General features: G+C 38.3%; 5 protein-coding genes across 7 annotated transcripts; 1 reads left to right on the top strand and 4 right to left on the bottom strand.

The window, feature by feature from the left end:
* Positions 1-26,156: 26,156 nt before the first annotated feature.
* Positions 26,157-53,366, bottom strand: arhgef7b (Rho guanine nucleotide exchange factor (GEF) 7b). 2 transcript variants are annotated; one of them, XM_081362001.1, is made up of 22 exons: positions 52,985-53,362; positions 51,459-51,539; positions 45,764-45,848; positions 45,227-45,360; positions 44,783-44,984; positions 40,913-41,001; positions 35,965-36,059; positions 35,784-35,879; positions 35,551-35,673; positions 35,221-35,359; positions 33,619-33,678; positions 33,313-33,459; positions 32,512-32,598; positions 31,688-31,766; positions 31,480-31,613; positions 30,671-30,892; positions 30,362-30,455; positions 29,445-29,534; positions 28,280-28,447; positions 27,799-27,898; positions 27,583-27,637; positions 26,157-27,472 (listed from the first exon to the last, which is right to left on the bottom strand). In XM_081362001.1, exons 1-22 carry the CDS (start codon positions 53,147-53,149, stop codon positions 27,350-27,352), a joined length of 2,568 nt encoding a protein of 855 aa, XP_081218127.1. In that variant the 5' UTR covers positions 53,150-53,362; the 3' UTR covers positions 26,157-27,349. The 2 variants fall into 2 exon arrangements, with proteins under 2 accessions (XP_081218127.1, XP_081218126.1); XM_081362000.1 differs by lacking the exon at positions 28,280-28,447 and having other exon boundaries at positions 52,985-53,366.
* Positions 53,367-56,026: 2,660 nt separating this feature from the next.
* On the bottom strand, positions 56,027-76,734 carry eif5b (eukaryotic translation initiation factor 5B). Its single transcript, XM_081361662.1, has 24 exons — positions 76,685-76,734; positions 72,013-72,132; positions 69,919-69,997; positions 69,129-69,783; positions 68,117-68,328; positions 67,886-68,036; positions 67,712-67,804; positions 67,540-67,626; positions 66,762-66,830; positions 66,343-66,656; positions 66,151-66,258; positions 65,965-66,075; positions 65,206-65,273; positions 64,179-64,320; positions 63,972-64,103; positions 63,670-63,852; positions 62,513-62,674; positions 60,782-60,913; positions 60,482-60,613; positions 58,790-58,866; positions 58,545-58,709; positions 57,777-57,915; positions 57,471-57,632; positions 56,027-57,221 (listed from the first exon to the last, which is right to left on the bottom strand). The coding sequence occupies exons 1-24, from the start codon at positions 76,717-76,719 to the stop codon at positions 57,114-57,116; spliced, it is 3,636 nt and encodes a 1,211-aa protein (XP_081217788.1). The 5' UTR covers positions 76,720-76,734; the 3' UTR covers positions 56,027-57,113.
* A 1,042-nt stretch (positions 76,735-77,776) lies between these two features.
* Positions 77,777-79,062, bottom strand: lipt1 (lipoyltransferase 1). Its single transcript, XM_081361395.1, has one exon. The coding sequence runs from the start codon at positions 78,907-78,909 to the stop codon at positions 77,791-77,793; it is 1,119 nt and encodes a 372-aa protein (XP_081217521.1). The 5' UTR covers positions 78,910-79,062; the 3' UTR covers positions 77,777-77,790.
* A 1,746-nt stretch (positions 79,063-80,808) lies between these two features.
* pnpla6 (patatin-like phospholipase domain containing 6) lies at positions 80,809-118,752 on the top strand. The gene is given in 34 exon segments (XM_081361279.1): positions 80,809-80,875; positions 87,371-87,453; positions 96,394-96,450; positions 96,922-97,009; positions 97,125-97,296; positions 97,771-97,911; positions 98,027-98,186; positions 99,386-99,466; positions 99,749-99,877; positions 99,974-100,054; positions 100,181-100,310; positions 100,860-100,934; positions 102,534-102,637; positions 102,834-103,001; positions 103,138-103,215; positions 103,768-103,973; positions 104,326-104,457; positions 104,636-104,759; positions 104,871-105,060; positions 105,265-105,414; positions 106,052-106,115; positions 106,205-106,373; positions 107,058-107,296; positions 107,298-107,450; positions 108,008-108,164; positions 108,289-108,405; positions 108,609-108,678; positions 114,718-114,834; positions 116,018-116,166; positions 116,359-116,511; positions 116,663-116,779; positions 116,875-116,962; positions 117,070-117,236; positions 117,343-118,752. Coding segments are annotated over 33 exon segments (4,152 nt in total). The 5' UTR covers positions 80,809-80,875; positions 87,371-87,408; the 3' UTR covers positions 117,424-118,752.
* A 10,318-nt stretch (positions 118,753-129,070) lies between these two features.
* On the bottom strand, positions 129,071-141,511 carry map2k7 (mitogen-activated protein kinase kinase 7). 2 transcript variants are annotated; one of them, XM_081360624.1, is made up of 12 exons: positions 141,288-141,442; positions 138,175-138,222; positions 135,140-135,284; positions 134,978-135,044; positions 134,771-134,884; positions 133,807-133,926; positions 131,997-132,104; positions 131,696-131,875; positions 131,381-131,461; positions 130,649-130,791; positions 130,497-130,542; positions 129,071-130,388 (listed from the first exon to the last, which is right to left on the bottom strand). In XM_081360624.1, exons 1-12 carry the CDS (start codon positions 141,409-141,411, stop codon positions 130,248-130,250), a joined length of 1,317 nt encoding a protein of 438 aa, XP_081216750.1. In that variant the 5' UTR covers positions 141,412-141,442; the 3' UTR covers positions 129,071-130,247. The 2 variants fall into 2 exon arrangements, with proteins under 2 accessions (XP_081216750.1, XP_081216751.1); XM_081360625.1 differs by lacking the exon at positions 138,175-138,222 and having other exon boundaries at positions 141,288-141,511.
* Between the last annotated feature and the right edge of the window lie 2,668 nt (positions 141,512-144,179).

The raw sequence follows: 144,179 nt of genomic DNA, 5'->3' as shown, positions 1-144,179 counted from the left end.
AGGCCTCAACAGCCATCTTTCTGAGAGACACACACACACTCAATACCGCACCTCCGCCCTGGCATCATGCCACCCGTTTGCCCCAGGGGCTGCTGGGAGCTCAGCAGATACTAAACACAGACAGAGCAAACAAAACACTGGCACCAGGTGGTGAGACCCATGCTGATCCAGGATCAGCTCGCTTTACCAAAACATTCTCTATCTAGCCTTTAAACATAACAACACACACTGACTTCAGAACAGCACTTGGTCTTCTCTTTCTCACCCAGCTGCAACGGCTATTAAACTCCATATTGAGTCATCAGCGTATTGCCGCCATGCTCTGGAAAGACAGAGAGGGCTCTGGGGAGGCACTGAAAGAGAGAGAGGCCTTCAAATGCTGATTATTTACCTCCTAATTGAAACGCTGATGGAGGGATGCCGATCTTCTCCTTCCCTGGAGCGTCTGCCCTAGTGATAGCTGGATAATTGATTTCAGCGAACGCAGGTTAAATGTGACACACGAGGGTTTTAATGAAAATCTGGAGACCGCGAGTCATTTATCATCTGCTTGTGAGGGGGAAAAAGAGTGGGGAAAAGGAGGTGGCGGCTGCTGACAGTTTGGAGAGGATGAATGAAACAGTTTTAGGTTCTAGGGAAGGAAAAGAGGGAAGGAAACTGCACACAATTTGAAGAGTATGTACTAAAAAAGGACTTTCTTTAAGTTATACACATGTACTTTGGTCCATGATGTTTTTCTATTAAAAAAAAATAATACATTGACTATGATAAAAGTGTTTTTAATTTTGATACATTGTGGGGCTTAGGCTAACACTGTTAATTAACAATATATTTAAATCATTCTAAAAATATATAAAACAAAATAGGCTATATATATATATATATAAATTCTTTGGAATAAGTAGTTTGACATATAATGTTTAATTTTTGTTTTATTTATATAAAAAAAAACATGCAGTGAAGTGATTTATTAAAATATTATTACTATTTTGTCCGCAGAATCAAAGTTGGTGTAACCATCATGCATGCAGCCATATTGTTGTTGAAAACCATAAGACAAAAAATATATTACAAAAAATAAATGTTTTTATTATTAATAATGATGATGATGATAATGGTTTAATAAAAATATAAAAATGCAAGGTCAAATTAAGTATCCCCCAAAAAACATGATTTTTTTTTATGTTTAACAAAAACGCTTTTTACTTTGAAAAATAATGTATGTTTGAAAACTTTTTTTATTACTTGATGGTTACACCACCTGACATTTTTACAAGCATTAAATCAAAATATTTAAAAAAAATGTATGAAACTAGCAAAAATACAAAGATTAAATTTCTAGGAACTTGAGTGCATTTGTAACTATGCAATCATCATTAACATGTCAACATCTTGTGTTTATTAGAGGTTTAGAGCCAGTAACAGAAACTGCTTCACTCCTTTTAAAAACATGCAATTACTATGCATACATTTACACTCCTTTAAACTACATTGACAGAGACAACAATGGTGATAACCAATAAACGCATCTCTGTCCAGTCAATGTGTGATAGCATCACATTTACACCAAACATGCACTGGCTCAGCTATCATGCTTTGCATGTGAAAAGCACACAAATAAGTATTGCCTTTATCATGCATGTAGGCCTATTCATTTTTCTGTTCATTGTATCTAATGGACACAGAAAAAAATACGGTATTTAACAGTATCCTTTTTACATGTAGTTACTATAGTTGTATAACTACAATTTATGCATAATAGCACGCAACTAATCCTAAACCAAACCAAAAGTAGCTACCTGTTTATTACTCAGCACTTAAATGTATAATCACACTGTAACAAGGACACCTTAAAATAAAGTGCAACTAAAAATAGACACAAAATCTTGAAGACCTTGAATAAATGAAATCTTCCCTTCATTGTCCAATACCCCTCTCTCTTTCCTTTTATTTCGCAATATATAATGGTGTTTAAATGAAATATTTGAGTCTTTGCGCCAACAACATCAAAAATTCAGATTTGACCAGAGGAATTAATGTCTTTCACATTAAACTGTTTTTCATTCTTCTCCCCTCAATGTTGTAGGAAGAGAAATGGAAGAGAAATAAAAATGCATTCATGGGCAGTTACATATTTTCTGATTTTTCATCTTTCACCAGTGCTTTTTATCTCAACTGCTATACACTGAATATCTAATGGATCTGCTTTTTGAAATTTAAATGAATAAAACTCTTAAGCAGTATGGATATGAATCCAAATATTTCTAAATTAGTCAACTGAATGTCAGTGCTTTTAATGCAATGCAACAGGGTCCATGAAGAGACTGAAACCATGCATTTTACAATCCTAGTGAAGAGATAAAGAGAGTGAGAGAGAGTCGAGTCTCACAGATGGACACTGGATTGCCTGTGAATCCATCAGGACACCTTAATTGGCGTGCAGCTTGCAGGGTTGCACTTGGAAGTCTTTAAATTGTCCATTTTTCCTATTGGGGTCATGTTAAAGTGCACCCCCAGGCAAATGGGCAGGATGTCAATAGCACAAGCCTGATGTCTCGTTGCCTCTTGATAGACTTGCAATTACACACTGCATCGCTCACTGTCATTTTCTGCCCTTTTACTCATTACTACTCCATCTTTCACCATATCATCATTAGTTAGTGTGACTACTGAGTGTATTTCACCTCACTTCTCCAGTGACTGCTTCAGCAACCTGTGTGAGAGGCTGCTGTAACACTACTAAATCTTAAAGGTGGAATAAATGATATAAACACAACATTCTGTGTGTTCTAGTCATTACCTTGTATGCGTGTTCAGAACAATGACCCCCGGCCCAATGAATGACCACAGCGTTACCCATGATTCAGTTGCCTGCTGCCCCTGTGAAATCTGCATAATGTCTGGTCGTATATGTCAAAGGAAGAGTTGACCCCTCTCCATGGTTCCCACCCCTTTTGACCAATGAATTTCCATGGCTTTTCCAGTTGCTTATTCATAAAAAATGTCCAATTAAATAGATTAACAGAAATTTCTATGTGAATTCAGACTTTGTGACTTTTTCAGTTGTTTATTTAATAAGGATGTACAAAGTATTAACTATATTTTAGAGCTGAACATAGAATGTGTGAATTCATCTATAAAAAATTCATTTAATTTCATTATTTTTAAGATTTCCATGGTTTTTCTAATTACTTACTACTACATAAATATTAAATATTATGGATTTCTAGTTGAGGGGGAAAAACTGTTAGAGCTGATACAAAAAAACTGGGTGTACTATAGTTTTGTAAAGAAAATTAAAAAGCTATAGTATTGACATGGCTTTTTTAGTCCTGAAAATCACAATTTAATAATAATATTAATATTACATTTCCAAGCTTTCCACCTCTTGCTCTCTCAAGCTATGTGACATATGCCATTATTTAAATTCATATGTTTTCACCCGCCTATTTCCCCGTTTCCTTCCTATAAGCCTTTTTTTTTAATGTTTTAACTTGATCAGCATTGATTAACAAATCATTCGATTATTTATAATTCTAAATGTTTGACTTTATGTGTGTGGCAGACAGTGACCAGACCTGTCTTTATGTGAAATGAGTCGAAATTTTCTCCTATCAAACATCAGCAGGAGACAAACGCCGCCTTGCCGTATCCCTCTCCGTGATGCTGTGCGCAACAGTAATAAACACGGAATATTTAGCCAGTCCTCAGTGTTTGTACAACTGCCCCAGGTTGCCAGATCCCCATTAGCATATTTGGGCTTTGGTCTTTGTTTTACTTTGACCTGTATAATAAATGTCACATCCACAACACAACAAATCAAACGTTTGTTAATTTCCCTGGCTTTCCTCTGCAGCTGCGGGCTCCCATTGTGCCACCAGTTTTTAATTAATGTGATAAGTAATACTTGCAAGGCAGCAATGTGCTTTTTTTCTCCTCTTTTGCTTTTTAATTGGGTGGGCTGAGAGGAAGGAGGGGACACAAGGAGGGCTGAGGAGGGGGGCTCCGAGCAGTTTTTAGAAAGTAAACGAGAGTAAATCTAAGCCATCAAATGTTGTCCTTTTACCTGAGGAGGTAGAGATACGCACACAATGAGGCTGACATGATTTCCTGTGGTATTGTGTAAACTGATACGCTCAGAATTATGTCTCATAATCTAGAGGCGTTTAAACAAGGGCTCAAAATGCTTACAAAGAGCACGGAAGCTCAGTCTCTCACACACACACACACACACACACACACACACACACACACACACGCACACGCATGCACTCGCAGTCTTGAAGAGACAGCTGACATTTTCCCTCCCCTAAGAGCTTCTCTCCACAACACTCGTCCTCACTTGATTTTACACACACACGGCCAACCATATTTATTTATATATATATCACTCTGCACTCAGCTTTATGAAATTTAAAGGTTCTACAATGATTCTCATGGGCCAAAATTCATGTATAAAACAATTCACCTACATTTATCAGAGTAAAATAGAAATAATCTCAATAAAATCCATCAAAAAACGTTGATTGAATGTTTAAATAAGTGGTTCTCAAAGGCCCCCCAGTTTTTAATATATAACATAATATCTAATATATACATAAGGTAATGTATTTTTGACAAAACTATGACAAAGCTGCTTGTTTTCCAACTTTTTAACAGAAACTGGGAGTATTGAAACAATTCATCACAATTCAAGTGATTTTAGAAATTTCAAGAAGTGCATGTTAAAAAAAAACACTATTAACCTTAGTTATTGAGGGAGAAAAAAAGAAACATCTTGATTGCATGTTTTAGAAATGTAAATAATTCTAAGTCATCCAGCGGACCTCTTAAAAGTTTGCTGAGGCCCCCTAGTGGGCCCCAGGTCCTTGCGGAGAACCAATGGTTAAATGATGAAAATGGTGCCGCCCTCTGGATGCAAGTAAGAGAAGTTCACTCAGAAAAACCTCATTCTCTCAGACTAATGAAACGCAAAATAATAAAAAGAAAAGAAAAATAAGCTGTGCCATAATACAGGAACTTAATAATACATTATAGCCCACATATATTTGGTGGTTAGTTAAATAAACTGGTCTATTGGTTCAATCCTGTCGAGAGCTCCTCTGTAATAACAGAAAAATGCCTCACTAAGAGTCACTCTATGGTTGGAATCACCACTTCTGACTAACAACGGCAATTATCAAACTCTACACAAACTACCACCGATCTCTCTTCAGGTAGGGTTAGAAACAAGTGTAACCCACTTATCAGGAGGGCTGTTGATCACAACCACAAATCATTGAAGAGGAAGAGGAGGACTCACCCAAACAACAGACCAGTGCTGCAGAACTACTGATGCATTGGCAGGCCCTGACAATACTGAGGGGAAATCAGTGCAATGGATTTAAATGTGGTGTGCATGTGTTAAATAGAGCCTGCACTCATATTGGAAGATAAAAGCATAATCCAATTTGGCTAAATATTTAACAGATAAACATCCAAAAAAAAAAAAAAGGATAGGGAGTGTGTAGACTTTTTGAATGACGGGCCTTTCGATTTTTTCGAAGTTCTGCAGACATTTTAACCAGCTAAAGGATCGAAGCTACTATAGGAAAGATGAGACTATTTTGCCAAAACACTAAACTGTTCATATGATTCAGTGGCCCCTGATGAAGGTAGCGGTGAGTCATTAAAAACAAGTCCTGTAACCCTTATAATATTAAATGATAATGAAAATAATATGTGAACCCACTATTTATAATATGGACAACGAGCAAATATCAGTAGCCTAACTGAAATAAATATCAAAATGGCGACGATCATAAAGTAGGCCTTATTAAGACGGGGACACACTTAATGACTATATAGCTGAAACATTTTAAGTCTGAACTGAACACACTTACAGACTGTTTCCAACGACTGCAGCAGATTTTAAACACCGACTGAACGCAACTGTCTTTGACTCATTGCGTTTGACTCATCAGTCGTGAGTAGCCTATCAAATTACATTGATAATCGACCTTACAGTCGTTAAAGTCCGTTTACGCAAATTCATCCGTTACATTTTTATTGTTACCTGAGTGTAGAGTGCCGTGTTTGGTGGAGCACCTGTGGCTGAAGACGGCGACTGTACAGGGACAAAATAATCTCTGTCTAGGTAATTTCAAAATGGTGTTGAAGAAACGCAACGTTATGTCGTAGGGCTATAACGTGTATGCGCTCAGTATCAAACCTCAATACATTTTTCTAGAATAGCAGAAAAAGGTGAAATGCAACTGTTAGGGGAGACATGCTTAATTTGCTTAATCTATCTATCTATCTATCTATCTATCTATCTATCTATCTATCTATCTATCTATCTATTGTTCTATCTATCGTTCTATCGTTCTATCTATCGTTCTATCTATCGTTCTGCCTATCTACACAGTCATTGATGCTTTATTTTGGTAGTCATTTTTTAATTGTTATTTATTGTTTTTATTATTAGGCCTTTTTTTTTTCACTGCTTCTGTTTTGTGTATTAATACTTTGGCATTAAGAACTTTGTTGCATGACCCACACAGCTATAGTTGTTCAATAGGCAGTCGAGTCCTGAAAATGTAATGGTGTCAGTTCTGTTATAAAAAGCGATTGTAACTCTCACTTGTAAGCGAACTGTGTGTGAACAACCCCGTTTTGCACTCTAACACATGGACTGACAACCCGTATTCTGCTGCTGTGTGAATGTGGCCTCAGAGCGATCTTATTGACGGCTCTCGAGCGAAAAATGCCTCATTCGTACAATTACACCGGGCCCCGAAACACTATCACACACAGCATCTTTCAGCAGTCAGCAGATTGTCCCGTCGACCCACCAATAATCAGCTCAGTCTATTCCATCTCTCCTCTTCAGACTCCATTGCCCAGGTTGGGCCACATCAATGGCAGGATCACACTGCCGCGCTAATCACCACTGTCAGGATGAAAGAGACAGGGTTAATGTCCTCTGACAGAGGCATGTACACCAGCCATCTTGATAAGAAAGAGGCCAGTATTATTGCCCCAAGGCTGCCCATTTCCTAGTCACGGACGGGGTATTGTGGAAGGCAATCGATGTCACAGAGCCCTGGTCATGTGTCTTGTCCGTAACATGTATATCTCGCCCTTCAGATCAGCCATTGAGGATACAGCTAGATATATGTGTAGGGTTTGGGTCAAAGAAAGACAGAAATAAAAGCGCTTTGTATCGCTGCCAAGGCCTCTTCAGATTTATGATGCCCAATTACAAAGGAGTGTGCGACCACCTTTTTTCCATTAGCCTATCAAAATCTTTAGTGCTTGTTTGTGAATAGGTTATCAAGCCTTTCAGAGGAGACAATGAATTTATAACCCCCTCACATTCCTCAAAGAGGGACGTTTAAAACTGGGTCTTTGAACTACACATCTCTCTCTCTCTTTTTCTCTCTGCTATGTTGCACACAAATACACACTCCCAGTGCATTAGATGCCAAGCTTAAACCAGCAATGCAACCTTTAACTTTATCATTTGAGTCATATTCTGCAACGAGCAAGGGAATAATTTTTGTTTTGTTTTTTAATCTTTGCTTTTCAATTCTCACTACAGATTGGCTTCAGAGCCACATTCAACAGTTATTGTGTATTAAATCTAACCCTTTTAAACAAAGACTATCGGCCACTTAATCTGTTTTTCATTTCCTCTACGCCGTCTCAAGAGTAAGGATTGTTCTTGGTGATTACAGTAGCAGATCTAGTCCGTCCTGTTAAAAGAAGTCGAGCTGATCTTATTCTGTCATGTTTGCTGGCAAGTTGCCCTCGGTCAATGACAGCTAAATAACACGGCAGAGGAAAATAACCCAGAGAAGCGGCACCTGCTCCAGAGGGAGGAACGCTTTATCAGACAGACATGAAGAGCTGCATGAACACTCTTTTTCAGGTTTCTTCGCATCATATGCCTTACTTTAAGATGTGCATTTTGCTTTAATGCAAAGAACATTATTAGCTTTCAAACGAGAAGTGTTTGCAAGAAATTAGATGCATTAACTTTAAAAGACGAATTTTGTAGTATAATGTTTTTTCATACCACTGCTTCAAATAAATATACACATGCAACACAATACGGTTTCCACAAAAATATTAATCTGTTTTCAACCTTGACAATAATGAGAAATGTTTCTTGAGCAGCAAATCAGCATATTAGAATGATTTCTGAAGGATCGTGTGATCGTTTTGCCATCATAAGTATAAATTACATTGTCAAATATATATTTAAATACAAAACAGCTATTTTCACAGTATTACTCTTTTTACTTTACACTGTATAAATGTATATGATCAACAAGTTATGACAATGTGTTTTTACATTGCTTTAACTCATATTTTTTTATTCAGCTTAATGTAATTTGTTGAAATTACTTAATCATCCAAGCTGATTGTACTTAATTTAAGGCAGCAACTTTTTAATTTTTTAACAAATAAATGTAGCCTTGCTGAGCAGAAGAGACTTCTTTCAAAAACATTAAAAAAACGTAATTATTCCAAACTTTTGACTGGTAGTGTAGACTAAATAGAATAGAATATATTTTAAGAATAATAATATATTATATTCAGTGATGTGATGAAATATTGGAGACCTTAGAGAAAACAAAAGGACCTGTTGTGTTTGAATAACAGTGACTAGGCATTTGGCATACCTGTTTCTCTCGCATTCACAAAAATTTGGACTGTATTTTTTTTTATGGTGGGGGGGAGGGGGGGGTGAAAAGGCAGAGCGGGTGCCTGCGGCTGTCATGGCAACCGATGGTAGAGTTTTGGGCATGCTTTGTCACGGCCATTTCTCCGACATGGTTTAAGAGGCTCAGTGGTTGGTCAAATCTCAGTTTTAGGAGTTTCTTTCATTCTCCTCCCCATTGTCCCTTTCTAACTGCCACGTGTTGTCAGGCAATCAAAACCCGAACAGGGAAAAGTGCCGAGACGGTGCAGGAATTCACAGGCAGCTCAGAGACGGCACTTAAACTTCAGTAGGCCTGTCCATTCCTGCCCGTTTTTTAACCCTTCCGGTGGAAACCCCACACGGACCAGCTAATTGTGCTAGATCTATAGATCAGGCAGGCGGCTGTCCGCGGGGATAATTGAGCTAAAAGTACAGTGCTGTTTGCTCCCGCTGCGGTCCACTATGAAAGCACCTTTTTTGCACATGCAATTCAAGCCAGAGAGTCTGTCGAAAACAAATGCGCTAGGGTCACATTGTGTCAGGCATGGTGTTTCACCCGCAGCAATAAAAACGTCTGATTCTGCTAGACGGCAGCGGTGGTATCAGACCAGTTGGAGACTTGTTTACAGTAATCTGTTTACAGCTCTTGCATTTGCACCCAATGTATAAAATAGTAGGTCGTCTGATGGCGGCCAATTCTACGGCATTCAACAGGACGCTGCACACGCTTCCCGAGCCTACTTTTCCTGTTTCCTGTTCACAATAGACGTCATGTAGCGCGTGCAGCAGTAAGACGTGGTATTATTAGCATTGCATTTGAAATCTGCGCAGTGAGGTTATATTTTATTTATTTCAGTTTACTGTCTGCATGGACCCATAGAGGTGTGCTGCCCAACAGATAACTGTATTATTGATGATGTAGGCCTACATGTTCTCCTTAAAATGTCACCAAAAATAGGCTACAAGTAACAATGAGGAGACCATGATCTCTATTTAAAGCTGCAAAATTAATGCAAAACCACAACAGATGTCATCAGACAGCCCTGCAAAGAACAATTTACTTGGTAATTGACACTATAATAAAGCTAATTTAGTCAGTACAGTAGTCAGATTGTAGCAGGCCAACCCGGAATTCTAATCCATATGAGTTCCTCTTTGTAATTTTTTAAATTGAAGTCTTAAGTTATTATTTTGAAGACCCTTCCACGTTTTGTTATAAAACAATTAGTCAAGCATTTAGACTGACATTCATGTGATAGTTTAGTCCTTATTTATCCTACCATCTTGTTAGTGGTTAAAAAAACTTTCAAAACGTTCAGAATTCATGTTTGATGTTGATTATGTTGAACAGCAGTGTTCGACATAAAGACGTTGTTTCACTCAGAATAAACCGCCATTTTAAAAATCCTCAGGAACTTTGTGAGGTGCCTGAAAATGTTAATCCTCGACAGGTATGGGAGTAAGTGCAATATATGTGACAGCACAATTATCTTGCTTGGTACCTAAATTTAATTTAATGAAAAAGTTCTGCGCTAACATCACCAAAGTAATGTATTATCTATTTTAAAGGGATTGTTTGTTTTAAATATTAGACATGGATTAGCGTTTAGAGACAGTTCTGCTGTCGGCTTATCTGACACAGAGCTATGGCGCCCTCTTCTGGTTCGGTGACATTATTGATTCACAAAAGGGCAAACATTTAGCCCTGGCTTGTGCTAGTGGTTAGTGAAGTGAGCCATTGAACTTTTGAAACATTTTGGCAACATACCAAAACCTTAATATGACATGCAGTTCTGATATTTTAAGGTCATTCTTATTAGATTTGATCTGATGATCTATTGGTCTTCATTTTTGCTTGCTTACGAATGTGAAATTCCTTTCCTAAGTTAGCGTTTTGTTTTCTGTCGCTCTGAAAACAGCATCACAACACATTTGATATGTATACCAAATGCTGGTCTGAGTATTTCAGAAACTGGTGATCTGATGGGATTTTCACGCACAGGCACAACAATAGGGAGAATAGTCAGAAAAAGAGAAATTAAAATGCCTTGTTGACGCCAGAGGTCAGATGAGAATGGCCAGGCTGATTCAAGGTGATAGAAAGGCAACAGAAACCACCCGTTACAACCAAGGTCTGCAGAAGAGCTTCTCTGAATGCACAACACATTGAAACCTTGAAGCAGACTACAGCAGCAGAAGGACACACCTGTGACACTCCTGTCAGATAAGAACAGAAAACTGAGGCTATTTCACACTGCCTACTAAAAATGTACAATAGAAGATTCGAAAAAATGTTGCCTGGTCTGATGAGTCTCAATATCTGCTGCGACGTTCAGATGGTTGGGTCAGAATTTGGCATTAACAACATGAAAGCATGGACCCATCCTGCCTTTTATCAATAGTTCAGGCTGCTGGTGGTGTAATGGTGTGGCAGATATTTTCTTGGCACACTTTGGGATCCTTAGTACCAAATGAGCATTGCCACACCTTACTTGAGTATTTTTGGTGACCATGTCCATACCTTCCCATCTTCTGATGGCTACTTCCAGCAGGATCACGCACCATGTCACAAAGTTCAAATCATCTCAAACATGACAACGAGTTCACTAAACTCAAATGGCCTCCACAGTCACCAGATCTAAATCCAAATAGAGCAACTTTGGGATGTGATGGAATGGGAGATTCACATCATGGATGTGCAGCCGAAAATCTGCAGCAAATGCATGATGCAATGATGCCAATATGGACCAAAATCTCTGATGAATGTTTCCAGCACCTTGTTGAATCTATGCCACTAACAATTAAGGCAGTTCTGCAGACAAAAGGGAGTCCAACCTGGTACTTGCAAGGTGTACCTAAACTGTCAGAAAAAAAGGTACAAAAGTTGTCACTGGGACTGTACCCTTCAAAAGGGTTCTAATATGTACCATTTAGGTACTAATATGTACACTTTTGGAACTAATATGTACAATTTTGGTACCAATATGTACCTTTGAGGGACTAATATGCGCTGAACAAAGGTGTACCTTTTGAAAAGGACAGCTTTCGTACCTTTTTTTCTGAGTGTATAGTGGCCTGCGAGTGTATATATATACATTTTTGTTTGTTTGTTTGTTTGATTTGATTAACTAAATTATTACATATTTATAATTTCTCCTTAAAATATAAAAAGAAGGCCTCAAGTGGATCCAGTCTCTTTTAAATGTTTCTCCTAATTCAATCCTGACACTGGAGCAAGGCATGGAGGATACTGCCATCTTCTGGTCTTTCACTTGAGTTAAATGCTTACAGTCCAAGAGGGTTTGAAACATTTCAACCCAATCTTTATATTTAATACATTAACAACAAATATCACATACTTTTTTTTTTTTTTTTTTTACTTGGCAAGCTCAATTTAGAAGCTAAATTAATTACTTTAAATGATATAATTCTGGTGTGGTTGCATCATTTGATGCATCAAATCCATATTTTAAATATTTTCATTATCTCAAATAAAATTGTATTAATTTTTAAGCAAGCATCAGTCAAATGTTTTAATGCCTCTTTCAGAGTTCACTTTTGAAAACTTGGCAAGTTTAATTAAGAAGTTAAGTTAATGACATGAAATTCATTCTGGTGATTTTTCTCTATTAGTTCCGTCTTGATGTTTTGACATGACTAATCTACATTTCCTTGCATACGTAACGTACTGTACAGAACTCCTAAAATAGTGCCATATTCCTAAACGATTTTTCCCCACGAAGAGCAAGTGTCTGCATGACGAGCGCAAATGCTCTATGCTCTACGTTAAAGAGCACAACTGTGGATTGATTGATTGATTGAACAACCCAACAACCATCTGATCACTTCCCTGGAATGCAGTAGGTGACATCAGATGAATGATGCAGTATCTTTGGTGTAGAAGATTCACTGAAGAATGTGATGCTCTGTTTATTGCTAACATTACTCTAAAATACAAAAACAAATGTACATTTTCTTCTTACAGCCTGCACCCTGACTCTCACAGTTTCACAAATGCATTTTCTCAGTTCTCTCTGGGAAAAGTGAAAAGATTACTTCTCTAATCACAGTCTAATTTCACCCTTCATTCCCCACTCTCACTGTTTCTCTTTCTCTCTCTCTAATTCTGTTTTCCTCGGGCAGTCATCCCTTCAACTTCCTGAGTCCTGACACTGATCCTATAATAAAAAGAAAACATATGATCAGACAGACCAGTCTAGAAACCAACACTTTTTTTCTCCTGAAAGACTTAGAGAATCTATTACCAAAGCTATGATGGAAACTCAGCTGCATATATTTCCATTGACAGAAGAAGCAATATTCATCATAAAGCAGATTGATGCATTCCCATTGGAGGGATGAGAATGTCACACTTGTTTCTCTCAATCTGACTCCCAAAACACTCACTTTGAGTCATTTACCTCTATATACAGACATGTGCCTTTGCTCATTGAGGACTGTTATATGATGCAGAGGACTCTAGACAAGAAAGCTTATTTTAGAGAGATCAAGTGCAGGATTCTGTCCAACATTCACATGCGATGTTTTACTGATGGAGACAACATTACACACAAGATTTTTTGTCAGTGATGTGCAATCAGTCTAACCCAACTTAAAAATAATCATTGTACAGAATTTGGATTTTTTTATAATAATAAAATCTGGGAAAAATTTAATAAGAAAAACCAGAAGGGAATTTTACTTCTAACAGTCATTAATACAACAATGACATCCAATAAGCATCCAATCTGACAATATCACCATCAGTATCACCAGAGCATGTAATAAGAATCAGACAAATAAAATATGCATGCAAAACTGATACTGCTAGGTGTCATACCTAAAATACAAAAATAATATGACTGTGTAAGGACTAAAATGTAAATCACAGAGCTGGCCATGCAAGTATGTCAATGAGCCATATGGAGGAACAGTGCAGGGAAGTGAATCAGAAAGATTGAACTGCTAAACTAGCCACTGAACTTCCTCAGCATGACTTTTTCAAGAACCCAACAGGGTTAAGGAAAGAACAAGCCAAAGCAGGTTTAGACATATCACAACAGCATAAAGAAAGCTCAATTCGTTAATTGTTTCCGCCGTGAAATTTTGATTGTGTTATCAGACAGAATTTCTCATAAAGTTCATAGGCACGTGAACAGCTGTCAAAATCAGTTCCTACTCACCATTAGTCTCAACAGAGATAAATCAGTAGAAACTTTCACATGTTTTCACATCTGAGAAGTAAAGTGTCCAGTTTGGAAACATTATCCCACAAAAATTCCCCTGAAAACATCCGATGTCCATGTTCACTCAAAAGTCGTCCTGTTTGTTTGAATGAAAACCACTTTCATTTCAAGCTTCTGCGGCTCCACGCTGAGAGTTGTGTGTCCAGTCCATCACTGAGCTCCGTAATTCATCCGAAGCACATGCTGCCTGTTCAACTCACTACTCCTGAAGACCCACTACTCTGGCATTCCTGTCAAACACCACAAGCCAGTGACGAGGGAGTTATGGAGAGAGAGATTGTGACAGTGAGAGGCAGAACGAGACAGAGAGAGAGGAAACGAGAGGTGACACAGAGTAACATCAGTTATTGCTCTGGCAGTTGAGACGCACAAGCCAAACCCCTGTAGCCCTTTATTCACTGCCACACTGCCTCTCGTTCTCTCTCTCTCTCTCCTGTTCCTTTCCTTTCTCTGAGAGCATGAATATGTTATTATGCTCACAAAAGCCTTATGTATTGTTTATGAATTACCAGCTTTCCAGTCAACAAAGGCTATTTTCATAAGAAACCTCCATTTCATTTCAGCTTCAATTTGATTACCAGCTAAAGAATAGAAGCCCTTCGGCCAAACCCCCAGCGGCTCCCCTCTGTTCTCCCTGGTTTTATTCATGCCCATTGAAAGACCTTTATTGCTTTCCTTTCATACTGACAGAGGGAAAAGCTTTTAGAGTAAACCATTGACAAAAAAATATTGCACAGCTATTTTGCACAATAACCATATGAAAGAGAGCAGCCGGTGTATGCGATGTGCCCTAGCTGCTCTTCTTTCTTTCTCTGTTTTATTTATATATTTCAATATTGTAAAGCACAAGTACAGAGAATGAATGGCAGTTTGTTCAGAGTGACGAGATAAGGTGTCTTGCAGTCCCACAGAACATGTCATTTTGAAATGATTGCTATCCAGGTCCAGAGCAGAGAGCAAGAGTTTGGCGTAGGGCAATAGGCTTATAATAGAGCTGGTGGGTTAAGCTGTCTGGCTTTGGAGAGTGTAGAAGGTCCACTGACATATAAACCTTGGTGGTTTTGGAAAGACTGAACCAATGGCATAGAAGAATCATGCGGGGTTCCCCAAATAACCATTTAGTAAACATTTTTTTCAGTAAATAACATTTTGTGCAATGGAAAGGTTTCATGTTAAAGGTTCGATAACACTTTGTAATAAGATCCTATTACTTATTATTGGTTAATGCATTTAAAGGTAGGGTAGGTAATTTCGGAGAGGCTAGTAATAGCTAGTTAGCTTCAAAAGCATAAGATCCCACCCTCCCTTCAGAGTGTTTCCAAAGCCATGCCTCCATCACAACACATGAACGCAGGTCACACACACCCTGAGCAGAGTCTGCAAAGCTTCCTGATAGATGGCGTTAAACTACTGGTGTCTCAAAGCACATAACATTACAATAATAATGAACATAAACAACTTACAGAGCTCTGACTTGTACCACCTGACTGCATAAATCCAAGTCCGAGGACGTCACGGGTTGCCATCTCGTAATTACTGTTAAGACATGGAGCGAACGCAGAATCAGCTTACTCTGCGCCCGAAATCGTGTACTGTCGAGAATTTGATTTTACTTCGAGGCCATTAAAAAGTTTTCTCTATATAGTATAAACATGTACCCTGGAAATCCAGAGTTCTCGCGAGAGCACAATTTCCTTAATAAACAAGCTACAGTTAGTCCAAAATGCCGCCGCTAGAGTTCTTACTAGATCAAGAAAATATGATCATATAACACCAATTTTATCATCACTACATTGGTTACCTATAAAGTTCCATATTAATTACAAGGTATTGGATATACTAGGATATCTAGGGCCACCAAAGGAGGGAGAGCATTTTCACATTGAGCTCCAAAACACTGGAATAGTCTTCTTGATACTGTTCATTGCTCAGACTCGCTCTCCCAGTTTAAAACTAGATTAAAGACGCAGCTCTTCAGCCAGGCATTCATATAATACTTTTAATCTTACAGTTAAATCCGACCTCTAGTTCATAGACGCCAGAGGAGAACTGGCCCCCGACTGAGCCTGGGTTCTCCCAAGGTTTTTTTTTTCTCCATTAGGTCACCTAATGGAGTTTTTCGGTTCCTTGCCACTGTTGCCTTTGGCTTGCTCAGTTGGGGATATTTGGGGATATTTTATTTAATTAATCAATCAACAATACTATTGATCAGCATTACCAAACGTGGACATTTTCCACTAGAAACAAACATTGATGTATTATTTTAATTTAATACTGTGAAGCTGCTTTGATACAATCTGTATTGTGAAAAGCGCTATATAAATAAACTTGACTTGACTTGACTTGACAATTTGAATTTGCTCAGCGAGTTACTCTGGCATTGAGTAATGATGCTCATTAACTATGCCCTTGTAGCCGAGCTGCACCATTCACACCGGTGTATCTGATATAGGTGGGCCAGAGGCGGGCTAAACAGATAACGACAGCGCTAGTGACAGCACAATCACGACAGTGATTTGTTGTAGTGCTATCCAATTGCGTGCAGTGAGATTTTCAAATGCATGCTTGGTGCCGCCCCTCGAGTTGGGCGATTTTCATTACTCGATGCCAGACCCTTAATCTTTCAGATTTGGGGCTTGATATCCAGGCTAATGCACATGGGTAGTATAAATGAAATTCGGACGTACTACTTCCGGCATGTTGTTACTGTCACATGACCTACTAGCGTCAGCTGCGTCGCTTCACTGCCATTCATAAATCCTCTCCTGTGGCCTCATGGGAGAGTAAAGTGTCCATCGAATGCACACTTAAGAAGGTCATCCGGGGACTTTTCGCCCACTGTTTTTCGAATACTATGTATTCGGACATAATACTCTTTTTATGTAGAGTAACATGGGGTAAGATTCCCCCCTTAAGATCAATGTGCATTTACCTCTAAATTGTAACACATTTAGATATAAGTTTGGCATGTGCAGGATGATGATGCATCAGCCAATGTGTTGTTATAGGAAATAAATAGAAACATTTGCTAATTTAGTTGTTATAGGACAAAATATAAAATTATTCAAAGAGGCCATCTTACCCCAGTACTGCCCAGAACCCCATGTGTGCGCATACCGGACTCTCTTTAGCCTTTCACTTCTGTGGAAGGGTTAACAAAAACCAGGCGAAACACGAAAGACAGCATTTAGGGGTAAATCAGACGTTTGTTCCAGACACAAGAGATAGGAGCGAGCACAAAGGTGTTCTTCAGTCACCTGTCTGTCGTTAAGAAAAGCGGACTCTATGCTGAGTTATCACGCCGTTTGATCTGTGCGTTAAAAGATGAATTAGATGCTCTTTTATGCGTTTTATGAGTCTTTGTATTTATGTAAGAATATTCAGAAGTAGACAAAGGTGACTGATCCATTATTCATCCCTGGGCTAAGGCAGGTCTGGCAGTCTGAAAAGAGGCTGACATTTGAGCTTTTTCACCAACATCTGCAAAATTATATCCTTTCCATTGTGAGTCAATGAGGGGCAGTCAGCGTCCATGAAATGTGGCCTGTCACTTTCATAAGGCTGAAAGTACAACCTTAACCCTTTTGTGGGATAAATGGAAAGGAGACAGCTTTTGTCTTTCATCTAGCGTTGTTCAGTCTAATAGGGTTTAAGATCTGATCTTAAAAATTGCTTAAACGCAGCGTTCTTAGTCAAGCAGAAATACAAAGTAGGCCACCATGGGATATAATCAACTTTTTAACCTGTGCGTGATGTATTTAAACATGACTGAGATCAAATTATGGACTTAAATTAGCCTAAAAATTTAGACGCACCCTAGCGGCAGCAAAATGTATTTTGCAGCCAGGGCAGTCTAGCAACTCTCCGTTGACTTTCGGAGCTGCAAAAACCTAAATTGGGTCAGGCCAATCACATCGTGTATAGAGTAGGCGGGGCGGGGTTAACATAATGACGACAGAGTTGCGATGGTTCCTTGCTACTTGAAAACAAAGAAGAGCTGCTGCTTCTGGCAAACAGTCTTTCGAATCGTTTTTGTCCGCGACTCTGGAGGACTTGGAGTTAAGTTTTTCTTTGAGAAAAGAGCAAAGAACGGCACTTAAGTCATTCTTAAAAAAGGAAGATGTGTTCGTAGTTTTGCCGGCCAGATTCAAAAGTTGAATCTATCAACTAACATTAGCGCCACTGTTGGGGCTCTGGGGTGCGTTTCCCGAAAGCATCGTTGGCCAACTATGATCGCAATGTCCACTGAACTCTATTGGTAACGACGGAACTTGCGACCATAGTTGGCCAACGATGCTTTCGGGAAACGCACCCCTGGTTGGTTGAAGCGCTGTCCTATTGCGTGCCGAGGGAATTTGAGAGACAGCCGTTTATCCCGCCCCTCGGATTGAGCCGTACTATGGTGAGTTGCCAGACCTAACATCTTGATGTAGGTCTGGCTTGCCAGGCTAGACTTAAATTGTTTTAATATAAGAAGTAAACTACTTTAACTCACGGTGAACGAGCTTCTTGGATCAACATTTTTGTTGATCCTGGAGCAACATTCCATTCAATTCCTTTCAATCCAGTCGGATTTGAGGGACAAGTTTACAGTTTATGTCAAGTTTCAGCTTACAACCAGGGTTAGGTGCTTCTACATCAGTGTTATTTCCCTCTGTATTAGGGAGACTTTTGGAAAGGGTTAGGGGTAGGGATAGGGATAGGACTACATTTTTTAGTCAGGAATGTTGTTCCAGAATCATTATGTGTTGCTAAGTGGTTGTTATGGTGCTCTGCTTACTACCCCTAAGTCTATACTGATACCTATGGCTTAGAGCTGCACGATTAATCGCTAAAAGATCGCAATCTCGATTCATACAATCACGCAATCTCACTCCTAAATGACCAAAAATTCTTCAAATAATTAATTAAAATTCATTAAACATTTTAAATAGACTGCAGCAGTTAACATTTTGTCAGAACCTCTAGTAAATTATTATTTTGTTTAGTTGTCTCTTGTCTGTTCAGAATCGTGGGAGTATCGCAATCTTTATTTGAAACAAGAAAATTGTACTCTACTATGGCTTGGGTCTTTCTATTAGTGTAAATCTATTCAATTATTATTTTTTAACTCATTTTATAATCTACCAGATGAAAAATGTCATAAGTATAAGCATTGGATCTTAGTCAAGTTAGATGTCAAACAGTCTTAACATCTTAGGTCAGGCCTAAGTTTTACAGACAAAGGCCCAGAGATTTACCAAACAGGGGAAATTAGCATGAGAGCTAAATTCCAAAACAGCGCTGATGGAAGTGGAAAGTTCTGCTCGTGATCCACTGATGACGCATGAATAAAAAAAACACATACGCAGCCGGATCATTTCTATAATGATCAACACAATCTACCAAGAGCAGCACAAATTAGCGTCTGGTTGCTTTTTTTTTGGGCGGTAATTAATGGTGCAAATACCAGTAAATTGACTAGCACAAACCTTAGTAAATCACCTTGCGTGATTAATTTAAATACTCTCCTCCCATAAATTTTGCGTCTGGAAAGGGAAACTCCTACAAATACATATGCAATAAGGTCAGCTGCAAAAATAACTGTTCAAGCCTTTTCAGCACAAATTTTTCACTGCGCGTCTTTAGTAAATCCTGATAGTAGACACATTTTCAATGTTCTGAAACACTGCAATCAAATATTTTTGTAATGTCCATTTATAATATTTTATTAACCAGGCAGAATAGCTAAACATACTTTGAAGTTTAACAAGTAAAAATACCACAGTGAGACAAAATACACTTGTTTTTAAAGATACATTTAAAACAAGTCTTAATATCTTATGCAGTGTTTTAAAGATTTTTTTTTTTGTATTTTTAGATAATTATTAAGCAGCACAACTGTTTTCAAATTTGATAATAATAATACAAGTTTTTGAGCAGGAAATCTGCATATTACAATGATTTCTAAAGGATCATGTGACACTAAAGACTGCAGTAGCTAATGATGCTGAACGTCAGCTTTGCCATCACAGGAATAAATTACATTTTAAAGTGTATTAAAAAACAGTTTAATATTTAATTTAAAATATTTCTGTTAAATACAGCCCCAATAACCTAGTACGAAAATAATAAAAAACATTGTGTAGGCCTACATCCCACAAAGCTTTGTTTTCATTCACACAAAATTAAATGTTGTCTAGGTCTAAGGCCGTGACAAGCATAATTTTGAATAGCATAATGTGAATAGAAATGGAAGTGACACTTGCCCTTGTGTAAAGACACTATATATGTGGACTATCTTTCTGCTATTCATCAAAGTCTGACAGTCCATGTACAGTTGGGAATTTGATTTGGTTAACACAATTAAAACTTTTGAGACACACAGAGCGGCTCAATTAAGTGACATTTAACATTTTCTGTCTATCTCTGTACCATTCTCTTCAGTTCTCTGGGCTTTGTCCTTATGTAAATGTGTCCTAAACGTCAGTCTTTCTCAAAATGTCAAAGTTGCCTCAGTTCTGACACAAAAGAACAACCTGCCTCCTTCTGCATGAGCCTCAGCCAGTGATTAAATCTCCCACAATGCCTTGCTGTCCCTGAGGATTGTGAGTCTTTTGGAAGCGTTTGGTGCGAGCCATTGTTTGCCATAATAGGGTGGAGGTGGAGGTAGCGATGCTGGAAAAACAGAAATGAGACACACACACACACACACACACACACAAAAGGTTTTTCCACACCTGCACCGCAGCCCTGTGGGTTGAAATATTGATGTGCCAACATCTCAAACAATGCTAAAGGTATGAACAAACCAGTGACATTTTCATCATAATCCAGATATTCTTTCTTACAATACACAGAAATAAAAGAAACAGCAGAAGAGACGTCAAGCCAGGAATTTAGATTGCAAATGAATATTGAGTTTGGTCGGAGAGACGGCACAGAAATAACTTGATGTGGAGAGAAAGAAAGAGAAACATTTGAACACCCATCACATCACCGGTGTACACAAAAACTGAATCCAAAATCCACTCACTTCTCTTGAGTTTCAGCCTTTTCTGTTCGGCAGCTTCCATGTGCATCTGTTGCCATCTCAGCCCTGGATTATTACAGACAATGGGAATGAAACAATAGAGGAAATAACAGAAAGAAGGTTTGTGCCATGTCTGTACTGTGGGCAGTGCATAGAGTGCTGGGGCTATATTCAATAAATGAACAACTGAGGTTTGTCATGCCGTTTTGTCATGCCAATTGACCAGCTAGCCAACAGGGAACCTTCTCAGAACTTTGGCTGACATTCTAAAAAGTTATGAACAAACATTTGTTCAGCATTTTGTTAACATGTTCAAATGCAGATTAAAATCCTTATTGTAAAATAACATTGTCTGATAATATACACAGCCGGTAAGATAAGTTTAAGTAAAATAAGATTCATCCAATTAAAGGCATCATGACATGGATTTTTTATTATTATTTGAATGTTTCTTGAGGTTCACTTATGTTAATAAAGGTTTTTTTTTTGCGCGCGCACCATAGACACAAAAACGATTATATCCAACTTTCATTCTGACCCTCTAAATATCCTCCTTTAAGGCGTGTCAGTCAACGGCCACTTTTATAATTGGCTAACAACGCCATTGCACAGGAAACAACAGCCACTTGCTATAGAGAGCCTAAGTCCCTCCCCTTCCGGTCGACCACCATGGGACCTTATTTCGGAAAAATATTGTATGGTAGTCAATGGCGAGAGACAACAAATATTTTGATCTCGTTTGAATTGTGCCCTGATTTACACATATGATGTTTGTAAATTTAAAAGATACATTTTAAAGTCAAGAAAGTCGCAGTTTGATGTAAAACTGCTGAGGTATAAGACTGTGAAAATACGTAATTACAAAGACTACAAACCCAGAAGGCGCACATGCGACGTCATACCTTTTCTCTCAATGAATGAAGCTAACTTTACTGAAGCTAACGTCTGTCATTTTTTCTATAGTCTTACCTTATAATCGTAACGTAACGCCGTCATCATGCCTGAGTGTTTTGAGCCAGAATACACACATACGAGCAACGGATCTTGTGACGTACATAGTGCGAGACGAGAGATGTAGTTCATTGAGCGATTTTCACATAAAACTAAACGTTACTCTTCTGTTTTATGACAAACTGCGACTTTCTTGACTTTCATAATTACCTTTTAAATTGACAAACATCATATGTGTAGTTCAGGGCACAGTTCAGACGGAATAAAAAGATATTTATCTCTCGCCATTGACTTCCATACATATTTTTTCCGAAGTAAGGTCCCATGAGCCGGAAGCGGAGGGGCGGGCTCTCTATAGAGCTGGTAAGTCCCGCCCATCCGTAAAACCCCAAGTGGACCTCTAGATTGAAAAATCGTCAATGCAAGTGAATGGGAGAAAATAATTATTTTCTGGTCCCGTTTGAATTGTGCCATGAATGTGAATGTTGTCTGTGAATTTTTTATATAACTTTTCATGTTACGAGTTTGACAGTATATGGTATGATTCTTCGGCTAGCAGTTGTGGAAAAGACATAACGAGAAAGACTACATGTCGCCTATGTGACGTCACCCCATAAAGTTGACTTACCCGTGGTTTTCGCCAACCTCAACGATTTTGTCCTCTCCCTGAAAGAAGGCGGTGAAGTGCACCAAAGACACAGCCAGATTTAGCGGGATCCGTGAGCTAGTGTCCGTGTGCGAGTGGTGGTGACGTTTCAAAAGCGTTGAAAGCAGCGAAGAGTTGTAGTCCACAAAGTGCTCTCACTCAAAAGTCTAACCGTATCAAACTCTACCCGCTAAATTGTAGCATTCTTTACACGAAAAGTTATATAAAAAATTCACAGACAACATTCACATTCATGGCAAAATTCAAATGGGACCAGAAAATAATTATTTTCTCCCATTCTCTTGCATTGATGATTTTTCAACCTAGAGGTCCAGGGGGATTAGCGGAAGGGGCGGGACTTACCAGCTCTTACCCTTTTAAAGTGACGACTGCAGACCTTTGTATGAGATGTGATGTTAAATCTCTCACGTCGAATGTTGTGAATCCACTCTCATCGTGTTTCTTCGTCCACAGGAAAAGTGTGGAAACTCATAGAGTTAAACTTGGAGGAGGCCTCACATAAAGGGACACAACAATGTTCAGCTGAACTACTGTCTTCCCGCCGTTGATATTTAAACTTTCTGGAAGCCATCACTACAGTGTTTAACTAGCCTATATAATACTGTAATACTTAAATTATAAATCGCTGTCAAATTAATTTTATTAAAGTTTTGCCGCTAGTACACTTAGCTGTAGAAAGCACTATGCGTAAAGACGCTGGCTGAGATTCTACCGGAAATACGTCATTACACGCGAGTATGCGTTTTGAAAACATTATCTAAAATGTCATCTACATACAAAGCATTAAATCATTTACTTGTGGTTTATGATGCAGCTGTTGTCAGATCCAATAACTGCTTCATCTTCCAACAAAAGTTTTTTTGCGAACTCTCCATTAGTGCCTCGTTTACCAAACAAAATGTTCTGAACAAACGTAATCCTCCAACGTGATCCGGGATGCCATTAAAATCCAATTGTTTCCAAGTTGGGATCCTTCTGTAGTCTGTACAGAGATGCAAATGGGCTGTTTAAACTGGACTCGTCAAAGAAGCGAATGTTCTTTCACTCTTCAATTTGTCCTGTCGACAGACTCAAGTGCGTGGAGTATGTCAGAAACTGAACTCGCATTTGTAAACTGTATCAAGTATCAGTGATTATAATTTGTTCTATTGGCTTTTGACACAACGCTCACATCCAGGCTGCGTACGAAATCGCATGCTCTATTGAGTATGTACTTATTTTAAAGGGGACCTATTATGCAAAATTCACTTTTGTATGGTGTTTGGACATAAATGTGCATTGGCAGTGTGTGTACACAACCACCCTACAGTGATAAAAATCCACTCACTCCTTTTTTTTTAATCTCCATAAATCAAAAGCAGTCTCTCCAAACGACCCGTTTTCAGAATGTGGCTTTAGTGACATCACTAAAGCCACAGGCCCCGCCCACGAGTGTTGACTGACACGCCGTTATAACTTAGACCCGCCCTGATCGAGTTCGCTGCGAGTTTACACATCAGCCATTGCTGCAGCAATGCACTCACGAGAAGCGTTGAAGCATCTCCCAAGCGCTGAAGGTGTTGTAGCTGGATGTATTCATTCACATAGCTCTCTCTATTTACTCTTGAAATCTGCCAGCCACTGAAGACGAGGTGGATTCATTTTGTTTTCAAAGAAAATGCTCCCTCAACTCTACAGAAATTTATGTAAGTTACTTATGCACTTCTTATACTGTTTACTCAGCTCTAACAGCGATCTTCTGAAGAAAAACTGATGCTTCATCTTTTGTGTGACATACAGTAAACTTTATTAAACTCATCAGTATATTTTGTCATCATTTTCAGACAATTCAGATCGTCAGACGGAGTCCTACAGCAGGCTTGCATTAATAGTGTATACAAGCAATGCCAAATAGGTTATAATCGTAATTAAACTAAACTATACCTTTTCCAACTCCATACAGCATATATTCTCTGACTCTGTAGGCATTTTTATGGTCGAAATGAACACCATTACTGTGACTGTCTGTTTTATTATTATCATCTTCCCTGTTCTGACTCTGATCGCGGGATTCGCGGCTGCCTAGGCTCCGCCCCCTGTGCCGTGAAACAGCAGCTCATTAGCATTTAAAGGAGAAGCACTAAACAGTGCGTTTTTCACAGTCCCAAAAAATGATGATTTAAACGTGTTGTAAATAAAATTCTGTTGGGTATTTTGAGCTAAAACTTAACATACACACTCTGGGGACATCAGAGAATTATTTTACATCTTGTGAAAAGGGGCATAATAGGTCCCCTTTAAAGTAATTACTTCACAACCGCTAAAAAAGTACGTTCCATATAATAAATGTAATCTGGATGTACTACATGTTGTCATTATCATGTGACTTACCAGTGTCAGTTACATTGCTTCACTGCGATTCATAAATCCTCTCCCGTGGCCTCATGGGATTGGTAAAGTGTCCATCGTATGCACACTTCAGAATCTCAGCGGAAGTAGTAGGGCATCCGGGTACTTTTTTGTCTACTCTTTTGAGTACTGTGAATTCGGACATACTTCTTTTGTCACACGCTGTTTTTCGCCAACTATATAGTAGGGAAGTATGCGATTTCGGATACAGCCCCAGTGTAGGCAAATGTCAGCCGTTAAGCGACTGAATGCTAGTGGACGGGGCCTATGGTGCGATGATGTGTAACTATTTGTCAATAGGCTTGTTTGAGATGCGCCTTGCCTCGCCTGAAATGTAGTCGAGAGTAGGCGGCTGCAATGAGGGGAGGAGTGAAAAAAGCGCAGGCAAGCCGGACAGTTCTCTCTTCTCGCAGTGGATCTGACACCTGCGAGATCAAAGATGGATATCGCGGGATTCACCGGATTCACGCTCATGCACAGTGCTGCTAATAAACTGGATGCAATTTAAATTCTGTTGCTTTTATATAAAAATAAATATAATGAACAAGACACCCAAAGTAGCCTACTTATTTAATTCCATTCCAAATACATGTTTATCAGTCTTTTTTTTTTTTTTTATCAGACATTTTTTTTTTTTTTATAAAAAATACATTGCATAACCCATAGAGATCGCACTGTTAGATAGTTTGGGAATATTCAAACATAACGTACACATAAAATATGATATCAGAGTTTTAAAATCAAACATTTCAAAAGAGAACAATACATCACGGTTGTTTAAACCAATGGACATTAAGCTGTGTCGTCAGCAAGTCGTTTCCCATCATGCTTTTGATCAGCGCAGTCGGTGGAGAGCAACTGCGCTCGACTGCAGAATCCGACAGGTGCGCCTTGCGCTCGCGAGAGGTTTTTGACATACGTCAGCATGACATCAGAGCAAGGCGGACAGCACTCGGACACATTTCTAACCGGAATGCATCTCGCGCTGATCACCGGTGATCGATTCTGCGCAGATTTTGCTCATCTCAAACAAGCCTAATGACTTGCTCTGGAGGCAGTCATATGCAAATGTTTTGCCCATGTGACGTCACTGGTCACCCAATATAAAAAAAGGTTGTTTTTGGAGCTTGATTAAATAAATGCTTTGTTTATAATGAGGACATTTTAAACTACCAAACTTCAAGGATTTTTTTTTTTTTTTTTAATGGTACAAAGACCTCTTAGTACATGTCAAAAGATCAAGGCATATCTGATTTCTCATGTCATGACTAATAGCGCAAGAAAGGAATGAGACAAGCACAAATAACCTTTAAAGAGTCACAGTAAGAATTTGTATTTATTTAATTAAATCAGCAAGAAATATAGAGTAAGACAGCTAGAGTGCTTTGGGAAGAGAAAGTAGTCGAGGTTATCTGGAAATTTCACAATACACAGTCATTTTGCAGTAGACAATATTTCATTTAAATACATAAATTAGACAGACAACATAGAAGACTCTTAATCTGTCAGTTCCTAACCACAGATTCAGTGTTCATTTAAAATAAATCTTGCATACGGTTTTCTTACAAAGGTTCTTTGAAATGCTGACAGAGCTAGAAATGCTGACAAAATTCTGGAAATCTCTTTTTCCAAAAAAGGCACATTTCTGAGCATTAAATACAATAAAGGATTATTTCTGTACAAAACAAAAATCTGTGAATGCACAATTAGGGTTAAAGGACCATAATAAAAGTAAAAAAAAAAAAAAGATTCAAGCTGCAAGGTGCAAAAGATCAACCGGACGAAATTAAAACTGAGGTTATTGTAAAAGCAACTTTGAAATGTAACCATTTAAGACTAGTTCCCTCAGATTTGTCTCCAGTATTGCATTGCAAGGTTTTCCATTGGAAAAATTCTACTGAATGTCATCACTTCTTGAAAATATTGGCTAATGATTCTAAAAGTCAGAGGACGCAGGCAGTGATGCAGGCCTGGCAACATTTGTAGGTACAGTGTGTCTATCATCCCTGAGACTCCCAGTTTTAGACTAGGAACCAATGACATCTGTGACGGTGAACTGACTGATCGAACTGCGAGAAGTTTTTTTGGCAGCTTTGCCAGACCACACCTGATCCGGTAGAGACGAGAAGTATGTTTCTGCTAGATGATGTCTAGCCTCAATACATTTCCTTATATCATTAGCATATCTGAAAATGGGTTCAACTAGATACTTGGCACTGGCAAACAAAAAAAAAAGGCTTAAAAAGGATCAGGTTCATAAAAGGCATACTACTGTGACTGAGGGGATCAAGTCCAATTTTGTCACAATTTTTACAAGCATTTTTGGTCAGGACTTAGGAATACACAGAACACACAATTATCAGATGTGGTTTTCATTTCTAAATGCACAGATGGGATCACAAATTAGTCTCGTCCCAGGACGGGTCGTTCATACTCTTTAACACTTTCCTGACAATCTTCTCCAGCTCTTTCCGTGCCTTTTGTTCTTCTTCAAGAGTTCGCTTCATTCTCTTGTTATCCTGGAGATGTAAAATCAGAGCACCCGGGTCACGGCACCAGATTTTGACTTTCAACGAAATGGCATCACATTCAGCATAAAGGAACGTTTGCGTGTGTCATGTGGACTGACCTGCTTAAGTTCTTGAACCTCATCCCTTAAGGCATACACTGTATCCACCAGACTCCTGCAATGAATATCCAGATGAAAAAATCATGAACAACTACTTTTTTATGTGCAACATTATTGTAAGATTAATCATGATAAATGACTGCATTAAACTGAGAGCCCTAATGACAATTTAGCAATATTTTAATGCAAATTAACTGCATAAAACTATGATCGAACCTTTCTTCGAGTACAGTTTGACCATTGCTCTTTGTCTCTTCCACAATGATTTTCTCCTCCTCGGGAAAAAGCATATGTGGCCCTGGCTCCTTCCTTGATCCTGAAAGAAGTTTAACAATGTAAGGTTAACAACTGAACTGTAACTGGTTAACAGACTCATTGACAGAGTGCCAATTGTACATATATCTATAGATTTTATTCTCTCTTTTTTTCAGTTTTAGTTAATTATAGTAACTGAATTGTTCAGAATTTTAGGATGGGGCACTATTAAATGTGAATGCTTCTGTCCTATGAAAGCCATGGAGCAAAAGCAGTGAAAACATCTTTCTTGCTCTTTCATGTCAACCATCTCTTCAATATGTTCCCAACTACAACTAACTTCTATTAAAGCCCTCAAAAACAGCTCGTCACATTCAATGCAAACAAAAGAAAAGAAAAAAAGTTTTAATTTTGATGTGTATATACGAGCAGCAGCTCTTACGGGACATAGAACCAATTCTGTTAGTTTGAGTTATCCATATAGTGTCATAGTCCGAGTCTTCGGATTGGTCAGAGGGAAATCCGCTGCTACGACAACCCACAGCATCCACATACGATTGGCCGACATCAGCCAGCACATGATTATGCATCAAATCAGTGCCCTGCCATGCTAATCAGGGATGGGGAAATCAAACCAATCATATTGGAGAGGACGGGTGGGTTGAGAGGATGGACCAAACCAAGATGAGTAAAGTGAGGGACGCCCAATAAATTATATATAAGTGACAAAAGGAAATAAAAAAATATAACAAAAAGCAATAATAATGGTAGGACAACATAAGAGAGAAATGGGTGAAAAAGAAAGGAATGAAGGAAGGGAGAGGAAAAGAGACAAAGATGCATGTTAAAAGAGCAGAAAATATTAGATTGAGCAACATGGTAAAGAGTCAACACACATTTAAATAGAGAATGCCACAAGAATTAAAAAAAATAATCAAAAGATGTTGCAGTATTTTACAGACATATCGAAGAATGTTTATCAGAGACTTCAATAGGACTTAAAATATGGGCCTTCTAGCCCAAACACACTACCGTTCAAAAGTTTGGGATTGGTACGATTTTTTTTAAATGTTTTTGAAAGAAGTCTCTTATGCCCACCAAGGCTCTATTTGATCAAAAATACAGTAAAACAGTACTGTTGTGAAATATTATTACACATAATTTAAAACAACTGTTTTCTTTTTTTTTCGGTGATGGCAAAATGTTATTTTTGACAAATGATGACAAAAATAATTTTTCAGCATCATTACTCCAGTCTTCAGTGTCACATGATCCTTCAGAAATCATTCTGATATGCTGATCTGTTGCTCAATCAATGTTGAGAACAGGTGTGTTGCTTTCAGAAACTGAATTTTCTCTGGATTCTTTGATCAATAGAAAGTCTTTACTGTCATTTTTGATCAATTTAATGCATTCATACTAAATAAGGAATTAATTTCTTAAAAAAAGAAAGATTATACTGACACCAAACTTTTGAACGCTTATGTATATTTGAACCTTTAAATTGGGACAAATTTTAGTTATATTTCCTTCACTCATTACACTCGTAGTATTCAAAGAATATGAAAATCACAAGAGAATACATGACACACGTAAAGAGTACATACTTGAGTTGAGTGTTTGCCGTGTTTTAGCGCTTGTGCAGTATGCTTCGATCACTTTCAGGATCTGAGCATCCTCCTCCAGAGCTGCAGTGCCTTATGGGAAACAAGAGGAGCACAAAAGATGTAACTGATCAGGTAACACTGAGATGATTGTAAAGGGACTGTTTTCTTGCAAACAGTAAACACAGAAAGTAATGCATGTGACATGTTAGTATAATAAATACATCACATGCATATGTGAAAACCAAGGGCCTGTTTACATCTGGTCATTTCATGCATTTTCTCTATCCGATTAAGAAAAGACTAGGTGCAAAAGCCCTCCGAATCGCTTTCGAGACCGATTTAAATTCGATCACTCAAACCACTTCAGAAGGTGGTCGCTTTGCGAATGAAACTGGACAAGTGTGAATGCATCTAGTTGTTAAAACCACATGTAAATTTTACTTCTCCCAAAATGTTAAAAAATGAACGTGTGAGAGCATGTTATAGGATATGACATGTTATAGCCAGATAACGCATCACCACAGATGTGCAGCTGCGTATCTCTTCAGCAAGCTGACGTGTAAACCGCTTCAAATGAAATCTCGGATGCTAAACACAAAATCATCTTCATTAAAAGTAGTGAGACTAAATGATCTTACCAGTGCTGATGCCGCTCTCTCTCCTATAATCTGTAATCTTGAAATTAGCTGATGACAAATAAAATGCAGTTGCTTTCGTTGACCTGAACTCCATTAAATTTGCATATAGCGCGGGGTAAGATTTATATCCGTTTTGCGGAAACACATTTATGTGGCCAAAGTGTAAATGGAACTGTTTTAACAAATGAGATCGCTATCCGATCAGTATAAACACAAAGTGACCAGGTGTAAATAGGCCCTAAAGAACTTAATTTTTTTATAGAGTCACGAGTGTCATACTTTTTCTCACAGCAAATTCCTCATCAGATGGCTTCCTCTCAGATTTTCTTTTGGGCAGAAGCTTCTTCATGCTTTTAGGACTTCTACTGAGATCCTGAAGACATACGGAAATTAGATGCAAATATGCAAATTAAAAAAACACCTCCATACAAAATAAGTTTATTTGATAAAAAATGGTTAGCTAGTACATACTTTGTTTCATCCACAAATCCAGAGTGTATCATATGTAAATCACTGTACACATATTGGTTTATAGCTAGTCTTCTGTTAGAGATGCTGTTAGTGTGTTAACATACAAATAACATCTACCTCTTTGTAACACAACGCGGCTGAGGGTTTTAGGGGCGGAGCAGGTCGGAGGCAGCTGAGACTCCAGGGCTTCTGGGTTTTGGGGGGTTCAAGGGGCCCCCACATCATCCCACTGTGAGGAGTTCCAAGTGAAGAGAGATGAGGAAGAGTGTGGTAGACTGGAGATCCGCTTGTACTGCGATTTTCTGAGTGTCTGGACGGGGTGAGAGGGTGAGACGGCAGCTGAAAGGGAAGGACAAGATCAGATGAGTGACTGAATATCACTGAATTTCTGTCCTTTTCAATATAGGTAAGACTTTGAAATTTTTTTTTTAAAGAAATTAATACTTTTATTCCACAAGGACGCATTAAATTGATCAAAAGTGACAGTAAAGACATTTATAATTTCCCAAAAGATTTCTATTTCAATATGTATTATTTATTTTTTTTTTACATTTTCTCAACATCAAAGAAATGTATCACGGTTTCCACAAAAGTATTAAGCAGCACAACTGTTTTTAACACTGATCATAATAAGAAATGTATCTCGAGCAGCAATCATCATATTAGAATGACTTCTGAAGGATCATGTGACACTGAAGACTGGAGTAATGATGCTGAAAATTCAGCTTTGCATCATAGGAATAAATTACATTTCATAATATATATTAAAATAGAAAACAGTTATTCTACATTGTAATAATACTGTCCTGTATTTTTGATCAAATAAATGCAGTCTTGGTGAGCATAAATATTTTCTTTCAAAAACTTACTCACCCCAAACTTTTGAACGGTAGTGTATGCGTTTGTGGAAAGTGCATGTTTCTCACCGTATGGCAGGGAACATTCTGTGGTTTCAAGTTGCTGGTTGAAGTGCGTTTGGTCTGCCGGTGTAGATGATCCACCCAGTCCTGAAGATCTTGCTGGTTATTACAGATTACCTGGATCCGCTCGATCATACTTCCTGCATGCAAAAACATCATCAAATAGCAATATTACCATGTAAAAACCACGAGGACAACTGTCTGGGAAACTTACCAGATATTTCAAAAGCATTTTTTGTGGTGTCACTGTCCTCTATTTTATTAACAGCCATTCCAGTCAGAGGAAGCTTCCCCTGCGTAAGACAATCAACCAATAAACTGTCAACATTTTAGAGCATACATGACCAACTAAACAGCCGATATTCATTCTGATGGAGTAATATGAGACAAGAGCGTAATAGAATAATATGGAGTCTGAGATCTGGTCCCTCCAGGATTTTGCAATCTTGTGATGAAATGTGAGTTTATTAAATTCATTACATTATTTAACTGGATACGCAAGTCTTACATTTTAATGAACGCAATCATGTAAGCTGTGAAAATTGCAAAAACATTATTATAAAGGTCCTTGCACACTGAGTCCGAAATTTTCGCATGCGTTTTTTCGTATTCGTGAATATTCGTGATTCGGTGGCTCTAAATTGTCAAAACATCATTCAAAATGCTTGCTACGGATGCGAAAAACGCAGAAAATCGAACCTGATTCGATTTTTTTTTTTGACGGACGAAAGTTTCGGAGGCAGTGTGCAAGCGTGATTGACATAACGTGAGGTCGTATTTATTTTTTTAACGTGCGGAAATTTCGGATGCGAATTTCGGACTCAGTGTGCAAGGGCCTTAACTACTATATTGTCAAAATATGAAATATACAGTGTGTACAATTTGGTATTTTCTGAAAAGCAGTATCAGTAATATTTCTAGTGTCACCATTTGACTTATGCATGGGAGTGCCAGGACCACAAGTGATTTCAGTAATTATGCAAAAAATATATATATATATATAATTATTATTATTTATATAACAGCAAAATCATTTACCTGGTAAATGAAACCACTCATTCGAGGACTGGCAGACAACATGAGAAGAATGTGAGGAAACAGCAGGAGGTATCGCTCGTTTTTCTCCTGAGGAAGCAGAATATTACAATAAAGATTTCATTTTGACTTTACCATTTTCTTTTTACTGAATTCAAAATCAGTAAAATTTAAATCTTTTATAATACTCTTATTAATATGGATGATATCTGGATCATCTTAAACCAAGTTTTTAATTCAGGGGTACATAAAGAAGAAATAAAACATTTGGAATACGTTTCTAACTATTAACTAACCAGTGATTTGTTAATTACTTTAAAGGCACACTATGTAGTTTCCGTTTTTCTCAAACAGCGACCCCTAGAGTCACTGTTGAGTACTTGTATTTAACGTTACTGTCGTAAATACCACTCACGCAGAGCCGTCTCTGCACTCTTCCGACCGCGCTTTCTTCGTCGTCATCGTCTGAAATGCGTGCTAGTGTCTTCCATAGAGGCTGCTTCACATGTTGTTGATGTATGCAACGTCGTGCCGTAAAGCAAGTTGTGATTCTCGCGAGATTTGGCGGGGCGCCACCTCTCAAACGTGCATTGCTGGTTTTTCCAGCGGCGTCCACCCCCTGCTTTGCTATCGGGATGATTCGCCCTGCTACGAGTTCGTTTACCATCGAAATGATTTCGAAGCTGTTATATTAAGGTATAAATCTTGCATAGTGTGCCTTTAAATGTAAATATAGCTTGTTACACTGGGTGTCCCTGATGGTTGTTTGAATGCTTAAAGATAAGATTATTTGATGACATTCACCTCAGCGCCGTGGTTCTGGATGAGGACTTGAGACATGTAGAGAACCGAGCCCAGGGTCTTAATGCCCTCCCCTTCCCAGCCCCGAATAGACTCCATCAGAATCTGCAGCTCAAGCTCCTTCCTCTTCCTCACTTCCTGACACTGGGCCTGAAGACACAACAATAAACACACAAATAAGCACTGCATCCCATCCTGAAAGATAATTTCACTCAGACAAACAGCTCATCATCATTCTCACACATCTTTCATGCTTTAATACTGGTGAAAATCAAAGAAAATCCATGATGTTGACCTTATAATACTCACCGAGAGATTTTTAAACACTGTCATGCTCTTCTGAATGTCTGGATAATCTGGATGAAGCGCCTGGGCAGAACAAAGGAAGAATATGAGTGAGTTAAACTGGTTTACTCTGTTTATTCACACTACCAATCAAAAATTGCATTTTTTTTTAAATAAAGATTTTTATTTAGCAAGGACACAATTAAATTGATCAAAAGTGACAGTAAAGGTATATCACATTTGTATCTTTATGTTGCTGTTCTTTTTAATTTTCTATTCATCAAAGAATCCTCTAAAATTGTAATAATAGGTATGTCAGAGTTTTTTAATACAAGTAATAATTTTATTCAGAAAGGACACAATAAATTGATCAAAAGTGACATTTATAGGCCTGGTTTCACAGACAGTGTTTAGATTAAGCCAGGATTAGGCCTCTTGAGACAAAACAATGGCAGTAATATATTTTAAGATACGTCAGTGCAAGTTGCTTTCAGTTTAAACAGTTAAAACATACATTTTAGTCTGGGACTAAAGCCTTGTCTGTGAAACCGGGGGATAATGTTACGAAAGATGCTGTAAATGCTGTTCTTTTGAACTTTCTATTCATCAAAGAATCCTGAAGAAATGTATGGAAATGTGTGTCATCACAGGAATGAACTACATCTTAAAAGATATTAAAGGGATAGTTCACTTTGAAATAAAATTTTGGTATGTTTTAGCTTACCTCAAGGGCATCCAAGATGTAGGTGTCTTTTTTTCCGCAGTAGTTTCAATTTTGATATTTTTAGGTCAAACCGTTCTTGTCTGTCAGTCATATAATGCAGGTCAATGGTTACTGTCTCAAAGAGCATGCACAGAGTCCAAATTAAAACAATTCCCTATCGTAAGTACACATTGATGGCCTAAGACACGAAACGAGCGGTTTGTGTGAGAAAACGAACAGTATTTATATCGTTGTTATCTCTTGAACACAGCCGCGTCCAAGTGATCTGAGGGCGCGGGCGGGTATAGATATATACACTAGATGTCGCCTTGGCTACGGTTTCGTTCCAATGAACTGCTGTAGCCAAGGCGACATCTAGTGTATATATCTATACCCGCCCGCGCCGTCAGATCACTTGGACGCGGCTGTGTTCAAGAGATAACAACGATATAAATACTGTTCGTTTTCTCACACAAACCGCTCGTTTCGTGTCTTAGGCCATCAATGTGTACTTACGATAGGGAATTGTTTAATTTGGACGACGGGGAATTGTTTTAATTTGGACTCTGTGCATGCTCTTTGAGACAGTAACCATAGACCTGCATTATATGACTGACAGACAAGAACGGTTTGACCTAAAAATATCAAAATTGAAACTACTGCGGAAAAAAAGACACCTACATATTGGATGCCCTCGAGGTAAGCTAAAACATACCAAAATTTTATTTCAAAGTGAACTATCCCTTTAAAATAGAAATCAGTTACTTTAATGGCAATAATATTTCACAATATTACTGTTTTTACTGTATTTTTGATCAAATAAATGCAGCTTCTGAGAGCATAAGAGACTTTTTTCAAAAATCGGACCAACCCCAACCTTTTGAACGGTAGTGTACATGCAGACAGTGAGAGCAGTCCAGTACCTCCATGTGCCGCTCCATCTCTTTCAGTAGTGTGGGGTATTTCTCCAGTCTCAGGAAGGGTTTGCTCAGGCCTGTGGTGAGTGTGAGGATTCCAGGAGTGTTCGCACCTTTACTTTCCATAAACTCTCCTAGTTCCTCACTGAAACATACATAGATGCAAGAAGCCACTGAAGTCATTAGAAACGTTGCATAGACTGTATTTTTGACACACACACAAAAAAAACGTTGCCATATGTTAATCATCAATGCACCGGGTTCCTGTGAGTGTGCATACATGTGGCTGTGTTGTTTGTGGACGTTTCCGGAAGTGCATTGTGTTGTGTTACGCACCTGTGTTGTGTGAGAACGTTAACCGCAGATGGATGGTTGGAGCAGTAGGTCACGTACAGACTCCTCATCTGAGGAATGAGGGACAGGAAGAAGCCTCCTATTCTCTGCTGACTATCTGGAACTCTGCACACAACACACATTTAGGAATAAATAATGATAAAGCTGAACAGAGCTGAATTCATAACTACCACTAGATGTCGCTGTTGACTGATTGAATGAAGGAGAACTCTTACTTGACGCTTTCCTCCAGTGAATGCACCAGTGTCTGCTGGAAAGAGCTGATCTCCTCTAGATTTCCCATGATGTGACTGATATCTGACACGCTGAGCCTAGAAAGAGAGAAAGAGAGAGAGAGATTCAGTATTCACCTACTGTCATCTCTGTTTATGTTGGACTCTTGGTTTGTGTTCTTACCTGTCGGTGGGCTGCAATGCTCTCAGATATGTGGAGAGGAGAGTCTGCAGCTCTTTACAGTATTCGGTCTCAGTTTGTACAATATTCTGAACCACCTGTGCATTTGACAAAAAACAACAACAGTTATGCATGTACGACAGATAAAATTAATATTTTAGAATTTTTAAACTATTATATCGCAACAGTGTAATGAGATAAGACAAGTACAAATGTCATACAAACGTTGTGCATCTATAATAAGTGTACACTGATAGATATTAACAGTGTGCAATATTAAATGCCTAAAGTACCTAATAAAAGCTAATGACAGTGAAGTATACATACATGCATTATATAAATCTATAATAAATATTTACATGTAAATTGACATGGCTGCTGCTGATCCTGAGGGTTAAAAGCATCAGCCTCCAGGGGCAAAAAGGGCTAAGTATATATGATTTGTCTCTTATTCTCATCCTAATGCTCAACATTCAGACAACGATATTATGCTGGTAAACCCTTAACCCATAGCACTTGTAGAACTGACCGGTCAAAAGCAAAGAGACCCGAGTCCATTTCAACTTGCACATTATCCTCGCAGACAAAATACTACAGGCACACAGAGAACAAGATGACAGAACTGGGCCAGTCCTTGCATGTCATGATAAAGTCTGATTTCAGTCTAACTTAAGATTTAAAGACACCTCTGGTTGTGCTGAGCTATTTGACCTCACTGAATACATCCTGGCAGTTAAAACCTCACAATGTCACAATAGAGCTTAATCTGTCCTCAAACATACAGAGGATGAACCTTGAAATGCAGCCAATAACTGACACAGCGTTAAAGCATAATCCACAAAAGCTGAACAAATCAAATATTGAAACTTTATTTAATTGTAAAAGTTTTGGGTGATATATTCTGCAGGTTATCTAAGAATGGTGAAAAAAAAAAATATTAAAAGGAGTTGAGAGGCTCAAAATAATTTTTTTTTAAAAAAATCATATATATATATAGTTTGTATATATATTGTATTTGGACAAATACATATTTTTTAAATTTAATTCAAATTACAAAATTAATCCATAGTGATATTTGTATATCAACATATTTTAGAAAATATAACCATGCTGATTTTTTCATCCACTTAATATTACCCACTTGATCAAATTAATCAGCAGAAAAACATTTACAAGCTCAACCAATGTAAGATTTAGTTACAGTGTAGCCATAAACTAGCTGAAATATTTAATAAATAAAGATGTAAGGGATGAGAAAGGCGTAGAACTTTTAACATCTAAAAATCTTTCATAGGAGATCTGCTTCCACATAGTGTATGTGGGCTTGATCAGTAACTAAAGATACAAGAAATACACTTTTTTATGTTGCAGGATTGGATACATTTTAACAGCCTCATCTTGAAAAATTCCATTTTTACCATCTGTCCCTCAAGAATGAACCGAGACCAAGTCAAAGTTTGTGTGTAAACACACACACGGGAACAACCACTGGCATAAACACTGGACACCCGGAGATGACAGCCTGACAGTTACAACCATTACAAACTGTGTCTTTCACATGAATCTCCTCCCCTAACGCTGCTGTAAAACACTGAACTCCACCTGACCTCAATCTCTTGTCCAGCCTGAAACACGCAGACATACACTCTTCATTTTCAGCCAGTCTGCCTTACGCAGTCTTTAGAAGAGTAGGGTCCGTTAAACATGACACGTAACCAACACAGACACACAGACACAGACAGCGCAGGGCCTCAGGCACAGCTGTTCCCCTGGTCAATGAGATGGAAAAGATGACCTATATTACAGCACGACAGAGAGACAAACACACACACACACACACACACACACACACACACACACACACACACACACACACACACACACACACACACCAGTGAGCACTGATAACCAAATACAGGCATTCATAACAACACATTTACATATGAATATGCAAACACAGGCTCAAACACACAGGTTTTCTATATCAACACCTCCAAAACACACTAATGTGTTCACATATTTGTTTTTCTATCATAGTGGAGACTTTCCATTGTTTTAATACTGAGCTAATGATATGATTTCTATCTCCCAGTACCCCCCTAAAACTATCCCTCATACAAACCTTTCCACATTTTCAATCATATTGTTTGTTTACTAAAGGCTGGAATACACTTCACAACTTCAACAAATCGGAACAGATTTTAAAATACTTGGCATCACACACTTGCCGATTTTGTAAATGGTTTAAGTGAAAAACTGGTCATAAACAACTGAGGATCACACACTTCCAGACTTTCAAGTAGTCCCAAACACAGCAAACTCACAGAAACACATGCCCATTGCTATGAAAAGCATGACAGGTGAGAAAAAAAATGAGCTAAGCGCATTTTGGATGGGTAGACTCGTTCAGTATGGACTCCAGCTGCCCAAGATCTTCAGACTATTGTCGACTCATCTAGACTGCAAAAATCAGAGCAAAAGTCGTGTAGAGTTTTCCAGCCTTAAGTCATTTTCTTCATGCAGATTGTGGACTGATCTTCACAATTAAATGTTGGATGTATAGTTTATCCTACTTTATCTGCATAGAACACACTCACATAAAGCAATATATTCTATACCAAACCTTAACCTTCGGTTTTTGTTTTGTTGCAAAATATAACTATTTTATTGCCCAGCTCTTTATATAAAGTTATATAATTTCTTTATATAAAATATACAGTAGTGGCCAAAAGTGATTTTTGGTTTTTAAATGGCCTTACAAGTTTGATTAATCCATCAAAATATGAGAAATATGTTTCATATTTTTTAAATATTACAGAAAAACAAAACAATAAACCAAGTTGCGGTATTTATCTGAAAAAAAATTTTGGTTAAAAAAACTCAATCTACAGCTACAGGCTTAATTTACAATGCAAAAAATGGTAACACTTTACAATAAGGTTTCATTTGTTAACAATTAACATTAGTTAACTACATCAGTAAACATTTCTGAAGCATTTATTAATCTTAACTATCTGTTAAGATAAGTTAATGAACATAAATTAAAGAACAGTTTTATTTTTAACAACTAATGTGAACAAAGATGAATAAGTACTGTAACTAATATCTTGCTCGTTAAGTCATATTAGTGAATTAACTAACCTTAACTAATTGTAAAGCGTTACCAAAAAATGCAAATAAAACCAAAAATTTGACTGCAACATAATTAGTTATTAATATTTTGTTGGTTCTCTCTCTCTCTTTTTCCACGTGCTCATTTCTTTTTGTGTGGCAGCCCGGCCAAAAATGATGTCTGCACAATTTGGCATGCATCACTTTTGGCCATTACTGTAAGTATGTATAACTTGTTCTGCATACATACAGAAATACAGAATCCTTGAGTAGCGTGATATATACAACTGTATATAACATTTCTCAACTCCTTGGTTGCATGTATCTTTGCAAAATGTAAACTATTTGATCGCCCATGTCTAATATGCTAAATGCGACTATTAAGACATGAAGATAATAAACATTATAAACATTAACATCACAATTTTCTGTAAAGCTATACAATCCTTGTGGTAACATTTGGTCCGCACAATTTAGGCAAAGCCTGACCAACACACACACATTAATAATGGCTCATTGGGTTTGCAGAGGCTCAGAGGGAGGCTGCTGGGACACGTCGCAGGAGGAAATGGAGCACAAGAAAGGAAACTACGCACACGCAGAGAGACATATAAATGACCTGAAATTACATTCATTAGCAGAATTGTCATTGTCAGGATTGAACTTGTGTTCCTTCTTAGTTAATGACATAAATCAAGACCAAACCCGGAGTAGCATCTGCTGGTGGGTGTTTAAACTTGGATTATTAACTCTTAAGTAACTCTGGTTTGGCAAGGCTTTTAAACCCAGATTAAAGCCTTATGACTATAAATTCAAGGATTATTAGTCTAAAGCCAAGTTTGGGAAAACCGAAAACGCTGCTTCAAAATAACCCTTAAATCGAATATCCTCGCAACGCAATGTTTCATGCACAACATTACTCCAAAAATTCACACCATTCAAAAGTTTGCGGTCAGTAAGATTTTTTTAAAAACAGTAATATTGTGAAATATTATTAGACTTTAAAAGAACTGTTTATATATATATATATATATATATATATATATATATATATATATATATATATATATATATATATATATAAATTTCTGATTTGAGGCTCAAGAAACATTTCTTCTTATTACCAATGTTGAAAACAGTTATGCTGCATGATATTTTCTAAAAACAGTGATAGAAAGGAAGTCAAAGTCAATCTTACTGACCCCAAATGTTTAAATGGTAGTGTATATATATATATATATATATATATATATATATATATATATATATATATATATATATATATATATATATATATATATATATATATATATACACATACATATATTATATATATTGACTTTATTATAGGCATATTGATGTTAATGTCAATAAGAATGGAAAGAGAAGGATTAGCCAATAGTATTTACTTAAGTCGATTGCGCTCCAGTTTAAGTCTAAAATAGTTAATATCATATTACCCAGTTCTAACATTTTGGGTGTGCAGTGCAATGTCCAAACAGCTCTGGGGAAGTCCAGTTAAACAGACATAGGGATGTTTTATAAAAGTATTAGATGCTAAAATTGTCTTCCATCATGTGCAACAAGTCTGTAACAATCTCCAAAAACCTGACCCTTTAAAAATGACTCATAATGCAGCTATAACAATCGCATTGAGATAGCCTCCATAATTCATAATATCTTAAACCTTAGTCTTATCTGTCAGGTATAGTCAGGGTTGGTGGTGTACTTGCCTATTTGGTTAGGGAAATACTGGTGCAACACAATATTCTGCACACAAATAATCAACTGGTTCCACATGGGAGGCGTTACATGCAACACTACAGCACATCTCTCTTACCACATTATAGTAAGTCTTGCAAAAGTTAGTGGTCTCAAGGCCCTTGGGCGGACTCTTCAGTGTTCCAGACTTGGGAGACACAGGTTTGTCTGTTTAAGAGAGCAAAAACAGAACAAAAGGTAAGAAGGTCGCCTTAGACCAACATCTGGAAGCATTTTGTTTCTGTTATTGGATATTAAAGTACATCTCTCCTGCAGTGAGCAGTCAGTGCAGCAATATTAGATTTAGATAACTAGAGGGGGAGATGTGGGTTTACAGGAAAACATTATACCTCTCACGTCAGACAGAACATTTCAATCCATATGGTTCATTTACACTGATCTCAGTAACATAATGTGTGAACTTCCAGGAATCATCAATAGCAGCTTGAACATTCCTCATCGTGCTTTTGCTCATGCGAACAATCAGATCATTAGCTACGTTTTCATCCAAACTTGTGCGCAAAATTGGAATATCGCATAAAACATTTGCGAATAAAGCTTCCATTCCATGTGTTCAAGAGAATAAAATCGCCACTCCCTGTGAAATTGATGGAAAATATCTGTAATAAAAATAGCAGTTGCTGCAATCAGGTAAGCAGAGTTAGAGATTTGAGCAAATCTAGTTTTAAAGGACTAATTCACCCAAAATTCCAATTTTGTCAGCATCCATTCATTTACTCTTATGTCATTCCTAGCCTGCAGCCATTTATGAGATTACATATGAAATCAATACACTATTAATGTCTACTACAAGTGATGTATTTACCACAAGTAAATCATATAAAAGTCTGAATCACTAAGTGCTCAGAGAATGGAGTGAACTGGAGTGTGAAGCCATATTCAGAGGAAAAGGGAAACGGTGTCATCTGGCCGCTGCACTTCCTGTCTTTGTTGTTAGATTGTGTTTCCTTCCTGTTCAGCTCTGGAAGTTCAAACTCTGATGTCATCCTAAACTATTTCCATTCAAACTGGGTTGAATGCACATTAAGGCCATTTCCCCATACATGCGAGGGAAGCATCTGTTTGGCATCATGATGTGCATATGCTATTTATGTTTGGGCTGGAGAGCGAGGGTCAGTGGGTTCTGTTTATACTACAACATGCATACACTAACATAAGGCTTCGTAAGAGCTGGTTATTTAAAATATACAGTGCCTACAGACATTAATACTTTTATTCAGCATTAAATTGATCAGTGAAGACAGTGAAGAATTTATTTCATTTTTAAAGATTTCTATTTCAAATAAATGTTCTTTTTATCTTTCTATTCAGCAATTAACCCTGAAAGAAAAAGTATTAGTTTCCACAAAATCGAAGTTTTTTGGCTTTAAGTATGAATATGTTAGGCTTACTGTTATCTATCACCAAGTGTGCTCTAAAACACTGTCAAGATTTGCATTTAGAAGATGTAAGCATTCAAAACTTAGTCTCTCACTTCAGCCAATATGGCCAATACATAACTCTGCACTTCAGCTTCTCATCAGATATTCTGTCCAATCAAATGCTCTCTAGAATCTAATGCCTCCTACATTATAAATAGACGCTGAAGCTGCAGTTAAAATCGGTCGCTTGTTCACACATTTAATATTTTCTACAAAGGATTCAGTGTAAATATGCTTTCCATTGGGGTGAATGAAGTCTTTAGCCCCGCCCAACTATATTCGACTATATTGAATCCGACAGTAATGTTGCAGCACAATGTTTTCACCATGGGTCACTATTGCTTTGTCTGATATAGATCGTTTGATATGTACTGAATATTTATACTGTAGCGCCACAGTCAAACTGAATAGTTGTGATTTGCTGTTCTTTCTTTTACGTCGGTTTATCGGATACGAAAGAAAGCACAGAGAGGACGCTTCTTATTATGGTTTTGATTGAAGTCATTCGCTATAATCCTGAATACAAGTTTTGTCATCAGTAAGACATTACAACAACACGTTTCATTTTATTCAAAACACAACACTGCAAATGACAATGTATATATTTTTAACTTTATCGAAAAGGATGAACTGTGAATATAAGAACAACAGTGTGACAAACAATGGTACATTTCATTCCTAATTCTGTTTACACAAAACACTGCACGTTATCATTTGTCAACTATAATTGTGGTAAGTACTTAAAGGGATACTTCACCTCTGGAAAGATGAATGTGTATTTAAAATAGGTCATTTATGTAGAAGAAATGTGAAGACATTTTTTAATTTGGAGCTTTCTAGACTGAGAAAAGCCAGAAAATTTATTTTTGGCTTATGTGGATGAAAGACAACAACTCCCAGAATGCACTTGCTTCACTGCCCTAGGAGGCCACGCCTACCGGTTAGAGAGCGCAGTTGAAAACAACAAGGTTAGGCTACCAGTGAGTCTCCGTGACGAGTCTGCCTGGGATTTCGAGATCGCCCAAAATGTCCGGGATTCGGCTTTTGCGTTCTACAGTCGCCATTCATTATGTTTACTGTGGCGAGCAGGACGAGGCTGACGGCCGCGGGAGAACGGCGCGAGGCCGGTGGCGTGATTACTGAGACGCACCGGTCTCGTATCTCTCACGGAGGTGCGGGAATTTTCTTAGCAATGTTAAAACGCACATCAACCGATCACTTGTTTAGCGTTCAAGTAAACACTACATTCAGATTCACCGATCGGAATGAATTCAGTTAGATTGAAACAAGAGGTGTGCATGTAAACAATGAATGGCGACCGCAGAAAGCAAAAGCTGAATCCCGTACATTTTGAACGATCTCGCCCGCCGGACAAGTCCGGGAAAAGGAGGATGGTAACCCCTACTACTCAGCTTTCTCCTACTACTCAGCTTTCTTCACAGAACAAGAGCCTGCTAGCTTAGCTTCCAAAGAAAGACGGCTGACACTGTGAACATTATGTGAGTGAGATCCCACCCTCTATGGGCGGGCTGAACACATGCAGAACAGCGCCATCTACTGGCTGTAGTCTTTAGCCTCTGGCCAGAAAATTCTCCGATGACGCAAAATGACGAAATTAAATGCTATTAAATTACATTTTAAATTTGTAAAAAAAGTCACAATATTACTTTTAGTTTAGATTTGATTTTTGATCAAATAAATGCCTTGGTGAGCATAAGAGATGTCTTTCAAATCTTATTTGAAAATGGGGGATGAAAATATTTGCAGGGAAAGGTCAAATCTTAAGTACTGGCACAACTAGATCAGCAGAATTTTGTAGAATTTGAGTAATTTTGGAACAATCGGCTCTTCAGATGAAGCGTCCTACCAATTACTCTTTTTATTCTCAGGTTGCTGCATCGTATCCAGCACCTGTACATGGAGTGGATGACCACATATTTCCCAGGTAAGCCTGTAATGGTCACATAATCTCAGTTTTGGCTTTTGCAGAGAGCAGCCATTCAGTTCTCTTTTGGCACATTTTCATTAAGCCTGTAAGTCCTCCTTTAATCGCCCTTTTAATGGCATGGACCTGGACAGATTTTACATTCTCAACTCGTAGTGCCTCGTAGAGTCTCCAAATAAATAAAAAAACGAGACTTTAAAAAAATATAAATATCACTCAAATATTTTAAGCTGGCTAAAATGTTGACAGCCTAACAAGCAGCTGCCCATTGCAATTTTCTGATCCATACACATACTCAGCAGGTCTTTTATGAAAATATTATGCTAACACTAGGACACAAAAGAAAGGGAAATGGGGTCTACGAAATTCTCTGAAAGTTCCCTTATCTCTTCTGCTTTTCTTGGCAGTCTGTGAGAGGAGTATGAGTAAGACAAATCCCTCTAGTTCACTTTGCTTGTCTGGTCTTGCAAAAGCCTGTATCTGTTGTCTTCCCCTACAAGAATTGGTCAGGGTTCAACTTTTAAGTAAAACTTTTAAAGGTTTAAAAGTGGCAAATACTAACCAGAGCCTTTGATCTCTTTGACATAGTTGCTAGGAAACCAGCCGCTCTTGCCATTGAAAGACCCCTCCCACCAGCCGCCATCTTCCTGCCGCATCACCTGGATGATGTCCCCCTTACTGAAGGACAACTCATCCTCATTGGTCTGCTGGAAGGTAAACTTAGCTTTCACCAGCACCTGAGGGACACTGTTTTCAGACATGTCCTGGAGAGAAAGAGAGGAGAAAATACAGAGAGCCATTTCTAACAGTTTCTCATTCAGCGTATTTGTGTGAGGTTTCAATTTGCTGGCGTACAATGTAGTTTTTCCACTCAAAAACATGTTGCACGCAGAGAATTGAACAGTACCTTTGACGACCAATCTTAAAATAATTTCAGTCTGTTTTCCAGGAGCTTAGAAAAGGCATTTTATTCTTCATAAGGGTGTGGAGTGGTTGCGATTCTCACCAGACTGCGGTACTGGTTGTTCTTGTGTCTGGATGATCTCCTGTTATTGGACGAACAGTTGAACGAGTCAAAGGACTTGATCCGCAAAGAGGACGAGTGACGAGAACACACAGAATTACTCCCTCCACCGGACTCTACAACCAGAGAATAATGATCAGCAAAACACACACAGATATTTAAATAGGGATATTCCAAAGAAATGTATTGTTTTTATATACAGCTAGTCAAATACTGCAACCTAGCTCTAACCGTAACAGAAAGAATTATCGGTTATCAGTATCGGCCACAATGTTCATATCGGTGCATCCCTAGTACCCTTTCAAAAGGAGGTGGTTTTGAGATGTTTTGTCAGATTTAGCTCACTTCTGGGTACAAATTTGTCCCCAAAATATGGTTAAGTAGGCACACACACACTTAAAAATGACTGTTCTCACACACAAACACAGCTAGGCAATGCTGTTAATAAACTAATTGACTCATTTTGTAAACTTCCTGTCAGACAGCTCTGATAATGCAGGCGTGTCAGACATATCTCACCTGAAGTTGCTTTGTTGAGTGCAACCAAACAATTCAAGACCTTGGAGAAGTTCTGGCCCTGAAACAAGTCATTGGCCTCAAACACCTGCAGAGGGAAAAATGCCACGATTACATATGCTAAAAGCAAAAACGTGAATGAAAGTACAGAATCTGCTACTCTTAGGTCATGCTGGTAATCTTATCCTAAAGGAAATTAAATTATTTAAGCAGATGATGGATTGTAATGCATGTCATTTAATGCTACTTACGGAAATCAGGAGGCCATATGCAAAACAGCAGAACAGTAACAATCATTCATAAATGTATGTGCATATTCTGCAGAATTTAATTTCCTTTTCCAAATAAAACAAGTCATTGCAGAAACTTACAAACATTTATGATGAACAAAGATCCTCTATCAAATGTGCTTGCTTCACTGAGGGAATATGGGAAGGGAAGGTGATTTTGCTAAGCTCAATGTTTGTGTGTGGGTTTCTGGCTCTCAGACTACCTGCTGCTCTCGGGGCCATCTGGACACATAAGCTCATCCTGAGCAAAATGAACTGCCCCAAAACTGGCCTGATCCGACACTAGCTTGACTTTAACTCTTCAAAAGATACAAGGTAATAAGATGGAGATGGAATGGGGTCCTTGATCTATGTCCACACACAAAATGTTTCCTGTTTGTTCAGCTTGTTTGCATTTGATTACTATGATTATTAAAATTAAGGAAACCATACATTTTGGTAAAATCAACCTATGAATGTTTACTTCACTGCCCAGCTAGGATATTTTGATATTAAAAATGTTTTTTTTATTTTATTTTTTATTTTTTTATGCTGTTTGCAAATCATTTTACTTGATGTAAAACAATGAAACACTTGATTTTAGCATGTATTAAGAATGTAATTTGGGTTAATTTGTCTTAAAAGTAACCTGTAACTTTATCAAAACAATTTTTCTGCTATGTTGATTGGAGAGATTTTGTTTAATTTCATAAAACGAACAGCCTACACTTTAAAAGTTCAAAAGTTTGGGGCCAGTAAGGTTGTTTAAACATAATAATAAAAATAATAATAATTTTATTCAGCAAGGACACATTAAATGACCAAAGGTGACAAAGACAATAAAAAAGTAACATTTTAAATTTTAAAGATTTCTATTTCGAATAAATAATGTTCTTTTGAACTTTCTATTTATAAAAGAATCCTGAAAAAATGTATCATGGTTTCCACAAAAATATTAAGCAGCACAACTGTTTTCAACATTGATAATAATAAGAAATGTTTCTCGAGCATCAAATCATGAAATTAGAATGATTTCTGAAGGATCATGTGAAACTAAAGACTGGAGTAATGATGCTGAAAATTCACCTTTGCAACACAGGAGGTCTGAATTACATTTTAAAATATATTCAAATAGAAAACAGTTATTTATATATTTCACATTATTTTCTTTAAAAAAAAAAAAAAAAAAATCACCAACATCAAACTTTTGAATGGTAGTGTACATTAATGAACTAAATTTGACACTTTTGCTCCACGGGAATGTAGCAATCTAAAAACAGTTTACAGTTATTTAACACAAGGATGAATTTATCAGGATAAAGCTTCTTTCATCAGTTTGTATCACTGAATTAAGAAATGTGTTTATTTGCTCAAATGAATTGGGTGAACCAAATGAACACAAAGACATTTCATTAATATTCAGTGCTTGATACAAGCCTAAAGTCCAATCCCCAACACTCAAGCTCCATCAACAATCACACACATCTGAGTCTACATTACATCATCTGCCATCACTGTAGTGGAATTAAATTCCCTCCTGCTCTTTCTCTTTAAACCAGCCACACCATTTGAAAAAGTAGATTTAGTGGAGTGCCTGCCTCTCTTCATTCCGGCCTGTGCCAAACCCCACAACACCATTAATGAGCTGGCAGCTCTGCCCATTCAAACACACAACTCCATTCGCCACAATAGAGGGCTTGTCTGAACCTCGCACAGCTGGCTAGAAGAACCGAAGACACTGGCACTCATGAAACACACAGTTACACACACACGGAGCCATATCCGTCCCACACAACAACACTCATATAGAGAAACAAATGGCGCACATAGCAACATACGCAGACAGCACCTCTGTTTGCTGAAAGACCTCAGTTACACGATCATGCTGCAAAACATGAAAGGCCGATAATAACCTATAAAGATATATATATAGGCTAGTTCTAAAACTCGTTCTAACACACAACACAGGCCCGGGTGGGTGGGTGTATGGGGGGAGCGCAAGGCTTACCTTCCCCTGGCCAAGGGCTTGTCGAATTTTCATATTCATTTGCCTGCTAAAAATACTGTTTCCACGTTTTTAAAAAAAAGTGATTTTTCTCAGAATTGCGTAATATAAACTCAAAATTGCAAGTTATAAAGTCAGAGTTGCGTCACATACAGTCGCATTTGCGTGTTATAAAGTCCAGTACTTGCTGGCCCAGAAAATGTATTAAAGACATCGTTAATATAGTCCAAGTGACTCCAGTGGCTCAATGACGTGAAACACAGACGCGCTACGCTATTACACTACATGAAAAGACTCGAGGCCCAGAGAGAAGGAAATGAAAAGTGGAATAAAGTCGTTATTTTTGTTTGTTTTTGCGCATTCTCGTCGCTTTATAAACGTAAGATTGAGCCACTGGAATCACTTGGACTATATTAACAATGTCTTTAATACATTTTCTGGGCCAGCAAGTTATAGTGTCCATAAGCCTATGGAGGAGTGATCCAGCTCTCAGATTTCATCAAAAATATCTTAATTTGTGTTCCGAAGATGAACGAAAGTCTTACGGGGTTGGAACAACATGAGGGTGAGTAATTACTGACAGAATTTTCATTTTTGGGTGAACTAACCCTTTAAGATGCATTTTGATCGATCGGATCACAAGTGGACGACGCTAAATACAGGTGTAAAGGGGGTCTAAAACGTTTTGAGCTTGTCCACTTTCGACCACTTCCAGAGGTAGTCGAAAAACGCATTCGACCGGATTACTTTCTTAGTGTAAACACTCATGTGGTCGAATGCGCTCGAACAGCCACAAAATACCGCCTTCTCTCCGCCTACTGAGTGTGACCTAACGTGTAAACGAAAGGTGAGTTTGACTTGAAGAGGCGTTGCGCAGACCGATCGGTGTCTGACATCATATGCGATGAGAGAGCAGACGGATCCGTATGCTTTCGCATTGCTCCACTTTGTACTTGGTACTTTGGCGCCATACATTGATCGGTCATCAAGCCAAACACACCTATTATCAAGTGGTACTCACTGCAGAGCTAAATGACATCTAGCTCTTCCTCTCTGGACATCATGAGTTGAGCTTAACCTAGTCCAGCTTCACCTCTGTGAATCTAATGGGTGGAGGGATTTGGGTTATTGTTAGCGTATGGTTGGACCTTCTAGCTCCGCCCATTATGCCCAAATTACATCCAGAGAGGGGAGCTGGACTTCACACTCCACCCATGGCTCTGCAGTGAGCTGCCTCTCAACATTATGGAAAGCGCATTAGTCAGACGGGATTTAAACTTTGTCGGCTGAAGACCCAAGTTTGGTTTGAAGATGAAAAACATACCAAGCACAATGTTCTCTCACCATTCCTGATTTCTAACACAAACTCACAGCGTTCGCCGTGGTCTTGCGGATATCAGAGCAGAAACAAAAGCTGATGCTCTACGTATATTTTTCCGCCTCCAGTCGTGTTCGTAGCCAATGTAAAGCTTTTTCGGACGAAATAATTAAATTATTTCATTATCTCCGCTGGTGTGTGGACGCTAATATAGTTTTAGCGTCCACACTTAAACTATAACACTACAACTAAAACTTTGGGACTTAACAAACACAGAAAAATTACTGTCGGCTTTTCTAAAAACACTCAAGAGTGACAAAAAAATATATAACATTCAAAGATTCAAAACAGCTCTTACTGACAGAGCAGCAGTCGTTGAGAAAAGCGTCATGAAACCAACATGTTACCATATTATATCTGAAAGAAATGCATTACATAGCCAGTGCAAGACTTCGGGCATTGCAGTAAATCAAAGGTCATGTGATTGCACTGTAATGTGAATAATTTATGGCTGCATACTGTGATCTGTATGGCACGCTTTTTCAAGAAAAGACGTGCAGTCGCCTGTACAGACATAGAGAGCTGCAGGACAGAATGGGCAGAGCTGGATATGAATCCAACATTCAGGCATAAAAATAGGTTCAACAACAGCACTGCTTCAAAATCCAATAAAATAACAGCGTGTGGGTGAGGGATCTGATCCAATCTCACACCAACACCTAGTGGATTAGCGTGAAGAATGAGCTGCCAGAACGCCATGTTTACAAACATATGAACTGTTATAGTACATCAACACTGATATTTTTGTTACAATACACTGCAATTTTCAGCAAAGCCCTTATCTTGATAAACAAGTCTGGACGACTCTGGTTAAATTTTACCTGGAATTGAGAATTGCCAGAAGCAACATCCATTAACAATTGGCTACACCCTGTAAATTACTGAAGGGAAAGTGTCCATTATGGAATTTTAAACTCAGATAAAAATTGGACTATTTACGAATGTAATCCAGCAGTCGCTGTTTACAACAGATTCACTAAGATCACGTTTCCGTCGCAAAATGTAAAGTTTATTATTGCACAGCTCTACAAATAAATTGGATATATCCAACTAGATCTGCATAAATACAGTACAATCAAGTACAGCTACTATATAGCAAATAAAGCTACAGCTTGATTGTTTATTTGGTTGCAACATTTAAACTATATTATCGGACAGCAATATGTTTTAAGTTGGACATCCAACTCTATCCTCAAACATACAGCATACTAACGTAAAGCGATATATTTACTCTACAGAAAATCTTTACAAAATGTAGCCTAAACTATATTATCACCCAGCTCTGATCTGTTAAATCTGACTATAATAAGGTATGAAGGTATTATAAATATTAACATCATGATATTCTGTAAAGCTGTGTATGGAGAAAAGCGCTATTCAAATCAAAGTGACTTAATTGACAATGACAAGCACATCATTTTCAGATTAAGGTCCACATTCTGCTTTATTCTGAAAAAATATTTCATATGTACAGGTAAATCAGCATATTGTTAATAAACTAAGGCATGTACATTATTTTCTTGAAATACTTGCCGTTGGGATTTATTGTCACATTTGCGTGTAATTTGAACTCAATTAATTCACATTCACGTCCTAAACAAGTAAACATGAGTACTTGCAAACCGCCGGTCACTCTGCGCTTTTAATGAATTTATTGCTAATGATTTTTATTTTAATGTTTATTTATTTATTTTTAATTAAATCTGTCTTCAACAGCTTGACTGTTCACAGCTGTCAGTAAACACAAAAGTACAGCAAGCTTCCTGGACATCTACAAATGAGACATTGCAATGTTGCATAAATCATTTAAGGAATTGTCATGGTAAAAAAAAAACAATAACACTAAATACCACTGTAACCGATGTAGTAATAACTCTGAAACCAAAACACAAAGGATTAGTCTGTTCTCAACTACAGCTGAGACTCAGTCTGGCGACCTGATTTACTTCAAACCACACATAGTCACTGAATCAATAACAGAAATATACATGAGAGCATGCAAATGAAATGACCAAAACAGAAGCACAAACATCATGCAACACCCACCTCTACTTGATATACTGCACAGCCTTTCACAAACTCTCTGATATTACTCAAACACTCGTCCTTCCTCGGGTCCTGATAGATCTGAAAATGAAGCGAACAGGTCAATCCTCTCACGAGCCGTACTTTTAAAAAGGTTTGTCAAGAAGTAAACAAAACCCTATGCGATTACGCCATTTGTTTATATCACAGATCATCGCCCCGCTCCAGCAAAAAGCCACTTATTCTCCACAGGGAAGTTGGCGGAGGAATAGCGGAAATGACGTGCTCTAATAGCTTGCGGTTGGGTTCAGTGAGAGGGGCATGTTGGCACAGGCAAACATTACCTGAGCTGTCAGAGCAAAGTCTAACATCTTCTTCATGATGGGCTGCCTGTAACTATGCGACTTATTGTTTATACAACAGAACCTTTTCAACAATAGCACTGAACATTTTAGTGCAATATTACATATTCCCAGAGTTTATTATCACAGTCTTAAGACATACGATTACTGCAATGTCAGCATCGAAGATTGTATTGCTTATAAATTAGAATACATTTACCACACTGTCTGTCAAGACTGTGGTTGATATATAATTCACAAAACGTTTTTGAATTATTAATTTAAATACAACCACTTAATCATTTATATCATATGTGGAAAAAAAAACTAACCTGCAAAAATAAGGATGCTCAACGAGAATGTATTATTGTTGAAATGTGCTCAAATGAAATCCAACTATCAGATTTCTGTTTATAATTAAAAATCTCTAATTATAAATAGCGTTCCACCACCGACACGTGTTAATATATATATTTAGGAAAAAATATATGAATAATTTGAAATAATATTTTAGACATGTTTGGGTATATTATTTGTTCACTCATCTTGGACATGTCCGAATTATACGGTTCGATTCAAAGAATCAGATTCGTGAACGATTCGCTGAAAAGATCCAATCTAAAAGAATTCTTTCACAAACCGGACATCGTCGTTTCCTCTCTCTCTCTCTCTCTCTCTCTCTCTCTCTGTCTCTCTCTCAATTCAATTCAGCTTTACTGACATGACAAAAAATAAATTTTGTATTACCAACGCATTAAAACAACATATATATGGTTTGGAAAATCTGAACATTTAGTAAGTATATAGAGAAAATAATAATAAGATAATAATCGTTCTCTCTCTGACAGAGTCAATGGCGGACGACTCGTATGGACGAATCCCAAGGTTAATTTCCGTTGATATATTTTCTGCCACACATCACGTGCGTTCATTATTCCTGTAATCTCTTGTCACCGCAGATAACACGAGGACTTCTTTACATAGTTTCTATTGATCCCCTTTCTCTCATAGCTGATATAAATAATAATAAAAACAGTAGTATTTTATTGTACAAACGTACACTGGTTCATCACAGCGCGTGCAGTGAACAACACAAAACGCGCGCGCGAAGACAAATACAAAGGTCTGTGTGTCACATCTGTGTTTTTGCGTAACTGTGTAATATTTACTCGAATATGAAACTGCATGAGCACATTAACAGCTTACCGTATAAACTGTACCGGGTCGCAGTCGTTCCAGTAGTTTACACAAAACCACTCCATCTCTGAGAGATGCCTGTAAAAAGCCTTCAGGGTCCGATAGTGTCTTTTTGGGTGATTCCAGGACACCCAGCGTTATCAACCATGTGATGGTCTGTTCCGCCGAATTCATGACCTCATGCGTCCAAAGCTCAAACGCGATAATCCTCAAGCAATCGAATATGAAATCTGTATGGAATGACAGCAGAAATCCTGTGTAGTCCACAGCAACAGCAGCAGGACATTAGGAGCCAGGGCTCTGGTCCCTCCTTTTTCCCTGGATGTTAGGGATGACGATTTGTTTAGAGTTATCTGGCAGGTCCGGTTTCCCTCGCCTCTTCTTTTCATCTGGCAGGATGTCAGCTAGTGTTAAACCAAAATCAACAACCCACAATTGTTTTCCGCCACATGACACCCAGTTCAAGCAGCCTGGGTCGCTGAATACATGAAAGACTTCAGAAACAAACACACTGACATATTAGGCTTTCAGCAGCATTATACTGAATTATGAAAGACAAATATTTTTCCATCACACGCCCACAGGTGGAGAAAAACACAAACTATTAACACAATCTTGAGCAAAAGCCATCTTTGTATTGTCTACAGACCACCTGCTTCCATAAAATTCAGCGCTTTGTTATAAAAGACGGATCAATGCGTCTAAATTTATTCAAAAAAGGCGCTGATGCCAAGAAATATTCCATCAAAATCCATATGTACCTCTAGCGCCCCCTGCCGGATTCCCAAACCTTTTTATTTATTTATTTACTTTATCGGAATGGTACGAAACTTGGTAAAGGTTTTGGCACTTGTAGTGTGAACACACTCATGGACATGACTCGAAAAGGTTAAATGGTCCTAAAAAAAAAAAAAAAAATAGTCACAGACACTTTGAATTGTTTGTGGTCAAAAATGACCGCATCGGAAATTAATGGGAGATTAATTTAACGGAAATTAATTTCATCTATTGGTTGGAGACGTTTGGTATTGCGCACAAACAAATTCTTACTGAGAGCTACTTTGTATTTTTTTTTTGACATATCAACATTTTGGAAAATTCCTAAATATAAACATTTCATATAAAATTTTAAAGTGGTATTTTTGTGCATTTTTCATAACGAAACTTTTTAGGCCAATAACTTTTTTCAAGTTCACCCTTTTTTTAGGGTCCATGCTCAAAAAGTGAATAAATGGATTATAACTACTGCATACATATAATTTAGTACCATTAAATAAAAACCATTATCAAACTAAAATATAGTACAACCATTTAATTGTACCAGAACAGTACCAGAGGGTTCATACACATAATACAAGACATTTTATGTGCTGTAATGAAGTGACTGAAAATAATATTTTATACAGTGGGGAGAACAGGTATTTGATTCACTGCCGATTTTACAGGTTTTCCCACTTACAAAGCATGTAGAAGTCTGTAATTTTTATCATAGGTACTCTTCAACTGAGTGACGGAATCTAAAACAAAAATCCAGAAAATCACATTGTATGATTTTTAAGTAATTAATTTGCATTTTATTGCATGACATAAGTATTTGATACATCAGAAAAGCAGAACTTAATTTTTGGTCCAGAAACCTTTGTTTGCAATTACAGAGATCATGCGTTTCCTGTAGTTCTTGACCAGGTTTGCACACACTGCAGGAGGGATTTTGGCCCACTCCTCCATACAGACCTTCTCCAGATCCTTCAGGTTTCGGGGCTGTCGCTGGGAAATACGGACTTTCAGCTCCCTCCAAAGATTCTCTATTGGGTTCAGGTCTGGAGACTGGCTAGGCCACGCCAGGACCTTGAGATGCTTCTTACGCAGCCACTCCTTAGTTGCCCTGGCTGTGTGTTTCGGGTCGTTGTCATGCTGGAAGACCCAGCCTCGACCCATCTTCAATACTCTAACTGAGAGAAGGAGGTTGTTGGCCAAGTTCTCGTGATACATGGCCCCATCCATCCTCCCCTCAATACGGTGCAGTCGTCCTGTCCCCTTTGCAGAAAAGCATCCCCAAAGAATGATGTTTCCACCTCCATGCTTCACGGTTGGGATGGTGTTCTTGGGGTTGTACTCATCCTTCTTCTTCCTCCAAATACGGCGAGTGGAGTTTAGACCAAAAAGCTCTATTTTTGTCTCATCAGACCACATGACCTTCTCCCAATCCTCCTCTGGATCATCCAGATGGTCATTGGCAAACTTCAGACGGGGCTGAACATGCGCTGGCCTGAGCACTTGCGTGCACTGCAGGATTTTAATCCATGACGGCGTAGTGGGTTACTAATGGTTTTCTTTGAGACTGTGGTCCCAGCTCTCTTCAGGTCATTGACCAGGCCCTGCCGTGTAGTTCTGGGCTGATCCCTCACCTTCCTCATGATCATTGATGCCCCACGAGGTGAGATCTTGCATGGTGCCCCAGATGGAGGGAGATTGACCGTCATCTTGAACTTCTTCCATTTTCTAATAATTGCGCCAACAGTTGTTGCCTTCTCACCAAGCTGCTTGCCTATTGTCCTGTAGCCCATCCCAGCCTTGTCTACAATTTTATCCCTGATGTCCTTACACAGCTCTCTGGTCTTGGCCATTGTGGAGAGGTTGAAGTCTGTTTGATTGAGTGTGTGGACAGACGTCTTTTATACAGGTAACGAGTTCAAACAGGTGCAGTTAATACAGGTAATGAGTGGAGAACAGGAGGGCTTCTTAAAGAAAAACTAACAGGTCTGTGAGAGCCGGAATTCTTACTGGTTGGTAGGTGATCAAATATTTATGTCATGCAATAAAATGCAAATTAATTATTTAAAAATCATACAATGTGATTTTCTGGATTTTTGTTTTCGATTCCGTCTCTCACGGTTGAAGTGTACCTATGATAAAAATTACAGACCTCTGCATGCTTTGTAAGTAGGAAAACCTGCAAAATCGGCAGTGTATCAAATACTTGTTCTCCCCACTGTATATAAAAAAAATAATGTAAGTATAAATTAAAAAGCCTACAACAAACACTATCATGATGTATACTTAAATTTTTATTTCACCTTTTCCACATTACAGCTGGTTATATACATTTTGGGGGAAAAATTATGTCACAAATCTCAGAAATCTTTCAGAGTCCTCAGAAAAAGGGCTCTTTTTCCTTTAAGCAAAATATAATCTAATATCCATTTCATTTTATGACATTTTGTAAGCTTCACCTGTGCATTCATTATCACCAAAAGCAAAACAAAAGGACAACAATGTCTATAAATAGGCCATCTCTTTATTGTTGTTGATTTTCACATATCAATCTCTGAAATGACATATTCAAATTGATTAAGGGAAGAGCCTTTCATCCAAGTTCACACACCCAAGAGAGGAAGAGGAAGAGAGTCAATCTCTGGCTGGAGGGGGGTCGTTTTAAAAAGGTCCGTTTAAGAACTGTACTCCAAAAAGGAATGGAAAAAGCAGGGCAAAATGAAAATACTGATAAGGTGACTGTTTTTATATATGTATATCTAAAATCCTGGTGTAATCTCCAGCAGTCATTCATGAAAGCCACACGGTCTTCAACTTATACCTTTCGATTTAAACCTCAGCCTAAATCTAAGGTCAGACCTCAGGCCCAAATCAGCAGCTCAAGTTTAATCCAGCCACACAATGAACTTTGAGATGGTGAAAAAAAAAAAAAAAAAAAATGGATTGATCAGAGAGAACAGGCACATTTGGAATAATTGTAAAGGTTGTCTAACATTTTCTAACATTTGTCACTGTTTAAAACAGTGGTAATAGTTTCAGTTTCTCACAGAAAAACATTTTTTTTCCTTGCTTTCTTTTTTTTTCCATCTTTTTTTGTTTTGTTTTTATCTCCAACACTCTCCACCACGCAAAAACAGCTGGAGGAAAAGGGTAGTGGTGTGAGTTTTCTCCCATGCACACACGAGGAACAAGTCCTCGATACGGGACTGTGCAATGCTGAGTGTCAGAGTACGAATGTCCTTAAATGTATGAGCAACACTGATGACTCCATAATCACGTGACCTTTAGGAGTGTACAACGTATAGCGTTTGTATGTGTGCACGGGGGTCGTTTGAGATCTAGAATCAGTCAGTCGCTTGTGTGTTCAGATGATTTCAAAGGTTTTCTTCAGTTCCATGATTAACTGCCAGTCTGATTTCTGCATCTCGTCTCTGAACCAGTTCTTCAGAGTGTCGATTGACTGACGGGTGATCTACAAGAGATGCAGGAACAAATGTGCATTAGATAATCAATACCAATCACATTTAAGGGGGCAGCAGATTGAATACAGACACTCTTTTAGTAATATCTGTATACTATTATAGTATTTATTCATATTTTGAATTGACATTTATATATTCCTTTTTCCTTTTTAGGAAATTAACATTTCAACTAAAACAACACTGTCTTGGCATCACATGAGCTCCAGTGGCTTTATTTCAGGATGTAAGAGAGAGCTTACCTTGCTAACAATGAGGTCTACAGACTCAAAGTGTCGGCCGTACATCTTGGGTGATTCTCCAGGAATTGGTTCTATTTTCACACAGATCTCCTGTCCTTTCTTAGCGATGTCTACAGATTTGTGATTGATTTCAATACCGGTCACAATGCCAATGTCTACAAACTGAGAAGGATAGAAAAATGTATGCAAACATTATCACTACATATTCGATTTTTACCGTAAACATAAAATGACAGTAGAGGAAAGCAGTTTCTCTGCTTCTTTATTTACTGAGCATATAATGAGTAAACTGTCTAAATGTCTCACCCCTTTGGTGGGCACACACACCGGAGTGCCTGTTCTCAGAACTCCGGCGTCCACAATGACGCCCATGACGATGGGATCTCTGGAGTTGAAGATGAACTGGGGCAATATACGCAGCTTACAGGGAAACACGGCTAGTTGTCTGAAAAAGAGAGAAACTTTCAAATATTCAGACTGCAAACATTCAGGAAAAATCATCTGTTTTTTTTTTTTTTTCAAAATAACAACTTTGACACAGTCTTTAAGAACCTAGGCTTGTTTGTGAGGAGTTAAATGTTAAAACGTACACTACTATGGGCTCGGTTAGATTGTTCATATTTCTGAAAAAGTCTATTTTGCTCACCAAGGCTGTGAAAACGGTAATATTGTTAAATAATGTATTTTAAAATGTTATTTCTGTGAATTTTTCCAGACTTCAGTGTCACATCATCCTTTAGAAATCATTCTAATATGCTGATTTTTTGCTTAAGAAACAATTTTTTATTAAAATCAATGTTACTGCATAATATTTTTGTGGAAACTGTCTATTTCTATTCAACAAGGAATTGTGAAGAAATATATCAGTTTCCACAAAAATATTATGCAGTAAACAGCATTTATTTGAAACAGAAATCTTTTGTAACATTATAAATGCCACTATTTATCAATTTAATGCACTCGTGCTGAATTAAAGTATTCATTTTTAGTATGAACTAAAAAAGCATTAACTTTTGAACTGTAGTGTATTAAATTGAGAAAAAAGGGTGAGGATGAGGGCAGTAGATAACGCACTTGAACTCATCCTGTTTCTGTTTCTTGTAGTCTTCTCTGTATTTGGTGAAGGCGTCAAACAGATGGTAGATGATCTCAGCGCTGAAAATGCGCACGCCGAGACTGTCAGCCATCTCCTGAGAATCTCGCTCTATTTTCACATCAAACGCCAGGATCACTGCATACCTACAGAAAGAGAGAGAGAGTGATTAGCATGATGTAATCCCATAATAGGAGATAAATGATGTATCACTCAGAATACATACTGCTGATCATGCTCCAACATAGTAGAAGCTTTCATGACGTCTTTCTTGTGGACGGGACCAATGTTGATGCCAGCATACTGAAGGACAGAAAGAGAATCTAAGAGGAGATGCAAACAACTGAAACACTACAGCTCAATTACAATGCAACAAGCTCAATGGAGAAAACAAAAACAATGATTATCTTGGTAATCAAGTAATCGGATGATATTTTGGCGATTAATCGAGTAACCTGATACATTTTTTTTGTGGTAATACAAATAGACCTAAGCAAACAATAACGTGTAAAATGACTTAAAATACATATATAATAACAATAAGGCAATAATTATTGTTTCAAATAAAGTATCAAAATCAAGTAATCATATGGTTTTACGCAGTGTATACTTATTTAATTGAATCGCAGACTTTGTGATTTTACAGTAGCACTATGTTATATTATGATTTTTAAATGGTTTAAACTAGGGCTGTCAAACGATTAATCGCGATTAATCGCATCCAAAATAAAAGTTTGTTTTTACATAATAAATGTGTGTACGGTGTATAATTATTTTCTATATATAAATACACACACATGCATGTATATATTTAAGAAATATTTGCATGTATATACTGTGTATATATATTTATATTATATATAAATATTTTATATATAAATAACACATTTTCTTAAATATATATATGCATGTGTGTGTATTTATATATAGAAAATAATTATACTCCGTACACAGACATAAATTATGTAAACACAAACTTTTATTTTGGATGCGATTAATCGCGATTAATCGTTTGACAGCCCTAGTTTAAATATATCGTAAAGCCTTAGAAAACGGTCTTATAACACCGTTCATGGATTCTCGTCCTTGGAATCAGGTCCACTCTAAATCAACACGTAATTATATTAAAGATGACTGTGAATACATGTAGGGTAAGTGCAAATGCCTGTATAATCTGAGCTATCAGGCTAATCAGGTATCTGTATGCTATGCTAGTACATAGGCTAATACAGAAATTAATGGTCTTTCAAAGAGCATTTATCATAACATGATTTTGTAGGAATTGTAATCAGGCGCTAAAGAGAGTACCTATTAAAAGTAATTTGAGCCAATGAGATCGCTTGGAGTCCTAACAGAGACCCGATTTCAAGGGAGGACCTGATTTGTCACCACACAGGTTAATCAAAACATAAATTGCAATAAAGAATTTTTTCTTGAATTTAATCATGGTGATAGCCCTAAAAACAATACTTTAAGATGGCAGCCAAGATGAGAGTAATGCTGATTATAAATATATTTGCATTTAATACTTTGTACTATTACATATGAAGCATAGTACATTATATATAATTAATTAAAACTTGACTACTTTGACCAATATTTGTGCACCATGTATTGCTCATTAGAGTAAGATGTTACCATCAAACTCGCAAATCTGGAATCTTTCATGTGCTTCACGTGAGAAGAGAGATTTGTGCGTCACACAGAGTTGCCGCCAATTTAGGGTGCACTAACTCGCTCACTGACTCTGCCACGACAGACAGGATGTGGCCTTAGAAGGCGACTGCTTATGTAGGCAGCTTGCTTGGTTTTGAAAGAGCTTAGATACAACATGCATCGCAATACCATAATAAATCCAAGCAAGTTCTTCAATAACCCATTCATAAAAAGGGTTTTACGAGAGTGTGTGAAGACTTACAGGCACTTTGGATGTACGCAAGTACTCCAGTAGAGCCTCCAGAGAGCCGAGCGTGGAGGCCTGCACATACACACCCTTCTCCTCCAGCTTTATGGCATTCAGAGTCTGTTTCAGCTCCCGGATCAACTCGTCCTACAAAGAGCAAACATCAGGATGCAGAAAAGCTCACCAACGTAGCAATTAGATTATTAGTTATTACTGACTTGATTACTGTGTGTGCGAGAAAAGAGAGGAAAGAAAGAAAAGTACAGCGTGTCCTAAAGGGACACAACTGATTGGTTTGTAGAAGAACATGGTTACCCTCAGGACAGGAATTTCATCCTCTTTATGAGCGACGAGGAGAGGCAGACCTGCCAGCGTCTTCTCCAGATCTTTCCCCAGGATCTTCACTCCCTGAGCCGTGGACACTTCTTTATGCTTCTCATACGGATTCTGTACACAGAGAGAAGGAACATATAGCATGTGATCAAGTGAGACAAGCTCAGAGGCTCTATAGCAGGGAACGGCAACTGGCGGCCCGCGGGCCAAAACTGGCCCGTCAGCAATATTTTCTGGCCCGCCGGATTATTTTGGCAGTCCTAAATGCTGTACAAAACTCTTCCACTACTTGAGAAAAGCCGTAGTCGCGCGGCGATTTCACCGCCGCATACTGTGTGAAACGCCCATAGGGAATAATGCGGCGCGGGATTACGTTTTAAAGTATAACTGTGCGTTCACAACGGACGTGAATAGCGCGTCAAATTCGCGCCTGCCGCGTCGTTATACGCTTGACCACTTTGTGTCCATTCGCGCGTCAAAAGACGGTAGCGGTCAGAACTCTGGTGTACTTTGGACGGAGCGTGCGGTCTGACTGACAATAGCCAACTCCCGACATCTTTTGACAGCGTATCCGCACTTAATTCTGACCGCCTGTACACCTAGCTCTGAGGAGCTGTTTGGTACTGAAACCATTGTCAGTCAACAACATTCTTTTTTTGCAAGGATGTTTGAAATAGTTCGACAGAAAATAGCCTACTTCATTTCGTCAGTAGGGCAATATGATTTTCGTTTATGTTGCTTAGAAACTTGAGTGATAGGCTTTGTCCTATTTAATTCATGTTATTTATATTTCATATTTTTTTTCTGTGACATTTTTTTTCTCTGCTGACAGTACAATGTTAAAATAGCCTAATATTTATACTGACACGAACACAATTTTTGTATAGCATTTATAATTATTATAGGCTACTCCAATCTCCTTCTTTCCATTAGAGACATTTGAATGTGAGATTATGGAAACGAGATCTAAATTTTGTGGACCCGTCAGGTCGGGAAATAAAGCGGGTGAACACCGAGTGTATTTTAAGCGGTTGCTGAATAGAACCTTGTGGGAGCGGGACGAAAAAAAAACAGTCCCACGCAGACCTCCTTAAACCTTAGGTGTGTATGTGTGTGTCCCCGAATAAATAATAATAATAAAAAAGGAATAAAGTTCAAAAGTCGGACTGTACGGAATGAGGCATGATTGCTATTCACACCTTTATTAAAATGGCTGTAATATGTTACCACAATAGTAGCCTACTTGATCTGTTTAAAATGGTTTCCTTGATATATGCATAAGGTGTTAAATTAAAACTTAAAAATCAAAATTTAAATTTGTCTAATCCAGTAATTCATTTTTTCTATTTTTGATCTGAGCACAATCAGAAAATCAGAAAACCCGTCCTTATTTTTTTTTTTTTCATTTCAGTTTAGGAAATAAATAATGGAAAAACAAGTCGTTTTTCATCTTTTTATTTTTGGTTTTAATTTGAAAAAAAAAAAAAAAACGATTGAATGAATGATCCACGGACGGTGACGGACCCATCATATTCCGCAATTATAGGCCTATATAAGAGTATTTAATTTGTATCCATAGGCCTACTCTGTGTAGCTGGCCCGCCATCTACTGGCTAAAAAAAATATTGGCCCGCGGCCAAAGTTACTTGCCGACCCCTGCTCTATAGCAACATAACGGATATGGCGAATTAAATATATAATTGGGCATGAGACCTTCACTCGGAGCTCTTTCAGGGGTGGAGGGAGGAGCAACCCTCTGATCTGAGTGACGATTGGTCCATCCACACCAGGGACGATAATGGTCTCGCCCTCCCGCAGACAACCATTGATCAGGATCACGTCTATCGTCGTACCCATGCCAGGCAGAGCTTTTACCTGAGATATAGGAAATGGACCATAGAGGTTATATTATAGCTTGGATGGGCAATGTTTAGGTACTTGGTTAAATTTATATATTTGACACAAGACAACACAATTACTTAAATCAATCAGAATACTATAGTATAGACAGTTACCAATAAAATTATCAACATCAACAAAAAACATCTTTACATTGCAAAGGTGGAACAGAAGCTGCATCTGACATGGCATTTAAGGCCCAGATATAATACAAGCGAAATCAAAGAACGAACTGGTGTGACGACATTTAAAAAAAAAAAAAAAAAAAAAAATCAGGCCAAAAAACAAATTGGAGTTAATTTCGGCAGTTTGAAACAGCTTGACAAAGCAAACTTTCTAAAAAAAGCTCAGGCTGGTAAACTCCTTCAAACACCATTGGTCTGTGGTGGACACTGGACAGCAATTACAATATTATGACAAAAATCATTGTTGTCGATCATTACATTACATTATTAAGAAAATTAATGTTGATTAATAAAATATATTTAAAAAAGTTTTGTGTTTGGGGAAAGGCACATCATATTCTGGCTGCACAGACAAAACAAGCTAAGAAATGTTTAACCATAAGAAAATAAAGACATTTGTTATTTTAGTAGCATGAAAAACTAAATGGCTAGTCAACTTGTAATAAATTATATACAGAAAGCAAGCAAAGAACATTATCACTGAAGTGGTCCATGATTTCAGTCTAGCGCAAGCTACGCACTCTTAAATATAACCGCTATAATAACGTACACGGTCTACACTGCAGAATCAATGTACTTGCGTCGTATCTGCACTTAGTTGTTTATTCACAATTTAGGATGCAGTTATTAAGGGTGCACACCGAACAAAGCTCTGGCATTTTCAGCATTGACGAATCTAAATGCCTCTGATTGGCCATTGCGTTCATATACTCAACAGAAATGTGTGTGATATCTAAATGTAATGTCATAATCAACTCATTAAAGCTTTTCCTTTTGACCACTTACCTCCATGACCTGTGCCCGAAGTTCGTCGCAGTGAGCCAGTCGGCGGGCCAGCATGGTTTGAGTGAGCTCAACCAGCAGGGCGATGAGGTTCCCCATCCCGTCACCCGAGTGGGCCGAGGTGGGAACCAGGGACACAAACGTACGAGGATCTTTGTTCTCGTAGAACAGGGCGGCATTAAGACCCTGAAGATTGAAAGACACACACAAGTTAAGCTCACTTCTTATACATGTTAAAGTCAACAAGAAACAGCATTTGCAAACAACGTTAAGAAGACTATACAAAAAGATAAGAGACAACAGACCTGCTGCGCGAACTCTACGATGACAGATTTAGCCCTCTCGTCAAACTCATCCTTGGTGTTCTTCTTCTGCTTCTTCAGTGTGGCCACCACGTCTGTTTCTGGACTCTTTTTCCAGTCATACAGACGGTCGATCTGACAAAGAAACATTAGCATTCAAATACTTGTTGTAATGATCAGTATCCACATTCAGTAGTCACTATCTGGTACCTTGTTAAGTGCAACTATGAAGGGGCATTTCTTCTCCTTCAGCAGGTTGATGGACTCGAGTGTCTGTGGCTCTAAACCGTGCATGATATCCACCACCAGGATGGCGATGTCACACAGAGAACTACCCCTGTTCCTCAGATTACTGAAGGGTGGAGGAGAGTGCCATTAAACATACAAATACTATACAACTAGAGTTCAAAAAGTCAGTGTTGACTGGTATGGATTTTCTTAGTTTATAAATACACACACACAACCATTCAAAAGTTTGGGATTGGTAAAAACATTTTTTGTAAGTCTCTTATATTCACAAAGGTTGAATTTATTAATCGGAACAAAAATAATGTAAAACTCATGATGTAACAATAGTGATTTTTTGACTCGACTACCCTCCTTGTATTTTACGTATCAGGGATATTTGTCTGACATTTCTTACATTATTTTTTTTCCGACTTATTTCTGTATATTTAAATATATACCATACTGCTGTTTCACTTTTGGATCTCATGTTGTTTGAAGTTTATGTCTTATCAGAAAACGAAAAAATGTATACATAAAAAAAATCCAGTGAAACAATTAATTACAATGTAAAATAACTGTTTTCAATTTGCATATATTTTAAAATGTCGTTTTATTCCTGTAATGGCACATTTTCAGCATCATTATTCCAGTCTTCAGTGTCACATGATCCTTTAGAAATCCTTCTGATATACTGATTTGCTGCTCAAGAAACATTAGCAATTATGCTGCTGAATATTTTTGAGGAAAACATTATTATTTTTAGTATTTTTTGAAGTACAGAACTTTCAAGAGAAACAGCATTTATTTGAAATAGAAACATTTAAAATATCTTTACTGTCAATTTTATACATTTAAGGGATGCTTAAATGTATTAAGTTCTATCTTAAAAATGTGAAAAAACTTTTGAATGGTAGTGTATATATTCTGTCTATCACTTTTACATGGCGCGCACACACACACACACACACACACACACACACACACACACACACACAAGAATAGTGTGTACCTGAAAGACTCGTGTCCAGGTGTGTCAATAATGAGCATGCCAGGAATCTTCACACTCTCCATCTCAAACTGATAAAAACATACAAACACCAGGGTTCATACACATCTTTACCAATACATTTCCATGACTTTTGAGGCAATATTCATGACCTAATGTTCCATGAAAGTCTACGTGCACGTGTAAAATAAGAATACAAATCAATGTTCAAATTTATCATAGTATATCTGAACTAAAATGAAAATGACTATTAATGCTATTTGTTTGCTTTCTATTTGTTTTAATAATAAGAACAAACTGCGTGCAACTGTCCCAGATGTTACTCCACGCAGATAACATAACGTCACGTGACTGAATGCCGAATGCTAAATGTAATTTCCCCCCTTATTTAGGCTGATGTCACTTGAGGACCAAGCAAGCATCCAATATACTGTTACACATGCATATTATTCTCAAGTTTTTACATTCACTTAAGGCATAACTGATTTTGTTCACGTAAATACTCGCAAAGACATGCATTTTGCCACGAAAAGAACTCAATTTGGCACTGAGCTTTTTGCGAGGCGGCTTCATCTCTTAGAGAGCAAACACGGTACAGCTGAATCACCCACACTGTTTTCAAATTACTGATTTGATCTGATATTCTGTGTGGATTCATTTATCCATCTAACCTACATGCTATGACTGTACAAAAAAAAGGGGGGGGGGGGACGCATGGGAAACAACAGAATGAGAGAATGTGCGTTACAGAAAGATACTCACATTTTTCACCATCTTGGTTTGTTCTATAATGGTTTCCAGGGGCACATTTGTGGCTCCGATCTGCTGTGTGATCCCACCAGCCTCACCATCCTGAACATGTGTGTGTCTCAGCTGATGGACAGAGAAGAAAACAATAAGAAACACACAAAATCCACACAAGTCCACATCAGTCACTTTAAAACGCACCTTATCCAGGATTTTGGTCTTCCCTGTGTCCACATGACCCAGTACACAAACCACAGGAGATCGGAGCTTGTCCAAATTAATGTTCTTCAGGTTTTCCTGCCTTCGTTTCTGCACACAAAGGAAAACATGATTGATTTCAACACCACTGACTAAAATGTGCGTATATCTGTACAAAACACTGAGTATCTGTACCTCTATGCGCCTCTTGGCCTTGTCGTAAAGTCTCTCCTCTTTGCTTCGGTCATCATCGGAATCGCTCTCGCTGCTCGACTCTGAGCTCGGCTCTTTTCTTGCTTTGTTTGTGGTCGTCTTGTTGCTGCTGTCTTTGTTGTCCTCCTCATCCTCACTCTCCTCCTCTCCTTCACCCTCTTCTTCTTCTTCCTCCTCCTCATCCTCCTCCTCCTCTTCATCCTCTTCCTCTTCCTCACTGCCATCCTCCTTGTCTTCAGCAGGTTTTTGTGTAGCTGTAGTGGGTTCCTTCACCTCGATGTGAACCTTCTTCATCTCTGAGTGCACAAATGTCAAATTAATCAGGGTCCGTGGAAAACTACCACCAAATGACTTTGATATTAAAAGATATGCATCTGTGGGACAGGTTGCTTTAACCCCACCTTTCTCCTCATCGCTGGCCATGGCCTCCCAGTCGTCCAGGTCAGCAGCCTCTGCCTTTGGCTCCTTAACTGTAACAATGAAAATTACAATTTTAAGAAGCCATCATACTTCCTTACGGGCATAAATGTATGAAAAGACAATTTTACTGTATAGCACGCAATGTCACGGAATTTGGCAAATTTTGGATTAATAACTCAAAAGTAGGGCTGTAAAATGAATCGCGATATGGAATAGTGTCAGTAGTTATTAAAACACAAAAATTAATATCTGCATGTCAAAAACTCAGAAACTCAAAGGTCTTCATGACAGAATGAAAAAATCAAAGTATGGTTAACATGAAATTGCGAAAGGAATATATTACTCTTACTAAAATGTACTTCTCAAAATAATAGTAGTAATAATAATAATAAAAACATTGATTTTAGATGATTACTATTTTAAAAAAAATAGAGGAATAACAAAAAACTAGTTTTAATTTAGTTTCGTTTTGTTGTGCAGACCTGATAATTTATTGTAAAATATTTTTTATATTTTGATTACATTTAAAAGACGGATTCAAATGTTACATTTTCCAATTTCAATTGATCAAACATGCGGTTTAATGACTAAAACACAGTTAAACCATTAAAATAAAAAAATAAAAACAGAAAACAGAATTAAGGGGAAAAAATTAAAAGATTTTATAGGGCCCTACATTTGAGAAATCAAAGTCAAGCTTAATACTTTTCATTTTAAACCTGAGTAAATCAAGCAGAGCTGGCTGTGATTGGTCGTTACCTGGCTCCGCATCAGGCTTGTCTACTTCCATCTCTGTTGTGAATGGCTGAGGTGTCTCTGATGTAGGTGCTGTCACTTCTGACGTTTCTAATATAAGCACACACAAAAAAAAATCATTTTTAGGACATTTTAACCATCTTTGATCACAGCAGGGAGCAAGTGAGGATCTAACCTTCAGGAGTCTGTGCTGTTGGCTTCTTTTTTCTCTTGTCAGAGTAAACGGGCTTCTTCTTTGGCATTGCATCTTTGGATGGCACTTCAATACCTGAAAGGAAGCCAACGACACCACCAGGTCAAAAAACTATCATCATAACTTCATCATAAGCACTGTGAGTCATGTTCTCACCCTGAGCCTGTAGTGCTCGCAGTGTGGCTTCTGCTCGGGCTCGAGCCTCTTTCTGGGCCTTGGTGAGGAGTTTTCCCTCCTTCTTTAGTCTCTCTTTTCTCTCCTTTTCCTTTTGCTTCTTCTTCTCCTTCCTCTCGGCCTCTAGACGCTCCTGTGGATGAAGGTTTCAGAGTTGAAGGAACCATAATCATTTGACACCATGATCTTGAGTGACCGTGTGTTTCCACTGACCTGCTCCAGTCTCTGAGCCTCCATCTCCTCCAGCAGCCTCTGTTTCTCCTCCTCTTCTCTTTTGATTCGTTCCTCCTCTTCCTTCATTTTGGCCAGGGCCTCCTGCATGGCTTTCACCGTCGCTTTGCTGGGACCCTTTTTCTTGTCTTTCTCCTCCTTTTCGCCTTTCTTCTTCTTCTTGTCCTTTTTCTTTTTATCACCCTCAGCTTCCTCTGTAGAAAAGCAGAGGAGAGAGAGGGAAATTAGTTGGAGAATAAAAAAAACTGATGATGTAGGCTTGAAATAACCCAGATGAGCATCTTGGATATCAACCAGTGTGGCTTAGATGTTATCAACTAATGTATGGTCTTAAAGCTTAGGACTTGGTGATGTATTGAATATTCACAAATAATCATGATGCCTTTCATCAAGTTTCCAATAGAGCAAGTTTGACAATTTAGCACTCCTCATCTAATGACTTTAATAGTGTTTGATTTAAACTTCAGTAGCAAAATTGCTAAATCCTACAGTTCAATATTTTAGATTCAGTAAGAAATTAATATTTTATTCAGCAAGGATGCATTAAATAGATCAAAAGTGACAGCTAAAGACATTAATAATGGTGCAAAAGATATTTATTTCAAATAAATGTTGTTCTTTTGAACTTTCTATTTATAAAAGAATCCTGAAAAAATGCAGTAAAAAAATAAAATAAGCAGCAATAACAGTTTTATATATATATATATATTTTTTTTTTTTTACTGTATTTTAAATCCTGCATTGCACATTTAATAAATGTTATGTTATCACTGAGAAAAAAAGAAATCATCAAAATCAATCAGAAAATACCTGAACACAAATATCTGAGATATATATATATACAGTGTATGTATGTATGTATGTATATATATATATATATATATATATATATACACTGTATGTATGTATGCATGCATATATATACATACAGTATGTATTATAAAACACATATAGAAGCACTCCTGAGTGGACAATGTACTATGGAAAATCTGACCTTCTCCTTGGACATCAGCTTCATCCTGCTCCACTGAAGCCGCTGTCTCTAATGTCTTGCTCTCTGTTGAAGGTGGTGTGGTAACCGGTTTGCCTTCATCCTTTTTTGAGGCCTCTTCCTCTTTTTCTCTCTTAGCCCTCAGCTTGGCCCTCTCCTCCTCTTTCTTCTTCTTATCCCTCTCTTTTTTCTCTGCTTTCTTCTGCGCGGCTGTCTTCATCTTGAAGGACGGGTCTTCTCTTTCGTCTTCCTCACTCTCTGCTTTGGATTTGCCTTTACCTTTCTTCTTCTTGCTTGAGGTTTGAGAATCGTCATCCGATTCGTCATTGTCGACCGTTCCTCCACCCTTCTTCGCACCACCATCTTCATCATTCTCCTCCGAGTCAGATCCGCCTTTTCGCCCGCCTTTCTTTTTAGCCTTGGGTTTCTGTCGTGACTGGGAGCCCTCGTCCTCAGAGTCCGAAGCAGGACCAGCAGGAGCGGGAGCCGCCACCGTCTTTGTATCTTTCGTCCTGTGCTCGTTTTCCATGTTGTTCTGACCCTGATCTTCATCACCTTCCTCATCCTCCAGATTCACCTTCTTACCCTTCTTGGCCTTCTTCTTGTCTGCTTTCGTCAAGGTGGGCTCAGGTTCAGGCTCTTCTACGGATTCGGATTTCTAAGAGGGAAACACACGCAGGAATTGCTTTCAATGGAAAATGACTCTATTTATAGTATCTGCACTATTAGAAGAGGGAGGAAAAAAGAAAATGTGTGCTGAACGTGTTTATGGGTTTGTGTTACTAAAGAATACCTTTGCTGTTTCTTTTTCTGCTTTTCCTGCTTTCTCTTCTAGTGACAGCCTCTCTAATTCTTTCTGGATTTCATCCTCACTGCAATATAAAGAGGTAATCAGTTATTTCCAAACATTTACACTACTGATATTTTCATGCAAATTAATACTTTAATTCAGCATTTTATTCACATATTAAATTGATCAGTAAACCATAAATATCAGATCAAACAGTGCTGACGTGGAAAGTTATAGAAGTCTTTACAGTCTATAAATCACCAACATTCACCATGGATTTAATGTAGTAATGCTAACTGTAACCATGGTATTGTGGCAGAAATAGTTGAATGTTTTTACATTATTCATCTCAGGGTTCGTACAGTTGTGGTCAGAATTATTGGCACCCCTGGTAAATATGATCAAAGATGGCTGTAAAAATAATTCTGCACTGTTAATTCTCTTGATTTTTCATTCAAAGAATACACAAAACTAGGGTTGTTCCGATTCCGATACTAGTATCGGAAATGCCGCCGATACCAATAAAAATTCTGGCATCGGTATCGGCGAGTACATCTACCCATGTACCGATCCGATACCATTTTATTCAAAAATACCTAGTTATGCACGCTAGCTTTGCTTAACGTTGCAAATCAGAGACCAATTCTTCTTCGCTGCTCTAAACAGTGGTTGCTTGTGGCAACAGCACATCTTCCTGTGTTGCCACAAGCAACCACTGTTTAGAGCAGCGAAGAAGAAATGAAAACGCATATTTTCAGATGCAGGCGCGCGGCAAGCGCATTATGTAACGTTAAGAGACGCTGGCGCCCAACATCAAATGGCAAATGTAATGAAAACGGAACAAAACTGCGCTACTCGTTATTTTGTGCTTCATGGACCATTAGACAGTTTGGAACAATGCAGCGCGAGGCGATCTTGATCAAGCTACACTGTTACTACACAGCGCTAAGAGATCCAGTAAAGAAAGCCACAGAAGTAAAGAAATTTGAATTCGCCACAGAAGTAATAACATCGCTGCGAGATCTAGTGAAAAGCATTCACATTCTCCGTTAATAACGGATCAAACAGCGCTGACGTGGAAACCAAGAACATTGTGCTTTCAAGTAACGTTACGTTGGTTTTATTTTGACATTATGAATAAAATTGCTGCCCTCAAATGTTAATCTGAAATAAAATAAACGTTTGCTTATAACTACTACAATATTACATTTCATTTTTTTTTATAAGGAGCTGTTTATGTTTTATAAGTTCGAGTACGCTATAGCTCCATCATTGCTCAAAGTAAAAAATGATCATACTTTATGATGTTAGTTTTAATAAAAAATGTAAATCAAGGAAATTTCTCTGGCATTTCTTTTTGCTGTATTGAAAACGTACTGAACCATGACACCAGTGTATCTTATCGAACCAAACCGTGACTTTTGCGGACCGTTATTATTCAAATATAATTTTTTAGATTCCTAGATTTATTTGTTGCACTTTTTTATACAGTTATATTGTAAAACTAAAATACCTTTTATAAAATAATTATATCAATTCATACAGGACTAGTATGAATTGCAGCTGTATAGATACACACCCAGGTATCGGATTAGTACTCGGTATCGGCCGATACCCTGAGTCCAGGTATCGGAATCGGTATCGGGAAGGAAAAAAGGGTATCGGAACATCTCTACACAAAACCTTTCATTGAAGTAAAAGAATTGAAAGTGGGGGGTAAATCACATTATGAAAAGCTTTTCTCCAAAACACATTGGCCACAATTATTGGCACCCTTATATTAAATACTTTTTGCAATCTTTTGCCAAGATAACAGCTCTGAGTTTTCTCCTCTAATGCCTGATGATTTGGAGAACATCTGACAGGAAATCAGAGACCACTCCTCCCAGCTCCACACTGGTGCTTCTTCAGTTCATCCCAATCACTTTCTATAGGGTTCAGGTCAGGGGACTGGGACGGTCATGGCAGAAGCTTTCAGCAATATTAAATAAATCTTGACGCTTAACTATCTGAGCAGTAGGTTAACTGTAAAGCCAGGGAAAGTCTCTTTAGGCTCATCAACTGTGTCAGTGTTGGAGGAAAGAGACGAAGACTTACTCGTAGTCGTCTTTCTTTACTTTCTTTTTCTTGCTCTTTGATTTGTTCTGCTCCTTGCCTGCTCCTGCTCCTTCAATCTCTGCTGCAAGTGCGTCGATGTCAACCCCGTCGTCTTTGGCACTATAAAAATGACAGAAAACCATTCAATTTGACTGAGGACGTTTTCCATGCATTTTAACATTAAGGTCTTCTACATGGTGGTGTATTTCTAAAAGTTGGCTAAAAAGAAAAATATCATCAGGCACAAACACACTTAACATTTACAGTTTACCTCTTCAAGGACATTGGACTAAAACTATAACTTTCACGAATTACATGATTCCCCCTAATAGTAATCTTCCTGTTTGAACAGGAAATGTCTCTACAAGAATAGATTTCACATCTATAGATTTCAAAATGGTGTAAATTTACAATAAAATATTTTGCATTTAAATAAACGTAGAAATGTTATGAGAAAGCGAATAGAAATGTACATAAAACTAAAAATGTTTTATGAAATCAGGTTAACACTAGGGATGCAACGATTAACCGATTTCACTATTAACCGCGCTTTAATTCGTCACGGTTAATTAATCGTAAAGGCTCCACAACACCGCGTTTGTGTTTCACGGAACGGAAATGTTGCATCTTGCGCAAAATGAAAACATTATAAGAGCTTATGAGACACGGAGCACGGAACTAGTTCATATTTTGGGCGAACGTGAACTGAACGTACTGTATTACTGCCTGATGAACGTTACTGTGAACTCGTTCATTCTGGTCTGTGAACGCCGCGCTCTCAGTTTAACTTCCTTCAATAGAGTGCCAGATTTCTAAAGAGCCTTCCAGGCGAAAACACAGCTAAAACACACCATAAACCGGCCTTAATATGTAGCGGGGAAAAAACACCCAATCTGGCAACACCAGCCACTACTGATTCTCTTGTTCGATCTCGTTCATCAAAATGAACAAATCTTTTTTCGAGTCATTTCGTTCATTTAAGGGGCTTTAAATGTTATACTATTAACTGCAAAATTCCCAGAACATATCCACCTCTGCAATCTTTATCATATTCTGAATTAAGAAATCATTATAATGCCGTCAAAAATCGTTTACAGGAAACATCAATAATTACTTTACCTTCAGAGTCTTTCGTTCATTTGTCACGTGACAGGCGCAATGAATGGATCGTTCATGAACGACTCATCACTTACGTTAAATCAAAACAAAAAGCAGCAAGGAGTCGTCGTATTTAAACCAGTTTTATGACAAGGTCGGTGAGGATGGGAAACAAACATCTGACGCATAGCTTCAGTGTTAAAACTGATAAAATAATTGTCTGTGGTTCAATATGGGCTGTGGCAATCATTTTGAAAAACGAAAAAAAAAGCATGGAAAAAAAAAGAACTATGAACTAGTTCAAAAGGCTATTTTTATTTTTATTGTTATTTATTTTCAGTGTTAAAGTAAGTCAAAAATCTTTTTTTTTTTCACTTTTCTTTAATTCCAAAGAGAGAAATGGACTTGTTTGTTTGTATTATTATTTTGTGGTGTATTATTTGGTTGCTGAGCAGCAATAAATAACACTTTAAAATATAAGGAGTTTTCGTGTGATTTTATAAACTAATAGTGTTGTGAAATTAATGAATGCAAAATAATCGTGATAACCGTGAAACCGTGATTATTCCTCAGACTATAATCGTACCAACAAAATCTATAATCGTTGCATCCCTAGTTAACACACATGTACAGTGCAATAAAACAATTAAGCTCAGAGTAAATGCAGACCACCAGAAATGATTAACTAGCAACTGGCCAGGAAAACTCACATCTGTCACCAGAGATTTGGAAAAAAAAACAGCAGGATGTCCTATTGTGACTTTACATCATACTTTCACTAAAAAGACTACCATTATAGACCAGTGGTGTAAGACAATATATTTCTGACAAACTCATCAATCAATCAGCATTACAACAGCAGCACAGATGCATATTACACCCCAAAAACCACTCTAGACAACCAATGAAAGCATATACCAATATTTACAAAAACTGAGCATATTGAATGCCTAAAAACGTGCACCTTACCCGTCAAGTCAAACACAGCAATAAGGAGGAAGTGAACTTGTGCTGCTGCTTATATAGTGGAGTCTAAAGCCCTCCTTGCATGCTTGTTGCATCAGAAAAAAAAAGCACCGTTTACTAGTAGCCACACATCACAGGGTAGAGACCTCTCACGTACATAAACATGCTGACCTCAGCCAACACAGAGCAGATGATGAAAGACCAGCTAATAGACAGTTGGACAAATTACTTGAATGGATGAAGGAGAGATGGGGGGGACGTTTAATAAATTCAAAAACGTGTTTTAGCAGACCAGTTCTTTGATGCAATGCAAAGCCTAGTTCCAAAAGTCAGTAATGGTCACAGGTAATCTTGTTTTGACGCAACTGAAAGTGCAATAATTCATGGCTGGATCTCATGACGACATCTGAGACTGAACAGGGAATGACATAGCAACCAGCACTGAATGGTTAGCAAAGGTTAACACACTTATTAGGGCACTAATCTACTTAACCACCTCCAGCAAGGCCAGAAGAGCAAGAATCTGCTCAGCATCACACCCGGCTAAATTTAGACATTCAAGTGACTATAAAACGGAAGGAGAAAACAGGTCAAACCAGGTGAAACTACTGTCCCACACTGCCCAGTAATACAGCAAAACCTAAAAACTAAAAAATTATTTCAACCTAACAAACTAAAAACAATCCACAGCTAACAGAACAGAAGAACATAAAAGATTAGAGTCTGACATAAAAATGACAATCAATTCCAAGCTTCAGATTTTGATAAATTAATTTCCAATAAAGAGATTTTAAGTATATATATATATATATATATATATATATATATATATATATATATATATATATATATATATAGAAAGTATAATTATAGTATATTCATTTATGAATATATTTATATTAATTTACTGCAATCTGAACCAGCTTAAAAACATCAAAACAAATGATTCATCCTGGATTCACCAAAATCACTATGGCGTACAAACATGTTTTACTCTAACCAAAAACAATAAGTCTATGACATATTTATAATTGAAGTTTGAGACATTTAAAATGATTTATTAAATAAATGATACACTCAATTAAAATTATATATATGTGATCCTGGATCACAAAACCAGTCACAAGTCGCACGGGTATATTTGTGACAATAGCCAACAATATATTGCATGGGTCAAAATTATCTATTTTTCTGTTATGCCAAAAATCATTACAATATTAAGTACAGATCATGTTCCATGAAGATATTTTGTAAATTTCCTACCGTAAATATATAAAACATTTATTTCTGTGAGTGAATGCAGCACATTCGCCAATAGAAATTGACAACAACAATTGGCGATTTTCTCAATGTTTTGATTTTTTGCACCCTCAGATTCCAGATTTTCAAATAGTATCTCGGCCAAATATTGTCATATCCTAACAAACCATTCATCAATGGAAAGCTTTTAGATGCTGTATAAATCTCAATTTCAAAAAATGTACCGATATGACTGGTTTTGTGGTGCAGGGTCACATATGTGAAAATTGATAGAACTGTAATGTTTATATATGTTTTTTTCCATGATTGTGAGAAACATTTAGAATACCACTCTTAACCAATTACTCAAATCAATGAAGTGTTAATAATTTCTCTCATTCCAGAACTGTGGTGAAAATATGCAATAATTATTCAGATCAGATGTTTGTTCACACACACAAACATTTTAAATACAGCCTGAATCACTTTTATTATTTATCATAAGCTTCACAATCACACCCCTTGATCTCAGTGGGAAAGCCCAATCCAGCTGGTGAAAGACTGTCACAGTCCTGAGAGCATTTTAACATCGCCACAGCTCGAGATTTCTAACTGTTACCGTATTCGGACCCCCTCCTTCAGATCATGACCCCCCCCCCCCCCCCCCCTGAGTCCCAGGTAGGTTTAGGATTAGGTGTGTGGGTGGGGTTAGGATTAGGCAACCAGGTAGCGGCCTCAACGAGGGTGCAATAATTTAGCAGGGAGTTCAAGTAAGGCACAACACCGTTTCTACATGAACAAAGATCGATGGCATCCCATAGAAGAGCGTTTTACCGAAGACAATGCGAAACCGCCAGCCAGCACAATGGAAACGGATGATGTTGCACTGTCGGACGAGCAATCAGATACTGCGTGTAATACACAGAGGCCACAGCCCTTAAATACTAATGTCCTCTGTGCTCGGACAGTGTCTGATATGATATGACAGCAGATGTGAAGTGCGTCTAATCTAACACTCACAGCTGGAGGACCTCGACTCCTCCAGGGGGGCTGGCCAAACCTACTCGTGTCTCATTTTAAAGCCACAAACGCGACAAATAAGAAATGCTTACAATAAATTACCCAATCAGCCTCGTGTCTAGACCTGTGTCAGTGATCTACTGATGATATTCCTCTTTGGTAAGAGCGTCAGTGTGGTAATGATCAAGACAGGCCTAGTTACAGCGGCACATGAACTCATGCCCATCAGAAGCTAGCCAGGTGGCTAACAGTGTGTCTCCTTAAACATTAACGTTACCCTGTCAAGATTACAGACAGCACAGTAGGTCACTGCAGTCCGTGTTACGCATTCGCACGTGTTCTGACTTACCCGTCATCTCCCTTATTTTTCTGTTTCTTTCCCATTATGTGTGAATAACTGTAACCTCCTCGTTGCGATGCAGTGTAGTCGGTGTTAGCCACGCAAGTTGGTCGTGCTCGCATTGCGCATGCGCACTTGACATTGAGTAATCGCGCACGGCGGCCTCAGCGCAGACCTTTAGCGCATCTGGATAGTCCATTCATTCGGCTACATATTAAAAGGATGAACGCGATTTTAATGAGATTTCGGGGTCTTTGACTAAAAAAATGCCGTTCTTGTACTTTTTCTCGAACAAATCGCACAGAAAATAAAAAAGAAAGCTATATTTAAAGAATAAAATTATAGGCCATCTACATGACATACTAATCTGCGCTAAAATTCGCGACAGGAGCGCCGCGCATGTTACCAGTATGTTACCATCCAAACCTCATGTCAAAAACATGCACTATATATATATATATATATATATATATATATATATATATATATATAAATTTTAATTAGTGATACAAATAAATAAAATATTCATAATTGTTAAAAAATTATTTCAAAGTCTATTTTAAAAGTCTTTATATATATATATATATATATCTATATGGAGAATCTTTATGAATATTATTTATCTGTATCATTAATAATATTTTTATATATTTTATTAATATTCATATTTTAATATGTCCGTTTATCCATCTATCGGTAGATAGATAGATACGATAGATAGATTTTATTATTTTGGGGGGGGATTTTAGTTTTTATGAATATTATTACTTTTAACAATACTATTTAACAAAAGTATTTTTATTTTAATATTTCTTACTAAATATTATTATAATCTGATATTATAATTTATTGCCCTATTAATATTTGCAAACACTAAATGGTTTAAATAATTCAAATATGCTAATTATATCTGCAGTACTAGAATCTCTGCCCAATTCTTTACATTTATTTAAGTGGTTTCATCATAGAATTAATAGCAGTATTTGTGTTTTTCATATCAAATCTCTGCATTTGTGGATAAAGTGTGACTGTGCAGGAGACAACTTTACAATGAATGTCCATGGTTTTTGAAACAAATGAAACGACACAATGTTTATATATGACTTCATTTTTATTCACATTACTGAAAGCACACCTTCACACAACCTATGAATCTTCCCAGTAACATCAGCGCTCATTGAGCGAGTTCTCATGAACGCCGCCACCAGCACTGCAGCTTCATTTGGACAGTATTTGCTGCCATTGAGAGTTGATGTAAACTCGTTCACCGTCTCTGGAGGAAGCCAGTCTTCAGGGATTTCCACCGCACATTGTTCTACAGTACCACTTTTGATGTCCATGTCAAGCTTAATATTCACATCATCTACCACTAAAGATGTGCAAACGCTGAATTTTGGAGTTTTGCCATAAACCCACTCCCACATTTGAATATCATTTGTCATCTTATGAATGCCTGGCATAAGAGCTTCATGAGCGGGGTCAACTGTGATGACTGGGCTGTCAAAGCCAAATTCATCATTGAACTGGGAAGCGATAGCCTCCATGATAGTGTCGGCGTCCAGAGTGGGATCCACATCCGAAAGGTTCTTGACAGGGGAAGGAACGCTTGGGGTGGCATTGCTCCTGATGACTTCAGAAGTGTTACTCTTCAGAACTGAGGACAATATTGAACGATCCACAGAACACAGCAATGTACAGTGATGATAAGCAGAGGTTCTGCCTAATTTCGCAGCAGTGCCTGAAATCTTGTGATGCCCATTCAACAAAATATCAAATCTGTCTGTTGCAGTGACATCTAGACCGGGTCTGAGTGCTTTCAATGCACTGGTAACGACTTTGAGATTTCTGTGACGGTCGTATTTCTTCTTGGAGGTGAAGAAGGTCATGTTGATGTTCCCAAAATCATGGAAAACCGTCCCACCTCCACTGCGACGTCTCGCTAGCGGGATCCCCAAGCGCCTCATCAGGGGAAGGTTACACTCCTGCCAGGGGTTTTGATGTCTACCTATGACCACCACTGGGGAATTTCTCCATAATAACAATATGCTTCTGTTTTGAAGATCAACGTGATCGTGAATCCAGTCTTCTAAGGCTAGGTTCTCAAATATGCCAGCTGACGCAGATTTTAGGATGACACCAGCTTTCCCCATCTCATCGAAGTAGGTGGACAAAGTGCTTTTGAGGCGAGCTGACCCAGAGAGGACACATGCCCTGTTTGACAGTCTCAAAATCATCGCTAATCGCTCGAAATGTTGGTAAGGCTCTAATACATCACATATTATTTGATTCTGAGGTGTATAGCGAATACTTTCGAGACAAAGTCGCACATAAAAAACAAATCTTTACAGTTTACGTACCGCTTATTCCCATGCCTGCAGTTCACATTGACAACCGGGTCAACAGGATCACATCTCCTGGCAAGTCAAAATAAAAGTCCTGCACGACATAATTTAATTATACAAAATTTGAATATTAAATGTATGTAATGTTAAGTAAATAATAACAGTATTTCAATAATTATATAAACTCTTCCTCGGGTAATGTCTTAAAAATTTTATCAGATTAAAAAAAAATTCGTGACGGACTTTTATTTTGACATGTTGTTTTAGAGGCAGGCGTTTGATTTCGTGTTTCACAAAGTTGGCCAACTGTTTTAGGAGGTTGTATTTTTTTTCGAGTTTTGTTTATAATTTAAATTTTAACAAACAGAGGATACAATAACACGCAACGAATCTTTCAGACAACAAGTTATGTTTCAATATTCAACAAATAAAAAAGAAAAGATAAATAAAAGGGGGAGGGGCACAACATATTATTCTGAAAGAATATTAAACATGACACAAATTCTAGATTTTTTTTATAGCTTTCTTATTAACACACGTTGTGATTGTATAAAATACAAATGTAACTCTTGTTTGAAGATGTTAAAGCGGGATTTGCTTTTTGTATATTTGCATGCATGGATATAAACTTTCCAATAATTAAAAGAAGGTCTGCAAAAACTTGCTTTGATTAGATTATTCTCATTAATATAAAACCCAAAAGAATGTGTATATAAGTGTGACATGGAAAAATCACAAAAGTTGTTGCTGTATTTTATTTCCACGAAACTTTTTACTACAAACATGAAACCACTGCCTCACTTTACCTAAAAACTAGCCTATTGAAAACGTTATAATTATCATTTTGATACACTGTAAGATCACAAAAACTTTTTTTTACCATGAAAAAGCTGTTTACCATAACATTCTTTATAGCTGAATTGAAATTAATTAATATCATCATCATCATCATCATCATCATCATCATTTTTCTGTCTAAAATGAATCTGTGTGCGTGCTTTTGTTCACAGTTGGTGTTTGTCGCACTGTGGGAAGAGCCTGTATATTTAAAGACCACTAGGTGGTATTAGATAATACCGAATGCATAATTCAGTTTGACAGCTGTAATTTGATCAGTACAAGATCCATGTTACTCTTCTCAAAGTAGTTAATGATTAAAGTTCTTAATGAGATGAGGACATTACTAAATTCAATCAGAAAGAAAGCATTTTGATAAATGGGGTGCATTTTGATCAGTTGATCAAGCACACAAGTGTCCTCTCAAGTTAATATCTGACTTATTCAGATAATTTGATCTTCCTTGAAACAAACTGCACTAAATTCTGTTTCTGTCATAGATCAGAGTTAGTGATATGTACCTCAAATTTAGTTTTAGCTTTGATAACGCTTGGTATAGCTATTTTGACCGGAAGCATTTACTTCACAATAAGGTATATTCAAACATTACAACATTTAGTAATAATTAAATTTTAGTTAATTTTGAGTTTAGTTTTTCTTCAAAAGATGACTCGATAAGTCATGCGGAATGTTTTATGTAGTAAAAAAAAGCTGCAAATAATTTAAAAGTTAATTATCAGTTAATCATTTTTTATATTTTCTTTGTAGGTGTTTCTGTTAAGGTTAAATCGTTAAAAATATCAAGTAAATTTTATGTTGGAGTAAGCTGAAGACTAAAAACGTTTTTGTAAATAACAATGGGGGAGTGAATCGGTGAAAGTCAATTCTCTGAAATCTGATTGGTCAGCTTCTCGTCTCTGATTGGCTGTTGCACTGACTGAGTGGAATCTACGCAGAGCTCTGAGCGGATGCTTCCGGTATGACCGTTCTTTGACAGATCGGGACGGACCGTCGCTTTCAGGTAGGGTTATCAACGACACACCATGTACAGTTTTACTGGTCATCCGGATTATGTGACAGCATGTTTTATATCTAGTGTAAGTTTATTGTGTGTGCCGTGAGAGTTTCCCGGTTGAGGTCGCAGACGGTGCTGTGTGTTGATCTGCTGAGGTCACCGCACAGCATCACCGCCAAATGCACTTCACAACGCTGAATGCAGAGAAAAAACATCAAGACATGACGGCTGAGTCATGGGTTTAAATAACGGACTGATCTGCAATCACTTTCTTAAATGCATGCGTTTATCTTCAGTGTACTGCCATCCAGGGCTTGTTTGCTGTCATGTTTTAACCCGTGATCAGCTGATGAGACCATCCGTGTGTGATGATGCTGTTTCATTATTCCTACAACTGATGACATGTTCTGCTTTTCATATGACATGGGAATGAGCATAAATGATGTCTCGTGGACCCTGACTTCTCAGGTATAATGTGGCCTATATAGCATGTGATAGACTTTGGGCAGTGGAAGACACAGACCTCTATGCTGGACCAGCCCGCTTCATCAGTGGCTGACACTTTTAATGAATATGGTACACTTGAGTGTCCTATTACTGAGCAAAGGTCCTACTTCCGTTAGCTGTCCGGTGTTTACTTTTAGGTAAGTTAGACAAACTATTAATACATTTAATGTAGTATGAAAAATAGCTTGTTTAAACACGTCAAATTGTGATTTGTGGTCCATCCTTCCTTAGAGGTCTTGACTCTCTTTACTGTATCTGATACTTCAATACAAATAATAATAATAATTTTAATATAATAATATGCTGAATTGAGGTTTAATAAATGTAGGAAAACATTTAGAGTGACAAAACATAATGTTTAGCAAAACACAACCTCTTTAAGATCAAAAAAACATATATATATACAGTACCGGTCATTTTCTTGATGTTAGCCAAGTAGATCAAAAAACACACACATATATATATATATATATATAAATATATATATATATATATATATATATATATATATATATATATATATATATATATATATATATATATATATATATATGTGGAAGAGTATAATATATATGAAGAGTTCAGATGCAAAAGCCTGTAAGTGCCATCTGAAATTTTCTTCTGGAATGATCATTTTTATAAAGCTTGTAGATTTAAGTTCAGTAATTTCACTTAAATGACACTTAATAGGTCATTTGCATTGCCATTTAAGTGAAATTACTGAACTTAAATCTACAAGCTTTATAAAAATGATCATTCTAGAAGAAAATTTCAGATGGCACTTACAGGCTTTTGCATCTGAACTCTTCATATATATATATATATATTAGGGCTGTCAAACGATTTATCGCGATTAATCGCATCCAAAATAAAAGTTTGTGTTTACATAATTTATGTCTGTGTACGGAGTATAATTATTTTCCATATATAAATACACACACATGCATATATATATTTAAGAAAATGTGTTATTTATATATAAAATATTTATATATAATATAAATTATATATAATATAAATATATATACACAGTATATACATGCAAATATTTCTTAAATATATACATGCATGTGTGTGTATTTATATATAGAAAATAATTATACACCGTACACACACATGTATTATGTAAAAACAAACTTTTATTTTGGATGCGATTAATCGCGATTAATCGTTTGACAGCCCTAATATATATACAGTACCAGTCAAAAGTTTGAAAACATTACTATTTTTAATGTTTTTGAAAGAAGTGTCTTATGCTCATCAAGCCTGCATTTATTTGATCAAAAATACAGAAAAAAATGTAATATTGTCAAATATAATGACAATTGAAAATAATGATTTTCTATTTGAATACACTTTAAAATACAATTTATTTCTGTGATGCAGATCTGGATTTTCATCTGCTATAACTCCAGTCTCTAGTGTCACAGAAGTGTCAGAAATCATTCTAATATGCAGATTTATTATCAATGTTGGAAACAGTTGTGCTGCTTAATATTTTTCTTATAACCTATGATACTTTTTTCAGGATTCTTTGATGAATAAAAAGTTCAAAAAGAACAGCATTTATTTAAAATCGAAATCTTTTGTAACAATTCACACTACCGGTCAAAAGTCAGTAATTTATTATTATTTTTTTAATTGCTATGTATCAGTTATTTAAGTATTTTATACATTTGATCTATATTCGGTGTGTTAATTTAATGTGTTCTGATAGAAAAACACCATTGTAAACTATACAGACATTTCCCAAATTTTAGGTTATAAAAATTAGTGATGTACTGAAAAAAAAAAAAAAATTATCGAAACGCCGAAACTGAAATTAAATTTAGCTGAAAGTACTGAAAATAAAGTTTGGATCATTAAATTTAAGTGCATTCAGGTGAGTTTAATTAAACTCTGTATGCTGTTCTGGTGTCATTTTCTCAGGTGATAAATTAAAACTAGTTCTTCAGCTGCAAGCCGCTTCTTAATATTTAAGACGGACAAACTTTATGGATTGCTAATCTTTTTAAGTGCATCCACAGGGCCGACGTGTTTACCTGTTGTAACTTTTTGTAGTGTGGACATAATATATGCAGACACGGTCAAAACGGTCTGTGAAGCGCTAATAATTTCATTGTCAGTGAAATTTCTATTTTTGACAAAGTTAATAAAAATACTTTAATAATTTGTGTTAGTACTAAACAGTAAACACTAATACAAATTTCAAATCCACTTGATGTTAACTGGCAACATTGTCTGAATTAAGCACCTCCTTTCACTGACCATTTGTTGAAAATCTTTTTTTTTTTTTTTTTTTAAGCGTTTCGGCCCTATTTTGTACTGTATTCATGAAAAGTGTCAGCAGTTGTTTACATCAAAGTCCTGCTTGAGTTTATGCATGAGTGGTCTTTGTCGCAGCAGCATCAGTATGCATGACATTTGAAATCAATGTTCACAAAAATGTTCACAGTGTGTTGTTTAGGCTGTTGGTCACACTTGACCGTTGAACATGTCTAAGTTCGTTTCTTATTGAATCGTTGAGTGTTGTAGTTGTCAGTTGGGGGCTTTGAAACAAAACTGTGTCTGTAAGTGTGTGTGTGTGCCCATCTTTTCTTGTTCTCTCATGCTTAAGGGTGCATACTAAGGGCATTGTTAACTGAGGACAATGGCCATTAGAAGGTTCCCATTAGTGAGTAACAAATACAGGCATTTCAGCTTTTCTTTCTCTTTCCCCTGTCATTATTGCCCTGTGGTTTCCATTTACTTTCTTATTATTCTATAGTGTGTTATTGAATGTCAGAGTTTTTCAAAGCTATCTCTGTCTATAATCAATCTGAATGTGATACAGTCACCTCCGGAAAAATGGTTTCCAGAATAATTGTTAAAAATACAGTACAATGTTAAACACATTTGAACAACCTGTAAATTTTACAATTTAATTTAAATTGTAATTTACACACACACACACACACACACACACACACACACACACACACACACACACAAAAAAAGTGTGTGTCCTTTTCCTTGTCCTTTACCATATACTGACACAGGGATGTGATTTATCTGTATTTAGATCCATTATTTTTACGGATTTTCATATTTACTGATGACCCAATGTGAATTGCGTAAATCCGAGGGGAAAAAAATGGTTGTGGGGGCAGTCTGGTTACTGTATGATGAAATCGTGAAATGGCCAAATAAAAGTGTTACTTTTTCTGATACGTTTATTTCATGCAAGGATTGCTTCTGACAGAGCTGCATGTTAACCAGTGTTCAAAGGGCCAAATGCAAGTAAGAATCTGGGTTGAAATGGTGTTACTCGTCAGTTGTCTGGTAACTTTTTATGAATTTTGACAGTGCATGGTTGTGAGAATGTCATATGGCTTAGTGCGATCATCAAATTGCGACGGTTGTGATGTAGTTATATAGTCTGACATGTTTCATTGTAAAGCACAGCGCTATCAGGTTTTCCTTCTTTTTTGCTTTAGCTGATCACATCCACCATTATCACACAGTGGCTAAAGAGAAACACATGATTAATCAAAGTTCATCACAAGCAGCTTTTCCACAAGCTGAGAGAATAGCATCCATCATGGTAACACTCACTAAAATAATGCAATAAAACATTTAACAAGATGTAACAGAACATACAGAAATAAGATGTAACATAAAACCCTTATGTACATAATTCAAAAAAAGAAGAAACATAATTATTAAAATGTGACGTGTTAAGGCCCTATCACAGCAAGAACGACAATATAACTGTAATGTTAACTATATTAGCGCCCACACCATGGACGACGTCTTTCTGTTTATTACACGCTGCAGTTTTGTCGTCTGCCGCTTTAAATGCTCGAGCTCTTTAACGCAGGATGGATTCTGATTTGCTTTCATTGTTTTTATCGTTCATCAGCTGGAAAAAAGTCTCTTACAGTGAAAATTACAAACATTTTTATAGTCATCTCCAGCCATTACCAGTGCGCTTTATCCAAGCTCACAGTCAGATATGGATATGTGGATGAATCCCTTGATGTCTGCTGTGATCTCAGTAATCTGATCCTCTGTCCACCCCCATTGTGTTCAGTTGTTTGCCTCCAGACACTGTGATGACATCACTGAATGGCTTTAGATGGACTCATGCTCAGTTATTTTTTGGTGTGGATGGGAGATGCAAGTAAACATGCAATTTTGTTGAAGGGTTGAATTCGCCTCAGTCTCACGCTATAAACGTGCTCATGTGTGTAATGAATGTGAAGGGCTTTTATTGTATGCTGCAACGGTCAGCAAAATCAGCGAGCGTGTGGTTCAGTGTACATGCAGTCTGCTTGTGCAACCCTGGATGTGAAAGGAACTAGTGAAGATGGGGTTATGGTGGGTATAGAGGAAGATCGTGAGAATTAAATCATGCTGTAGTAAGGCCAGATGGATGTGTGTGTGTGTGTGTGTGTGTGTGTGTGTTTGGGTGTCTGTTAGGGATGATGACGTCAGTTTGGGGAGTTTCCTCTGCTGATTGTGATCATTGGCAGACCTGTTTTTCAGCCCTGTTTATATTAACATTGCTATTATTAAAACAATATTTACATTTTTTTTTAAATACTGGTTTTATTTGTTTTTGTGCATTTGTGTGATACACAATAAGGGATTGAATGTTATAATAATCATTATATTTATTATAATTAAGTGTTATTTTAGTATTATTTGTATGCTATTATAGTATTTATTAATATTTAGATTTTTTTTAAATATTTTTATTTAGCCTTTATCCATTTTAATTCCAGTTTTAGTATTATTATTATTTATTTTTTACTGTAACCTAAACGTATTTTATTTCTGTTACAAATATTCAAATTATCACAGAATTACTGAGATGAATGTTTATAGTTCGGATAGAAACACTACGGTAGCGATCAAACTTGACTTGTTTCAAATAACGATTGTATTGATTGCATCATTACACCAGTAGGTGGAGACAAGTGACTGTTAAAAATGTATGTGTCATTGAATTATTCATCAATCAATCATCATTCAAGAGTTTCGTTCAAAAAGGCTGATTCATCCAATAATGAAACCAATTCTTTACGAGTGAGTCATTGAATCTTTTTTTTTTTTTTTATAATTTATTCAAATTAAAGGGATGGTTCGGCTTAATTGCACCATGACCTCGAGCCAAACACCCCCCAGAAGCCTTTTTTCCCTTGGTTGAACATTATTAAAGTTAAAGCTTATTTAGAGATATCAGCCGAATGGCATAGTGCAGGCGCTAATGGATCCAAGGATGTTTCTCGTAAATTACCCCACTAATAATGCCCAGAATGGTACCAAACGTCTACAGTAGTACAAATAGGTTCTGTACTCATAAAACGAGGCATTGGAAAGTTTGTAAGTACATCAGGAGTTTATTTAAATAACACTTTCCTGATGGCTAATGCTACCGCTAACCCGGACGTCGAGGTCACTTCCGTGATTTGGGAAAAGCCCGTAAAAGTCCTGGCAGAAAGCGATGCATAAGGATGTAGTGCAGGGATAGACAACTCCGGTCCTGGAGGGCCACTGTCCTGCAGAGTTTAGCTCCAACCCTAATTAAACACACCTGAACAAGGCAATCAGTGTTTTCAGGATTACTAAATAGATACAGGCAGGTGAGTTTTTATCAGGGCTGAAGCTAAACTCTGCAGGACAGTGGCCCTCCAGGACCGGAGTTGTCTATCCCTGATGTAGTGTGTCTGACAGATTTTCTATTAATCAAATTGTGTGCCATAGCTGTTATTATATTGTGTATTTTAGCATGGCTGAGAAGCTGTATTGACCAATCATCATCCATGATCTGTTTTTTAATCTGGTGGCATTTTCTTTATTTTAGTAATCCATCCGGATGAATATGCATTGACTTGAACTAAATATATGTACGTAGTGACCTTTGTTTTCAGCCTGTCGTGATCCTGATTGAATGTGTGATGGTGATCTTTGCATGTTGCATTAAGCCTGTTGTCTTGCTCTGTGTTGCAGTGCCTGTTGTTGATGGCCCAGCTGAGTATTGAGGTAGAATGGGACAGAGCACATCGAGCCCGGAGTCTGCAGAACCTCCAGAGGTGAGCAGCACCACCATAATGCTTTTCCTTATCCACAAATACACAAAACCTTACCTTCTCAGTCTGAGCTTTTCAGAAGTTTCAATGTGAGTGCAATGGAGTACCTAAATTCTGAGGACAAATTAGACAAATTAGCCCAATTTCCCGAGCTCTCTTTGCATGTCTTGGATTGTTGGCAGTTATCTATCAACATCTAACCCAATCTGCTTCCTGTATATAGGGTGACTATTATGCTTTTCATATTTGAAATTGTTCATTGCCATTTTTAGCCCTGTTCATGCTTTACTCTGGGTTAGTAATTTTAATATTAAACTTTTGAAAATTTCACACTGTTTGTAAACCATTGGTTAATGTTCTCATAGTTTGCATATTCAAAAGGTTTATAGCATTGATTGGACATGTATAGCACATAACAAGCAAGCTGTTTGGTTTTATAACAGTTTGTTGGCCTATGGAAAAGTCCATATGTAAATACGCTGTGTAATAAGCGCATTAATATTTTAGAGGTATTTTATGAACGGTTGTCTGTTGTTAAACAGCTTGCTGTTACATTTTAGGTACACTGTACAGTACACTGTATATTATTTAGTGATGCACCGATTATGATTTTTCATGGCTGATTTTGATACTGGTTGCCGATTTTGCTCTATAACAGGCAAACTGGCCTTAAAAAATATCTGTAGCCATTTTAAATTAAAGGCAACAACTGCATTTTAATCATGATCCAAAGTAAGATGCTACACACATGATGTAGCATAAGCAGATGTATAATTTCAAGATTTAAAGAAAAAAACAGAATGGTCTGATTTTAGATTTGTGAAATTATGCTACATAGTAGAGATGCCCGGATGGGCTATTATTTCATCCGCAACCGCATCACAAAACTCATCATCCGTCCGCCATCCATCCGCACCAACGTTTTTGACCAATTTTCAAAACCGCACCCGCCCGCCATCCGCCGATTGGTGTATACATATATTTTTCATTTGATTGGTTCAACCGCCCGCCACCCACCCGAATTTAATTTACATATTATTTTTCGTCACGTCATCCGCCCAATCCGCGGTTTATCCGCGGAGTCCGCGGCTGTAATCGCCAACCGCGCATCTCTACTACATAGACACCTACACAGAAAAAGGTCTGAATGAAAATGCAAATTCACTCTCTGACAGTAGGTGGCGCTTATGGAACAGCAGCACTTTTGGGGGTAATGCTGAACACAAAGCAGCTCTGTGCTTATAAACGCTTCTTTATTCGGAGGTAAGGGGAAAAGAAAATGCCATTTTCTGAAGACAATCAGTTCCCTTCAGAGATACATTCATATAAACCCCCACCACCAATTCAGTATTTATGTTTTTCTTCCAATATTTCGAGCATCGTGAACAGTGAGCTTGCTGTGCCTGGTACAGTATCGGAGTTCTCTTCTTTGCATGTCCCATCTCTGGCCTGTGTTAACTTAATATTGTAATATTTCCTCACAAATTACATTTTGGGAAATGATTGCAATGCAGTTTGTCCAGAATAGAGAGAAATCTCTAAAATCTAAAATAAAACTAAAAAACGATTTATGGACGATCGACCTGTACATCTCTAATACTTTTGAATCCACAACTGCTCTGGTGCGAAATTACTCGAGTGTTTGTCAGTCCTGAGTTTAAAAAGTAGTTTACCATAGTGATAATGTGAATATCCCTCAAGTTTTGGACTCTTTTTCTGTGCAGAATGTCTTCATTCACACATACTGATAAGCAGCTGCACTGCTTTCCCATCATGCACCTTGCACCTCATTCACGTTCCTTCACAAACCCAACCCCGCTTTCACCAATCTGTTCACGTGTCAATATCAGCAGCGGTTTACTTTTGTTTTACAACCTTCTTTTCCTTCTCTCATAAATCTTCTTTGTGTATATCCTTGGCAGTTGTTTTTTGTAGCTGAACAGATTGTCTGCAGCTAATCTGATCATGGGCTTTTTTTTAGCTCTGTCATGATGGGCAAAGTGAGAGTTTAGAAAATACAACTAGATTCTTGGAGTAGGAATACAGAATTGCACAAATCCATATCTCGGTCCAAAGATTACAAATCGCAAGGGTGCATTTGCTTACGAAACATCACTCTGAATGTTGGACTATCAAAGCAAGTCCATTAACAGTTTTATTAAGGGATATTACAGGTGCACTAAGTAATAATATCCTTTTATTTATATCTTAAGTTAAAGAAATTAATAGTAATTTTGGAAAATATGATTAAAATGGTGTACATTCACTTAAAGGGTTAGGCTAGTTCACCCAAAATGAAAATTCTATCATCAATTACTTACTTTCATGTTGTTCCTAACCCGTAAGACTTTCGTTCATCTTCGAAACACAAATTAAGATGTTTTTAATGAAATAAGGGATATTTCTGTCCCTCCAATAAAGTCCCCCTGTAGTCACTGATTGTATCCCTTAAAACTCATCTTTAATGACCAAAATTACATATTTAAATGTTTTTTCCTTGAAAAACAATTTCTTCGTGCCTTAAAATAGCTTGAATGTAACTCTACTACACCCTTGCCTCATTTAGTATACGCGGTTCTATGAATATGCAAATGAGCCCCGCCTCCACTCACTCACACCAGCTCAGAGATCCACTCGTTGACGATCACACGTTGTTGTGATTGATTACAAGGGTGTTTGTGACGTCAGAAACACCAGCGATTTCAAACCGTGTTTTTGAGTCTGTCTTTGGTTTACTGTAGCCTGACTACGTCAGACCTCCTACTTCCGCTCAATTTCATTTCGCTTCTGTAGTCAGTCTGAGATAGCAGCCTATCTTTCAGTTTTCCAGCGGCCTTCGGATGGCCAGGCCAATCAACAGGGCGGGCTGAGAGCCGTGACGTAGACGCTGATTGTACCTTGGATGCGTAGATTTACTTCACATAATCTGCAAAAGTCGTTCACAGCCATGTTCACTCCGGTATTTCGCTCGATGGTTTTGTTTTCGCATCATACATGTGTTTACAGTGGAAGTTAGATGCGGCTGAGCATGCGCATAACACACGCCATAACCAAACGTCATGTGATTGGCTTACGGGTAACCAATGATTTTAAACTTCAGACAAGCGACCCCCGCGAGAAAGAAAACTTTTCAGTTGTGCCATGCCAGACTCTGTCTACAAAGCAAAGCGAAGTAGCAGAGTTTGGTATTACCAGGCTAGGTTTACTGCAGTTCTAAGGAGAAAATACTCAGCAATGGTGTTGACTTATGAATTTGCACATGGTTTGTCTTAAAGCATATTAAAAACACCACATAGACATTCTCGAGGTCGGACATCCGGGACTTGTGCTCCCATAATGCACTGCGCACGCATAGCAACCACGGCGAAGGGTAAAACAAACAAGCGCCCGCCATTAAGCAACACACGAAGCGGAAGACAAACGAGTACCTAACTCTTTTCCTTTGGTTGCAAATCATGCCGAAAAACTGTTGTGGTGTTGGTTGCAACAACAACAATCTCAACTATCAGATCTGTCACTTTTATTACGAAATTCAGACAACAAATAGCGTTTTGGCGCTTGTAAATGTGACGCGACCATAGACAGTAACGTTACGGCGCTGATCCACTTGTCCGACACGACTGTCGCGTGGTGTCGCGACGCCTCCCCACATTGGTACGTTGATGGGCGTTTACCGCTATGGGCGTGGTTTTGACCGAGTGGGAAATGTAGCGTATCAGAACAGAGGACCTGCAAGAGACTTCCCTCCGTCTCCATATGCTCTACTTCTATTGGATAGACGCGCCGCGTTTGACGGACTTCATTTGCATAAAGATGGGCATCGGCCAGCTTTTTGACGCGCAGCACTTTTTCAAATGAAGCGCCGCCTTCCCGGAATGCTTTGCGGGTGCGACAAAGTCGCGTGACGTCACCCATAGGAATATAGTGGAGCGCGGCGCGACAGAAGTGTCGCACGGACAAGTGGATCAGCGCCGTTAGATAAGGACGCGACAGATCCCTAGCGGCACGTGAACCAACCGATCTTCTCTACTAGCTGACAGTAAATAAACACGAATGAACAATGTTGAAAGATACCTTACAACTTACCGAAATGTATATTTCATCATATCGACCAATCAATCAAACAAAGGGGTCAGTAAAACAGCTGGAGAATGTCACATTGCATTTACCTCAGGAAATCCATTTGATGACCATAATATGGATATGGCACGTAACGTTAGTTGGCTAGAAAAAAAGAGCTATAGGGAGTATTTTGCTAAATATGAATAATACTGCCAGCTGATGGGGCTCTCTGTATCATGTTTTCAGCATTAGGCGAGTTGTTTTTTTCTTGAGAAAAATTAATGCCTATCTTGCGTAGCCTACCTAATATTTACGTTATCCAAATGAGTCAATATTAAATCAAATCCCAATAATTGAATTGAAATAATAAAAAAGCGTAACGTTAGCTAAGCTTACCAGAAATTGTGCCATGTAAACATTGTAACATGTTGTCACTAAACCTAATAAAATTCAGATTAGTTACTAAAATGTTTTGACAATCAAAATACACTTAATGTGATGCAATATTTTTTTTTTTTTTACAGACGCTAGGAGACTGTTGATAAGACATTTTGTAATAGAAGATCTGTATTCATATAGCGCCTTTCACAGGTAGTTAGTCACAAATCGCTTAATTACATGAGTGTTTTATTACATTCACTTCTCACCACCAATATACATTCGCATACAAAGACCATTCATCATTAATACAAAGTAGTCCGTTAGTATCCATAATTGACATAGTCCACAGCAAAACTTCCGTGAATAGATACCTTTTTGATTTGCCTCGGGCTTTGCCATCGGTTTGTTTTACCCTTCGCGGCTTGTTGCTACGCAGGTCACATGATTTGTGACGCAACGCCGACCAAGAGAATATAAACAACATTAAAGGGGTGGTAAAACACCTTTTTTCGAAGGCTTGATTGTGTTTGTGGGGTGCACTGTAACATGTGTTCATGCTTCGTTTTTTAAAATTCGCATTATTTTTCACATATTTAACCATTATTCTACACTGCTCTGTCCCTCCTTGTAAAAACGGTCGGATGATTTCCTGGTTCTAAGAAGCCCCGCCCTCAAAAATACGTAATGGGCTCAGATTGGTTAGCTGGCCCAGTGTGTTGTGATTCGCTAACCGCCAAGTTCACGTTGTTTCGGAAACGCCCCTTACCCTCACCGGTAGTTTGTGCTTCAGTAAACAACGCCAACGGCGTAAATATTCCCATACCAGTTTGAGCCCGAATCAGACCCAGAGGATGTTAGTGGAGAGGATCGAGCAGAACCTGTTCAAGAACGGCTGTTAAAGGACGTTTCAGAAAGGTATGTTTTTTTTTTTAAGACTGCAGATCTATTGTGATCGCTATATGAAGCTGTTACTTTTGTATATTTAAAACGATTGTAGCTAAATATCTGTCGCAGAACTATTAACCCAATACGAACACTAAACATCGGCTTTACAACAGTAGCCAAATCAAACACAAACCATGTTTAGCATGCCTGTAGATAAACAATACATAAAAGCTATTAATCAAAGAATAATTTACAGTGATCACATAAACGACAACAACCACGAACATTCCAAGTTCGCTGCGCTGGTGATATTAAACAGAAGTTTGTATGTGTTTGTCGGATAAGTATGAATTAACGTTAGCATTTAACAAACTGGTTTGTGGAGACAAACAGCGTTGTCCTTCGTTTACTTCCTCACTACAATGTACAATTAACCAGCGGCGGTTTCTTCATTAGGGCGATCGGGTGACGCACCACTAAAGTGTGAAAGGGACTTTTTCAATCACTATCTCATTCAACCACAGAGATACGCTAACAGTCACTCACTGTTGTTCTGCCTCTGGATATAGTCCAATCAGCGCCGAGTCACGTTCTGTGGAGTACCGCCTCTTTTTGGGCGATTTCACTCTGGCTGAGAATCGCCCAGAGTCTTCCCATAGACTTACATTCAAAGATTTTTTTTTTTCGAACTGCAGGCACTGCAATGCATTCTCTATGGGTTCCGGGAGGGCTCGCACTAACGTGCTTTCGTCATCATACGTAACCTTAACTTGTGCAGCGATTGGTGGAAACAAATGTACCTCTAATAGTATTTAGCCATAAGCTGAAGTGACATCCAATAATTTCCTCAGTGCATAACTTACATTTCACGGACATATTCTCCATCTGTAAATGTTAGAAAGTCCAGTTTGCTGTCATGAGTGGGCGAGCTTTCTGCAAGCTATACTTCCGTGAACGAGCGCCACCGCGTGCATGCGCGCCGAACAGACGGAGCGCAATGAATAGGAGCGCAATTATTCTGACTAAAATATACATTAGCAGCACTAAATTATAAATATATTTAGCTAAAACATTTGTTGTTGAATATTTGTTGTTGTTGGTGAACATAAATGTGGTAGAGAATTTCAAACCTACATGTGTATTTTTATGATATTAGCTTTTTTTTTTTTTTTTTTTTGGTTTAGTAAATTTAACTACTTCTTTAAAAAGCATTATTTTGTTTTTAGATTGTAATGTTGCAATGTTAGAATGTAATGTGATTTGACCCCTTTTTGGATAGACTGCAGATAGACAGCAACACTATGTTTGTTTTTATAACCTTCAATATGAACATTGTTTGTAGGACAATATCGATCAGGATATTATTTTTTTTTTAATTAAATACAGGTTTTTTTTATTCAAATAGAAAAATAATAATTAAATACTCAGATTATACCATACATCGCCATTTAGCCCAAAAATTCAGATTTATTTGGCAATTGGCTACCCTACCGGCTGAAGTTTTAGCTAAACTTTAGGCTAATGATAGCTACATTATTATCACTGTTAAATTGTTATTTAACAATAAGCCTACATTCAGTCCTGAATTAAAAATTCAGTTTGTTGTGCCCCCCCCCAAATTTTTTAGCACCAGCCGCCACTGCAATTAACAATACGAACTATTACAGGAAAACTCATCAACGAAAAAATCATACTTACATGTTGTGGCTCGTAAACAGCTTCTGTTTTTAAAGTTGGAACTGCTCGATCTTTCAGGACAAGCCGTTGTGTGAATCCTGCATTGTAACTCGTAGATTGAGGAAGCTTATTTCCTCCGGAAAATGTGCAGCACAGAGAGCGAGATTTGGATTATTATTATGAGGGACCGAGTTAAAAATAAATTGTAACCGTCCTTAGGAAGACTGAACAAAGTGGACCTGCAATCTGGGTGAAAATAACAGCGTTTCGACGGCATAGCGGCAAAGACTCTCTACTACCACAACAACTCTTCTCCAAAGCAACATAAAATGGCCTCGCCCCCTCTATGTATTGTGTTCCCAGAGGAGGGGTTTATGTAAATGTTGGGCTTAGTGATGTCAGCAAGCCCACAGGAATGTCGTGTAGTCCTTCTCAGCCGTTTCTGTAGTTCTTAGAAATTGATTTCTTTAAAAGCAAATATCTCCCTTTGCTTTAAACTTTGAACGTTGTAACTTTGCAGATGTTGTTTATGCTCAAACAGCAACATCACACACTAACTAAAGTTAGAAAAGTGAAATCGTGTTTTACCACCCCTTTAAAAGCTTGATTTTCACCATAGGGGGACTTTAAAAGTCTATTCAACCAAAAATCTGACGCTTCAAAAAGTTTAATCCTTCCGAAGTCTTCTGAAGAGGCACGATATGTTTTACATGATTTAATTTAGGCTTTTTTTTCACATATAAACATTGATTAACAAACATACATAGAGCACTCAGATATGATAAATCGACGCTTAACTGTACTTGCTTGACTTGCGAGTCTTATGGGTTTGGAATGACACGAAGCGGAGTTCATTTTTGGGCGAACTATCCCTTTAAGATGATTAGTGCATTAATATCAGTGGCCTAGAAAAGGCTATTTTTATTGTACATGGGGCATTGTACATTGTACTGATGAGAATTTAGTGCACCTTTAAGATAATGGGCAGATAGTCCTGTAACACAATTGGAGTGACATTTGAGAGAGATTCTAAATTCTGCACACTCTGAAGTCACACATAAGTATGTTTTGATAAAGTCGGAGGATGTGTTGACATCCACATGGTTATGTGGTTTCCGAAAGACACCCTGATAAAATCTACCACTTCTGTTTTAGTACTTCAGCATTTTAGAAGAATGTTGCACTTCTTTATTAAGTTAATTTGCATCATTCTCACGGCAAAAAAACACTCTTCTTCTCTTCCACCCACAAATATGTAAACATCCATAAACGAAACTAAGCACAACTGCATAAGATATTAAGAATAGTTTATTTTTCTTAGCCCATTGCAAAATACCCCCCCCCCCCCCGTTTTAAACATAACTCGTGCAAAAATGCTTTACAAGAAAAATCTGCTTAGTTAAAGATGAATTAGCTTCGTAGTATTTTTGTCGTAGACATACTGTCTTCTCGACTGATCTTGTTTTAATGATGTTGAGATATTTTACAGGAAAACAAGACGAAAAATACTTAAGAAAGTGATTTTCGCAGTGTGTAAGATTCATTATCATTCAGAAGCTAGAAACAGTTCTGCTGTTCACTTCAGATACGCTGTGGGCCTTAACAATGCTTTATTGAAAATAAATGAGCCGAGAAAGAGAGAGGGAAGGAATGAGTGTAGAAGAGTGACAGTGTGGGAATGCTTGAAGAAATGACGGCACGAAGGAGAGAGAAGAGAGGTTTACATAATCAAGGGGCAGGAAAAAATGGTTGTGCTCCAGTAACAAAATGGGATTATCTTGTGCAGATTTCTCTTCCTGTCCCTCACTCTTTCATTATCTTTCTCCTCATGAGCCAGATCTAAAGCTAGTCTTTTTTTTTTCTCATGTTCTCACTTTTAACCCCAGTGTTGTGTTCTCATCCGAATCTGGTTATATTAACATCCTGTATGCTTTACAGCAGGACGGATTTGGAAACATCAAGAGTTTAGTGGAGGATCAGCTGCAGACCAGCATGGTCAGTAAACACGCATTTAACACGATTACACTGAATCATAGTCTTAATTGCAGGATTGTGCAAATATTTCATCTTTCACTATGAATTACCAATAAACATGTTATCATACACATGACATATGATGTATTTCCTGAAACCTTATATTATTTTTTTGGTTTGTAAAAAAAAAAAAAAAAAAGACGGATTTGGACGGATAAATGTCTTTACTGTCACTGTTGATCAATTTAATGCATTGTGTAATTATCATTGTGTCATCATTGTGTAATATTAAACTAACTCTGATTTTTCAGATTCAAATTTGAAATCATTAATCAATCATTTTGAATAAGTTAAATTAAATGTAGCCATAATTAAAGTTTGTTTAGAAAGTTGCCCAACCTTGGTTTCATGACACATATCTCAAACTGTTCCTCATACACATATATCTCATACTAAACATCACTCTCTCTCTTTCTTTCTGTTTCCGCACAGGTGGTGGGAATCATAATCGGCGCTGGAGTCGCCATCCTTCTCATCGCTGTCCTCATATTTTTTGTCCTGCGCAGGATGCAGCTCCGCAGTTAGTTCTCAAAAACTAATTAGTGAAATTAATTTTATTTAAAAATGATCAAGTAATCTAGATTTATAGAACAGTCATATCTTATTAATCTTGTTTGTTTGGTGTGTTCTCTCAGAACTCGAGGCTCAGGAAGCCCCGAAGTATCGTTTTCGTAAAAGAGACAAAGTCTTGTTTTATGGGAGGAAGATAATGAGGAAGGTGTCTCAGTCCACCTCCTCACTGGTGGGCTCCACCTCCTCCAGGCCCCGCCTCAAAAAGAAACAGAAGATGCTGAACATTGCCAAAAAGTGAGTTTCTGTAGTGTCTTTATGACGTCAAAACCCAGATGACTAATTCACCAGTGGTTCCCTCAAGATTTTCCTATGGGATTTTTATAATGGGGTTTTTCAATTTATGAGTAAAATTAGGCAAATACACATATGTTTCGCTCTACAACGTAAATCACACACACCCATATTGAAAACGCAAATTTGGATGCTGTTAGTTGTTGTTTTTTTAAACCTATGTTTCTAATAAGAAACTAGATAAGAACATTTGGTGTGTGAGTGTGTGCAGTTTCCATTGTAGAACAAGTATCGTCAACTTATATTTACCACAGACCTTATTTTACTCATAAATTGAAAAACCCCATAGGAAAATCCCAAGGGAACCAGTGGCGAATTAGACTTCCGAGTTTTGACGTCATCCCCGCACCACGCTATTTGGTTATTTGAATTGTCTCAGAAGATTCCCAAGCATCATGTCATGCCTCTATCCTTCAGAATCCTGCGCTTTAAGAAGGAAGTGCCCACTCTGCAGATGAAGGAACCTCCTCCGTCAGTGCTGGAGGCAGATCTCACAGAGTTTGACGTGGCCAACTCTCACCTGCCGTCTGAGGTGCTCTACATGCTCAAGAACGTGCGGTACGCTCCCATTGCGGTCGTTGAGATACATTCGAGTTTTTTTCACATCGAAAATGAAATCAGACGCTGGTAAAATATGACATATATTTGGTGTCTCTGTTTTTCTCTCCCACAGCGTGTTGGGTCACTTTGAGAAGCCATTGTTTCTGGAGCTGTGTAAACACATGGTGTTTCTGCAGTTCCAGCAGGGTGAATACGTCTTCAGACCCGGTCAGCCTGATAGCAGCATATATGTAGTACAGGATGGCAAGCTGGAGTTGTGTCTTACTGGACAGGTGTGTGTGTCAACACTGTTGTGGCAAAATTAATATAAGGCACTGCAATCTGTATATGTGATTGTTTGCAGGTTTGGTTTCGTACAAGGTGCTTGAAGTAATTCGTTTTGAATTTTTTTTCCCCCAAAAATACAATCTTTTCATGCAAAATTAACACTGCAGCCCGTTTGAAATGGATATTGAGCCATTTCTCATGGCTATGGGTGTGATATTGCACATATATTTCCAAGTAAATGATACAGCTTTCATTCTTCAGGTCAATCATATATTTATGGAAAAAATTCAGATTGAATGAGGAAAGCGATATCTTTGTCATAGGATCCATTCAATGGTTAAGGTGATTTTGAAATCGTATTCAAATCCCACTTCTGGAATTCTGTTTCAGTCTGACCGCTCTAATCTTTTTAATTGCAGTTTATTTGTACCATTTTGTTTTATTAGTATGTTTTGTATGTATCTATTTACCTTTTTTAGAATTTGAAAGATAATAAAGATATTGTTTGATAAGTGAGATTTCTGATTGTAGTCCTTGAAAACCAAAAACATTAATGCTTGAAAAGTCCTTCAATTTCATTTTACAGTATCTGTACGAAACCTGTGTTTTGTGTGTGTGAGTGTGTGACTCACCCAGTGTTATTTTAGTATAATTGATAGACTATTATATATTTTATTAATATTTTGAATTAGTTCTTATATTTATATTTTCTGTATTCGTTTAAATGTAAAGTTTTGGTAAATTGTTGTTTTTGTCATGTTTATTATTTTTGTTGATATGTCTGTATTTGTATTCATTTTTAATTCAGTTTTAGTTATTTTAATAACTAAACAACATTTATTTTATTTTAAATAAAAAAATGTTGGTCCCACTTTATATTAGGTGTCTTTAACTACTACGCACTAACATTTTAATTAATAATTTGATACATTGCACTTATCATACAGGTTTTTACACTGTACTTGTGTTATAAAAAATAATTTCTGTAATTACAGCTATAATTACACTGTAACACAAGTACATAGTTGTTAAAAACACTTAATATAAAGTGTGACCTACATTTTTTATGATTTTAGTTTTAGTTAACAATAATAATCTCTCTCTCTCTTTCTCTCTCTTTCTCTCTCTCTCTTTCTCTCTCTCTCTCTCTCTCTCTCTCTCTCTTTCTCTCTCTCTCTCTCTCTCTCTCTCTCTCTCATATTAGGATGGTAAGGATGGAGTGGTCAAAGAGGTCTACCCTGGAGACAGTGTTCACAGTCTACTCAGCATCCTTGATGTCATCACGGTGAGTCACACCCACAATTCCTTTCTCTGTGTAACATAATTATTTTATAAAATGCATTAAATGACCTTTGTCTCTCTTTTTCCGTATCCTTTCCTGTTCCTGTTTTTTCTTTCCCTTTCCTTTTAAATATTCCCTTAAGAAGGTCAAATAGCAATTTTTGTTGCAAAAAAAAGCACTTTACATGGGAAAATGCTCACATGAGTTTACATATTCTGGATATAATGCATAATTCAAGGATGAAAGTGCTTTGAACGTTTGTGTGGATGTGTTTGTATATTTCAGGGTCACCAGAGACCGTATAAAACCGTCTCTGCGAGAGCGGCCGAAGTGTCCACTGTCCTCAGACTGCCTGTTGATGCCTTTCTGTCCATCTTTGAGAAATACCCAGAGAGTCTTGTGCGAGTGGTTCAGGTCTGGCTTTATGAAACCGCTCAGAGGATTCTGTCGTTATCTGTAAGGACACTGGATGTAATTGTGAATATGTTTCCTGTTGTGTCATCCCTGCAGATCATCATGGTCCGTCTTCAGAGAGTGACGGTTCTGGCCCTGCACAACTACCTGGGGCTCACCAACGAACTCTTCAGCCATGTGAGTCAACACGCATATACACTCACACACACTTTCTTTCTCATGATTGGCTGTTTTATAAGTGCTTTACAGTATCCAAAATATTTTCAGGTATTTTTCATTTCCTTTCTGTCTGCCTTCCTTTAGGAAATGCAGCCTCGTCCCTCTCCTCTCTCTCCTCATCCGACACGCTCCAGTCCCGTGCGACACAGCAAACGCTTTGGGAGTCTCACCGTTCCTGATAAACACCGTGAGGCCGCTGTCCAAAATGCTACTGGTGAGGCATAATATCATAATTCACACGTATTTACTTGTAAACATTGTTTTCCCTTACTTTAATGCAAATAAATATGTATTATTTATATTCTCTACTGAGAATCAGAACAAGTATCTAATGAATAATCACACAATCCAAAACATTTTACTTGTCCTAAAAAAGATTGATTAAAAAAGTATATTTTTAATACAATTATAAATATAATTTTTTATTTTATTTTTCTGTTTTTTTAAACATACTTTAAACTATTATAATATAAAAAAATATTATAATATACACTCTCAAAATACTTAAATGTTTGTATATATGTTTGTTGCACTTTATTAAGGATGCCTCACACTAATAGTTCTTCTGAAAATCAGACCACGTGATAGCAGAATCTTGATAAGCATTGGTTTGTTCATTTGTTTAAGAATCCTTCCCTAATTATGTAAAACACTTTGCAGTGTGAGTCAGGCATAATGTCGCTTATCTAGGTGTTTGCATTGAGCGATATTAGGCCTTTACATTTGTTTAACAGTGTGAGTTTTGATGCACCCCTGTCTGCAGGTGGGGATCATGGGAAGGATGGCAGCACTATACCAACCCTCAGTAGGACCATATCCATGCCAGTTGACATCGCTGGTAAGTGCTTGTGTTTTACAAAAAAAATTCTAGGTCAGATAAATTAACTTTCTGTTCATCAAAGAATCCTGAAAAACAAAAATATGAAGCAGCACAACTGTTTTCAACATTGATGATATGTTTCTTGAGCATCAAATCAGCATATTAGAATGATTTCTGAAGGATCATGTGACACTGAAGGCTGGAGTAATGATGCTGAAAATACGGCTTTGATTTATATATAAAAATTGTATTATTATAGAATTTATACAATTATAATGGATATACACTCACCTAAAGGATTATTAGGAACACCAGTTCAATTTCTCATTAATGCAATTATCTAATCAACCAATCACATGGCAGTTGCTTCAATGCATTTAGGGGTGTGGTCCTGGTCAAGACAATCTCCTGAACTCCAAACTGAATGTCAGAATGGGAAAGAAAGGTGATTTAAGCAATTTTGAGCGTGGCATGGTTGTTGGTGCCAGACGGGCCGGTCTGAGTATTTCACAGTCTGCTCAGTTACTGGGATTTTCATGCACAACCATTTCTAGGGTTTACAAAGAATGGTGTGAAAAGGGAAAAGCATCCAGTATGCGGCAGTCCTGTGGGCGAAAATGCCTTGTTGATGCTAGAGGTCAGAGGAGAATGGGCCGACTGATTCAAGCTGATAGAAGAGCAACTTTGACTGAAATAACCACTCGTTACAACCGAGGTATGCAGCAAAGCATTTGTGAAGCCACAACACGCACAACCTTGAGGCGGATGGGCTACAACAGCAGAAGACCCCACCGGGTACCACTCATCTCCACTACAAATAGGAAAAAGAGGCTACAATTTGCACGAGCTCACCAAAATTGGACAGTTGAAGACTGGAAAAATGTTGCCTGGTCTGATGAGTCTCGATTTCTGTTGAGACATTCAGATGGTAGAGTCAGAATTTGGCGTAAACAGAATGAGAACATGGATCCATCATGCCTTGTTACCACTGTGCAGGCTGGTGGTGGTGGTGCAATGGTGTGGGGGATGTTTTCTTGGCACACTTTAGGCCCCTTAGTGCCAATTGGGCATCGTTTAAATGCCACGGCCTACCTGAGCATTGTTTCTGACCATGTCCATCCCTTTATGACCACCATGTACCCATCCTCTGATGGCTACTTCCAGCAGGATAATGCACCATGTCACAAAGCTCGAATCATTTCAAATTGGTTTCTTGAACATGACAATGACTTCACTGTACTAAAATGGCCCCCACAGTCACCAGATCTCAACCCAATAGAGCATCTTTGGGATGTGGTGGAACGGGAGCTTCGTGCCCTGGATGTGCATCCCACAAATCTCCATCAACTGCAAGATGCTATCCTATCAATATGGGCCAACATTTCTAAAGAATGCTTTCAGCACCTTGTTGAATCAATGCCACGTAGAATTAAGGCAGTTCTGAAGGCGAAAGGGGGTCAAACACAGTATTAGAATGGTGTTCCTAATAATCCTTTAGGTGAGTGTATAATGTAATTTATATAATATAGAAACATGTATAGAAATGTAAAGTGCATTGTGCTTATGTTAGTGTCATACTTGCTGACCTTTTCATTGTTGTAAATGTGTGTGGTACAGGAATGCAGAAGAGTCTGCGTTCAGATTTCGACATGGCATATGAGAGAGGCCGTATCTCTGTATCTGCCGAAGATGGAGCTCCCACTCCGCCTGCTTTCACACGAGTGAGTTTTTTACACATATTTTAACATATTAACAACATATTTTGTATTACAGTATCAGGAGTCTAATGCGAATCATCATTGAGAATAAGAAGTAGAAGAAAAATTGGATCTTTTGATTTTAGGTTGAAATGAGCCAGAATTGAAACTTTGAGAGTAAACCGTAAAGACATCGTGCTTGTTTTTCGGTGTGTCTCAGGAGCAGCGTGAGAGGAAGGTGACGGTGGACGAGGTTCCTTCAGGCGTGTATTTGTATCCTGACGAGGAGTCAGGGATGGAGAACATTTTTTGCCCGTTTCAAGGACGACCTAACGCTACAGTGTTCGAGGAGGCCCAGAAGGAGATTCTCAAACTCATGAGGATTGAGGTACATTATATCTGTGTTTGTGTGGTACAGTTCATTGCCCAGTAAAATGAAGCGTACTTCAGTTTTCTTCTGATTTCTGACGGTCACGTCTGTGTCTCTGTTGACACTCTTTCCTCATATGCTCTTTCATCATCAGGACCCCACGCTGCTCAATGGGAGGGTGACGTTTCATCATGCTAAAGCTGGATCTGTGTTAGCCAGACAGGGAGACCAGGTGCTCATCCTCTCTAATCTCCTTTCCTTTCTTCCTCTGCTGCCCAATTTTGTTGGCGAAACTTAGATCCGTTGTATTGAAGAATCAAATGCTTGTATTTTCTTCCACCCTAGGACTACGTTCACACTGTCAGTTCAAGTATGATTATTTGTGTATCCGATATGAATCTGATCTAAAATATCTGTGTTGGTACCTGCACATCAAGAACAACACAGCTTTGTTTCTGCAAAGACATCTGACATGTTTATATGTTTTATGTGGGGTGAGAAAGTAACATAATAAAAAAAATGCAAAATCCAATCAGAGCGGTCAGACTGAAATGGATTTCCAGAAATTAGGTTTGATATAAATTTAGCTTGAAACGGATTTGTAAAAATCTGATGTTTTTTTTGCCATTAACACTTGCTAAATATGATCTGATTTACATAAAAATCATATTTGGACTGACAGTCTGAACAGTTGATTGGTCAGCTTTATTTAGTTCCACAATATCACTCCATGTATTCTCAGTTTCTTCTTTGTGATCCTGTTTGTTCCTCTTCTCTTCTTTAGGATGTGAGTCTGCATTTTGTCCTCTCTGGCTGTCTTCACGTCTTTCAGAAGATGATCGACAAGCAGGAAGCAGTGTGTCTGTTCGTGACCCAGCCGGGTGAGATGGTGGGTCAGCTGGCTGTACTCACAGGAGAGCCGCTCATCTTCACCATCAAGGCTGAGCGTGACTGCACCTTCCTCAAGATCTCCAAATCCGACTTCTATGAGTTAGTGTTTCCTTACAGTCCTGCAGCTGATTTGACTCTGTCAGTCTATCGAATGGCACTCTAGCCATTGCAAATCTGGGAGAACTTTATTTTACAGTCCTGTTCTGCATGTACATTGTATATACTTATTGTAGTAATGACTAACTGGATAATAGCTAGGTACTATTCCTGAACCAACCTCTAAACCTAACCTTGACCTGTGTAGTTACATTACATTACTCAGTAATTTTGTGGGTAAGTGCACTGTAAGTACATTGAATGTGCATGTGTAAAATAAATGGCAACTGTGAATTTTATAAGAAGAAAGAAGCAGTTTTTGTAAAATTGTCTGTGTTTGTGCTGCCCCCTGTAGGATCATGCGTGAGCAGCCTAGTGTTGTTCTCAGTGCAGCTCACACCGTGGCTATCCGCATGTCCCCGTTTGTGCGACAGATGGATTTTGCAATCGACTGGATGGCTGTTGAAGCTGGACGGGCCCTTTATCGGTACCATCACTCTCTCCTAATTATTATTATTATTATTATTACTATTGTTTTTTAAACTGACCTGAACTGAACTGTTATTAAGTCCAGTATAATATTTTTTTTAGCTGACAACAATCACAGTGAGCAAATGTACTTTGCAATTTGTTCTATTAATTAATTAAGTTGTTGTGTTCTGTAGGCAGGACGATCAGTCTGACTGCACCTATATTGTGCTGAATGGACGACTGCGTTCCGTCATTCGAAAAGCCAATGGGAAGAAGGAGCTAGTCGGAGAGTACGGACGAGGAGATCTCATCGGAGTTGTGAGTCTAGAGCTCTGACGTGAACCCTAGTTTTAGGGTCTCAGCTAGTCTAAACTGGATTTAGGATTGCTAAAATATGGCTAACCCTAAGTTTTGTATATTTCCTCTCAGGTGGAGGCTTTGACACGGCAGCCTCGTGCCACCACGGTCCATGCCGTCAGAGATACTGAGCTGGTGAAGCTTCCAGAAGGAACGCTCAACAATATTAAGAGAAGATACCCACAGGTGGTGACGCGCTTGATCCATCTGCTGGGTCAGAAGATTTTGGGAAACCTCCAACAGCCCCGTGGACCTTTCTCAAGTACGTTTAGCCCAAAAACCAAACGTTAATCAGTCAACTCGCTTCAAAAGCGTCAGTAAAGATGACCTTAGAGAAGAAACATCATCTTAGGAGAGGAGTTCTGGTCAGGTCATAATTTTAGATAAAACGAGTAAGCCAATGAACATGAAGCAGAGCTTTTTTGTGTTTAATAAAACATTTAAAATGTGACTTTCCTTTCTCTAGGCACTGCGCTGGGTCTGCCAAGCATGGCGTCCAGTCCGGACGTCACTAACCCAGCCAGTAATCTCTCCACGGTGGCCGTGCTTCCTGTTTGTGATGATGTGCCAGTCAATGCCTTCAATTTGGAGCTTAGCCACGCTCTCAGCGCCATAGGTACACTAAAGCAGTTATTGACATTTAAAGCCCATGATCTAGACACATAATCTAAAGGCACTAATATACTCACAGCAAAGTTATTTTTAGTTTTTCACTTAGGGGTAAACTTTTCACTTAGCAGCGGTATACTGTTAGCGAATATCCCGACGCCACCCACACTGCTGAGAGTGACGTTTAGGTGAATATGCAAATATGTGCTTCGCGCTTTCTTCTCAGTTCGTCACTCCATTCAAGTCATGTCACCTTTATATATAGCACTTTATACAATAGATTGCTTTAAAGCAAGCAGTTTTACAGTATTGAACATGAAAAACAGGGTTAGTGCCGCTTTCAATTAGAATTAAAGCTTTAATTTCTACTATAAAGAAGCTCTCCAGTGTGTTCATGTCTGACCTCAACGGAGTGAACAAAATAAATGAACTAGAGAAGATTTCCATGTCAAGGACGTTGGAGCCTTGGTGATTTCATAATCACCACAGACCAATGGTGGTTCCAAGGTGTTTACCAGTTGGCGAACCTTTTTGAACTCCTGAAACTCTCAAACTTCGTTTTGGCCTTATTTTGTGTGAAATGACATTCTTCGACTTCGCTTGAAGTATATCTGGGCCTTAACACATTCTCATTCTTCAATCAGGACCAACCCTGCTGCTAACCAGTGAAATCATCAGAGAGAGACTTGGCGCTTCTGCTTTGGACAGGTATATAAATGCGAGATCAGAACGTCTCATTCTCATTTCTCATTCGTTCTCATGTCTCATTGTAATCTGAAATGCGTCTCTTTCTCTAGTATCCATGAGTACAGGTTGTCAGGTTGGTTGGCTCAGCAGGAGGACATTAATCGTATAGTGCTGTATCAGACGGACAGCGGTATGACCCCATGGACTCAACGCTGCATCCGACAAGCTGACTGCATCCTCATTGTGGGGCTTGGAGACCAAGAACCTGCACTTGGAGAGGTATTTGTCGAATCTTGTGTTGTTTCTGTCCACGTTCATGTGAATGTGTGAGGTGTAGTGGTTGAAGATCAGAGCTGGTAACGCAATGTTGTTGGTTCAAACCTCACAAGGAAAGATTCATTTTTACCTGTCACCTCGAGCAACCAACTTCAGGTTGTGCAACTTGGCACACTTGATATACCACCAACATGTCATTTTTGTCAGACTCGTCTGTCTATAAAGCATATTTTGTTTGAATGTACTGCTTTAAATGCCACTAGGCAACGTTTTTACTCAGAAAGTTCACTAACGGATGTTTTCAAAAACATTTCACCAGGAATAATCAAATATTGAAATGAAGAATCTTATTTAATGTTTGTTATGATGATGAGGTGGTTGTTAGTTGTTGTTTCTAATTATTACTGTATGTTACTACTATTTGTTTCTTTTAAAATATATTGATCTTGCCTTGAAAATAGCCATAGATGCTGGTATGGCAATAAAAACAAACCACAAAAAGGTGTGGTCAAAAACTAGGAATTGTGAATTTAATCGATTTGCTGTCCACCCAATGATTCACACCCCTAGCGGGGTCACAGATTTGTGTTCGAATAGCTTTAAACATGGATTATCCAATCAGAAGTTAGATTCAAACTTAATGGTAAAAGGTTGCGTTTTGATTCTCCCATGTTCTTACCTTCTCAGTTGGAGCAGATGTTGGAGAACACAGCGGTACGGGCACTGAAGCAGTTAGTTCTGTTGCATCGCGAGGATGGGCCGGGTCCTTCGAGAACCGTTGAATGGCTGAACATGCGGAGCTGGTGTTCTGGACACCTTCACCTGAAGTGTCCCCGTAGAGTCTTCTCACGAAGAAGCCCCTCTAAACTGGTAAAAACAACAAAAAACATGTTTAGCTTTCTGTTGATTTACAGAACAAAGATTTTTAGTAACCCTTGGATGCGGTTGTTGTGTTAAACAGCGAGAGGTATATGAAAAGGTTTTTGAGAAGACTGCGGACAGACACAGTGATTTCTCCCGGCTGGCCAGAGTACTCACAGGAAACAGCATCGCCCTCGTGCTGGGCGGAGGAGGAGCCCGGTGAGCCACATCAAGCAATCGTTAGACTGTCATTTACATGCAGACCTGAAAAATGGACTAAAGAGTTTTTTTTATTCACTTATTTTCAAATTTGTCTTTGTCAGTGTTACTTTAGTCATACTTGTATTCCATTATAGTTTTTTTTTTTAATACTTGGAATTAGCTTTTATCTTTATATTTTCAACTTTTAGTTAGTGTTATGGTCTTTTGTCATCTGCATTTTTTATTATTATTACTATTTAGATTAAATTTTTTTATTTCAGTTTTTATTTCCATTTGATCATTTTAGTGCTCAACTTAAACAACATTTCTCATTTTTTCTCTTGAGTTTTTTTTTTTTTTCAGTTATATTTCAATGAACAAAAATGTTTTTAGTTTTAGTTAATCATAATAACCCTGGTTTTGGGGGAACACTTTAGAATAAAATAAATACTGTAACAAATGTTTTGCTCATTGTTAGTTCGAGTTAGTTAATACATGAACTAATGTTAACAAATGAGACCTTATCTTAAAGTGTTACCATTTTAAAATGGTCAACGTTATGTTCAATCTTGCAGGGGCTGCTCTCATGTTGGTTTAATCAAAGCCATGGAGGACACGGGAATTCCCATCGACATAGTGGGAGGAACCTCCATTGGCTCTTTCATCGGTGCTCTGTACGCAGAGGAGAGAAATGCTGTTCGGGTCAAGCAGAGGGCGAGAGAGTGGTCCAAGGTAACGTCAACTCTATCCGCCCCCTCACACCTTGCTTTGAGAAATCAGAGAAGATATAAGATCTTGAGTTATTAATCACTAAAATCTTTTTATAGTTTGTTTAATCCATTTCTCTTGCCCTCAGGCCATGAACTCTGTGTTTAAAACGGTACTGGATCTTACTTATCCAATCACGTCCATGTTTTCTGGCTCTGCCTTCAACACCAGCATATCCAAAGTCTTTGAGGACAAACAAATCGAGGTGAGAGGTCACCACAGCTCTTTTAGAGTGCATCGATTTCAGAAAACTAACCCAATGTTTCTGAAACACATATTTTGCTTAATTTAATTGCACTGTATTATTACTTAATTGTTTAATCTTCAAAATAGCTGATGTAATTAATAAGGGTGATTATCATATGCATGACAACTGTAATATTGTGTTTTTTGTGCTTGTATTTGAAGGACTTGTGGCTGCCTTACTTTAACGTGACCACAGACATCACAGCTTCCGCTATGCGTGTTCATAAAGATGGTGAGTGACGACTGAACTGTGTCCTCTTTACTTTCAGCTTTAATGTGGGGTTCCACTGGGTTCCATGTTAGGGGCATTTGACTTCTTGAATATAAAAAATATTTTAAGAATTTTTAATCATATAGCCTGATGATTTAACAATTATAGAAGCTTGTTTCCGCCACTGAATAATAAATAAATAATAATAATTGCGACTTTTTATCTCACAATTCTGACTTTTTTTCTCACAATTGCGATATATCAAGTCAGAATTGTGACTTTTTTTCTCAGAATTGCGAGATATGAAGTCAGAATTGTGAGAAATAAAATTGTAATTCTGAGAAATAAAATCGTAATTCTGAGAAATAAAAGTCGCAATTGCGAGATATAAAGTCCCAATTGGGAGATATAAAGTCAGAATTGCATGATATAAAGTCGCAATTGCGTGTTATAAAGTCAGAATTGTGAGATATAAAGTCAGAATTGCGTGAAATAAAGTCGCAATTGCGAGATATAAAGTCGCAATTCTGAGAAATAAAGTCGCAATTCTGAGAAATAAAGTCGCAATTGTGAGATATAAAGTCGCAATTCTGAGAAATAAAGTCGCGATCGCAATTCTGAGAAATAAAGTTGCGATTCTGAGAAATAAAGTCGCAATTCTGAGAAATAAAGTCGCAATTGTGAGAAATAAAGTCAGAATTGCATGATATAAAGTCGCAATTGCGTGTTATAAAGTCAGAATTGTGAGATATAAACTATTCTGAGGTAAAAAAAAAGTATGTCTTTTTTTCCCCTTAGAATTGGACTTTATATCTCACAATTCTGAGAAAAGATGTCAGAATTGCGAGATGTAAACTCGCAATTATGTGTTATAATGTCAGAATTGCGTGATATAAAGTCGCAATTGCGAGAAAAAAAGTCACAATTCTAACTTAATAACATGCAATTCTGACTTTATAATACGCAGTTGCGACTTTATTTCACGCAATTCTTACTTTATATCTCACAATTATGAGAAATAAAGTCAGAATTGCGAGATGTAAACTCGCAATTGTGAGATAAAAAGTCACAATTATCTTTTTTTTATTATTATTTTGTGGCGGAAACAAGCTTCCATAAATAATATATGAATTTAATAATTAATCTTGGCTAATGACAATGTCAAATATTGATGGAAAAAGTAAAAAAAAAAAACTTTACAGCAGTGATAAATTGAACACTATTAAACCTTAACTCTGGTAAAAGGCTTTTCAAATGTTTACTGTTAGTGTTAACATAACCTTGACAGAAATATGGGATGTTCTGGCTGTCTGGTTATGAATTTGTAATGATCGCATGCATTAGGAAAGAGGAGTTGTTGCATGTGGGTTGTGCAATTTGCTGAAAGGTCTGAAGTTACGGATTGTTTCTAAGAAAAATCTAGAAAATGCCCATTTCATTTTGCCTGTTAACTCGCATTTACACAAGTGAGATATTAATGCAGCGATTCATTTCTCTCACTGTGTTTGTCGAATGCATAATCACTAATATGCATTTTGGGATTGACCAATGGCATGCATTATCTCTAAATTCTGGGTTTGGTCTACAAATTCAGTCAAACGTGTTTTAATCAGGTTCAACAAGTATTAAACAGATATACTGTAATATAAGTTCTTTCACTCTGGATAAATCAGTTAATGTTCATGTTAACATCACTGACTGCAGTTTAGAGCTGTAAAATGCTGGATTTGGGGGCCTTATAATGGTCATGTGGTCACCCCTGTTTGCCCAAATGGATAATGGGATAGAATTTGCATGTCTTACTAACTGCAAGGACAAAGCTTGTCTCTATTTTCTTTCCCACTCCATCCCTTCTGTCCTACCTTCCGTCTTAACCTGCTTTTGTCATAGAAACGGCTAATCTCACATTCATTCTCGTCCTTTTCACACATCTTGATCTCACTGTTTTCTTTCTATTATATTCTAAATGCCCATCATGTCAACGTAAACCCCATTAGCTGTTGTAGAAGGTAAAACCCCTGTTAGTGGTGTCTGTAGGATCCAGAACGCATTACCACTTGCTTCCCCCTGCTCTGTTAATGTCGTTTCCTCTTCATTCTGCTGTTGTAGCATTGCTTAGGCGCTTCTAATTCTCACACTGCACAAATAAGGAATTACAAGTCCAAACACTTTACTGCAACTTTATGCCTTCACTCAGCTGTGGATGTTTGTCAGGTTGTGCCCATGTGTTAAAAAATAGAATGTCTTCTTATATTCAAGCAGTTTCTAAATGTACGAGTCAATAATTGAATACCAGGCCACCTGTCTTTCACCTTTGTGTCAGTGGTTATAAATCAAGTGACCCTCAAGAAACACAAATCACACTGTTGTAGTTTTGTTAAGAGGTTCACAAGACAAGTCAACATGATAATATCTTTAGTTTCACGTCCTGTGTGCCGTAATACTCATAACAACCTGCATATCTCTCACTCTCACCTCTCACTCTGCCTCCTTCTCTAATCTGTTTTATTTGTCCATGTTGGCATGGCTTAGATTGTCATCTCTAATAAATGCAATGTTAGCTTTCAGCTTTCTTTCCCTCTTTTGTTAGGAAACCACACAGTTATGTTACAATCTACTTTCAAGTTTTGTTTTTCTTGTTTATACTGATTAGAATAAGATGTCCGATTGGCATAGCCAGATCTTAACATGATGTCCGTGAAACTACGGAGAGTTATCTGGGAATTTTGGGTTCCCCGCTCATTCTCACTCATCTGTTTCCTGTTGTTTACTGTCCCTCCCTCCTCTGTCTCTCTCCACGTCTTGTCCAGTTTTGATTTACTCTCCATCTTCATTTTGCCAGGCTGTGTTTGGCGCTATGTTAGAGCCAGTGCCTCCTATACCCCTTATCTGCCTCCTCTCTGCGACCCCAAGGACGGCCACCTCCTCGTGGATGGTTGCTATGTTAACAATGTCCCAGGTCAGGATTCTGCCCCCTTTCCCCCCTCCACCAACTTCCAGAAGCCTAAAGGCGGTTATAAAAAAAATATATATATATCCCTGCGACAACCAACCACTCAGTTACCCTTTGCTTTTTATTGTCTCTTGTACTGTTTAAAAAAAATTAACCCCCTGCTTACATTGGGAACCCATGGCTTGGAAGGAACATAGGATAGTATTCAATGAGAGAAAGAACAGAGGAGAGAGACTGTGCTTTCAAAATCACGATAGACATTACATTTGGCTGAATCTTTGGAAAAACTCAGGTCTCATTTTAGGTTTTGTTTTTTTGCATTGTGGGATTCTTTTTTATAGCCGTTAAGCACAATTATCCCAAATGTTCTCATGACCATAGTGTTTCCGGATGTTTTGTGTAATTTCCATTATTGTTATTAGATTTTCATTACTGTAATGCAGTTTTTTCTGTATATAATGTTTTTTCCTTGTGCTTAATTGTCAGGAGTAGTACAAAATGGGCTTGATGGTAGTGGAATATAGGCTTCATTTTTAGGATGAAATATGACCCTCATATATTTTCAGTTTCATAAGATTCAGTCATTCACTCTCAGGACCACTAGGTGCACAATTTCCATTTTTCTTTTCAATCCCACTCTTCACTGTGTAGCTCTTTTGTAAAGAACACTTATTTTTACACGCATAGACTCCCGATGTACGGTTACAAATGTGTATAAATTGGTTATTTTTACAGCGGCATGTTTTTTTTCATTTACATTAATAGGTTAACAGTAAGCTTCTGGAGAATATGGCATTGTTAAATTTAGAATGATTTTTGCTGGGGTTGTCCTTCACTGAGATTTTAATAAGGTAGTATATTAATAAGGTCTCTGTGTCAGGATAGTTGGTGAATATTGTTTAACAGTCTCTAGTGTCAGTTGCTCTAGCTAAACCACTGCATGATTATATTGATTTGCATTAAGGTACAACCAGCATTAAAGGGATGGTTCACCCAAAAATGAAAATTCTGTCATCATTTACTCTCCCTCAAGTTGTTCCAAACCTGTATGACTTTCTTTCTTCTGCTGAACACCAAAGAAGATATTTTGAAGAAAGTCGGTAACCAAACGACTGATTGATTTCCATAGTAGGAAAAAAAAAATACTATGGATGTCAATGGGGACCAGCAACTGTTTAATTACCAACCTTCTTTAAAATATCTTCTTTTGTGTTCAGCAGAAGAAAGGAAATCATACAGGTTTGGAACAACTTGAGGTAGAGTAAATGATGACAGAATTTTCATTTTTGGGTGAACTATCCCTTTAATGCTGCGATGGGACTTTTGATGTTGACCAGGTTAATGATGGCTTTTTCTTTTTGGTTTTTGTCTGCCTCCTGTAGATACTTGTGTTATAGTTTTCCTGTTCAGGCTGATGTATCTTCCCCACGCACTTCTATCATGCACACATCACATGCACTCGTCCCGTCTACCTTGAGCTTGGCTGTCATCAGCACACCAAACGCACTTTGTGCATTTTGTTGCATGTTTATCTATTGCAAGCCGCTATTCTACATGTATTTATGAGGTCAAGGGTCACTGGGAGGTCTTGTTCTGGATCCTACAGCACTGCTAGCTACATAGGCTAACGCAGTGGTTCCCAATCCTGGTCCTGGGGACCCACAGCTCTGCACAGTTTGTATATCTCCCTCATTTAACACACCTGATTCAGATCATCATCTCGTTAGGAAAGAGCTCTATGAACTGAACTGGGTGTGTCAGATAAAGGAGACATATAAAATGTGCAGAGCTGTGGGTCCCCAGGACCAGGATTGGGAACCACTGGGCTAACCTATTGGGAATTTTTAGGAGATTCCTCAACACCGCCCCCCCACCCCACCGAATTTCAACCGAGGGGGCCCAGAAACACCCGGCTCCGGGAGTACCGGCACTTTTTTCCCCACTTCACTGGGAATGTCACAATTTTAAACAGACAGATCTTTTTATGTTGTTTCACCTTTATCAATGGGCACTCTTTTTGCTTTAAAGTAGTTCACCCCAAAATTAAAAATCAAACATGAAGGTGAGTAAATAGAGTACTGAAGTGATTTTTGTAGGCCAGCCAAGAAGTTCACCCTGGTTTTTCCATTGGCTTTTGGATTATTGCAGAAAATGTGCTTTGTAACTCAACAAAAGTTCATGATTATTATCATGATTTTGATTATCTTCACAAATAAACACAACTTTTATGAATTTTGAAGCCTCAATACAATCGGCAGAAATAAAAATTTAAACGTAGGCTTCAATGTCATTACAATTAAGCTTCTTGCAATTCTTTCAGTCTTTATTTAAAAAAATAAAAATAAATCCCTGAAAGTTTTCCCTCAAAAGCATGATTATAAACACAATGAGGCTGTGAAAGCAGACTTGTGAGTAGATGAGTTTGCAAAACATTGGCTTCAGGACGATGGAATTGAACTTGCTAAAATGCTAATTCATTTCTGGGTTTTGGCCTATAAAAATGCATTGCTCTATAGTGACAGAATTTTAAATTTTGGGTGAACTATCCCTCATGCTGAATGCACTTGCCTCTCTCAATTTATCTCTCTCCTTCCAACCCATGTCACTGTCACGCCTCTCCTAACACCTGCTGGTCGAGTCTGGTACTGCAGGTGGGAACAGGCTGGCATTGCCCAATATGTTCACTGACTTGTCTTTTAACTCTGTCTCCTCAAGCCTCTCTGCCCTAAAAATACATCATTATTGTTATGGAATAATTTAAGATGAAATTAGTTGTTAGAATATTGCCATGAGTTTTGCAAATTAAAAACAGAATCAATGTCAGATTGAACATTTTTGTTCGAAACAAAGGCAGAGTTGAAAGATAAGTCAGTCTTACCTCATGGGTGTTTACTCTACTGCTGTCAAGGTCGGGTTCACTGTATGAGGTAGGCCAAACTAAACCACCGCACACCGTCCTTGGGGTGACCATCACTGTATCTCCCTGCTGGTCTGTGCGCTACTAACCAAAAATGTGACTTCAGGGTCACCTCCAAACGCTGCTGGGGCATTACGTATACGTTCTTTAGACGTTATTAAGAGGTTATTGTCCCCTCCCGGTGTGGTAGGCTCCCTGTGGCGCTATGTCAGGGCGAGCATGACCCTTTCCGGGTACCTGCCACCCCTCTGCGACCCTAAAGATGGGAACCTGCTCATGGATGGAGGATACATCAACAACCTGCCAGGCAAGTACGCCCCAGAGAGAGGGCCACTGGGGCCAGAAACACAATCTGGGTTAATTTTTGGCTTTAAAGAGCTATGTGGCTCTAAGTAAGTATAATGTGATTTTCTTTGCAATTTTGAGGGTAGAATGAGTGGTTTTGCTTTATCCATTTGAACTCAGAATATGTGTCTATTATAATTTGCTAATTGGTCAATTTGGCATCTGGGAGATTTCCAGTACATTTTAAATTGTTGTTGTATTTTGGACGAACAGTTTATGAATTGTTCAGAGACAAATGGATAAAGTTTTGCAGGGATTGGGTGGTGTGGACAAAGATGGTCAGTTGTTTGACCTCTGGTCTTCACCAGCCTATTAAAAACTTGAAATTTGATCAGATTGTAAATGTCAGTCATTGTAAGTTGATGATGTTGTCTGGTGTATGATTGGTCTTTAAATGTGATTATAAATATTTGATGTCTCTTCTTTACAATATAAGTGCAATTTAATACATTTAAATTAAAAAAGAAAAGAATAGAAAAATGGCCCTAAACATCACCAGACAGCAACAGTGTAAAGTCCTTGAGTTTGCAGTGCAACATAATAGGAAGAAAGACAAAGTTCACGTAGTTCAGATGTTGCATTTCAACTTGGGGCATCGTAATTAAGGGGAAAAAGACAAGATTTTGCATGCGACATTCCATGTTATAATTTGATCTGATATATTTAGCAGCAATCGAGCAGTTTGCACTGCCAAAGACAAAATTACTCCTTGCATGAAGATCACCTGTGTTTTATCCCTCTGAACATATAAACCTAATTGGAAAGATCAATATTTTGTAATGCACAACTTACTTTTTAATTTGGCCATCATTGATTGTCTTTTTCCATCCTTTGTTTCTCTTGAACACCTGCAAGGCTGTTTCACCACAATTCTCATGCAGCGAAAGCTTTTAGAAATCATTTAGTTTTAAAAATGTCTTACTTTTGAACTTAGATGTTTATCCGGTCATATTCCTGATGAAAATAACAGCTTTCCAATTTTGGGTTTGGTGAAACAGTGTTGATTGGTGATCAGTTATTACTTGAAGGATTTTGTCTGAAATATTAACAGTACTTTGATTCTTCCCGCTACCTTGTGGACGTCTGTCTTTGTGTGTGTGCGTGTGCATTTGTTTGCATTCAACTGGCATTGTAACGCCCTGCAGCGGACATAGCTCGTAATATGGGCACAAAAACAGTCATCGCCATTGATGTGGGCAGCCAGGATGAGACTGATCTCTGTAACTACGGTGACAGTCTTTCTGGCTGGTGGCTGCTATGGAAACGAATCAACCCGTGGGCCGAGAAAGTGAAGGTGAGTCAATATTGTTGGATGTTAAATTTAAAAAATGTATCCGATACCAATAGCCGATTACTCGGAATATCTACTGATACTGATTTTCTTTAGGGAAAAAAAAAACAATCTCCAAATGAATGCTGTAAACTATACAGGGAACCTTCTCATTTGGTACATTACTGTAATAATAGAGGTTCCTCTGTCTTTCAGGTGCCTGACATGGCTGAAATCCAGTCCCGTTTGGCCTACGTATCCTGTGTACGACAGCTGGAACTTGTCAAGAAGAGTGCATACTGCGAGTACATTCGCCCACCCATCGACCGCTTTAAGACTATGGACTTTGGGAAATTTGATGAAATCTATGTAAGAACTCAAAAGCCTAAGTTATTATATGTCGTCTTGATACTGTATAGTTAATAATAGCAGTAGAGTATTTAGTGTGCATAAAGCTGTTATTCCGAGTAGTAAATGACCTCCCACAACGGCATAATGAAAGTTTTCTGTCGTCTTTCAGGATGTGGGTTACCAGCATGGTAAACTGGTGTTTACTGAGTGGGCTCGTGGGGACATCATTGATAACATGCTGAAAGACCATCGCTCAGCGGACTATAATGACAGCAAGAAGACCGATGTGAGTTTTCTTAGTACTCTTTTAAACAAGCCATCATTCAATCACCCTTTTATGACTATTAACATCATTCTCTTGTGATTGGCTGTTTGTTTCAGTCGTGCACGTGTCCTAGTGCAGACTTCACTGATCTAGCTGAAATTGTGTCCAGGATTGAGCCAGTACAAAGCTACGTAGGAGCTGATGGTCAGTTACCCAAAGAACATTTCTTCAGCTACTCTTGACAGAGTTAGTATTATATAATGTACTTGCTGTACATTGTACTTCTGGTTAACTGATGTTTTTGTGTCTAGCAGAGGAGTCTGACTATGCGACAGAGTACGAGGAGGATGGGATGGACACCGTGAGAGAGGAGGAGGGTGAGGGTGAGGGTGAGGGTGAGGAAGAAGAAGAAGAGGAGGCTGAAGACCCTGAGGACCAGTCTCCTGGAGAATGGGGACCAAATGGGATCTTCACAACAGTGAGTGTATATACACACAACCTTTTATATGTGGTGTTAAAAGTTAACCCACAGTTAACACAGTAACTAACCTCATAACCGGTGAAATTAAAAATATTTTGTGTAGGATGAAGAGAAGACGGTGCGTCAGAGGAAGTACATCACAAGGGACCTCAACATGGACTTCTCTGGAGTGTCAGATTCCTGAAAAGGGAGTAATGCAGGGTCCAGAGGTCAAAGGGCACTGGAAAGAGAAGCAGAGACTCGCCAGTGGCTGAGGAGTGTAAAGATAGATGCAGAAGAAAAGACTTCTGAATTAATAAGATTGTGGGGAATTCACCAAAGATACTGTGATTTTGACCCATTAACACTACAATAACCACAACTTGTCACCAAAACTGTGACTCCTCTATTATCGTTATCGGTTTGCCTATGAATGTTTTTTTTTTTTTTCGGCTCAAGACTCTGCAACAACAGGGTCCAGGAACTGTGGGGGCCCACCTAGGCAGAGGAATCACTTCTTGAGAAACTGTGCCACTGAAATTAGGGGCTGTATATCTTTTGAGATGTTTTGGTATTTTACATCTTAAATGTCTAAAGGGAGTTTCAAAGGGAGAGTGATGTCTACAGTGGCAGCCAGTGTACCACTATACTTAAGTTCTGGTCTGTTTCCAGACTATGCCAGTTCATTTGAGAGAGTGTGTAGTGTGCCTGGTTAGTGATTTTTATTTAATTTTATTTAATTGAATGACATTTTTTTTGTTAGGGTGTGTTTGTGTGTGTGTGTGTACGATCACAACTTGAACATTCATTGGCAACTTCTCCCATAAAATGCCATCTAGACTGAGAATGGTTTTCCCAGGATGCATTGTTAAAGGTGGCATAAAAGATGGCATATGTTCAGAAAGACTTCAGAGGGAGTGATGCTGCTTCCTGGAGTCTTATTTCCATTACAACGATCAGATTGTAATGGTAGATTAGTTTTGATGGTATTTGATGCAAGGTTGCCATGCTTGTGAGTGTGAGTGTGGAAGGGAGAGCGGCAGAGAGTGAGGAAGTGAGTTTGGAAGTAAGAGCGGAAGAGTGAGGAAGTGAGTGTGGAAGTGAGAGCGGCAGAGAGTGAGGAAGTGAGTTTGGAAGTAAGAGCGGAAGAGTGAGGAAGTGAGTGTTGAAGTGAGAGCGGCAGAGAGTGAGGAAGTGAGAGCGGCAGAGTGAGGAAGTGAGTGTGGAAGTGAGAGCGGCAGAGAGTGAGGAAGTGAGAGCGGCAGAGTGAGGAAGTGAGTGTGGAAGTGAGGGCGGCAGAGAGTGAGGAAGTGAGTTTGGAAGTAAGAGCGGCAGAGTGAGGAAGTCAGAGCGGCAGAGAGTGAGGAAGTGAGTGTGTTAGTGAGAGCGGCAGAGAGTGAGGAAGTGAGAGCGGCAGAGAGTGAGAGCGGCAGAGAGTGAGGAAGTGAGAGCGGCAGAGAGTGAGGAAGTGAGAGCGGCAGAGAGTGAGGAAGTGAGAGCGGCAGAGAGTGAGGAAGTGAGAGCGGCAGAGAGTGTGGAAGTGAGTGTGTTAGTGAGAGCGGCAGAGAGTGAGGAAGTGAGTGTGTTAGTGAGAGCGGCAGAGAGTGAGGAAGTGAGTGTGTTAGTGAGAGCGGCAGAGAGTGAGGAAGTGAGTGTGTTAGTGAGAGCGGCAGAGAGTGTGGAAGTGAGTGTGTTAGTGAGAGCGGCAGAGAGTGAGGAAGTGAGTGTGTTAGTGAGAGCGGCAGAGAGTGTGGAAGTGAGAGCGGCAGAGAGTGAGGAAGTGAGAGCGGCAGAGAGTGAGGAAGTGCGAGCGGCAGAGAGTGAGGAAGTGAGAGCGGCAGAGAGTGAGGAAGTGAGAGCGGCAGAGAGTGAGGAAGTGCGAGCGGCAGAGAGTGAGGAAGTGCGAGCGGCAGAGAGTGAGGAAGTGAGAGCGGCAGAGAGTGAGGAAGTGAGAGCGGCAGAGAGTGAGGAAGTGCGAGCGGCAGAGAGTGAGGAAGTGAGTGTGTTAGTGAGAGCGGCAGAGAGTGTGGAAGTGAGAGCGGCAGAGAGTGAGGAAGTGAGTGTGGAAGTGAGAGTGGCAGAGAGTGAGGAAGTGAGAGCGGCAGAGAGTGAGGAAGTGAGAGCGGCAGAGAGTGAGGAAGTGAGGGTGGAAGTGAGAGCGGCAGAGAGTGTGGAAGTGAGAGTGGCAGAGAGTGAGGAAGTGAGAGCGGCAGAGAGTGAGGAAGTGCGAGCGGCAGAGAGTGAGGAAGTGAGAGCGGCAGAGAGTGAGGAAGTGAGAGCGGCAGAGAGTGAGGAAGTGAGAGCGGCAGAGAGTGAGGAAGTGAGTGTGGAAGTGAGAGCGGCAGAGAGTGTGGAAGTGAGAGCGGCAGAGAGTGTGGAAGTGAGAGCGGCAGAGAGTGAGGAAGTGAGGGTGGAAGTGAGAGCGGCAGAGAGTGTGGAAGTGAGAGTGGCAGAGAGTGAGGAAGTGAGTGTGGAAGTGAGAGCAGCAGTGAGAGCGGCAGAGAGTGTGGAAGTGAGAGCGGCAGAGAGTGTGGAAGTGAGAGCGGCAGAGAGTGTGGAAGTGAGAGCGGCAGAGAGTGAGGAAGTGAGAGCGTGGAAGTGAGCGTGGAAGTGAGAGCGGCAGAGAGTGAGGAAGTGAGAGCGGCAGAGAGTGAGGAAGTGAGTGTGGAAGTGAGAGCGGCAGAGAGTGTGGAAGTGAGTGTGGAAGTGAGTGTGGAAGTGAGTGTGGAAGTGAGTGTGGAAGTGAGTGTGGAAGTGAGTGTGGAAGTGAGTGTGGAAGTGAGTGTGGAAGTGAGAGTGGCAGAGAGTGAGGAAGTGAGAGCAGCAGTGAGAGCGGCAGAGAGTGTGGAAGTGAGAGCGGCAGAGAGTGAGGAAGTGAGAGCGGCAGAGAGTGTGGAAGTGAGAGTGGCAGAGAGTGAGGAAGTGAGAGCGGCAGAGAGTGAGGAAGTGAGAGCGGCAGAGAGTGAGGAAGTGAAAGCGGCAGAGAGTGAGGAAGTGAGTGAGGAAGTGAGTGAGGAAGTGAGTGAGGAAGTGAGTGTGGAAGTGAGAGTGTGGAAGTGAGTGTGGAAGTGAGTGTGGAAGTGAGCTTGGAAGTGAGCGTGGAAGTGAGAGCATGGACGTGAGCGTGGAAGTGAGCGTGGAAGTGAGCGTGGAAGTGAGCGTGGAAGTGAGTGTGGAAGTGAGCGCGAGGAAGTTAGAGTGAGGAAGTGAGTGTGGAAGTGAGAGTGAGGAAGTGAGCGTGGAAGTGAGAGTGAGGAAGTGAGTGTGGAAGTGAGTGTGGAAGTGAGTGTGGAAGTGAGTGTGGAAGTGAGTGTGGAAGTGAGAGCGGCAGAGAATGAGGAAGTGAGTGAGGAAGTGAACAGGGAAGAGAGTGAAAGATGAGTGACAGTGAGGAAGCGTGTGAGAAAGAGAATACGGAAGGCAGGGAGCTTTTATGAGGAGGTTTATATGCTGCGTTCACGCCCTGTCACTATTACTGTAGGCTCAAGATGACAACACGTGACGTTCTATCCCGAGCTGTTCACGTCCTCGGACTGGGAATAATTTGTTTATATGGTGACACTATCAAGTCCTAAATTAATCTGCAGGGGTCAGGTGGTACAAGTTAGCCTGGTAATAATGGCATAATTGAAAAGCGTTTTCTTTCTCACGGGGGGGGGGGGGGGGGGGTACATGTATGATGCGAAAACAAAACCATCTAGCGAAATACCGGAGTGAACATGGCTGTGAGCGACTTTTGCAGATTATGTGAAGTAAATCTACGCATCCACGGTACAATCAGCGTCTACGTCACGGCTCTCAGCCCGCCCTCTGTTCGTTGATTGGCCGGCTGTTTTGAGGCCGGAGGAAAAGGGGAAATAACGGTCGCTATCTCAGACTGAGTACAGAAGCGAACTGAAATTGAGCGGAAGTACGAAGTCTGACGTAGTCAGGCTTGGTACAAGTAGGAGCTCTGAGAAAAGTCCCATTTTACAAGCTGTAATTACGAGCTCTACAAGGATGTGAATGCTTTTCACAAGTTGAAACCTTGAAATTACGGTAATTTCAACATGGTGGGAACGCACCTATAATGCCAAAAATATCTCATGTGGATTTGAATGGGTGTTTGTCTTTTTACAGTGTTTTTTCAGCCTTTCAGAAATGCAGAGCTACTTTTGCTTCAGGTAGACGAGGTGGTTGCCTTATTTTGTTATTGCACATTCACAAAGCAAAAAAAAAAAAAAAAAAAAAGAGAGAGAGAAAATGAACAAAATGGATACCTGTTATATTATACCAGACATGAAGATGTAAGGAGTTTAAATTGTCACATTGTTGAATGAGAGCTAGGAATTCAGTTTCTAGTACTGGACCAGATTTTCCTTGCTCTCCAAAGCCAAATATCATCCTTACCATATTCACCAACCCAAATGTTGTCCATAATCAATGTATATTTCCAAGAAACCTCACTAAGATGTACAAATCCCTTAATTATTGATGCTTTTGCTTTGTTTCAGTCTTTTATGCTGGGACATCTTAGTTTTATATGTTTATGAGAACTGAAAGGATTGCCAACTACTATTTAATTTATTTATGTTACCACTGGCTTTTTTTAAACAGCTTTTTAAAACACTTTAGAGTTTGTAGAGAATAACAGTAAACATTTTATTTAGCTTGATTAGCATTTTTGCACTGATGATAATGAAGAAAAAAATGATGAATGTCTAATATGAGAGGCTGTTTAGGGTCAGACAGGTCACATATGCGACCACTTCAAGCCTCAGAAATAAAGACTGAATAACGAAATAATGATTAATAAAATCTTATTTAATGCCATGCTGACTAAGTCCCTTTTTTAAAATAAGATGTAATGTTCCTGAGTGATTATTCATGTCTTTTTGAATTGTAAAGCAACTGGGAAAAAGCTATTGTAAAGCTATGTGTGGGAAAGTATATTTATGTAAAACCTTTTCTATTACATTCTTGTCAAAGTACAGATTTAGCTTCTTCTTTTTTTAGCAGCACTGTTGGTTGTCATCATAGAGGTTTATTGACATCAACAAACCTGAGGAAAGGAATAAAAATCTCCTTCGACATGTTTCATCTTTTTTATCAGTCAAGAGATGAGTGTTCGTCGTGTTTGTGAGATCACAAGTATCTGTTGAAATTAGTAAAGAGAACATTCATATTACCTAAAGGCAGGTGAGTGTTTGTGTATGGGTCCTGGTAAACCCAAGTGTGGACGAGTAAAACAGCTTATAAATCAAAGAATTATGTTTTCTGAAAATGTAAAAATGAGTTGTTTAGGGGGGTATAGAGGATAAAATATACTACGGGGCAGCTGAATGCTTGAATCTGATTGATTGACGAACGTTTATTGTGTAATTATTTTCAAGGAAGTAGTTCCCGGCAGGTATTGACCGCATTACAGATCCATATCACTTCGCCAAACGTCCTTGCACCTTACAGCAAAAGAACCAAAACCCACAACGACACTGACCAAATACATATAGTGATTTTTTGTCACAAAATTACATTTTCTTATATACAGAAAATTGATAATCTCTTTCTCCAACTCTTCACTGCGCACACACAGTACGGACACACACTCGCACAGTAACGTGTTGTGAGTTCTGCTCTGACGATTTTATCAGTGGCCTAATAGTTTTGCAACTTAAAAGCTACATTACATTTACATTACTTTAAAATAAATACTCGAGCTCGGTACAGCAGGATGGATTCTGATTGGCTGTCGATGTTTTTATCGTTCATCAGCTGGATAAAATCGTTCTGAAAGTGATTCCAACGATATCGTTTCTCTGTGCCGTGTTCGTTATAGCTGTGGTGTGAACTCTGCTATTCTTTAATACTGAGAAAGATTTTTAGAACCATTTCTTTATCGTTATCGTCCTTTTAACAGGCCTTTAGTCCTACACACAAGAGCGTTTAAAGTCCATATGAAATCAAAATTGACCATACTTACTTTGTTTGCCTAAATTGATCGTTTTGTGGTGAACAATTCATCCATGCAAGTCAATCCACACAAAAAATTTTTTTGGCTTTGTAATCTTTAATCAAAATCTGAAAATGCCCCTCCCCTCTGCACTGGAGGACCTTCCCTGATGACGTAGACTTGACGGCTTGGTTTGCTTAACCACTTAACCAACGCTTAACCACTCCCCTCAAACCGTTAGTCTGTTATGAGCAGAGATGGAGAGGAGGAGCGCTAGAGTTAAACCCTGCCCTCTGTTCAATATTCCGTTTCACTGGGAAATACGTCACAACACTGGAGAAAAGTCGTTTGCAACTTCCGGTTCACGCAGACTTTAAGGACAAAAACCTGACAAATGTCTTGAAATACAACTTTTGAACAATGTATTGTGTGCGGTAATTGTAGTAACAGGATTGATTGACGACGGGCAATATCATTATTAGAACAACGTACACCCGTAGCCTACTGGTGATGCGGCTGCTCGGGTGTGCATTTAATTATTCAGCGGCCCGCTGTAAATTATTCCTTAATTTACAACTAATTTAAGATTTTGTCGATTCATTTTGTTAATTCTTGCTTCACCCGTGCTATTGACATTATTAACAATGAACTTTTCTTGCATGCAACATTTCAAATGAGTATTTCTAATGAAGTTTACACCAAAGAAAATCAGACCACGGTATCGTCAAACCGACTCGTATGAAAATTCAACATTTCTTTTTGAGCATTTTCAGTAATGATACTAGCAACTGATTATGACAGGGTGAAACATCTTGCAAATGGTGATCGCTCCCATTAATTTTCTGCAAACAATTTCAGTGAAACTCATTGTGGATTGGTGGTGACATTCTCTGTTTTATGGTATGGCTCAACAAAGACCGTACAAGGCCACAAGCATGAAGATTTTGCCCGCCTCCTGTTTCAGTGGCAGAGGAGAAAGCTCGGTCTGATTACAGTACATAAAATAAACCACACAAACACTTTTTTTGTGTTTTATTTGTTTTAGGTTTTTGAAAGTTTTGTAATTTTTCCCAAAAGAAAAAAAAAATCCTGAGGTATTGACAATATAATGGCATTTCTTTCATTTGAAATGAAAAAACAAACAAAACAAAACAAAACAAAACAAAACAAAAAAAGTGGGGAAGGGGGCATCAGAATGATGATAAAACTGTAATGGCTGTATCTCAATACAACAGTTTTGGGATATTTCTGCTCCATTCGAATATTAAAATGGTACCCAAAAAAAGGAAACAATAAATAGTAAAAAAAATAGATATATTCACAAAAGACAAGCTGTTGTAGTTGAGCCTTTTTTTTTAAATACCACATCAAATATCTTAGTTTAAATCAAACTAATCCCAAAAAGTAAAAATGTTGCATCATAATATCTATATTCTATAACTTTCATATATCCATATACCAGAAAACATGAAAGGTTGTCTAAGTTTGTTGTTGGCACAAAACATTTCTAATTCTTACAATATATTTTCCAAGCTGTATCAAGATGCCAACAACAATAGAGTACATTATGGAAATCTGTTCGTTTTGACTTGAACAGCATGTCAACGGCCGCTTCAAACTGAATTAGCAGGTTTAAACACTTCTAAACTCCATCTATTAGAGTCAAACAGAATTTGGTGAACTACATGGTTCTAAACTCCATCATGACAATTTTTATTAATAATAATAAAAATAATAACAACAATAATTTAAAAAAACCTCCAGTGCAACAGCAGCTAAAAATTGTGAGATTTCCACATAAAGACACATTGTAACCATACAGCAAAACAGCTGTGATAACAGCTCAAGGGGAAAGAAAGAAAACGAGCTACACAAAAAACAAAAGAGGGGAAAAAAAGAAAGAGCAATAAATGATTGCTTAGCTTCAACAGAAAAAGACACACCTTTGACGCAACATTCCCAGGAACCACTCGTGAAACAATAACTTGCAATCTGTTCCACTTTTCTCATCTTAATTTGGTGTGATCTTAACCCTGAAGATAATAGTATAACAACAATAATAAGAACAAACAAAATGGTATGAAAATAAATGGTTACAAAAGGACCAAAACAGATACAAAATAATAGACTTTTGGTTTTCTAACAGCTGAAGACAAAATGTCTTGCTAAAACCTCTCTTAGCGCTCACTCACTCACAAACACGACATGGAGGAAAAACAAACGAAAGGTCAAGAGTCAATACAAATGACAAAATATCATCACAGCTTGAAATCAGCCAACAATGATGAAAGTAAAAATTGTATAATGCATATTAAGATCAAAAAAGTCAGGAGACATAAAAAGGCAAAAGTGTGTCTTTTTCTAAAAACACAATGTATTGAAAAAAAAAATACAGAATATATATATGTAAAAATCATAAATAAAAGAAAATACTTGTCTCCCCTCCCCCCCCAACAAAAATGTAAAATCAATGGCAGTTACTTCAGAGATCATAACATGCAATTGATATACTTACAGCACTTGACAAACTATTTCTCCGAACTACCAACCCCAAACACACCCCTCCCACCCCATCCCAGTACAATCCTTAAATATGTCAGCTCATTGAAGAAAAACAAAAGAAAACACTCTCTCTATTGATCGCTCTAGCTGAGGAAGTCATATTCACTCGCTCGTCACAGAGATAAAGAGACTCCAGTAGTTGTGTATATACGGGAGGGGGAGGGGGAGGGGGAGGGGGAGGGGGAGGGGGGGGATGCAAACGGACTTGATTTGAGTGACTGCATAGTGAGTATTTGGTTTAATTACAGATGGGGCATTATTATGATCATTAAAAAAGTAATAAACACTCATTCAACATGACGGCAAAGCACACGCCTGAGCACACACACACCAAAAATAACAGTGATGCTGCCACACACGCGCACGCGCATACAGATAAACAATAATGCAAGTGAAACAGCAGCACGCACTGGTTTAGTTAACATCATTTGGTGTTCAGGGATGTGTACTACTACCGCCCGCAGAAATGGGTTCGGTATCTCTGTCCTATTCGCAGAAACGCCTACTTTAAAAATAAAACACAAATAACTGATGCTTTGATTTGAGAATCAATAGAAATAAAATAAGAAAATTATGAATTACAATGAAAAACAAATTCAAATAGTGCCAGAAAACAGTGAATGGAAGTACACTTTAAACCAAGCATAAACCATAAAGATTAGCATCTCAGAGATCATTTTTCCTTAGAGGTGTGTACGGAAGCTTGTTTCTGCCAACTTTTTATTTGTATTTATTTGAGTTTATAACAGAAGTAACAATTGCAAGTTTATACCTTACAATTTCCAAATTGTGACATATGAACTCGCAATTCTGATTTCTGTCTCGTAATTACGAAATTATATGTCGCAATTCTGACGTCATTTCTTGCAATTGCAATCTTCCAATTCTTTTTTTTCCATTAAATAAAGTCAGAATTGCAAATATAAACCTGAAATTCTGACTTTTTTCCTCACAATTGCGAGTTTATATCACAATTCTTAAATTTTTCTCGCAATTGCGATTTATATCAGAATTCTTGACTATTTCTTGCAATTGCATTAATGCAATAAATATCTCGAAATAGTTTTTTTGCTTTTCAGATTTTCTCAGAATTTCTCAGAATTGTGAGAAATAACATCAGAATTGCAAAATATAAACCTGAAATTTGTACTTTTGTCTTGCAATTGCGAGTTTATTTCTCGAAATTCTGAGGAAAAGTCTAAATTGGGAGATATAAATTCGCAATTGCAATTTTAATTAAACAAGCTTCCATCGGTGTGTGTGCCAGCAAAATAAAAGCCCGACAGAGAAGGGTGACGGACTGAAAAATAACATGTCACTAAGATGCCATTTCCAGTACCTCACCCGCCACAGTCTCGCAGGAAATTACATACATGAAGCTGTGTATCCCTCAGAACAATCCAGTATCATCTAGAATAACAATAATCATCCTAATGACAACAACGCCACTGGTTTGAATTTGTTTTATTGATGACACCTTTGGTGTGTAATGCTGCGGTTCTATCTATAAGGTCTAATGAGAGAATGACGGACGGACAGACAGGCAGGTACCACAGTATCTGTGATGAATATCAACACCAAACAGGAAACCAGTGTTATGTTGACAGCAAGAGTCCTGTTAGAGATTCTATTTGGCATGTGAAAAGAGCGAAGAAACTATTGGGAGATAAATAGTTACAGCTCATTGTTAAGTATACTATGAGAAAAATAAATAAAAATGTCCTGTTTTATTGGCTCTTTTGATTAATTTGTCAATCCAATTCGATGGAAAACTTCCAAATGATGAATTTGGGACAAAATCTACAGAATTCATTTACTAAATATGTGTTATTGCATAGTCAAACAAATTAGCATAAATCAAAGTAGCCAAAATATTTAATGAGGTGAATGATAACTGACTATTTGATGAATAAAACTCATGAATTCATCCACCGCAGGACGGAAACAGGAGGACAATTACAAACATATCCGTTTGTGTGACTCACAGCTAATGGTGTAATAAGGGAAATCTAGCTCAAATATATATAGATATTACCAGCTGGTGTCTATTATTTTGTACAAATAACTGGAAGGCGTTCTTATTAGTAGCTCAGAGTGAGTCGTGACGTTTGTGAGTTGGCATAGTGGCATAGTTTAAAAAAAAAAAAACTATTGAGATATAAATATAGATATAGGTAAATAGAGATTCTCAATTTACTTGCTTGCTTTCTCTTTGTCTCTTAATGAATCACATCATGCGTTTTACATGTAATCATTCTCGTATTTGGTAAATGTGTAGAAGACATTGCAGTGTTTTATGCATTTGGTTTAGAGAAAAAAAAAAAAAAAAGAATCGTCCTTTGGGGAATATAATCACTGAGAGCAGCATCTAAAGTAAACAGTAGCAGCAGTAAGATAATAAATAAATATAATAATAATAATAATAATAATAGCAGACAAAAAGAACAAAGTTTCAAGGATAATGAACAAAACCGTAAGATGCTAAACAACACAAACTAAAAATAAAAATTGGTTCCAAAACGATTGAAAGCTTTTATGCAACGTCCAGCTAGCTCACAACACAGCGATCTATAAAACAACCAACACCTGTTACTGTCAGCCCTGAAATCTCATCAAACCTCTCAAAAATGAGCCAATACTTTCTTTAAGACTTCACTGGAGACTTTCTCTCATACTTTCAAATGCCTTTTCCCTAATTATCTCTCCCGTCCCATTATTTCCTCCGCTACATTAATCACTCTTTCTTCAGTCCCTTATACAACACCATACTCCCTGTCTCAACGTACCATCACCCTCTAAATCTTTCCTTGCTGATTTTAGTCATTTTTTTCCCCCCTCACGCTCAGTCTAGCAGTGATTTGGCTTCTTAAAGCAGTGAATCTCGAACTCTACAGCTTTGGTTGTGAAAGTCGCTGAACATCTTCAGCGTGACCCTTGAGCAGGTGCTGAAATCCTCTGAGAACAACAGCTTGGCAGGAAAAAAGCAGTGCCGTGTCAAAAAAAAAAATGCTTTGGTTTGCGGGAACTCAAATACTCATGGGAAAGAGAACGGTGAAGAGATTGAGATAATGAACGGTTGTCTGGGTAGATGAGTCGGGTGATGTTCAGAAATGTTCTACTCACAAAATGAGACGTTTTGTATTCTTGAGGAGGAAACGCTTGAAACAACCTGCAAAACGTCCCCCGCTTGTCTCTGACAACATCTCTCATGTTGGCTTTTGGTGACTTTGATTGTGGTTTCATCCTCAGACACTCTAAGACACAGCTAAATCCTGTTAAAAATCCCCATTTCTAACACTTGTCTTCCTGAGGTGTGCATTGTTATGACTTTACAAACTCTGGGCTAATTTTTTTGTGTTTTATCTAGTGATAGACCGATACATAGTGCAAAATTTGGCAATTTTGAGATTATCGCCATTGGCTGATGGACAGAATTCTTTCTAGATATCAGCATCGCCAGTAGAAGTGAAGTGTGTAATTTGTGCATGACTACCATTAACGGAAATAATGATGAACGGTATAATAATGTTTTTCTTAACAATCCCCCCATCTGCCATTGGCTGGGTGAGGCTGCTCAAACAAACACAAATTGCTCATTTATAGATGTTTTGGCATTTTAAATTGGGATAAGAAGTGTTGTAACATCGAGAAAATGATACACTTCACCTTTAAAAACACCCTTATCGGTCAACCACTATTTTTTTCTTAATATGCAATCATCTTTTTTAGCCAATATATCTATTTCCATACATGAAAGTCCAAGCCAAACTAGTTATAAAAATCGAAACATCAAGGATTAGAAGTTCTACCACTAAGAATCACTAACGCTTTAAGTACGTGTTACTATCACTGAAATGTCTGCCGATTTCTGCTAGCATAGAAAAGAACACTTCTAGAAAACATAATTTATGATATATCACGCAGCTATTATCTCGCTAGTTTCTATTTGCTTGGATTCAATTAATGGCTGTGAACAGGTGTACTTGAACCGTACAGGAAAGCGAAGAACTAGGACTGATAAACGGATAACACACACTCACACACACACACCATTGCACAGTGTTGCTCGACTACTCTGTTCAGTCCCTGAGTAAGGGGCTACGGAGGACCTCATGACGTGCGGATTTGGAAGTGAACTAAATAGACTGTACGCTTACTCTTGTGGCTAATCTTTATATGACGGTCAATGCGCGGAGGTTTAGTGAAACAGTGTTACTGCAAATGTGCGTGCGCGCGTGTGTCACAGTGAGCGTGTTAGACTGCAACCTGTAATGGTCCATCCTGTTCAATGGGTGGATGAGAAGGACAAAAATATTTCAGATTTACATCAAACCTGCCCGGGATTGTCTGTCGATCAGTCAAACTCCAAAATGAACATTCTAGCTTTTGTTTCTGCCATTTCTCCCCTCTCAATCGGTCCATTTCCACTCCATCCTGTCTTTTTCGTTAACGTAATTTACATTTCAAACCTGTCCATCCGTGTCTCTAAATCAACTTCTCGACATCGCATCATTCTTTCTCTGCCGTTCTCCGCCTGGCTACCTGCTGAAGAGAGAGTGGAGCTGGTGATGGTTGAAGCACTGGCTGCTGCGAGGAGACTCTGTGCGCTCCATCACCGTCAGGAACCAGCCCGCCACGTCTACCTCGGACACCTCGTAACGACGGATAAAACTGTGTTCCTAAAGAAAAACAAGACCACCAGCGTGAACAAATGATCAGAACATGATCATGATACTGAACTGAGCACTACGACTAATGCTCAAGTTACAGGGGTGATTGAGACTTACAAGCAGCTTGTGGTATTTTGGCCTTTTTCTGTGATCCTTTGTGAGGCTGCAGAGATAAAGAAAATTAAGATCTGTGCACAACTCACACACAACTGACCCATTGACGGGGTGCTAAAACTTTGCTATGTTTATGTAACTGTATGTGGGTGTACCAGTCTTTGACGAAGGACTGAAAGTCAGGGGAAAAGCCCATGCCGAGAGGAAGGACTGGTGGGTCCTCTTGCAGAACTTTGGTGAGAACCTCAAAGTCTGTTTTGCAGTTCTTGTAAGGAAACTGTCCCGTGGCTAGCTCCACCTACAGGCGGGGAGGAATATAAATAATCACTTTTAGTTAATCAAGTAGATTGTGTTTTGAAATACAGCTCTTAAATTACATTTACAAAACAGTCCAGAACTTTGGGGGTTGGTAAGATTTTTAAGCTTTTTTTTTTTTTTACAAGAAGTCTCTTATGCTCAACAATGCTGCGCTTATTTGGTCAAAGTTACAGTAAAACATTAATATTGTGAAATATTTTTGTATTTTAAAATAACTATTGAAAAAAGTAATTTATTCCTGTGATCAAAGTTGAATTTTCAGCATCATTACTCCAGTCTTCAGTGTCACATTCTCTTATGAGAAATCATTCTATTATGCTGATTTAATGCGCTATTGTTATTGGTGCTCTATTATAAAATGATCTTATTATTATCAATGATGAAAACAGTGTTTGCTGCTTAATCTTTTTTGTGGAAACTGATGCATTCTTTGATGAATAGAACCTTCACGAGAACCGCATTTATTTGAAATACAAATCTTTTGCAACATTATAAATGTCTTTACTATCATTCCTTCCTGACGAGGTGAACGAGGGTCGGCTCAACAAAACGTAGGAAGAAGAACTCACCAGAGAAATGCCAAGACTCCAGACGTCAGCTCTGATGTCATAGTCTGGCTTACTGGGGTCTGGAGGGTCTATTCTCTCAGGCTAAACAAACAAAAACACAAGAGATGAAACATGCATGATGCATAATATGGAAAAGGCTGACACTAAGTAAAACATTAATTTTGTTCAACTTTTGCTTTTGCAGGATAAATGTGCATTTTTGATTAGCGACCTACAAATACTGCAGAACTTTATATATGCACATTTCAAATTTACCCCATAATGTTACTTTGTTATGTATTTTTCTAAAACCTTGAAATCCCAATGTGTGCTCACCGCCATGTATGCAGCACATCCGGCGCTGCGAGTCTTGGCCTTAGAATCCACAAGTCGGCCACTAATGCCAAAATCACACAGTTTGATCTGCCCTTTGTCATCCAACAGGATATTAGATGGCTTCACGTCTCGGTGAATGACACCGTGTTTCTCTTTCAGATAAAGCAGAGCCTTCACAATCTACATACAAACAGAAAAAGTGTGAGATGAAAAAGGATCTGAGAGTTTCAACTTGCAAACAGACCAATATCTAACCAATAATAGATGGCATTCTGAATCAGGTGAATTTAAAAAGTCTTACGGCCACGGTCATCTTTCCCAGAATGGCCTCTGGTATGGGCCCCTGGATCCTCTTCTTCAGCTTCTCTGCACACGTCCCCATTAGTTCCATGGCGATGAACACATCCGTCTATCGAGAAAGAGACACCTTTAAATAATTCAATATATTTAAAGGTCCCCATTTATGCTATTTTAATGGTTCCTAATTTAGCAATTGGGTTGTAATTCCAGTAAGATTCAGTTTCTCTAAACCCCGCCTTTCTACGAGCCTACCCTGCTCTGATTAGTCCCACGGACCAGTCTGTTGTGATTGGTCGACCGCTTACAGTGTGTGTCATATCCAAAATGCCTATTACCATATCTGAATTTGTCCTCTGGAGGCTTCCTCAACGCTTGATACACAGTTATACGAACGATGGTCATGGTTTGCTCCTTATCAATTCCACCACATCCTCATCTTTTTGAAGAGCATGGAAAGATGATTCACAGCGCAGAAAACAGCGCCTTCTCGACATTTCGATGACACAAACCAAACTCTTCCAGGCCTCAGCTACAAATACAGTGTTTGAAGGTGGGTCAAAGTAGACGTCGTTTGTGGGCAGCCAATGAAGACCATAGACAGGCATTATGCAAATTTGTGAAATTGTTACGTAACAGGAAGCGAGACTGGAATTACTGACGACTTGTTTCAGCAGTTCAGAATCGATTCTTTCTTTAAGGAGACAATAACTTTATTTGTCGTACACTTTGATGATTGAAACTTTGAAGACCTTTAACATTCACAACAAACTATATTACACACTGCATGAAATGTAATATTTGAAAAAGAATTAGCTCCCAAACTCTGGAACAGTCTTCCTAGCCTTGTTCGGGAAGCAGACTCACACTGTCAGTTTAAATCTAGACTACACATCTCTTTAACCTGGCATACACATAACAACATTATCATATTTCTATCATTCAAATCCATTTAAGGATTATTAGGCTGCATAAATTAGGTCAACCGGGAACACGTCCTATAACACCAGATGTTCTTGTTACATCGTAAGATGAATGGCATCTACGCTAATATTAGCCTGTCTGTCTCATCCCGAGGTTACCGTAGTCAGCCGGATCCGGGTCGTATCCAGATCAGATGGTGGACCTGCACCTAGACACGACCTCATGGCAGCCCTGAATGTCGGCAGAGACCGTGTCTACTAGAACAATCCCCTGTGAAGACCTTGTCGACACGACAGCCGTCGGCACAGATCCTCAGCAAAGACCTCAAGAACCAGACAAGTCCTCTGCACAGACCCCAATGGGCAGCTTCGTCTCCATACCAGCGTGATGAATCCCATCTTCAAGCAGAAGGAACTGAATGAAATATTTTGAATGCTACCGATCCACAATCTGACTTCTGATGCAGCCTGAATCATAATCACACCGTGCTCGTTCGTTGGCCAGAGGGTTTCTCCCAAGGTTTTTTTTTCTCCATTTCTGTCACCTGATGGAGTTTGGGTTCCTTGCCACTGTCGCCTCTGGCTTGCTTAGTTGGGGACACTTAATATTCAGCAATATTACTGATTTGACAGCACAGACACTATTGGATGAAAACTCAACTTAGCTGGATGATGATGACATCACTGTTTTCTGCAGATCTGCTTTATAAATGATGCACTTATGCACACAGTTACTGAACTGACTTCAATTGAATAATGACTGTTTACAGTTGCCTTATTAGAGCAGCAGAATTGAATTCTGTTTGCATAATTTATCACTGTAAAGCTGCTTTGAAACAACCTGCATAGTATAAAGTGACATATAAATAAAGGTGACTTGTTGACACTCACATTGGTGACTATTGCTCCATAGCACTGAATGATGTACGGACAGTCATGACTCTTCAACACAACGTCCAGATCCATGAGGATTCTCTTATTCTCGTCTTTATTACCCGTCCTCCTCATTTGCTGCACAGAAAAACAGGGGAACACAATCAAACACAACAAGAACAACACCAGTGATGTAATTAGTAAACAGTAATTACTCCTGCCTTAACTGCGGCTTTAATGACTCAGTAATTACAAGGAAAGTTCAAGAAGACAAACACATGGATATAAAAACTCCATCATACAAAAATTTGCATAATCATATTTTCTGGAATTTCTTTTGGCTTTAGCACAATGACAATTTATGACAAATTATATTTAGGGGTCCTTGATCAAAAAGTTTGAAAACTCCTGGTTTAATCCCATCCAGAAAAAGACTAACTCTGCATTATCAGTAGTGATGTGAGAAACAAAGCATTTCGAAACTTTGAACCAATTGATTCGCAAAATGATTCACTGTTTCGAAACGCCTTTTACCTTTTAAAAAAAAAGTCATTACCGACCGTTTCATTTAAGGTGTAATCTATTAAATGAAATTACCAAATCATCTAATACCACTAAATATGAAGTGTCTCCATAATATGTGTTATTTTATTAAATCGTCAAGCTTATTTAGTTTGTTTTTTGGAGAGCTTGGTTAATCAGACCAGTAAGACACTTTTATCTACAACTCTTCCTTTTTGTTAAACAAATGTGTCATTAAATGTATAAAAATGTATAAAACTGATCCGAGATCAGGTAAAAATCACTGGTTCACAGAGATCATCGCCTCCTCTAGCGATGAACCATTGAAATTTTGCAACGTTTCGAAACAGTTATGACGTAATGAAGCCTCGTTTACTGAAATCCCGTGACTATGGCAGTTTTATACACACTAATCATCAGCCACAACAGATCTAGCAGAGAAGCCGAGCGCTGAACTGACCTTGACAGCGATGACATGGCCAGTCTTCTTAAAGCGAACTTTAAACACCTGTCCACAGGTTCCACTGCCGATCTCCCCCTCACTGATCAGATCCGTCACCTCTGCAGGGTAACGCTGGAGAACACACACACACATACGAGGTCGGGCACTTTTCCCACTTTCAATATCGTCAGAATCTATAAAGACAGACTCTGACTGGTGACTCACCTGTCCGTCAATCTTCAGATATCCGGTTTGTTTCATGATTTCCTGAAGCTTTTGATCGATTTCAGCACTGAAGATAAAACCATAAGCAACAGATTAACACACTAAGACCCTTTACTTAAATGAGAAATGAGCACACTACACTATGCTGAGCATGTGACGTACTTCTCTAGGCTCTTCTGTAGGCAGTAGGGTGGGGTGGGAAGCGTGAGCATTTGTCGGGGTCTGCTAGGGTACGAGGGGTGTTGAGGAGAGCTTTCTGAAGAGGATGAGCGACTTCCTCCATCGTTGGCCAATGGTAACTGTAAAGCTGTAAAGACAGAACAGAAGGTTGGAACGAGTGGGAGAATGGACAGAAGACAGCAAGTCAGTGACAGTCAATTGATTACAGGGGCAAATGTTCACGACGGACCCTAATTTAAGAGCCTCAGGTCTGAGGGTACAGAATCTGACAGCTGATCCAGATTCACTCTGAGGTCTATTTTACCCCCTCATAGTACAGTAGACTACTAAAAATCGGGGGTAACGTGTATGAAAAGTGTCAAACTGCAACATGCTTATTTTTAAATGCCTTTCTTAATTTTCTTTATTAATATAATATATTAAAAGCTTTCATTATTGAAAATATAACATCAATAATAAATTATTATATAAATTATTAAATAATACAAATAAAATAACGTGTTTTCTAATAGTTATTGTTGGAATTACAACTATTGTAATAAAAAATAAAATTGATTTGTTCTAATAATAACTATTATTGTTATAATAATATACAAATATAAATCAAACATACTTGTTACAGCATCTAATAAAAATAAATTATTATTGTTGTTATATAATAATATAAAAACAAAATTTATTTGTTTTCTAACAATTTGTTCTTGTTGATGTTATTAAAGATTAAATGTGTTATATTTATTATCATATATAATAACAAAACATGACAATAACAGATCTGACAATAACATTAACAACAACCATTTTCTTCTAATAATAATAAAACATATTAATCATCTTTTGAAATATGACCTGGGCATTTCTTGACAGGTTTTGTGAGATTCACTACATCTTGATTGTGAGTTGTGGAGCACATTTTGGGTCAATGTTTAATTACAGTCCATGGAAAACCAGTCAAAGTCTGTTTTACAGTCTTAAAAAGACATTTGTGACAATGTAAAATCCTGAGGAAATATCAATCACACAAAGACAGTAATAACTGTCCATGTCATGCCGAGATCAGACACACTCACACACAGAAGTGACAAAGGCTGCCAAACAGTGAAAACCAGCCATTGGAGTTAGTGTTAGCATTCCCAGCATGCACCGGGGCAGAGTCTTATGAGAGACAAGCAGAAGTCACCACCGGGTGACATTTGGCATTCGCTCACCAAACCGTGCAAAACGAAACAATTGATACATGTGTTGTTTGAGCATAGAAACGACACTGCTTTATCAGGGTTTGACAAATAAAGAGGAAAAGGAGAAAGGGATAACCGTTGAACTTCTGATTCCTCCTCAGAAAAACCTGTTCATGGGAGAGAATCGGTTAGCTTGGGTTAGTCAGTGAGGTCAAGCAATTCAGTGCAGAAACACCTGCTGGACACACACATACAGGCGACTACGTGGCCGCAATTCACATCAGAGCCGAAGACGTCTCTTCCGGAAAGAACGGACAAAGAGCTGAGAGACAGGAGAGGCCAGACAAGCTCAAACCCAACAGTTACTGAACACAGAACACCCTGTCGAGTGCCGCCATAGCTGTGTGTTTGTGTGTGTGGAGGTGTTCACTCAGTCGGGCCGTGCAGTTATAGCCAACAACATGCACAATGTCTGATCTTCCAACAACACAAGTTAATCCTACACACAGGTCTCACACCACACACACACGCTCGCAGATCCCTTTTCATGTTCAGGTGGGAAAAGGAAATGAGAGAAGGAATTAAAGAAAGGAAGAGAGGAAGATGATTTTTGAATATAGACAAAGTGAACAAAAATAGGATGAGATTTCAGCACTGAAAGAAAGAAATGATGTTTTCTTGAAACATATATCATGCACTTTATAGAAACTGTTTATGTAAATGAGATTAATGAAAGAAAGCCAACGTGAGATTAAAATGGACCCTATTTACTTTTATTTAAGTTTACCCTATTTAAGTGTGGGGTGAGAAGGATGTTGTTGTTTTTTTAAAGAAATGAATAGTTTTATTCAGCAAGAATGCATTAAATTGATCAAAAATGACAGTAAACATTTATTTATGTTAAAAAAACTTTCAAAATGCTGTTCTTTTGAACTTTCTACTCAAAGAATATATGTATCCTGGAATTCAGAAAAATATTAGGCAGCACAACTGTATTTAACATTGATCATTATTCATTGTTTCTTGAGCATCAAATCATCATATTAGACTGGTTTCTGGAGGATCATGTGACACTAAAGACTGGAGTAATGAAGCTGAATATTCTGATTTAATCACAGGAATAAATTAAAATACAATGACACAGAAAACAGCTATGCTATAATAATATTTAAAAAATGTTCTGTGTTTTGAGCATAGGCTACTTTCAAAAACATGTTTCTTAAACTTCAGAAGTTTGATTGTAATTTATTACGAAATGAATTAAAGGTAAATTCAGTAATGTTTAAATGTATTTAATTTTACACATCCACTTTTAATGTAAATATTACACTGCTTGAACTCTGCTCAATAGCAGCACACAGAAAATTAGCTAAATTAAGATATCGTATTTTGCTTCCATGGGACTTAAAAACAACATAACCCAGAGGACAAAAAAATGTTTTCTGCTTCTAAAAGCAGAAAATGTTTTCTGTTTCCTTGTCAGCTGATGTCTCCAACCACTTCTTTTTTTTTACTGATAAATAAAGTCAAGTCCTTTCCTGCATCCTGCATTTATTCTTGATGTTTCACGTCACACTACAAAAGTAAAAAGGCTGGTGAATGCCATTTCATGTAGACTTTTAGGAAGAGAGCGTGAGAAAGAGACTTAGAAGAGAAAGAGGGAAAGAAAGAATGATAGTTGGCAGAATATAAAAAAAAAATGGAGAGGAGAGAAAGAGAAGAGAGCAAAAGAGAGATGATGTAGTGAATGTAACCTGCAAGGTAAAGATAGAGAAGGAGAGAGAGGGTGATGCAGCGTGGTGGTGGTGGTGGTGGTGATGATGATGATGATGATGGTACCTGCGCGCTGGGAGGGAGCTGGAGCTGGACTGAGCTGGATCACGATGACTAGATACAGAGGAGAAAAAATACACACACACTCATTACTAAAAGCCCACACACACCTACAGGAATCACTCTGTCCTCTCTTCAAATGTTATGATTCACCGGCTTCAACGCGAGCGCACTTCACCAAGCCTATTTAATACTGACACCACCTAAAAAAAACACACATCCAGATAATGACAGAATCCGATATGGGGGGAAAATCTGTTAGTTAAGCCGAATGGGTTTAAATATTGTCATTTCTCTTTCATCTGAGAAAGCACTACACACTTTTTGGTATCTGAAACCATGATCAATTAAAGGGATATTCTACCAAAAAAATGTAATTGTCACCCTAATGTAATGCTGTTGTATGCTTAATAAAAAAAAAAAAAAAAAAAAAAAAAAAAGATCTCTCGCTATTTCTGGGATTTTGATGATATTTTGCCTCTTCCACAAAAGAAAGTAAGTCATAGAGTTTTGGAACGACATGGTGGGTGTGTAAATCATAACAATTTTCATTTTTGGGTGATCTGTCCCTTTAACTTGATCATTATTCCAGTGTTTCCCAAACTATTTCTGCCAGGTGTCCCTTTTGTAGAGAAAAGTATATTCAAACCCCCCACTAACATGCACCCATAAATACACTCTCAGACACGACCTTGCTTGCAAAATCCTATAGGATTTATTAGAAATACTATAATAAATACAACTTTTCAACTTCAATGGGCTTCTCTTTGTGTTCGTGATGTGAAGTCTATAAGTGCCGTCTCAACTTCGGCTTCATACTGTCAGAAGCTAACATTCTGAGGCACACAACACACTGTGGTCGCTCTTCATTACCCACCGTTGTACTGGTCAATCCCAGGGCAAGATATTGCCTCTTGTCGTGAGGCGGTCTACACTGGACTGTATACACTTCAATCGTGCCATCTAGTTGTCTGTTATTCAACGACAACCGATAACAGGCCACTCAAACGGGTATTGTGAGTAATCTTGAGGTAATAAAATATATCAAATTCATATTTTGTTCTCATTTATTTATGTTGCAAGTAGACACATAAGCAGCGGTAGCCTGGTTAAAACCAGACCATTCTCAGTAGTAACTGAGTTATGGTCTGGCAAAGCTTCATTAATAACTCATTTCCAAAGGGGTGTCACCAACGGGCGTCGCTCAAATGCCTCTGGGCGCAATTGGATAGACCTAAAACCAATCAGAGCGATCGTCATCGTGTAAAGCCATATGCTGCGTCCCAATTCGCCTAGTTACACTACGCCATAAAAGTATGTACTCTTTTTGTGAAGGAAAGGTATTTACTTTTGAATGTGTAGCAAAAAAGTAGGCAAGCTTTGGGACATACTACTTCATCATCTTTATCGGACGGATCTGTCGCGTGCATCATGTCACGTAAACTGCCCTGTCAATCATCTTGTCACAGTTAAAATCCTCTATTAAATATAATTTAATTTCCTACCGTTTCGGAGAGAAATGTAGTAGCACGTTCATCTGCCAGTGGTTCTTTCATGGAGACTGTCCTCATGTGTTTGCAATTTGTATATTAATAATGCATTTAAAAGTTGAACGGACGTCGCTCAAATGCATCTGGGCGCAATTGGATAGACCTAAAACCAATCAGAGCGATCGTCATTGTGTAAAGCCCGCCTCAACGTTTCTGATTGGTGCCGCGATTTCGACGGATTAGAAATGGGCTTGAATGAGCTCTTTGTCAGACTACTTGCAGAGCAAATCTAAATTTGCCGGAAGTTGTCTGGGTTTTCCCAGGCTAAAGCAGCGGGGTAATTTCGCAGTGGGGTCTTGTCTCACCCTGGATAGTGTAACAATCTGCTGACTGTACACTATCCTTAGTCTTAGGCTGCATCTGAAAAACGCATACTACCCTGCTATATAGTAGACAAAAAACAGTATGTGACAAAAGTAGTATGTCAGAATTCACAGTACTAATAAAAGATGCCGGCAAAAGGTCCCCGGATGACACTTCTTCGGGCGAGATTCTGAAGAGTGCATACGATGGACAGGACACTTTACTTTCCCAGCTTCAGCTTCCAATGCTGTAAGCAATTCTAAACACACAGTTAACACTGTCGTCGGTCTACCCGCTTCAGTTACTGTCTATGACCATGTAATAGCGTCAAGAGACTAAATTATTTCTTCATATTATAAATACACAAGCTGACAACCTGAAAGTGTTTATGATTAGGGTAAAAAAGAGCCAGCACAAGGCAACAATTGACAGCAATAGTGAGTGTCTAGGAAAGTAATGTACTGGGACATCAGCACATCAAATTAAACACAATTTCAGTGAATATTTCTGTGTGGGGGACGTTTGAGAACAGATAGCCTATATCACTTCACTCTAGCAGGAAAACAAGCAAATCTTTCACATAAAATGAATGTTGAAATGCTCTGAAATACACTCCTAACATGATCCCTTCGTATCTATAAAAACCACTACAACGTGGCCATGGTTTCAAGACAATCCTCTTACTGACAAAAGCTTAAGACGTTAAATTATAAAGGAGAAACAAAACATGTATTTTCTCATTCTCTAAATACAGACCAGTGACAGACTCAAGAGAAACACCAAACCAGCAATTCACAACAACAAATCTGCCATGACTGATGACTTTCCAACACTAAACACCAACAGCATCTCTAAATGATGGTATTCCCACTGATATTGTGTGAGAAGAACAGACAGACAAACAAACAAACACACAGATAAAAAGACAAAACAGTCTTTCAGACAGATAGGAGAGAATCAGACAGACATTCAGTGAGAATGATATGCGAGTATCAGGGCCTGCTAAACAACTAGCCGCCAGGCTAATGCTAGTGAGCTGACTGCCAGATATTTTTATTTATTTATTTATTTTAAAGAACAAATCCGTAGTAAACCATTTAAAGTAGAAACCCTGGTAAACAGAATCCCACAGACCTTTAACAGCGAATCCTAAAAGTAAATGTGAGTGAGGTGTCAGGATTTTATCGGTTTGTTTATATCATGTAGAAGGTATTTCATCTCTCCGTCGTTATGATCAATCACGCGTTCACTCTCTCAAACACTCACTTGGCCTCGGGCGCGTCCGCTGCGGGCTCATGTCGATGTTCAGGTCGATTCGTTTGCGGGCTTCTTTATTTTCCTGCTTGAGTTTCTCCTCGATTCGGGAGAGTCTCTGCTCCAGCGACGACATCTTGAAAACTTCAGCGGCCCCATCAAGCGCGCGACTCACTGCTCTCTAGCGGCGCTGTTGAGGAAACACACCGCGCCTTCACAGCCGCCCTCTCGCGACCAACGAGGAAAACCGAGCCGAGGATAAGTAGTTTATATTTCACAGCCAAATTGATATATAAAATTAGCTCCCACGGGCACGGACACACATAAATAATACGAATAACTAATCATATAAAACACACAATAACTATTCATATTATTTGTTTATGTATCCAGAAGAATATTCTTACTTTTCATCAATGTCTTTTTAAATGTACGCTTTATTTTATATATATATATATATATATATATATATATATATATATATATATATATATATATATATATATATATATATATATATATATATATATATATATATATATATTGTTCCTGGTACTTTTTCCTGGCATTTTATTGAATTGATGTTTAGGCAATATTGTTTGTAACCTAGCTGCTTAAAGGTGCCATATGTAACAATTGAGGTAAAAATATCCCAAAAATGAGCTACACATATCAAAAGAATGAGAAGAAATAAGGGCGATGATGTCATTAAAAAAATGTCAAGTTATAGTGCTGCAGAGATATCAACCTTAATTAGCATTAGCATTACTAGCCACGGCCCGACAGGTGTCGTAATACCAGTTTCGGCCATGGGAGGCGGTATACGGGCAACATAACCACCAGCCAAACATGCAATACACGAATAACTCGCACGGCTTGTGGGCGTACTTGAACCTGATGTGGAAAGTACAGCCCACTACTACATTTCAGTTCAGGGAAGAGAGCGGAAGGATGGCTGAAGCCCTTGGCAAGAGACCCCTACCACCACCCGCTGCAGGGAAAAAACCGCGCTCTGAAGCACAAATAAAATCTCAAAAAGCTATCCGCCACACTGGCGGGTGAACGATCATACCAAAATATGACATTTTAAGCGCGCACGCGCTCTTCTGCCTCTAAGAACTAGCAGAGAGAGAGAGAGAGCGAGCCCCGGCCGCGCGCGCGCGCACTCACTCACTATATTCAGAGCGGTCAAGTTTCCCCGTACTTTTTGACAAGCGTCCTTGACAGGGCGGCCAGAGCTTCTTTGCAGCTCAAGTCGGCGGCGGTGTATACAGTTTTAGTAACGCTCTATCTGTTGACGGCGCTGAGGAAAAAGCTCCCGCCACTGGAAGAAGCTGTCGCCGCCCATTTGTGTCCTCCTGCGCACCCATCAAAGCCGTGCAGAACGTCTTCAGCACTCACGGATCGCGCATACTCCGCCGCTGGCCAGGCTGCTTCTGCTTTACACACCCTGGACGCACGAAACGTAACGGAAAACATTGCAAGGTGTAATGAGACCGAATGTTTTTTGGTGACTAATGATAACTTAGCTAGAAGTGGTATTGCTAATGAACATCAAACTTGATATATGCTGCTAAATTAGCTTCAGGCGGGCAGCGTAACACTCTAAATAGATGTTGTCCCTATTTTAACTTGTATATGTGCAGCTAAGAAGGTAGGGGCGGAGCATAGACCAATTCACTTTCTGGAGGTATACTGCCCCCATCTGGTATGGAATGTGGAGTATGACTTGATTTTTTTTTGCCAGACATGACATATGGCACCTTTAAAGGTAGGTTAGGTGATTTGTTCCAGAAAATTATTTTTGTTATGAGTCTCTTCACATACTAGCAATCACTAAGTTAAGTGGTCTAAATGTATATATATTGTCTGTGGAAGGCATATGATCATAAAATATACATCCAATCAGTGCATTCGGTCCGAATGCAAAGGTATGATGTCCTACCTGCCTGTCAGATCACCCGCTCGCGTAGACATCACACGTCATCAGCGCGGCTCATGGACAGACGTCAGTCCCCGAGCACCGTCCGCGACCGAAACAGTAGCCACCATCAGTTCCTCCTGAACCAAAACAACGAGCTTATGCTGCATTCATGCCATAACTACTGTAATTTGGAAGAGATGGAAACCTGTGACATTATCCTCGGAACGGTTCGTGACTCAAAATTATGCAATTCAATGGCAACACTATCAATGCCGAAATTAATCTGCAGCAGTCTGATGGTACAGGTTAATGCTCTTCAAGTTACGTATAATTATTATTGTAATGTTATGTGCTTTGAGACGTGAGGTAGTTTAACGCCGTCTCTCGGCTTGTGATGCTTTGCAGACTCTGCTGTGTGCGTTCATGTGTTTTGAAGGAGTGGCTTTGGAGACGCTCTGAAGGGAGGGTGGGATCTCATGCTTTCAAAGCTAACTTGCTATAGACAGAGAATGTCTAATATGGCCATAGACAGTAAAAGAAATGGACACAGCGACCCCATTGGATTCAACGGAGACAAAGTGAAGCCAATTAGAAACTCTTACTTCCTGGGGGTCGAGCGTACTACGCAGACTCAAACTGAGCTTGACGACGTAGATGTCACGTGAGCAAACCGTCTGTCTTCTAGTAGCTGTGTCAAGAGAAATCTGAATCATTCCCTTCCGAAACTTGCAGAGACGGAGAGTGTGAGTAGGAGGTGTCCATGAGCTAGGAGCAGGAGAAACTTTTAGTAGGTGTTCTGATTAATTACTTTGTCATTTTGCCTCGACGTCCTCCCGATTGCCCGCGAGCGTCTCCTCCTGTCCATACGGTAATTTCCTACTGTGCGACAGAGAGTCGCGTGGCTATGACGCAATCGTTAGCCTATTTTTACAAAAATTGCTTCTACGGGGCCATAACGTAAGCTACAAGGTAATGAAGCC

This window comes from Scardinius erythrophthalmus (assembly GCF_964197995.2).
Source record: "Scardinius erythrophthalmus genome assembly, chromosome: 3".
Taxonomy (NCBI): Eukaryota; Metazoa; Chordata; class Actinopteri; order Cypriniformes; family Leuciscidae; genus Scardinius; species Scardinius erythrophthalmus.
This window is presented reverse-complemented; position numbering and strand designations above follow the sequence as displayed.

Coding starts and splice junctions, on each gene's coding strand:
- arhgef7b (XM_081362001.1), bottom strand. CDS start 53,149: ATGAATTCGGCGGAACAGACCATCACATGGTTGATAACGCTGGGTGTC. Junction 45,849..51,458: donor GTGCAGTATATCAAGTAGAG/GTGGGTGTTGCA, acceptor TTCCCTCTGCAG/GTGTTTGAGGCCAATGACTT. Junction 28,448..29,444: donor ACGGCAAACACTCAACTCAA/GTATGTACTCTT, acceptor ATCCCTGATTAG/CATGGCAGGGCACTGATTTG.
- eif5b (XM_081361662.1), bottom strand. CDS start 76,719: ATGGGAAAGAAACAGAAAAATAAGGGAGATGACGG. Junction 67,805..67,885: donor GCGAGCACTACAGGCTCAGG/GTGAGAACATGA, acceptor GCTTCCTTTCAG/GTATTGAAGTGCCATCCAAA. Junction 60,614..60,781: donor ATGAAATTCCTGTCCTGAGG/GTAACCATGTTC, acceptor TGCTCTTTGTAG/GACGAGTTGATCCGGGAGCT.
- map2k7 (XM_081360624.1), bottom strand. CDS start 141,411: ATGTCGTCGCTGGAGCAGAGACTCTCCCGAATCGAGGAGAAACTCAAG. Junction 132,105..133,806: donor ATGGAGCAATAGTCACCAAT/GTGAGTGTCAAC, acceptor CTTTCTCGATAG/ACGGATGTGTTCATCGCCAT. Junction 131,462..131,695: donor GATGTGCTGCATACATGGCG/GTGAGCACACAT, acceptor TTGTTTGTTTAG/CCTGAGAGAATAGACCCTCC.
- lipt1 (XM_081361395.1), bottom strand. CDS start 78,909: ATGATTTTGAGACTGTCAAACAGGGCATGTGTCCTCTCTGGGTCAGCT.